The sequence below is a fragment of the Pyrgilauda ruficollis genome, unplaced genomic scaffold, assembly GCF_017590135.1.
Source record: "Pyrgilauda ruficollis isolate IOZ18807 unplaced genomic scaffold, ASM1759013v1 scaffold13, whole genome shotgun sequence".
NCBI lineage: Eukaryota > Metazoa > Chordata > Aves > Passeriformes > Passeridae > Pyrgilauda > Pyrgilauda ruficollis.
Window position 1 is genome coordinate 3943544 of NW_024511432.1, and position 144179 is coordinate 4087722.

At 43.1% G+C, this 144179-nt stretch overlaps 1 protein-coding gene and 1 long non-coding RNA gene across 2 annotated transcripts; both read left to right on the plus strand.

Moving 5' to 3' along the window:
- Positions 1-30440: 30440 nt before the first annotated feature.
- On the plus strand, positions 30441-31615 carry MAF (MAF bZIP transcription factor; the record flags this gene model as incomplete). The annotated part of the gene is made up of 1 exon (XM_041458745.1): positions 30441-31615. A coding segment is annotated over exon 1 (549 nt), but the record flags the coding sequence as incomplete, so codon positions are not given.
- A 10368-nt stretch (positions 31616-41983) lies between these two features.
- On the plus strand, positions 41984-91924 carry LOC121348795. Its single transcript, XR_005954419.1, has 2 exons — positions 41984-42049; positions 91128-91924. It is a non-coding gene; the product is annotated as an uncharacterized LOC121348795 (long non-coding RNA).
- Positions 91925-144179: the final 52255 nt, after the last annotated feature.

Sequence of the window (144179 nt, forward strand, 5' to 3'; positions counted from 1 at the left end):
TTAAGGTGCAACATCAGTTTCTTGCAATAGTTTCAAAATACAGGGATGGTTAAACTGCTAGGTATTTTGGGCAGGAGTCAGGCATTTCTGTCAGCTAAGTTACCTTCTGTAAATCTAAATTATCTGGGGGAAAAATGCACCCATTTTTCCAGGGAATAACTCACTGCTACTCTGTGATGAATGTTGAGTTCAACAAAAAACATATGATATACTGCATGTTGCTAATTATCTGATATTTTGCTGTTCTGTCTTCATCCCTCTCTCTACAATATTAATCCTCTAGGCATTTCTGTTGTGGAAATGGTCTTGAAACCATAAAAACAAATGCTATTTAGCACGCTGGGCTCAGGTATCTGGTTAGTGTAAATCAGCCCTGACTGGGCTGTATTTATATTGCTATCCAGACTGTTACCATCTTCTTTGGCCTTTCACTAGATGACTGAGACCTGCCCCCTGAGGAAATGTGAAGCCCCTCACCATGGACCCTCCAGATACTCATGCACTGATGTGAGCTGAACCAGATGTACCTCTAGGTCCTTTCACTGATGGACATTGTGATCCATCAAGTTAGCAGCACAGAATTAGATCACACCAGATAAAAAATTTTAAAAAGACCCGATTGCCTTAATCATTAGCAAGAAAAAGGAGAACAGAAATAGATGAGAGAAAGATCTGAAAAGATTTTTTGAACAACAGTTTTTAGGGTGTTTGATTTACTATTCAAGTGTGCACAGCTGCTGCTCGGGGGGGAAACGGCACCATGCCAAGAAGGAGAGACAAGGGAAGAACAGCAATGAGAGAGGAGAAGACTGTTTGCAGACTGGACTATTAAATGAGCTTGGAAAAAGTCCCCTCATTCCCCCCTCCATTAAAAAGTTGTCTGCTTCAGGGCCCCAGTAGCTGACAGATATGCCACTTAAGCATTGTTGATGCCATGAACTGATGGCAGGACCAGAACCCACCCTTCATCCCTCCAGCCTGGTTTTCCTCGGAGGCAACATTAACTGCAATAAAAGCTCCTTTATTGGTAGCATCTCCCTTGTGCTCTCCCTCTCACATGTTCAAACAATCAGCTTGAGTGGGAGATATATAATTATTCATTTTAGTGAAACAGCAGCAGTCAACACTGCTTGTCCACAGCAATTGCAGCTCTCGGTGTGGCAGCAGCACCATCACACAGGATGTCATAAAGCTCCAGCACCCGACATCCGATGGGAGCAGTCCAGGTATGGATCAGAAACCCTTGCCTAAACTGATCAAAGCAGCCACTTCCTTACTTTTCAACGAGGTGAAGGATGTCTCCCTTCGGACCCAGAGATTTGTCATCATCCTAGCCCTGCTGTACTTGTAGAGACACTGATGGACTCAGTCCTAATGGCATTGATTGTTTCGCTCAGGTGACACTCCTACAGCATGGCTGTTCCTCCTGCTGCTCTGCCACAGGCACCTGACCTTTTCCTCTGTTTCCTTTGATGCTATTTTTGTTGTTCCACCTCCTTGGCTTTGCTCATGTTCTGCACTGCTGCCAGAAGGTTTCAACACCATTCTGCTCTTGCTGTAAGGTACAAAGGCACGGGGACAGGTGTCTTCCTGTCACTGAAAGGGGTTTGACCCAGATTTTCATCTGCTCCACACTGACCAGTGCTCAGCAAGGCTTTGTGTTACTGGTTTGGATTACTTTGTTTATGAGAATCTTGCTTTTGGTGATTAATGCCTGTGCATTGTACAAGAGTGGCTTCAAATTTCTCTTTGAAACACAGCTCTAGAAACGCTGCCAGATGATATTTCTTCCCAGGCAAACGGTTCCTTTTCTATGGAAAATGGGAATGCTTTGGTGGTTGCAAAAGACCCTAATATGGTACAAATTATCATCTTATTTACAAACACAGCCTCTTTGTTCCAGTAAGAGGTAAGAATACATTGTTCAAACACTGGACTGTTCAAACTTACCATAAACTAAGCAGGCACTGCCCTCCCAAGTGACCAGTTCAAATGATTCACCAAACCAGCTATTGAATTCCACAGCGAGGGCTCTGGACACAACATCCAACATCTGCTTCTGCCCAGGCTCTGCTGGTCACAGCCTTGTGATCCTCCAGCACTCACTTGGGAGCAGGCTGTGGACGAGCTGGAACTACTTCAGTCGGAATTAACAAGATATGAGGGTTTTCCCTGCCTGTGGTATGGTCACAATTTCTTTTACCTTTTAGGAAAGAAAACGTTTTAAGGAGACGTTTATTTAATTCCTAGTCCTACTGGATTTTTGAGATTCAATTTATCGTGCTCAGTGGTCATGACAAGCACACTGTATCCAAGTGCAGGGAGAATTATTTGAATGCAGATTGACATGAAGGAAAAATTTTCAGAGGAGCTTATGTGACTAAGGTGTACAAATCCCATTGACTTTGAAGTTTTCTACCTAATATCTTTTTAATGATCTTAAGAGTCCAGTTGTCTGGTTTACTAATTATGAAACCAATTTTCAAAAGCGTCTGTCAGACTTTTTCAAATGGGACTTAAATTCTTAAGTCACTAAAGAACTGCTGCTTGTATGTTAGTGGGAGCATGGGTTTTAATTGAACTTAGAAATATATCAATATATGTGATTAACAGGGAGGTAGACTGAGAAACAGTGTGTTAGGACCTTGATTTCATCCAGTTGCTCACTCAGGTGGTGTTGGTGTGTACTAGGTGGTGTCTGTGGGCACACAGCCCAAAACCAGCCACCTGTGATACATCTCACTTCCATCTCACAAACCACTCTGCTGTAGTCTCATTGTCATCTTTCTCACACTTTGTATGTTTGTTTGTTTAAGTTGCTGCCGACTATTTAATCTTAATTCATTGTCTATGAAAATATAAGTACGATAAAATTTTGTTTTTCTTTGCCATCATTCTACCAGTGCTAGAAGATACTCTTGAGCTTTTATTTATATGGTTTCAAAATACCCATATAAAGTAAAGCCCTTTTGCCTCACTTCCTTTTGAAGATCATTGCTTGGTGTAATATTGGCTACCATTTGCAAATTTTACACATTTTCATGCAGAATATTTCTTTATTTAATTTGATTTCATTTTCTGTCTCGCTCTTCTTGAGTGACTCCCTTTTCTTTGAAGTGGAACAAATTTAAATCCCACTTTGTCACTTGCTGAGTGTAGCAGGATCAATGGTTAAATATGTCCTTGGCATCAAGTCTCTTGAGACTTTTACCCACTAATATTGTCCCTGCAGAGATCCCTCAAATTTATTGAGATGCCAGTATTTGATGCCAGTATTTGAGTAGATGCAGTTTTTGGCTGACACTTTCATCCACAGCAAAATAGCCCTAAAGCCCCAAAGTGCTTCTCACTGTGACTGTTCTGGGGCAGTTTTAGTACAGATGTTTTGGAGCAGGTTTTTGGGGGTTTTTTGGGGTTTTTTTTTGGTTTTTTCTTTTTTTTCTTTTTTTTTTTTTTTTTTTTTTTTTTTTTGGGGGTTTTTTTTTTTTTTTTTGGATGGTTTTTTTGGCTTGCTTAGAAACATTCTGTGTAGATGCATCTGCGTTGCAATCAATGTGTGCTCGTTTGGCTGGTTATCCTTTCCAATAGAACAATTCAACTGCTCTGACTGATCTACTGATTTCAAATAGCCAACATGACATTAAAGGGTGAGTCTCCTTGTGAGGTCATCATTCTATATCTGGGATTTAGAAAAGAAACAGTCTTCTTAATAAAAATTGTGGGTTTGGACTTGATTTTGTTTTCCTTTCCGGTGTGACACTATTTTTTTTTGCAATTTCTAGAAATAGTACAGCAGACTGAATGAGAATTTTGATCCATGTTTTGGTGTTTCAATCAAAAGCACAGGCTGCTATTCATTATTTTATGTATATAATCCTGGACACACACATAGACACCCTTCCCCAACATAAACTCCTGATATTTACAGATGGGATTTCCTAGGGTCACAATAATTTTCCTCAGAAGTTACTCATCTTCTTTTTTTGTACGCTAACAGGTAATTACAGACAACATTATCCTCTTTGAATTTGAAAATTCCCTGAATTCTTGGAAATCAACTGGTAACCAGTATAGCATTCTCCTTTTCTGTAGCATTGATATCAAATTCATCAGAACAATCCAAACACTGATTAAGACAAAGTATTAGTTGATTTTGGTTGAGTCATCCTTTGTTTTTATCCCTTTCCTATCCGGTATCTCAATCTCATAATTGCTTTTAAATGTCACACATGGTACCAGAACTGCAACACTGTTTGAAATAAAACATGACCAATTATTGGCTTATTTACCACTAAATGAACATTGTCAAATTAAAACATCTTATTTTCCACATGTAGTAAAGCTGAAGGGAAAGCAAACTAAGGGAAATGGTCCAAATTCCTTTTCTGCAGGGATTTCTGAAAAGAAATAATTTCAAATTATGTGAAATATGCGTTTTTTTCCAACAAAAGACACAAAGGCATTCTATGATGTAGGGAGTGTTGTTAGTATGCAGCAATAGAGCTGAGCATGTCCTTTCATCTGTGATTTCTAACTGGTTTTCCAATTCTTTGTTTTGGAACTGGGCTACCACCTTCACATTCAAAGCTTTTCTGCAAAGATTTGGGTTCTTCAGCCTGTGGACCAGTCTCTCAGTAGCCTGTGGGGGAAATATTGTGGAAAATATTTGGACTGAATAAATAGACTAAACAGTTTATTTGTTCACCACAAAGCAGAAAAGGGTAGTTGAAATCTAGGTATCTCCTTACAAGATTTTGCATTTGGCTGAAGCTTAAAAATTAAGGAAAAAACCATCAGTCTTGCAAGTTATCAAAATTTTTAATCGCAGTCATGCAGATCCATGCTGGGAACTATGAGATACCACAACCAGAGTGATCTGCACAGGATTCAGATGAGCTTCCCAAATAAACCTGCTCCCAAAGGATCACCTTGCAAGGACCAAACTGTGAAAACTTTTTTTTGGCTACCCAGACTGAGTGAGCCAGTCAGCTGAGCTCTCCTTGGGACAGCTGTGAAGCCATAAAACATACCTCAGTGGTTTCCAGGGGCAGGCAGAATTGCAGTGGGACTTCTTGAAGTGCTTCAATGCATCTGAGCTCACCAACAGCCCTTGTATGAGGGAGCATGAGGCTATTAAAGGCAGTTTAGTAGTGTAGAAGTGAACCCTCCAGTAAAGCAGATAGCAGCCACACATGCCTGCTTCACTGCAACTCTGCTGCACAACCTTCCCTGTATAATAGGTATCATTCTCTGTGTAGGAAAACCCTTCCCATAAATGCTGTTAATCTCATTCTAACCATACTTTTGTAAATACAATGACATGGTCAATGGTCCCTCTGAGACCACATTTCCCAATAATGAGGGAAATGGTATTTACAGGAAGGACTTAAATATTTCTTTTGTACTGGAGCATGCATTTTTGCATGGAGTGTATGAACCCCCTAATACAACTATGACTAATGTACCCATCTAATTAAATTTTTACAGCATTCCAGCGTGTCAATGTCAAATATTTGCATCCAGTTACCGTCCTCATAACACTGTCAAATAAACTTCTGCTTTTTATATTTAGTGTCTGCTTCCCTCCTTCCTCACCATGTGGAATCAAGGCATCATCATCATCTTCATGAAGACAGGAGAACTGCCTCCTGCTTCCTCTTGTCCCAGCAGTGACCCCATAGCTTTTAACTTGCCATTTCAGATATGCAGTTCTGCAGGAGGATCTCATGCTCTGTTATTCAATGCAAAGATTAGAATTTGGAGTTATAAGATTAGATGCATTTGCAAACAAAAGGAAACAAAACATGTATAAAACTTTATTTGTTTCATTTGCTGTTTTCCCTGCAGAAAAATGAAGCTTTCCCACTAACCAGATAGCTGCTTGGAAACAATTTGGGCACAGATAAAACAGGAAAACAACAAGCTTAAGGCTGGTAACTGTTAGGACATCAAAGCCAGGTGAAAAGGTCTATAAGGCACCTCTAGGTTATATCCCTCTAAATAACAAAAAGGTTTATGGGGATAAAGTGGGATTACTCCCCCAAATCAGATATCACCAGAAAAATACAGACATTGTTTAGTTCAGTCTGTTTAATCTTTCCTTACAACACAGGCAGTTCATCATGCAATCTCCCTGAATCCCTAGGTAAGCACTAAGTTGTTGCCTTTAATTAGTCTGCAAGTTATAGTTTAAATGCAGTGGCCTGACATCTCAATTAGGTATGCAAGATAAGATCCCAATAAATGATTTCTGAAGTCTAATATTCTGCAGTGGGGCCTTCTGGGGTGCCAGCACAATGGGTGTTCTCCTGCCCATGCAGCAGATGCAAACAGGGCCATTCACAGGGCTCTGTTGTAAAGGAGCACTGCATAGTGCTTTAATCCCTTAGTTTAAATGCTTTTTATTTGAACAGGTTCTGGAAAAGAACCCTTCATTAATATCATGAGGAACAGACTGGGGCCAAGCCTATTAGCTGCCTCATGGCTGTAGATATGGTTGGATCTACATGACAATAAAACATTGTTTGGGGGAGTTTATCAATCAACTGCAAATGAGCATTTCGAGTTCAAAAGTTTCTTCAGCATCAGATTTTCAGTAATGAGTAAACCAAGGGGAAAACCAGGACTTCTAGTGATACCATTCCCACCTCCTCATGGAGAAAAGCACAGACCAGGCTTTGGTACAGACTTGAGCTCTATGCCTCAAGGTTTGTGTTTTGTTTTTAGAGTTTGTTTTGAGAATTTGGGACATTTTTTTTCTCAAAAAGTGTTGAGCCTTTGACACAATAAAACCACCAAGCAGTGACAAAGGCATCTGTAAGTATGATGGGGTTTCTCATAGGAGAAATTGGGAAAAATGTAATCCAAGAAATTATTGCAAACAAGTCAAGATTGTTCTGATAGACTGAAGTATTTTTTCCCTTGACTACAAAATAAGGTTTAGGCTATGTGAAAAGAGATTAAGAGGCAGGATTGCAAACAAGTCAAGATTGTTCTGAGAGACTGAAGTATTTTTTTCCCTTGGACTACAAAATAAGGTTTAGGCTATGTGAAAAGAGATAAAAAGGCAGTAAAATAGTTCCTAAATTCAGGGTGCTGAGTAATCCTGACTTTGGTGCCTAGGTTTCCAAGGGAAGTGTCTGCAAAATGCTCAGAGCCCAAGAATGGGATTCACACAGATGAGGACAGTCAGCAGGGGACTGCCTAAGTGGTCTTACAAGGAAAGACAAGTGAAGGTCTGGATTTTTAAAAGATTTAGGGGCCTTCCTCAGGACCAAACAGAGAGCTTTCCTTTTTCAAAAAATCCTGGTTGCGTACCTTCTACAGAGATTTGAAACCTGAATCTTTCCCCTAAAAGTGGAGAAAGGAAAGCTCTTCTCTGCTCTGAAATGCAGCAGTAGGGAAGGTGGAAGCAGCCTGGCGTGCTGAGAGCACCACTTTCCTCCTGACCTCCTCCTCAAGGCGTTCAGACCCACAGCTCTTACCTTGCTCTGATGAGATTCCTCCCTACAGCATGGCAGGACTCGAGTCATTTACTGCCCTCCCCGCGCAAAGTGCTCCCCTTCACACAGAGCACCACAGCCTGCAGAGAGGAGGAAACCTGTGCCAGGACCCCAGCAGGTTTTAGCTTGCTCCAAGATAAGGAGGGGGAAGCACAGAGACTCTAAGCCAGTGCATGAAAAACCCAAATGCTATCTAAATTTCTCATTTGGTGATTAGGTGGTTGAGAGAGAGAACCCGCATTGCCGTGTCAGTGGGTAAGCAGTAAGCTGGTTCAAACAAACAAGTGCTTTTCAGCAGGGGCTTACTCATAAGAAATTTCATATCTCATTAACCAGTTGATTCTGCAAACCTCCCCCACCCGTTAATTTTTTTCCCCCATCTCTTTCCCTTGGCATGCTTCCTATTTCTCACAGAAGCAGCTGCACACAGTTGAATAGTAAATCAAACACCCTAAAAACTGTTGTTTTAATACAATGTCTAAGATTTCCCAATTCTCTTTTCGCCCCTTATTTTTCTTGATAACCATTCTGGCTCATCTTTGTCTGGTAGTAAAATAACTAAATCTGGTAGCAAAAGCCTGACCTGTATTTTTATTTTTTGTAGAAATTATTGGGTAGGTTAGTAAGTGAAAAGCAAGTAATCCACAAGCAGTTTAGATAAGAGGATATTACAGGCTTGTGTTGTTAAGTGGTATTAAATACATTTTTTAAATTACATTTCAGTAGCAAATGACTTTTCTCATCAGACTCTCTTGTGGCAGAGCTATTTCTTTCTTCATCGTGGTTATAAGTCTTTGGAGAAATCAGTGTATGCATCCCCCGCAGCCTTCATTTCATCCTCTCCCTGGGCCGTGCCATCTGGCAGTGTCATCTTTCTCTAAGTCTTCAGGTGCCTCTGTTGGCTTGAAAAACCTCCTGAAAGCAGGCTGAGTTCACCACGTCTGAAGAGACACCCTCTCCAGGACAAAAGCACCTTCAAGAGTTCCTGGAGGTGTTTGGAAGATTCCCAGCCCATGGTGCAGCGTCAGAGGTGGCTTCCTGGCTCCAGGAGGGGTGAATGAATCCCCCCTGGCAAGGCTGCAGCTCTTTGAAGCAGATTCTTCAGAGTAATCAAGTGCTCAATCTGCTGAAGGAGTTATTGAACTTTTGTTATCTCTGACTTGGCTTGTCTAGTGTGGGATGTGCAACTTCTGGGTCGGTGCTCACATCCCTGATTACACACAATACTGGGGTTTTTTTCTGTTTTGTTTTAATCTGAGCTGTGCAGGGGAGCCAGCCAATGGTAAATCCATCTCAGTGACATGCTGTCTGTTATGAGTTAGGAGGGGAGATGCTTTGATTATTCCTGCGATGTGCAAACCACAGATGACACTCTACTCACTGCCAGGGACACCACCAGAGCACTAGTGGGGGAAATGCCCTTCCCTAAAAAGCAGCCTCTGTGTTCTCTTCTCCTGGGAAAGGGGACTGTGAGCACTGGTGAAGGCAGAGGCAGGGGTGTACACCCAGCAATCACATCTTGTGCAAGCAGCTTTTTCCAGCAAGCCTCCAAGAGCAGACTCCTTGATGGAGTCTCCATGCTGCTATCAGTGAAGGCAAAGTCAAGACCACATCCTTGACTCCAGCCATTCTGAAGAAAAAGACAGATGACAAGACTGAAAGAGGGAACACCAGCCTTAAAATGGGTCCTCACAGATTCTGTTGGCATCCCTCAGAGCTGAACATGGCTATGGCCACAGGGAGAGCAGAACTCCTGCCATTTGTTGTTTGTTTGCCCCTGTAAGACAGCTCTGCTGAGGTTAAAAGAGGTTCCCAGTACTCACTGGAAGCAAAAATCTTCTGCATGATCACTTGGGAGTCCTCACTGTATTTCTGTATCCACTGGTTGAAGTTGGGAACTCGTAAGGAGAGCTGGAGCAGCTCTGGGAACTGAAAGAAGATGTGGAAATGTACCAGAAACCTCCTGGCTGCCCACTTCTCTCTTTTCACAGAAAGGAATCTGGGGAAATCACTACTACTATCTCTCTTTGTGCTCCTGCTCCCTTCTTGTGGGACATTGTGTTTCTTGTGGCTTCTGGTCTTTTGAAGTTAAGTTTGTTATACAGTCTTGGTGAGTGCTTTGTGGCTTGTGGTGGTGTGTAGGCGAAGAAAAAGGACAGAGCGGTGCCGAGGGCAGTTTGGTCTCTGTTGGTAGAACCTGCTGCTAAAATCAAAGCCTGTTTCCTAAGCCATCCTTAAAAACCACTCCAGCAAGCTCTGCTCCCTGCTGCTCGATGCCCCTGTCTTCTGAAAGCCACACCACCCGTGCTTGTTTTGGCAGATTCTCGCTCTCCTCTGCCTTTCCCTGCCGAAGCCGTAACTCCGGAGCCTCCTCCCATGGTCCCATGCATTGCACTGCTTTCTGCTGCTCTGGCAGCATGGCCAGCAACAAAAATGGGGTTGGGAAAGGTCTGCAGACCTTACTGGGCTAAATATCTGTTCTGTGGGGCTGGGCTGACCGACCAGCCCTGAAGTACATGTGTTAACAGCGTTCAGCACTGGAGCCAGCATTAATGATTTGTGGACAGACCATAGTACTCCAGCTAACCAGATTAATGCCTCACCTGGTACACGAACCCTGTGTAGCTGTCAAGTTGCACACTGTCCCCAAAAGACTGTGACAACCACTCTAGAGCCATTACCACCTAACTAGCAAATAAATATTTGGGCACGCAGGCTCATTTGGAAATCTGGATTATTTCCTGAGTGGCTGCAATGGCTCCTCTAGGTAAACACTAGCTCAGGGCAGCCTCTACAGCTGAGTTTTGACCCAGTGGACCTTGGCTGGCAGGCAGGAGTGTGTGCCTGGGCAGCGAGCCCCAGGCTGGGAGCAATGTCTTGTTTCATCACATAATGTGTTTTCCCCTTCCCACCCTATTCCTTTTTTCCTTTACATTTCTCTTCAGAGGAGACCGTGGCAGTTTTCCATGCAAGGAACTAACAATACAAGTGTTTTTAAAATGTGTTTAAAATTAGTTTTTCAAATGAAGCTTTAAGAAATTCCATACTGGGACTCCTTTTCCAGAGGATTTAAATTTTGTTTTGCATTTAAGTATTGTGTTTTAGTGGACAACTAACTTCTTCTTCCTCCCTCACAAGACACCTCCATGTTGGCCCTCAAAAGGCTCTTTCTCTGTTCTCCAGCTTTTTTTCCCACTCAAGTGCCTCCAAAGCACATTTCCAAGGTGGAGGAAAAATTAGGGGAACTGGGTAAGCGTTGTGCTCCCATTGGAAAGACGGATTTTGTATTGAAGTTAAGGAACCAGACAAGCTCAGGGGAATCTGAGCAAGATTCAGGGTTCTGCTCCCACAGTGCCCAACTCTCTCAGTTATGGCTTTGGTAACTTGTACCCCAACCCCTGCAGATGGTCTGGTCACTACACTGACATCAGCTGGCTTCGGTCCTTGGTGCTGGAAGGTGTTCATGTTGTAGGATTCTCCACCAAAACAGATTTATTTCTGCTGAAATATGTCCTTAAGCTGAAATCAGAGTCCCTGGCAAATGTCTAAGAGCTGTCCTTGTTCCTATCTGTTCCTGGGGGAGGAACGTTTATGCCAAAAAAGAAAAATGTAACCCCAAAACCTGAAGATGATTTTGTTGGGACAGGTGATGTTCAGACATACTAAGTATGGCCAGCACAAACGGCATTTGAGTCTCTGAAAATCAAGGCACTAAATTTGTGACTCTAAACATGGAGATTTAGGGATTCACTTTGAGAAGTGGTTTCAAAGATACCTAGAAAATCATGAACCTATTTTAGGCAATGCTAAGTCCTCACTGCTCTTCTGCAGTTTTTAAAAATTTTTCCCATCTCCTCAAATTTGAAAATATTTTCTTCAAGTGCTGTCAAGCTAGAGCTACTCAGTAATGCTAAAATCCACTTGAAAGAATGTATTTAAAAATGAATACACTCAAAGATTATGCATTAATTCATATGCATGGATTCAAAGACATTGTCTCATAGACAACAGTGGCAGCATATTGAATCTCTTATTGGGGAATCATTTCACAGCATTTTACTGTATGTTTTAGCCCTATCTCTTTGCATCTTTATCAGAAGCCCATATATGTCATCATTCATCTCTCTCCTTGAAACAACAGAATTACAGAATTTGCTGAAAAGTGTTGCTGTAAACTTTTTTTTTCCATTTTCCCCAAGTGATCCCTCAGGCTCTGGAAGGAGAAGGGACCTGTGTGGGGATTTGCCCTTTGAGGAAGGCAAAGGGTGCAGCTGGAATTCAAAAGCATCTGGATTTGGGTTTTATCAGGTTCTCTGTGGGCCTATGAAGGCATGAGAAATCTGGTAGGTTAATCTGCTGTGGAGGGGGACTCTTTACCACAGATACCAGACACACAATTGTGCTCAGGATGTTTTTTGTTATGAGAACCTACTCTCTGCAGGGAAGGGGAAGCAGGGGGAGGGGGGCTTTGAGCAGGGGTGAGCACCAACTCCCATCAAAAAATTAAAGTTTTGCAAATATCCTCTGCATCCCTGCACAGAAAGGGTTCTTGGGGAGATTTTTAAAAAATAGACAGCAAGAGTCTCTTCTCCCCAGCAGTATTTCTTGATGATGACAGAGCCCCTCTTTCCCTTCCCCCCTTGCTATCAGCTGGCTAATCTGCCTGCACATTCTGACACACAGCTGCGAGAGATGAAAACTGTACTGTTGATAGATGAAACTTTGGATAAGATTACATGGTTTTGAATATCTTGATGACATATTTGTCTGAAAAGTCTTTTAGAGGACAGCCTAATATAAATGCACGGAAATGTTTCTAATGACTAGCATTTGTCTACGTACTTGGTTTGGAAGATTAACATTCACGTGTTCTTCGACTGTCATTTGCATTTGTATGTGGAGGCAAACTTTTCAATAATCACTTCTTCATGCCGAGAAGAGTTAACAATTTATTCAAAATACACAAGGCCAAATTAGTCCCTTCTGTGAGGCTGGGAGCTTTGGTGGAGCTGCACCAGTGGTGGGTTTGGCTTCGCTGCTCTCGGCAGCAGCCGCAGCTCCGTGCCCAGGAGACCTCGCCCGTGGTAATGACGAAAATCCCTCCCAAAGAAAGCACAGCAGAAGGGTGGAAAAAACCCACCACCCAAGGTCAGGACAATTGCATCTTTCATCTGTTTGGCTGCACTGAGCTCTGGGTTGTTTTCCATTCCGCACTGATAAATGAATGTAGTAAGACTTTTTTTTTTTTGGGTTTTTATTCTTATTTTCACAACGTTCAGTGGTGTGGTTGGACCTCCAGAGTCCCATTTGTCAGCTGGGGAGAGGGCAGAGAGCAGCTGATTTTGACACATATTTCACACGACCAGTCAGAGTGTAGCACCTGGGTGCCTTGAATTCCTGCTCTTGCCTAAGGTTTTTTGAACCTTAGGAGTTTTGTTGCCTCAATCACTTTAGACAATTGACCTTCAAGCCTCTTGAAGAAAAGAAGCATCCATTCCTAAAATATGGAAGTACCTATGGAAACCTGGTCCTGTTCAGGTCACAGCAAGCATGTATCTGTATCCTCTGTCTCAGTTTTTTTGTTGATGGAGGGATTTCCTTTCGAAGGCCAGAAAGGACTTTGGTGGACCATGTGTTAACACGCACCTTTACATTGCCCACTAATTAAACAAAAAGTAATTAGAGCTCATCTGTGCTGCAGTAATGTGAACCCTCTGCCTTCCTCCTTCCTGCATGCAGCGTAAAATGAAGGTACTCCTCAAATCTGGCCTCTATGTGATACATTCCAGATGTCTGGGCTAAAAAACGTAGCTCAACACTGCAGAGCTGCACTCCTGAAATGGTGGGGTGTCCTTTCCAAGAGCATGCAGGAAACAGGGCTGTGGGAAACCTCCCTGTTCACAGCACTGGACAGAGCTCGGCACAGCTGGGAGAGGAGGCAGCACGTGGGAAGGGGAGGTGCAGGGCTGGATATTTCATGAAACGTGGTTGGGGTGAGGAAAGACAAACTCTTACAGAGACTGGTGGAGCTGTGCCTCCCTGAGGGCTTTGGCTAGCTGCTGAAACACAAATGAACCTTTCAATCTGCCTCTAGTGATCCCAAATGGTGAAATGAGTGGGTACCACCACGCACCACCAGCACTGTCTGTGCATTGCTGTTGTGGTCCCTTGGTTCCAGGAGGAAACTCTTGCTGGGTGTTCTGCTGGTCTGGCTGCTGCTCCGATCTGCCCACGGGCTGTGCAGACCCTCCAGGAGAATGCTGCACCCTCCACTGACCAGGAAAAGGCAGGAAGGGAACCTCTCAAGGACAGTACTGGGTTGTTCAACAAGAGATTATTCATCTCTCCTCTTCTTTAACGCTGTGCCACTTTCCAATCACCCGCTCTTACTACGGTGAGACTTCCTGTTGTAGGTCAGGTGTTTAAAAAATTTATTTAAATATTCCCTAATGCTTGAAAATATCCCAACTACCTGGTTGCTCACCTTGAATACTGCACATGCTTCTTCAAAGGCTCCTGGGATGAGCGTGTCTCTGTCCAGCAGTGCTGTACAGCCGCAGACACCGTGTCCTTCCTGCTCCTCTTCTCACACCACCCTGCCTCTGCAAACTTGCACTGACACTCTTTTGCCTTTCGGAAAATGTTGACATCTTGATGTCTTCTCCATAGACTCACCCTGACACAGTGTTAGGGACTATGTGATGACACCGCAGCCCACGTTAGTGAATGGTGAAATAGCCCTGTCACAAACTATATCGTGGAATATCAAAACTGTTTAAAAATGTAGTTTTCTAGGAAAAAAAAAAAGGAAATAAATCCCAAGGGCCTTAAGCTTACCTTGAGGACTGCTATGCTCAGTTAGATAAATATATTGATGCTTAAGTAAAGCATTTTAACCTATGACAAATATAAATGGTATATATATATATAATATATATATATATATATATGTATACAATGACTACAAGTTATCAAAATTCTCAGTACCTAGGAATGATGTTCACGACTTGTGGGCACACCTCATGATATTTTTCCAATACAGGTGCTTTGGAACTCTGGCTGGACTGATACTTGACAATAAATGTTTTGCTTTTTCTTTATATAAAACACAATGACAAAACTTGAACTACCACAGTCTGGGATTTAATTTTCAGTCATGAATACTCTTTATTACAAATACAGAATCAACTATTATTCCTTTTGGAAATGGTGGCATAAATTACTCCAGAGCACTTACTTAATTTCTTCTGAAATTGACTCTAATACATAGTATTAATTTCTGCTGAAAATTACTTTGAGGCTTGACAGGGCTCTGTCAGAGTTTATCAGTGAAGGCCTCACTATGTGTGGCAACAGTTGGTTTCTCTGTTTCTTTTGACATTTATGAGAATCTGAAATAGGTCAGGTGAAGATGAACGAAATTGCCCAGGTTTTACTCCTTTGCTACTCTTTTTAACCATTGAAGACTGCAACCAGTGCAGCATAAGACTAAGAAAATAACAGCTTTAAAATAGGTGCAGCTGTTACAAAGAATTTTTTTCTGTTAATATTTGGGATAGTCATTATATCTGGGATGAGATAACTTGGACAAATCAACAAGTTAAGATAAATAGTTTTGATTTCTTTGTTTGTTTATGGAAAAAACACACATTTGCTTAAGAATGTTGGAGAGGTGATTTTGTCTCTTGATCCAAAAAGTGATTAATAGTAGGGCAGGCAGACATACAGTTGGAATTTGACCACACAGGACAGAGTTCATGAGACAAATTCAACCCTGCTTTAAATATTACATGCTCTAATGAGCCTCAGTATTTAGTTATTTTCTTAAATGTCTGCCTTGCAGACACCTCAGATCTGGAGTCGGAACATCCAGCTGTGCTCTTGCTGCTTCTCACAACACACTGTAATTAGAACGTGCTGATAACTCGGTTGATGCATGAGAGATAAAAATCCATTCTACCTCATGCTGGTGGTAAAAACGTGGTTTCATCAGGAAAGAGAGCAAATATGAATTAAAAACACACTGAAGACAACAGTATCATTTTCACCAACACACTCTGACATCACCGACAGCGGCGTGTGTTGAACTCTGCTGCTTTATCCCTGGCATGGCATTGATCTCAGCCATGAGTCAGGACTCAGTGGTACCAGACACTGCAGAGAATAAAAAATAAAATATTCACAGGCCTGGAAAGAAACCCTCACGTCACCATCTACCCAGTGGCTCCTGCAGCAGAGCAATTCGTGAGGAGCTCCTGCTGCTCCAGCCAAGCCCTAATGGAGCTAATTTTTCTCCTGCATCCTGGGATAAACTTGTCACACAGCTTTGTTTTTATGAGTAGGGGACATGACATCTAGTCAGGTTTTCCATGCTAAGAATTTCATGTTACATATTGTTAAAGATGACTGAAATAGGTTATGTACACATCAAAATGAGTGAACTTTTACCTTTCCTATTGCAAGTTATCCGTGACATCCTTGGAAATCATTGACTTCTCAGCTATTGACATTGGTGGGGGAAGGGGAAAAGGTTCATCTTGCAAGAAATGCTGACTCAGAGATTTCTCAAGAAAATCTACTTTCTTAGCTGAAGAAGGAAGATTCATTCTTTGCTCATCTTGGTGAAATCTAATTGTGATATTTATATTCTGTATTAATTCGATTCAGTAAAGATTTCCAACATAGGCAAAGAAGCCAATCGTAATAATTTGTTCTGAAGCTTTTATTACTACTGTGTTTTGAATGCAGGTATTAAAACAGCAGTGGAGCAGCAGATGCTATCCCTTGCATATTGTTAAAGATGCTACCTATGCAATTCCTAAAAGCATGAGCCCTTCTAATGGGAGGAAGCAGCAAAACACCCATTGACTTCAGCTGGTTATAGATTTCATCAAGTAAATATGGGGCAGTGCTACTTGCTGGGGAACAAAGTCATTTGCAAGGAATAGTTTACAGTAGCTTTTGCTTCTCCTTTGTACTTTTTATTTTACAAAACAGAGTTGAATTCCATATATAAAAGTGACTGCTTTGCATTAAAAATAAGTTTTCCTTTCAAGTTGAACAAGCCTGCTTAAAAAGAAGAGACATTTGGTACCAGTAGCTGTGATTTAGCGAATATTTTTTTTCTACTTTTTCAAGTACTCATTACAATTCCTACTTATTTTATAGCAATATCACACAATAAACATTTCTTTTCTGATTAAGGGATTGAAGGAGAACTGAATTATAAACAGTATTAATATAAGAGGGAATTTCTATCCTGTGCTCTGTAGGCCTGAGTTTATATGACCTTAAACAATCAGTCTGAAGAAGTGACATCAGCTGCTGTACACATTCCACATTACTGAGGAATTAAATTAAGCAGCTTTAATATCTGTGAAATGGCACAGGCCTGAAAGAGAATCGTTCCAATTTATGGACTTTGTATCTGATTTACTAGAGCATGTCTAGCAATTTTAGAGCCACCAATTGCTTTAAGACCACCTCCAAAGTGTTTTTATCACTTACAGTAAATGTGCTAACATAATGTTTTAATTAAACATTTAAAGTGCATCAAACAAATTTATTGATGCTGCCAGAAAAAAAAAAAACCAAAAAAAAACAACAACGGAAATAAGAAGAAGAAATTCTGCTATTTGCAAAATAAACCAATCTCCACACTGTTTTGTGACCCTGGCAAGATTGGTCTTAAACATTTCAGCTAGCATCTATAAATTAACAAAAAGATTCCCCTCCCCTCCTGTTCCCTCACTTTCCCTCCCCAACCTCCAAATCACACTTTGTGCATAAAAACGTGGTAAGAGCTTTTTGAAAGCTATTCAGCTATAATATCAAATGGTTGTGAACACTGCATTTATTTTTTCTCCTTGAACATAGGCCTGATATTGAAAAGATATAAAAGTCCCAGCAGCACTTTATATTGATGTTGGCATTAAAAATGCTTTTTCTGTTAGTGATAGAGGAGTTCCCCCTTAAAAAAATAAAAGCCAATACCAGGCCTATCAAAACTTTATCATCCTGTTACCACTTTGGCACTGTATTAAAATATTCACAACTGAAGCTTGTTTTCATTAAAAATCCTTTTCCATCCTGCACAGGGGATCACAGTCCTGACACAGATCCAGAATTCCTCTAACCCTTTAAAAAGGAGAAAAGCAAGCATTGCGTTGACATCACCTGGAAAAAAAAAAAAAACCCAAAAAAAAACAACAAAAAAAAAAAAAAAAAAAAAAAAAACCCCACATTCAGATTAGGTCCCAGTTTGCTCCCAGCTGAGCACTTGCAGAGATGATGTGTGGTGGCAGGGGCAGCCGTGGCTTCTCCTCACCACCTCCTGCAGCTCTGCCCCTCTCCTGCCAGGAAGGTGCACCTCTGGCACTGTGGCACAGCAGCTCAGGGCAAAGAGGCTTTTTTGCACTGGGCTAAATTGTGATTTATGCTTCATGGCACCAAAACTACGGGCATGTTATTTGTGTAACATAACACAGCTTAGGTTTTCCTAGCAAGGGGAAGAGTGTTTTGTCTTCCTGAGTAGGCATTCATTTTGGAGACAGATAATCATGGCAGGTTTGCTTTCCTACATGTCTTTTCTTACATGCATCTGTCGTTGTGTATGAGAGAACAGCTAAATACAGTGGGTCATAATATGAATGGAAAGCATCTTTCCAAAGAGACTCAAGGATTCTGGTGCCTGGAGAAGGGATTCTAAGAAATTCTTGTTGAGGTCAGTACTGCTGCTAACAAGCTGATATACAAATGTAGAGTACATTTCATGTATATTATTATATTATACTATTCTATATTACATATCATCTGCAATTCAATTTGCTCTATTTGTTCAAACATGGTAACTATAAACATCGTGTGGTTGGAAAGGAAATGAGCAAGGAACCTTTGGAGCTGCCAGGAAACAAAAGTCAAGGCAAAACGCCATGGGCAGAGCTGAGAACTGGCTGTTCCTGGGACACTAATCTTACCTTTGTTAAGAAAAAAGAGTAAGAAAAAAAATGGAAAAAAAAAAGATGAGTTCATTATATGGGATCAGAACCCTCATTTCTGGGCATCATTCAATCATGGGTTGCATGAAAGCTGTCCTGTCATCTGCCATGATGCAGGATAATCCTTTCAGTGTGGTAATTCAGCGATGCGAGAACCACCGCTAACCCTTCGTCCTTTGTGCTCTTTTGTCACGTCCTGAGTCACCCCAGCTTTGCTTCACTGCACCTCAGAAGACAAATCTACTGCAGGCTCATGGTAGCTGTGGCTCATGGTTGCCTTGTGGTCCACATCTATTTTTGTATCTGTTGTCTCCTGCTTTATATTTAGCTCTTTGGGCATTCTAGAATTTAGCATAATGGAGCCCAATCAATGATGTGAGCCACTGAGCAGCGACACAGTGTGACTATGAAGAAATAATAATTGTGGCTTTCAGCATCAAGGTGGAGATATTTTTCTAGAGAAAAGAAATAAAGACCTCAGAAGAAGGGTGCAGCATTTCTCTTCATATCACTTCATCGTGCATGATTTACCATTGTGTTCTAGGGGACTGATTTTCAAAAAGAATGAATTTTGCATTAAATTCTGAGTATGGTTGCTGCAGAAGATATGATATTTGCCTATTCAGATGATGAGCTGGATGCATAAGTGATCACATCAATGGGTAATATGCACATTCAGTCATGAGAAAAAATTTGCATGCCCTTTAAAGGCCTAAAAGTTGAACATCTGGCCTTTTCTGTGGTACCTCAATTTTTTATCAATGTCTTCCTTTCTTTGAAAGGTTTATTCCTAAAACAGTCAGATCCTCACAGGCTTGATACAACATTCACTGCACCCTGTTCCCAAATGAGCCAGGCTCAGCTGTGGTGAGAATAGCTCTAACTGTTGTGCATTACAGAGGTGGTGTTTACCACAAAGTCTTTGAATTGCACATGACTGGACACTCGTGAGTGCTGTACTTGGGACAGTCTCTGTTCTGTCCAAATGAAAAGTTTCATTAAACTTCTGTAGCACGTGCTTTTGGTAGAGTTGACAGCCAAAGGGAATCAGATGGCAACTTTTTCCTCCTCACCAGCTCTTGTGTTTTCCAGAAATAAATAGTTAATTGTCAGTATGAACTATGAGGAAAGAACACCTAAAATGAGATAAAACTAAGTACCAGGTACTGTTCATTTCCTCTCAGTTTTTTTCTGCTCTCCTATCTGATGCCCCATCCCTGAGCTTTCTGCTGGGTTTTCTGGTGAGACCAATAGCTTCAATTTTCCTGGATAATGTATATTTTTCCCATATTTTTTACTAATTTGGACACATGGTGATGTAAACTGCTTCTGACCAGAAAGTCTGACGTACCAAGGACTTTCCTTGTCTGTTTTGTTCCTACCTGGCTGGTGAGGCTGAAGAGCATTGATATGCTATGGGTGTTCCCTCCTCAGAGCAAGCCTCACATATCTCATCTTCATTTCTGTAATTTTGCCCTTGCCCCAACCACTCCAAGCCTCTAAAGATGTTTGGAGTTGGGCTGTGAAGCTATGAGTCACAGCAATATTTTCACACATCCCAGTATATTAGTTAGGGGACTTGTGAAACAGAGGAAGGACAGAGTGTTATTAGTTGAAATTCCCAAATGAAGGGCCAAACATTGAAAAACTTCCCCTGTTTTTATCCAGCCTCAGACGAGGCAAAATTTTTATGTAGCATCAATAAAGAGTTACCTGCTAAGTAATGAAAGAGGGCTTTCTGCTACATTCTATTCATCAGACTCTCAGTCTGGGTGGCAATGCTGGGGCTCACAGCTTTCAGGTGCCTGGCCTGGGTTTTGCAGGACTAATATCCAGAATATTTAACCTCATTTTTATGCTTCAAATTGTGAAGATAAGGAAGCCCAGCTTCTACCCTTGGCAGCTGCCATCACAGTCCAAAATAAAGGAGGATGGCCCTCTCCAAACCTGGCTATTGTTAAAGCAGGTGACAGAGAAGACAACGAGGGGGTTTATGCATCATTCTCGCTTAGGCAGACTTTGCATGCTTGTACTTCTGACCCCAAGATCAACTTGCAGACAGTGATGTATGCAAAGTTCAGTTGTCTTTCAGAGAAGCCACCAGAAGCCTAAAACTGAACTTTTTTTTTTTTTTTTTCCATGAGGAAATCCCGTAGCAGCCCTCCTCTGCTCAGATAACTGCAGCTTTGCAGCACCTTTGCTGTGAACAGGCATCAGAGGAATTCTTGCTGGTGCTTGGCCAGCAGGCAGAATGAAACTTCAATGAAAACAGGAAAATCAAAAAGAGGGGTCTGGGAAGGAAAGGACAGACACTTGGGAACAGCCACCTCCACTGAGCTGACAACAGCTTGCCCAGCTGAGGCTTGGAGTGAAGTGTTTACTCATCTGCCTTAGCCCTGGAAAATGAAAAGGAGGTTAAAAATTAATCTGTGCAGCTGGCAACTGCTGGAGTGGGTTGACATGGTGGTGAAAATTTTTTCTAATACCAGGAATGCTATGTAGCAGCAGAGTGAGCAGGCATCAGGGTTCACATGTGGTAGCTTGACCCGTGCAATACAAGGCACTACATGACCTTTGTGGAGTGAAGTGCCCATTTTTGTACTGACCTGTTTAATTTTGGTGATACAAAGGTGTGGGTATCCCGATTCTTCTGAGATAGTGCCCACCCAGCTACCACTAGCTTTTCATTCCCAGCTGTACTTGCAGAATAATGTGGCACAATGGATACCTTTCCTTTAAATTTGAAAGGCTAGGTTTACTAATGGCAGGCTCTTTGAGTCATCTGGAAAACTGCAGAAACCTTATGGTATATCACCTGTTTATTAGTGGCTCCTAGAGCTTGATTTTGGATCATATCTTGCAAAAGGACTTTGCCAGGTACTGCTGGAATCATCTTTAGGCTGAACCTTGAATTTCAGGCGGATAAAAAAATGAATCCCTGTTAGAAGAGACTGCAGGGGATGGAATCTAAACCTGCTGGGCCTAAACTAACACCAGAAAGTGCTAGCCTGCCACTGCAAGAGGCCAGTCTCTAAGTAGTTTGGTAGTTACCTTAACAGCTATAAAAGGTGTAAATCTGTAGAGAGGAGAGAAAGAATAAAGAGAGAAACTGCCCTACCTGTCTCCTGCTCCACAGGGAATAACACAAGCTACATTCACAGTAACTGATCCTAGTAACTGCTCTAAATGGAGAGGAAAAAGCTGTGGCTGAAATGTCTGTACAAATTACAGGGAGACAAGTCTGTATCTCCAACTCTCTCTCGAATTCTTCTGCTGCACCACTGCTAAAGAACTTTAAGCCCCTTGGTATGACATAGTAAATATGCAACTAAAAACTTCAGGCATAGGAAGACCTCTTCAGCAGCACCACGAGGTTATTACTGTCTCCCAGAGCAATATGTGCAGTGCTGCGTGATAGGTGCGTATTGCCTTAAAAAAACATATCAGACTTTACATTCAGGAGAGGCAAGAGACCACCTTCTTTGTGTTATGAATACAGGTAGTTGTAGAAATGTGCTCACACCCTGAGCAGATGGTTCCTGGGGCTCAGGGAATAGTTTTTTGCTTTTCACAAGCCAAGCTGGTCTTCGCAGCAGAGGAGAATAAAGCTGAAACATTTCAGATATTCCGAGCATATCACGTGTGGCCATTAGGGCAGGATTAAACAAACATAATTAGAGAAAGTCCTTCTGAAAGATGGTTCTGCTAAAGGATTCGACTGCACACCTATTCTGCGCCCTGCTTGAAGTCCTAATGCTGCTCCACTGCTAGGAGCAAATGCCTTTTGAAGGCAGCTCAGAGCCACCGAGCAGTCGCTTAGCTTTATAGTTTGCTAGCTGCATGTCATCTTTGAAGGCTGGGAAATTGCAGAGGCAGTACCGTGATTCCCAGCCGAGTGAAGCAGACACTTGACACATTTCATCCCTTGCAATTAAGGGAGAAAAGCAGAATCAGGGGAAAATTGAAGCAGCATTTTAGCAATAGACCACTCCCTTATCAAGATGAACTACAAGCATAGATATATGCAGGATGGATGCTAAGCACAGACAGTAATAAATGCATATGAACTTTGCATTAGAAAGCCTCACACTTAGAAGACTTCTTTTATTGCTCTTACTCATTTACACACATCCTTCTAAAGCGAGGAAGCTCAAACATAATCAAACCCTGTGTGCAAATTACCAAGTCAAATGCTGTTGTTCTGTTCTGTTGTCTTTTAATAACAGAGCGCAAACTTCCCAGTGCAAAAATACAATCTTGTGATAAAATGACTAATACATGACTAAAGCCAGTTTCCATTGTGCAGGCATAGCTCTGGGGATCATTTGTTTTTCATGGTAGATCCCTCAGACAGTGAATTCCTCTGGTGGTTGGGATTATATTAATGACCAAGACTGTTAGTCACCTCAAGGGAGCTGAAATAGGATGCCACTCTGGTTGCCATTATTAATTCCAACTGCAGGTGTGAAAATTAATTTCATGGGTATTTTTATCATTTCCTTTTAGTTAAGGATTAGAGTTTCCGAATGACCCAGACTCCGGATGGAGACAAATCTGAACCAGGTCTGCCCAGCACTCCTGTAACAGTGGACCAATTCTGATGGTGTAGGAGGGAAAAAAAATGGGGTATGAGGCTTTCCATCCCTTGCTTGAAGACAATTAATGGCACTGAAAGATATCAGATGTCATAATGACATACACTTCTTTGCACCAAGACTCTGTAAAGCAATCCAGTAAATTGCAGGTTGTTTTCATTTCTGTGAAAGAATAACACATTTGCCAATCGTGGGATAAAAAAAAAAAAAAAAAAAAAAAAAAAAAAAAAAAAAAAAAAAGTTAAATATATCAAACCAAATCAAATGTAGCTGATTAGAAAGCTACAGTTTCCATTTGCTGGCACGGGTACTGTTTTCACATAGAGTTTCTGACAGATGCTGCTATATCTCCATAGTCAAGACAGCTCCAGCAGCCAAGCTCCTGCCTGGCGTCCTTAACCATAGGTGGAGTTGGGCTGTTGGATTTGGGGAATGGGAGGGGAATGGCTGGGAGGCGAGCTGGCTCACCTTGGCTGGAGAGGGCAGGAGCTGGAGTCAGCTGGATCTGTTAAGGAGAGACAGACGGGGAAGGAGGAACCCCCCCCCACTTCTCCCCCTCCCCATGATTAAACCTCAACTCCTGCCAGTTCAGCTGGCAAAGGTGTTGGCTCCAAAGCTGTCCTGTATTCACCGACACCTCCTCCTGCCAGAGCCCCGTGAGTAATGCTCAGAAGATAAGCAGGTTAGGCCAGATTCAGTCAGATAATTAAGGCTTGGAGGCAATGTAAGATCCTTAGGTGCTCTTACATGCATACTGCTCATCCGGGGTTTGGATTTATAACTCATAACCACCTTCCATCCGACAGCTCTCCTCATGTCTGGGGTGTCTTTGCCGTGCAGGCAAGCGCTGTGCCTGCCCCAGGGATGGACAGACAGACAGACAGAGAAGCCGCGCTCGGAGCTCCCTCCCCGTCTGTGGCGCAGCCCTCCATCCCTCTCGAGGTATCTCTTCTGATTGCTGCCATGCGAGGTTTTCCCGGCCCCATCCCCGGCCCGCTGCCCCTCCCGGAGCCGTTCCCACCGCTCCATCCCAGCGCACCGCGGGGAGAAGCTGCCGCTCGGAATTGGCTTCGCGCTCCCCTCCCTCCCTCCCTGCGCCGGGTGACCCTCCCCGCCCGGAGCTGCCAGAGCCGCGGGGCTCGACGCCAGCCCTCCTCTGCTATAATGAACCTTTTTAGGTCATGCAAGCCAAGATCCTTGTGTTGCTAAAGACCCCATCAGTTACTTGAAGCAGTTATCGTATTTTACTGTTTACAGGGAGTAAGTCCAGAGCATGGCGCTCAGCCCATCGCATGCAGCACAGTTTATCACCAAAAATTAATGAGTTTGTGCCATCCCGCACTTCAAGACATTAAATCATGGATTTGTTTAAAATTTACTGAAGTTCACAACTTTTAATAAAGGCCATCTCAACCTTCACAGTTACACGTCAAAACATCACGTCAGAATCATGCCCTCCTCACCGTTTACTGACGGCTGACTCCAAGGAAGAGATAGCATATAAAATTCACTTATTTTTTCATGCTGCCACTGCAACCATTCTTACTGTTGAAACAACTTAATGCAGAGCAGAAGGGAAAAAAGCAGCAATAATTTTTCTGAGCTAAAATAGATACAAATGAAGTGTGCATATTGCAGGACATCATCAGGATAGCTCAGACACATAACATTAATGCAATCATTTTATTCCCTCCCCTTAAGTAATGCTAGTTTTCTGTTTCTCTAGAGTTTTCAGTTTTATTTGTACAAGAATTTTTACCAAATTCTCCATTTACCCACTTCAGCTAATTTCAGAGAAAACACCACACTGTATAGCTGAACATGATCACCCAGGTTATAAATGACAAATTCCACCACAAAGCTGTATAAAAATCTTTATTGCAACTTAAGCCTTTATTTCTTTTAAATGAATAGATTTTTTTTTTTTTTTTTTTTAGTATCAAAATGTCTTCAGTGATTTTTACATTTAGGCGAAGGCTGTTCAAGAAAATTAGTAAAGTAGGACATGCATCAGGGAACAAGCACAGTGCAAATCTGGTGATGCCAACCTTTAGCCATGTCTCAGAGTCATTTGCAGCTTTTCGGTCTCACCTCTGTGCTGTGCTCCTTTCAGAGAGAGAAATTGCCTCTACATCATACAACGTTATTTGCAATATTTCTAGCATTTTATGAACGTTATAAATGAGAAATGAAAATATCCTAATTGCTAAAAAGTCATCACTTCATTTGGACTCAGAGTAGACAGCAAACTCACACACTCAGGTGTAGCATCAATGCTGCATTTTCCATATAGTGACTGTCAGGCACTTCCAGGGGAATATAAAAGAAGCAGCTGCTAAAACCTCACAATTCCTAGAGCTAAAACACAAGCCCTCTTGGATGTGACACAAAAGCAATCAAAATGTGTGTTTAAGCCTGTCTTTTCAAGCTACTTTTTTTCTAATTTAGCCACAGAAACTTTACAGACAACTGAATAGAGGTTGTGTATTCATGATCTGGGCAGAATAGCCAAACAGAAGACTGTATAAGGAAATAAATATTTTTTTCTTTTCTCACCTTCTGCAGCTTTGAAATGCAGCAAGTCTGGTGGATTCAGTAACACTAATACAAAACTGGAAAGTGAAGAGAGGAGAAGCAAGTTTCATTAAGAGGAAGAATTCTACATAAAATATACTGGAGCTGGTGGAGGAAAGGAAGAGACAGCCAAGATGTTCAGCTGCAAGTGGAGTCCAATTTGATGCTCAGCATGAGTTTAAAGGGAAGATTTTCTCAGCCTTAAAATAAAAGAGCAGTATTGGATGCGTACGGGGCAGAAAACTGTCGTCACAGAAATGGATTGTGCCGGGCTTGGGAAAAGCGAGAGTGGCAAAAGTAGCTCATTTTGCTGTGCTACATTTATAGATGTGCTCATTTGAATGCTCCCAGGAGGACCAGCTTTCTGCGTCCAGACAAAATTATACAGGCATCCCACCACGCCGCATCCCGTGCTAAAACCTCAGCATAAAGGAGCTCCACCACAGCTTTGCCTTGGGATTTTGGGGAGCAGACCTGATTTCCTGCCAGCAGATCTGCTGCTGTCTTTCATTTGTTGTAGGATCAGCCCTCTGACATAAACAAATTGCTAACATCAAGGACCTGATCCTGCTTCCACTGAAATCAATACAAGTTTTGTCATTGGTTTCAATGGGATCAAGGATTCAATCCCACCGTTTTTGAAGTCAATAGGGTTGGGGTTTTCTCTGAATAAGCAAGGTTGTGTTGATACTGCAGAATGGGCCTAAATTATATTGATTATTTGGACATAAACCCAAGCGTAAAAACAGGATTAGGGGAAAAAAGGGAAATGTATGAGAAGGTGAGTGTAGAGCAGCATCCATTTCTGGCATGCAGTGGGTCAGCAGGAGCTTGGCTGGAGCAAAGGCTGCAAGGCACAACACCAGGGAGCCAAGTCCACTGGAAAATTTTGGGGGGAAGAGAGAGAAGAAATTAATCCAAGAGATATTTTTTCATCAGCTCCTTCTAAAGCAAACCTTTGAGTCACTCATCCTTTATTAAAAATAAACAAAACATTGACAGAAGAAATTATTGTCACACATACACACACAGTAATTGGTTCTGCTTCTTCGCTGTTCCTTCTTTTCCCTCTTCTCTGATACAGGGCTGTTCTGTGTTTCTGTAACAACTACTGGCAAATCAGAATTTATTGTACATATGTTTGTGTTCCACTTAATAAAAAATATACTTATATTTTCAGATAAACTTTGTTAGTAATTCATGAGGTAAGTGACTATTTATGCTAATAAGGGAGAAATATATTCTCAAGCATAATGCATTACATAAATTTGAATGCAAAATGTTCAATTATGAAGTAAATACAGGTAATGCAAACAGTAAATTACATCCAATAAAAATATATAAAGAATGTGTCTTCAAAGAGAGAGAGGCTTTTATTTGCATCTGTGAGTTGTTTAAAGAGAAAAGAATTAATAAATACTGAATTACTCTTATGATGATTTAGCTCATAATTCAGCAATCCATAACGACTCCCAGTAATCAGACTGTTGTTTCATACCCTCCAATATAAGGCAGGACTGTTTCCTCAGCAATTTTATCCCCACCAGATTATCTCGTCTGATTCTATTAATTCTCTCCCATAAATCTGCTAACAGTGATATGTGATTTACTTACCCTGTTAACTGATCTGAAGACTGTTAAAAGGATTTATCTAGCACTGCACCTAGGAGTAGTTTATGCCTTATCACTCTGTTACCCTGCAGAAGTCTTTCTGAAATCAGTTTGGCTGGTTTCACAGTTAAATTCAGCGGACACTGTTTAGTTCCACACCATAAAATAAGACACTAAATAAACAAAAGGAGCAGTAACTGTACTTAACGTGTTGGTCTTGATACGTGAGTTTAAGTTATAAGTTATAAGAAATGACTCCGCGATACCATATAACAGGAAAGCTGCACGTTTGCTCCTGCTGGATGTGGTGTGTGGGACAGGCACACGCGCTCCAGCGGTGCAAGCTCTGCCTCTGCTGCTGGCGTGCTCCACACAGGCCGACCCCAGAGGCTCTGGAGTTAATGTTTCACGTCCCCCCTGCACGGTCTGTCAGAAAACTCTCCCACAATAAATATACATTAGTTCGGAGGCTCATGAACCGGGTCAGCAGCACACTGGGAGCGAGCAGGGCTCCACGGGTACGTCGTCGAACGGAGATGCTTGAAAACAAACCGGAGCAAGAAGCTGTGAGAGGGACAGAGTTTTCCCTCTGCCTGGCTTGGGGCAGGATTGTTACGAACAGTGCTGGGAAAAGGGAGAAGTCTCAGGGAATTGGCCTGCGATAATTGTGGAAAAACTGGAGAGTGAATAGCTCTAATTGAAATGAAAGTGTGTGATTGTTATGGAAGAAACACTGTTAATAGAGGACTGTAAATGTTTAGACACCCATTGTGAATAGCCAAATAATAAAGAAAAATACTACTAAATCGAGAATTATATACTGTAGGGAGGAGAATGTTGCTTCTGAAGGTTATCCAAAAATTGTTAATAATCTTTTTTCTCTGCTGCACTGAACAGTAGAGACATTTTGGTGCAGCAGTTCTGTGTAACAATCACACAAGAACAATATTGTACAACTAATAATTTTACTCGCTGCTCTGGTAGGTCAGAGCTTCAATTAATTTGCAGTACTTGCTTACATTGGTATCAATTAAGAGACGGTCCCCATTAGCTCACACAATTTCATACTCTTTGTCTAGAGTTCAGAGTTTACTCAGGAAATTTACTCGTTTGCAAATGTAGCACTTTGAATCTTCACATCCAAACAAACTATTTTATGGGGCTGGAGCCACATTTCTATAGCCATCTACCACACGGCCTAGGGAAATACTACAACTGTACATTCTGAAATGCAATCACCTTTTCATTTAAAAATATTAGCACACACTTTATGTCTCTCGCAGGTAAGCATGTTAAGGGGTATATAGTGCCACATTCATCTTACTCAGGAGAAAAAAAAAAAATACAGGGAATTGGCCTATCCTGGGGGAATTTATGCTGTGAGCCTGAAGTTTTGTTGATTCCAACAAAGTGAAGAAATAGGAAAGTCAGTCTGAGCAGTTAACTTGCATTAACTTTGTCATGGATTGCCATCTCTAAGATCAAGCTGCAGATGTGCACGGCTCTGTGTGTGCGGGTGTGTGGCAGGACAGTGCACAACTGTATTTTGATTTTGTTAGAAATGTTGGTAGCATTTTTTATCTTTACAGAATTGCCACTATGATAACTTCTAGATCTAGTTATCTTCCTAAATTTGCAGTATGCCCTACCCCTTTCAGCTGCCAGGAACAGTACATGCTGTATGACTTTCAGATGTTAGTACTGGCACTCACACTGATAATGGCATAGTCAGAAGATGTTATCCATTCGCAAATCCACTCGCCAAATGCTATTTCCTAAGCAGAGATTCTTTGGCTATTGCAAATGATGACTTTCACAGTCGGTGAAAAATCACCCAGAGCCCTGCCTGCACCTACAGAGTGATACCCTGAGCGGGGTTATAAATAGCAAACTCTGGGGGGGAAGGGACCGGGCTAGGGGAGAAGGGAGGATTTGAAGTACAATGTTCAAGAAGCAGGTTTAATATATGACCAAGTGTCAGAAGTCAGGTTTCTGAGAATTACTTTTCAGATAAACAACTTTATAGCACCGCACTTAATCTTACTTACTAGAGACATCTCATTTATCACGGAATTACAAGTAACTTTAATTCTATCGATATTCCCATAAAGCCCGGTCGGAAAATCGAGCTTGGCAGCCCCGGAGGCTGCGGATCTCCCCGGCCCGCGATGGGACGCGGCGGGTGCAGCCGGGGCCGGGCGGGACCGCGGCGGCTGCGGGGGCGGGCGGGACACGACGGGGGGGGCCCGTCCTGTCCCATCCTGTCCCGTCCCGTCCCGTCCCGGCGCTCGGCACTGACCTGCGGACGAGAGATGGCGCTGTCGAGGTTCGAACCGAGCCGCTCCGCCGCTCCGCTCCAGCCGCCGCCGCTCCTCGGCCCCCGGACCGGCCCCAGCCCCCTCCCGAACGGGAAGGGGGGGCTGGGGGGGAGGCGAAAGTAAATACAATTAGTTCTAAATGTATTAAATTAATTAGTCCTGGCCCGCACGCCGAGTGCGGCGGGAGGGGGTGCGGGGGGAGCGCGGGGTTTGCAAACTTGCGGGGCTCTCGCACCTCCGGGCGGGCGTGGGGGATGGAGGGATCGATGCCGCGTCCCCGTAAGAAAATAATCAATAAGTGACCGGGGCGCTGCGGGGGTGCGGAGCGATGACCCGCGGCCGGCACGGGGGAAGGGCAGCCCGCCCGTCCGCAGGTACCGCGCCGGGCACGGCGGAGCCCCGCGCTGCCTCAGCGCTGCCCGCTCCCTCCCGGGCGCTGCCGGCTCCCCCGGAGTACCGCGTCCGGCGCTCCCCTTCCCTGGTCCCGGCCGCCCGGAGCTCTCCCGCGCCCTCGGGTGCCGGGCCGAGCTCAGGGGCAGCCCAGGGCACTCCGCCGCGGGGCAGGGCGCTCTCCCGCGGGCGCGCACGGTGCGGCGGTGGCCGAGCCGAGCGGAGCCGAGCCCGGGCGCGGTGCCGGCGGCCAGGAGGGGGTTAAGCGGGCGCTGACAGTCAGCTGAGCCCTGACTGACAGCCCGCAAAGTTTCCCTGTCGCTAGACTCTTATGCTAATGAGGCCGGGCGGCGCGCGCCCATTGGCCCGGCCCCGAGCCCGTGTCCCGCCTGACGTCACGGGCGCTATAAAACTCCGCAATGCTTTAAACTCTCCTGCCGGATCAAACCTTTAAATATTTTTCATCTTCTTGCTGTAGCTTTGAGGCCGAGTTGTTTTTTTTTTTTCCTCTTTCTCTCTCTCTCTCTCTTTTTTTTTTTAAACTATTATTATTATTATTATTTTGGTTGCGATACAGACTTTGATTTTTTAATTTTTTTTTAAATTTTTGCCTTCGCTCTCTTTCCCTCCTCCCTCCCCCGATGAACCTCTCTCCTCGCTCTGCACTTTGCAGGAGAGAGCCCAGAGGAAAAGCACCATGAAGTGTTAAAAATAACAAAACAAAACAACAACAACAACAAATTTACTCGCAACAACACCAGCTAACACTTCCAGCTGCGGCTCGCGAGCTGCGAAAGAGCGAGAGGAGAGAGAGAGAAGGGAGGGAGAGAGGAGGAAAAAAAAAACCCTCTATGCAAAAGGCGAATAGCGAGAGCCCCGCGCTCTGATGCATCAGCGGAGCCTCTGCGAGGGATAACGCGGAGCGGGAGAGGAGCCGCCGGGGCGGACCGGATCGGAGGCAGAGCAGGAGAGCGGAGCGGAGCTCGCCAAAAATCAAGCTGGCTCACCCGGTGGCGACTCAGAGCAGCCCCCTCGCTCCCGGAGCGCACCCTTTCTGGAGGACTCTCGGCAGCAAAAGGATGGCATCAGAGCTGGCGATGAGCAGCTCCGACCTGCCCACCAGTCCCCTGGCCATGGAATATGTTAATGACTTCGATCTGATGAAGTTTGAAGTGAAAAAGGAGCCGGTGGAGACCGATCGCATTATCAGCCAGTGCGGCCGCCTGATCGCCGGGGGATCGCTCTCCTCCACCCCGATGAGCACGCCCTGCAGCTCCGTGCCCCCGTCCCCCAGCTTCTCGGCGCCCAGCCCCGGCTCCGGCTCCGACCAGAAGACCCACCTGGAAGACTACTACTGGATGACGGGGTACCCGCAGCAGCTCAACCCGGAGGCGCTGGGCTTCAGCCCCGAGGACGCGGTGGAGGCGCTGATCAACAGCAGCCACCACCCGCTGCCCGGCGCCTTCGATGGCTATGCTAGAGGGCAGCAGCTGGCCGCGGCCGCCGGCGGCTCCGTGCCGGCCGAGGAGATGGGCTCGGCGGCCGCCGTGGTATCGGCGGTGATCGCCGCGGCGGCGGCGCAGGGCGGCGCGCCCCACTACCACCACCACCACCACCACCCGCACCACCACCACCATCTCCTCTCCCTCCTCCTCCTCCTCTCTCTGCGTTATTGCTCTTATCTTCTCCACGGCACTCCGCGTTGGATGGACTGGGGCTGTTTCGTGTGGTGAGACTAAGGCAGAGCCACCGGCGAAAACCAACAATATCTCGGAGGAAGAAAAAGAAGAAAGAAGAAAGAAAGAAAAAGAGAAAGAAAGAAAAAAAAAGATGTTGTGGTTTTTTTTTTTTTTAATTTGAAAGATCCAACTTGCCACCAACTCAGTTCTTCATATGAAGCTTGCTCTTCTTTGAAACCTGCCATCCACATTATATATATATATATATTTTTAAGTTCATGAGGTTTTTTTTTCTTTTGAGCTTGCTGTGTCCAAAAAGTCAGATTTTTTTTTGCCATCCTGAGTTCTTCATATGAGATTTGAGCTTTGCAAAAAGAAAAATAAAATTAAAAAAATTTTAAAAACTAAACAAAACAAAAAAAATTAAAAAAAAAAAGTGAAAATTTTAGACTCCAGCTTGCTGAGTTCCATCAGTTTTTAGCGTTGTTGTGCAAAACTAGAGATATGCCTAGATCAACCTGCCAAAATCAAGCCTGCATCAGCCTTCGGTGTGTTCATGTGAGTTTTGGCCTTAATCTGCCAAACGTGAGACTTTAGTCTGCCATTAGAATCCCATACTCATCTCATGCATTACGCTTGCTATTTTGTCTTAGCAACAATGAACTGTAACTGTTTCAAAAGACTATGAAAAAGAGACATTATATTAATAAAAAACCCTGCATGCTGGTCATGTATGGTATAATTATTTTTTTTTTCTTTTGCTTGGAAATGGACCTTTGGAGACTATTATGGCATGGCATTCATCCTTTTGTTTTATTGCCTCATCACTTTTTTGGGTTGAAAGCAAAAAAGTGCAACCTTTGATCTTCCTCCTCCTCTTCCTCCCATTAAAGTTTGCATCTGCTCTAAAACTGCTTTGAGTTACTCAAAACTTCAGACTTCCTTTTAAATGCACTGAAGCATTCCCTCTCAAAAAACCTGCCAGAATGGATTTTGGTAACCTAATGTGGCAAAAAAATTTTTTTTAAAAAATCAAAAAAAAACCAAAAACACAGAAAGAACTTTGGAAAGATGTTCAAAAACAAAATTCACATCCCACTTGGGGGGGACATTGAAACCATGCTGTTGCCTAAAAACAGTCTAAAATTAATTTTAAGTGATCTGCCCCATTTTTTTTTTTCATTTTGCGTTTGGTCATTGTCAAATGTGGAATGCTCTGGGTTCCTAGTATATAATTTAATTCTAGTTTCTGTCATCTGTTAGCCCAGTTAAAATGTATGCTACAGATAAAGGAATGTTATAGATAAATTCGAAAGAGTTAGGTCTGTTTAGATGTAGATTTTTTTTTTAAAGATTGATGCACTAAATTGTTTACTGTCGTGATGTAAAGGGGGGTAGAATTTGCAACGGGACTGTTTTAAAAAGTAGTTTATGCAGCATGTGCTTGCAACTTAAATATAAGTTGGGTATATGTAGTCCTTGCTATACCACTGACTGTATTTGAAAACCAAAGTATTAAAAGGGGGAGGCACCCCTGTTTATATCTATAGGGGTATTTTACATTAAAAATGTATGGGTTGTTTTTTTTTTTTTTTCAAAATTGAAGTATTTGGGACTGAATTGCACTAAGATATAACCTGCAAGCATATAATACAAAAACAACAACAAAAAAATTACGAACCTGTTTAGAACGCTAATACAATTTATGCAGTTATAAAGATGGCATTACTGCACAGTTTTAAAATGATGCAGATTTTTTTACAGTTGTATTGTGGTGCAGAACTGGATTTTCTGTAACTTCAAAAATTCCACAGTTTTAAAGGCAATAATCAGTAAATTTTATTTTCAGGGACTGATATCCTGTCTTTTAAAAAAAAAATGGAAAGTAAATCTTACCACAATAAATATAAAAAAATCTTGTCAGTTACTTTTTCTTTTACATATTTTGCTGTGCAAAATTGTTTTATATCTTGAGTTACTAACTAACCACGTGTGATGTTCCTATGTGCTTTTCTTTCATTTTCAACTCTATGGTTATATCGAAAGAGAGAATAATCTACAATAATAAACTGCATTTTTTTGATTCCGTACTCAGTTTCTTAGTCTGTAGTTCAAAGTTCCATAACTGCGAGCGCAGTACTTCAGCGTGCTGCCTGCCGAAGGGGCGATGCTGACCCACGAGCTGGACTCAATAATGTTCAGGAGGGGAGAAGGAAAAGGATAGCTTCTTGTAAAATGGAAAATTGTCACCCGCTAGGACTCAAGTTCTCTTTCAGGTAGATGAAAAAAACGTGAGCTTTCAGGTGCTGCTTCTGACTTCTCAGTAGTGCAGTGAGGGCAGTTTCAGTGAGTCAGATCATCCCACCAAGTTCTAGGAGATCTAAAGGGGGAGGTCTGCTTAAAAACCTGATGACACAATATGGCCCTGTATTTTGATTGTTTTATGATGGAGTGAAGTGAAAGAGAAGACTTCACATCCTCTTATCATCTGATCCCAGCTAAGCATGCCTGTCTCTAGTAAGAGATGACACTGCATGAGGCTTGGCTTGTCACAGAGCCACTTAATGCTAGATTGAAAGATTTCTTACCATTTTGGTCCATACTGCCTCCTTTTTTTCTTTTCTTTACATTTTTACCCCTCTTTTTTCTTTTTTTTGGTTTTGTTTTGTCTTTTCTTTTGCTACAGGCCTTAGAAAGTCCAGAGAGATCTGAGGAGTGAAGGAAAAAAAATCCAAAGGACTTCCTCCAACTTTTGAGAGTTATTTGTTCTAAACAATCAACCCCAAAGGTTAATGTGCTAGAAACATTCAGGTCTCTGAGCCCCTCTTCACTGCTCTTCACAGTTCCCCATGTCAAAGGGCATTTGAACTTTGAAAGGCTCCTCAAATGCTCGACCCAGTTCGTTTAAAGCCACCTTTCCCTGGGAGCCTGCAGTGTCCGTCGGCAGAGTGCTGTCCTGCTCTCTGAATGGGATTATCTGCCCACTTTCTGTGAGAGGCAGACGCCTCTCCGAAGGATGCTCCAGCTTCTCAAGGATGGGGGGTTTGTCTCCAGACCCAGGCTCATAAACCAAACACTTTTTCTTCTCCTTCGTGTTTTTCCCCCCTGCTGCTGGTACAACTTCTTCCCAGCAGTAAGGTCATCCCTCCCGGGTGCTGGTGGCCCTGAAGGGACAGGACCTGTTGCCATCCCTCTGCCTGGCTGGTCCAGCTCCTGTCACGGGTCGAGCTGCAAGGTCAAGGTGTGCCTCTGAGTCCCCCCTGCAGCACTTGCACCCACAGCAGCCTGTGTCAGTAGGCAGTGGCTGGTGCTGGAGGTCACTCTGCTCCTGCTGAGGTCTCTTTGGCAGGGATGGACACCAGACTCTGTTGGTGACTGCAGTGGCTTGCTCTCCGAAGCTGATGCTGTGTCTCACCCCTCCCCAGTGCTGGGGCACCAACCTGCCCTTTGGCATCTGACCTGCTGTTGCACCAGGGTTTGAGTAATGGTTCAAGCTCCAGATTCTAGTTAATTTGAGTTCCAGTTTCTGGTTAATGTGTAATCTGTGGGTAAACTGGTTGCGATTGGCCGAGCTGGGAATTATCTCCTCTCATAAAGACAAGGCTGCTCCTTTTTATGTCTCCCCCTTCCCTTCCCTGACTGAGCCTTTACCGACGCCCAGGTGTTTTTGCAGGCACTCTGAAGCTTTGCTGCTGCCCTTGCTGAGAGCAAGGAAGGGAAGGGACAAGACCTGTCATCAGCAAAGCCCTCGCTGAAGTGGTGCTGCAGCCCCCAAGGGAGCACAGAACCCCAGGCTGCCTGGAGCAGGACCACTTCTGGTCCAGACTCATCCTCACACCCTGCTGTCATTTCAGGCTTCCTTGCAGGCAAAGTTAGGAGCAGGCAATAGGATTTTAAAAGTACTGTGAATTGACTGAGTAGTGAAGAGCGAGGAGAGCACTTGTGCCTCTCTGAATTATCTTCTTTCGTGGAGGAAAAAAAAAAATCAAACATCCTATTTGAACGATTTGAGAGATAAAAGAAAACCTCCCTAGAAACAGATTTCCTAGAATAGGGTGACAAAGTCAAAATTCCCATCACACCCCCAGTCTGGGAGGGGAAAAAAGCTTTCTTCCAGTTTGGCATTGTGATGACAGTCTTGCTTTGCAAATTAAAAAAAAAAAACAAAAATGCAACCTTCCTTAGGCTGAACTTGAATTTTAGCCTGAAACACACCAACTGGTCAACTGAAAGGGAAAAATAAGGTACACATTTTAATATTCACTAAAGCAAAGCGAGTATTGGGGTTCTCTGTATGAGTCATTGCAGGGGAGCGCCCACCTTTGCCGCAGGACTGCTTGCTGAGGACTAATTGGAACAGCTCTGCTCTGAATAACCTACATTCATTAATCACCCCTTGCTTGACTCTGGCCTCAATCCTGCTCCTATTGAACTCAGAGGTGCAATCCTGGGGATTTCAAAGGGGAGCAGGATCCCACTGTTCTCCCACAGGTAAAAAGCGGGTGGAATACTGCCTGAGCCAGGCAATTGGGTGTCAAAAGGTGTGTGTGGTCTTAGTCTGCCCATCACTAACAACATCCTATTTTTTCCATAGTCCCATAGTGCCTTTCCATTTATTAACTTCATTACAAAGAACTTTCATGTGACCGGTGCCGGGAGATACGTGCGTGGACAGCAGCCCTTTGCTGGCTGGGAAATGGTGCGCACTGAGGCTCAGCCCCCTCCTCCCTCCCCAGCCCACCTTGCCCCTAAGCTTTTTTTATTTCCACCCCCTAAAACAAAACATAACCCTCTCCTGCCCTGCCTCCAGGCTTCTGCTGACCAGAGGCCGAGAGTATTTTTTTGGTTTTGCTTCAGCATTTTCCCTGCTTGAAAAAATGTCATCCTGAACTGAATCCTAAAAAAAAAAAAAAAAAAAGACAGGAGAAGGCAGGGAAATATCCCAGTCACACCAGTGCATATTTATTTCCTGAATTATTTCTCCCTAGGCATGCAGCGAGAAGTGCCCGTTTGCAAACTGAGCGGGGAGAGCTTCTATTTATTAGAAAGTCTTCATCACCTTTTTAAAACAAAAAATCCAGCGCTGAATCAAAATGTCACATGAAAACTCCCCCCACGCAAAACATGGCAGCAAATTTTTAGTTTAAAAAATGAACTTTCCCATCTCTTTTTTTCTTTTCCCTTCCGAAAGCTTTTATGCAGCTGTTTCCTCCCCCTCCCTCTGCATAGTGTGTAGGAAGTTCTTGATCTAGAATCATTCATAATTTTAATACCAATTTCTATTTGACATAATATACTAATATCAGATAGAGAGTGTAGCTGCTTCCTGGATTTAGGGAGGAAATGATGCATATATCAGAATTATCTGCTCAGATGCCAGAACTACATTGGTGTCATTTCAGCATGTGCTGTGTTGAAAGGAAATCCTCTATATTTATTACTCCGATCATCAGAGGAGCTAAATGGACCCACTGTTTCTGACACCTGTTCAGATGGCTGAATTTAAAATTTCATGCAGGAAAAAAAAAAATCCTACATACTTCAATGTTAGGAATTAAGGTTTTTTTAATACACTTTTCTCCCTCTCTCTTTTCAAATCGCTGTTGTGTGTGGCTGCCGTGAGGCCTGGGCAGTCTGGGGGTAGCTATGGAGAGTGGGATAGATTTTGTTTGCTCAGCTCCGACAAAAACCAATCCCGCTTGAACACACACACAACACACACACACAGTCTGTAACCAAATGCTTCAGAACTCTGCTTTAAGTGCAGGTCTCAGTATGAATAACATGATATAGCACACCCCAGAACGTGGCAGAGGTGAGCGGCCAAGAAAGAACTTGTCTTTTCGGGAGGGAGCTGAGCACTGAACCTCTTCATAATTTTAAGGCTCCTCTAATGAATTTTTTTGGGCACAGTAGGTACAAATCAATAGATTAAAATACTGTACACTTTGCTGCATCTAATTCTTGACTGCCTGAAATTGCGGGGGAGGACCGAGAATAACATTTGTCACTCTGAGGGCTGAGTGCATTCAGATTTGTGAGCTCTAAGCCAACACAATGCAAAAATAGTCCAGGATGTGACTTAAGTTATCAAGTGAAAAGCAAGAGGCCAGGGATCTGCGAGGCTGTAGTTGGCAGACAGGCAGCTCCATCCCGAGCCATCTATCACCGTATCGGGTTGACCCGGCAGAGTGTGACAACATCTCAGTGCCCTCGATGCACGCTGCCTGTATTTCAGCGCTCTCTGAAATGATCATTTTCGTTCACTATTGCTGCACCCACTTTTTTCCCTCCAAATTCTGGCTTGTAAAACTGTGTCACTTGCGATGCACAGTGAAGTGTGCAGGCCTGTAATCGTGGTGCAGTGAGTGACGAGGGCAGAAGTTGCCCTGCCTCTCTCCTTGCTTGTTTTGAAGCCCTGTGGACTTTGTGACACGATTTTCTCTTTTTTTAAATTAATAAACGTCATTGTTTTGTAATGCATCGCAATACAACATCTTACATGGAAGGAATCAAAGCGAGAGCAGAAGTTTGCTAGAACTGGTGTTTCTCCCCCATGCAGAAAAAAAATCCCCAGTAAATAACAAATCCAGCAGTGTCCTCAAGTTTCCAGCGGGGGTAGAGGTTGGAGTGTCCCTGGGTGCTGCTCTCAATTGTTAATTCATAAAGACCCACAGTCCTGAGCAATGCTGCCCCAGCTTGTCCTGATACAGCAGAGATGCCGATGGCTCTGCACGGAGGCGTTGAGCCTCAAACACCCTGTTCCAGCGAAGGCTCTGGCGTCTCCCTGACCTTCAGTCCTTGGGGTTTTCCTTAAATCTGGGTGTCCCCGAAAGGCTGCAGGGTGGGGACAGCGGGGTGTCGGCAGAGCTCAGAGCCCACACGCCTTTACCTCCCTGCCGCCAGCCCGGTACCTGCCTCGGCCGTGGGAGCAGCAGCCCTGGGGAGGCTTCTGGCACGGATTTTCACCTCCCTGCTTCCAGCAGCTCCTGAACGCCCCGGGCCGGGGCTGCCTGTGCACGGATGCAGCCCCTCCCGTCCCTCACGGCACCGGGGCCGCGGCCGGCGGGGTCGCTTGGAGGGCGGCCGGGTCCCCGAGGGGGCTGCCCGGAGCCCGGCCCGGCCAGGCCGCCACGTCCAGGGGCACAGCCGGGCACAGCCCCCGGCCCCGGCACAACTCCCGGGCACAGCCCTCGCCCCCGGCACAACTCTGACCCCGGGCACAGCCCCTGTCCCCGCTACAGTCCTAGTCCCTGGCCCTGGCGCAGTCCCTGTCTCCGGGCACAGCCCCCGGCCCCGGTCCCGAGGGCTGCAGGGGCCGCCCGCCGCGGCTCCCACCTCAGCCAGGTGCGGGGGACAGGCCCCGCCGCCCGGGAGGGGCAGGAAGGTGAGACCGCATCCGCTGTTTGTTTGCTTCTTGTTTGTTTCTCTCTAAATCCCATCCCTGCAACAAAAGGGGAGGCAGGGCGGAACTATGGATCCGTCTGGCCGCGCATCCAGAGCGGAGCTCCGGTTGTCACCCGGCGGCTCCCGCGGGCCGCCCGGCCCTAGGTATGTCCACAGAGCACTTCCCTCGGCTTTGGTCACAGTATTTCCAATTTTTCTTTTTCTTTTTCTTTTTCTTTTTCTTTTTCTTTTTCTTTTTCTCATTCCTTTTCTTTTTCTTTTTCTCATTCCTTTTCTTTTTCTTTTCCCTTCTCTTCCATTTTTTTTTTATTTCCCTTTCCCTTTCCCTTTCCCTTTCCCTTTCCATTTCCCTTTCCCTTTCCCTTTCCCTTTCCTTTCCCTTTCCCTTTCCATTTCCATTTCCATTTCCCTTTCTCTTTTCCCTCTCCCTTTTTCTCTTTTTCCTTTTCCTTTTTCTCTCTCATTCTTTTTCTCTCTTATTTTTCCTTTCCTTTTTCTATTTCTTCCTTTTTTTCCCCCCTAGTTTTTGAATTTTCCCCCTTTTCTTCCTTTCATTTTCCTTCATACCTGTGCGCACACAGAGACAAATCTAAACCCAAAGGCAACAAAAGGGACCTTTAAAAATGAATTTTTGGATCAGGCCTCAAGTTTTCTGCAGGGAGCAGGAATGGCAGCCGGCAGGATTTACATTTCATGGCTTTTAAAGAATCTGAAGTGCGGGGAACGGCGTTTGCCGAGGCTGAGTTTCACAAGTCTGTGTGGATGTGCCTCGGAATGTGTATATGATTAAGCTTAAAGCCCTCTTCTGTAAGAAAGCAGGCAGATTCCCTTTTGTGCAGCCTGAGCCTTGCTTCTCCAGTTTTGAAACAAAACTTCTTGCCAAGGCCTTGGCAGTGGGATGTCACTGCTGAAAGGGATGGGATCAGGGTGTTGGAATTGTCTTCCAAAGCTGAGGCGTCTCCACTGCAAACAGCCCCTGCTCCCTCAAGCACTGAGAGCCGTGACAATAAAAATGATCCCAAAATTGAATGAAACAAGATCTAGTATTTTTTTTTCCTTTCTTACCCCTTCCCCTCAACTCGACTGCTTCCAAACTCCCTGATGAAAGCATTTTAATATGTAGGAAGAGCTGCCGGAGTCTGCAATACGATTCAGTGTTCTGTGGTGTGGGATGAACAGATTTTCCTTTCCGTAGGGTTTCCTCCTGCAAAGTCATTGTAGAGGAGGGAATACTGTAAGATTAAATCTGGTTAAAATACTATATTCATGTCACACCAGATACGGTCTCCAGACTGTGCACAGTCTTTCAGCTTCCTTTATTGTGAAATCCTTTTAAAATAGCACAGTATAGTGTAGAGAACTTATTGAAGTATAACTGTCTTACACCAACTCTGTCAGATAAAATGAAGGAAAGTGATCAGGCTTCTTAAATTAATAAATCAGCTTAGTGTCTCTGGTTGCCTTCACGCTCTGTTACTGTCTTTGACTCCTTCCTTGTTAATAAACTGATAGTTGAATAAAGCTGCTAAGTGAAGCAATGCACCTTGTCGGTGGAAGAGGGTCAGTGTTCCAGGTGTGCTGTGCTGGGAATGGTTGTGGGTTTAGGGCAGGGATGGCCACAGCAAAGACTGAAAGCAGGCTGACCACATCAGTTTCTAGATGCTCCTCAGGTGTGAGGCTTGAGTATCTGTTCTTCTCAGCCCCCTGCATTAATAACAGGATGAATTCACCGATTGGCATGAAAGGAGAGGTCGTCCTGGGAAAAATGACACCAAAGGTCCACAGGAGTCATTTGTTTTTAGAGATCCTGGGCCAGGTGCCAAGTATTGCATTTATCTAAGCACCATCCCCTTTCTCAAAAGAAAAAAACCAAACCAAAACCAAAACAACAAACTCCAAACCTAAAAGAAAAAATCAAACCAAAACAAGAAGGCAGCATCTCTTTCAGTGGCATGTGGGGTCCTTTCAAAGAGGGGGTGGGTTCTTTTGAGTGGGGGGCTATGGGTGGGATGTGGGACAGGGATTATTCAGCTGGATCCAAATGTGCTGCCCGCTTTTGTTTTCAGAGCTGCAGAGCTAATCTGGAATCAAAATGCTGGAAAAGTGCCTATAGTTTTTCTTGCCTTTTTTTTTTTTTTTAATTCAAGTCGATTGGGCTTGTGGTTTATTCTTGCTCTGATTATGCTGCACGGTTACAATAAATGCACGGAGCTCATGCATTCCTGCAGGCGCTTCATAGGAAATATATGTGTGTGTCTGTGCATGCACACTCAGGGAGAGAAAGTTGATTGTAAGGGACACAACAAAATATCCATATTTAAGAAATGTGGATTGACTCACTGACCTATCTCACTTATTGTACAAAGATTCACTCAACGTTGATTTTTTTTTTTTAAATTAGGTTTTAAATATGTGTTGACAGGATGAATTTGTACAGTGTGAGTAACTGCAGGGGGAAATGACAGCTCTGCTTTTGTTATTAAACTACTGTCTTGAAAATAATGGAGTGTGTACAAAAATTGATTATTATTTTGCCAATTACATTAGTGCAGCTAATAACAATCATTAAGAAAGAAATACAGAAAGCTACACTCTTTCAGATATTAGAAATTGATATTCACTGGTGAGGCAAAAAATACGTGTTGTTAAGGTAATTTGTCAGTAAGAATCTCCTGTTATTAATGTGAAGTAAATACTAGATATGTGAGCTAGAAATGTTTCACTTCAAACTGTGTTCATTTCTTCTTCACTCAGCCAGAGTTAATAAACAGTACAAGAGGCTTTCTAAATTTAATTTAGGATTTGCATATAAAAGGTCCTATTCTGTACCATAGTGGCACAGCAGACAGGCTTTATGATGTTAAATATTCCTTTTAATAATAGTTTATTTTAATATATTTACTAAATTAGGTACCCGAGAGAATCATCTACAACGGTGATGTGAAAATCCCTGTTACCTGAGGTCAAAAATAAAAGGTATGTTTTCCTTTTCATTAGCAATTTGCCATATTTCAGCAGGGGTGGTAATTTCACTGCTTTGTTTTCTGCTGCTAAGATGGTGCTTTTTGCTCAGCCCTGGGGAGCCGGTGACAGTCTGTGGTGCAGTTTCCTGGGCTTTTGGGTGAGGCTGATTTCAGGTGCCTACAAGAACCACTTGCGATGATGGGGCTTTGTACTTTTGTCAGCCAGGCAGCTCTCTCGTGTCCCACACCTCATATATAATCCTTTGCAAATGTTTTGTTTCTTTTTCTTCAAATGCTAGCGTTCAGACATCAGCTATGGGGATTAAGGATGGGTCTTCTGAAGATCTCCCTCAGATCTTGATGAAAATCATGAGTCTGTGTTAGATGACTTCAGTACTTACAAATTACAATAGAGTTTAATTCACAGCACTGCTTTCCTCTGGAAATTCGTGTTCATTCAATCTGTCAACATTGACTAAAAAATATGCTGTTAATGAAAATGTGGGAATTAAAACTTTCAATCCCTTCCCCTGCTAGACTCAAACAGGCACTTTATTTTTTTTTTTCTGTGGAATCTGACTTTTATTGACCTTGACTATAAAAATACTAAGTGGGTTAAATGAGCACCAAGGTTGCAATGACAGATTCCTGTGTGAATTTTTTTATGAAACCTCCTATTTTAGTTAAGAACACAGCCTGCCATACAGCCTGCCACGCTTTGATCAATGGTTAAGTGCTGTTAGAAACAGCTGAATTTTATTAGCTCATGGAATTAAGCTTTTTTAAAGAATAGATTTATTTTTTATCTTTTAAAAGAAATGTAAATAATAAATTAAAATTATAGATTTGTTAATTTTGAAAATAAATTTAAGTAACAGATTTATTATTTAAAATTTAAGTGAGGATGGTGAGGATGTAATTGGTGCTGTAGCCTATACATTAAATGGAACTGAGAGGAGTTTTTGGTGGTGTATGGGCTGTAGGAATAGATTTCTCAAGGAGCACTCCAGGACCTTCATTTTAAGCCTGGTGCTCCTTTTACTTCCCTGAGGAGCACCCTGGATAGGGTTTTGCCCGCAGTGCATTTTTTTTTTCTGTTTTTCACCAGTGTAAGCGAGAGGGAAGCAAGACCACTTGGGTTTTTTTTTTTTTGTGAAAACTTAGAGTGCAATATGCTTTTTTTGGCAAGAATAGAGCCAACTTGCTATCAGCTGAAGTAAAAACATGAAGTGTGTATTTTAATTGCAAAGGTGCAGCACTTGTGTCATCAACTTGCTCCTATGGAAACCTTTCTAATTTCAATAATCTCACAGAAAAATCTTCCATGCTTCCTGTAATTCATGTATGTGACTATTAGATTTATATAAAATAGTGATATTTATTCTTTTTATCCATATAATAAAAAAGGAAATATTTTTCCCTTATCGACACTTGTGATCTCAACACTTGCTTAGCCTGCTGTTCTCTGGGACAATTCCTCGTATCTTCCCTCAGTATTTCGTGGTTATATTGTCACATATTATAGACAAAAAAACACCAACAAAACAACCAGGAGCAAAATCTGTTAGTTTTAAGCAAATAGCTCTTGGGTCTTGGAAGAGTTAACAAACTTTTACAGCAAGGTTCAGGCAGTTCTGACCCCTATGGTAATATTTCATCTAAGGTTACTGTTGGGAGAGAAATCAAATTTCAGCTGTGAACATGATTGACAGGTGAAAGCAAGAGAGAGAAAGACATCTGGTCAGATGGGGAATTTGGGCAGGAGAAGGACAATTCAGGGAAGTGTCTCTGTGATATTAGGAATAATATGCTTAGATATGAAAACTCCGATCCTCCACGCTGTCTAGAGGAGAGCTCACTTGATATTCATGGAGGTGGCTTGGTTGGGGGAATTTAAGACTGTACATTTATAGTAGTGGACAGTAGTCTCCATGGTCTGACTTACTAACTTGGCTCCTTTGAAGGAATTATGTTATTTCTGGCAAACTTTAAGGATTTTAAGGGCCATTTATTTAATGACTGTGACAGGAATATTTGGTGGTTGCTGGTTAAGAGGTTCTCACCATGATGTCCCTGGCAGGTCAGGCAGCAGCAGGGGTGGTGGAGGCCAGTACTGGTGTCACTGATGTCCTCCCACTTCTGACAGCTTTCAGGGTAAGCACTTCAGGATGAATTTTGTGTTTATGATATGCACTCTTATACCAGCAGCAAAATTAGTTGCTATCCATTAAATACCACTAAGGGTCCATTGTGGTGTTTTACAAAGCAGCTGTTATTTTCCAAGGGCTGTGTTTTGCCTTATTCCAGCTCCCAGCAGCACCAGCTATCTGTAACATCCCTTACAATACATACATAGCCCCAGGTGTTTCACTGTGCTTCAGTGTATTTTATTTGGTGCAGAAAAGCTTTTCCATCCTCCAGTGTCATGGAACCAATAAGAATAAAATATCCCTGTATTTCCTGATCAGCATGATGATGTTGGAAAGTAGAATTTTCTTCTGACATAAAAAATGTAGCCACGTTTTTTCTTAAAAAGGGCAAGAAAAAAATCTGTTGGCTTTTTTTTTTGCTGTGTGTAACAATGTTTCAGTTTTCAAAGAGGGTCGGAAGGACTTTTTCAGGGCTCCAAGGGCAGGATGAGGCAATGATGGACCCTGGGATCTAAATTGCATCCTACCTACATCCCAGGTGAGAGAAGAGATCCTGTGTGGGCTTCTGTCCCCACTGAAGCCTTTGGTAAAATCACCCTTTAATTCCTGGGGCCTGCACTTCCACCACAATGGAATATCTGTAGGGGAGGTTGTATGATAAAAAGCAAAATCTGAACTTATACGGAGGTAGCTGAGCTATGAATTATCAGGATGGATGTTCTTATTTGGGAGTAAGGGTAGATTTCCCCCTTCCCTAGTACAGCTAACCTGCTTTCAAAATAAAATAAATTAGCCAGGAAAATCCACTCTTATTCTAGAGCAGGAGTGTCCACCCAGGCAATGACTAGCACTGCAGTATAGTTTATTTCTTAATTTCCCCATATGGATGAGATCTAAACTAAGGGGAAAATAAGGAGCAGTAAAGAACAGAAATGTATTTTCTGTTCCTTTTCCAGTTTGCCTCTAAGACTTTTCACACAGGGGAAATCATGGCATGCTGAAAATACACATTTACTTACTTTTCACTGCTATTCCTGCATTTGCACATGTGTTTTTAAAAGAGATTTGTGTTTTGTGCAAGACCTTTTGCATTCTCATACTATTCACGTGTATTTTTGATGTGCAGTTGAGTCTGTCTGTTCATGACATCATTTCTCTTTTCATGGCCATGGCCTATGATACCCAGCTTCACTGCAAATTAGATCTTGTTTTTCTTCCTAGACTGTACATCTGATAAAATTGAAAATTAAAGCTAAGAACTGTAAAAACAATCAAATTTCTTTGTGCATGAGCAAGTTATTTTTAACTTTACGTTGTTGAATTAACACTCCCTGTAAAATGTCTTCATTTTCTGAGGCTGATATCAAGATAACTTCCATGAAATATTATTGGCAAACTTCCCAAAGCAGTCAATGGGAGCCTTGTATGTATTTTTCAAGCAGATGTGCTGTATTAAGCCTAAATGAGAATCTTTTTTTATCAAATGGGATGCAATATGTTATTCTTGATTAAAAAATTCAGAGTAACCTTGCCCCCTCCCTTTCCTCTCCCCAAACATGTTTAGTACAATTTACAGATCATTTTGCATAGGTAAAAATAAGTACTTGAGTGTTTATAAAAAGCAGGATTTTACTATGCCTCAAATGCCTTTCTAGCTCATTCCTATGAATTTGAAGTATGAAAATGTCTCAAATCTTTATGAGTGAAGAGAAAGTATATGCTATATGTAACAGCTTTTACTCCCCTAAAATTCCCAGGAAAGTCAATTTAATACTTTTCTCTGTGTTTAAAGTAAGCTCTAAAATATTTTCTAATGATGTAGTTCTTGCTGTTGTTTAGTTCTAATAAAGGATTTTAAGTGCCAAAGGAAAAAAAAAAAGTAATACTTTTAACATCTCTCCTGGGTTTTCTAATTTGTGCCACTTACCAAATGATTCGCACTGTACCAAAATACAGGAGATTGATGAGACAGGAAAAGTACTGATTTAACATCCCACATATAAAATTACTTCTCAGGCTCCACATATAGTCACAATGTTTAGAGAGTGAAGAAAACGGGAGCTGGGAGTCACAGTCTGACTCACTTGTGAGACTTTGACCCACTTATTCGATTCTAGATTCAGCAAAATACTGAAGCACTTTAAACTTGTTATCTGAGGTTTCTTCTAAAGGTCTGTTACCGTTGATCTCTTTATATCTCAGTTTACACAGTTATAAACCTAGATAATTAATTCTTACCTTCTAGGCTTTTGTGGGAGTTAAAAAATAGCTGTAATGTTCCTTGAAGCCCTTTAATGAAAACTGGTTTATTGAAGTACTTGTCGTTTACCTTACTTCATACTCTGGGATGAGAAATCACTGGTGTTGCCCAGTTCCCACGCACCATTTCTACTGGGATGGGAATTTATTCTCCTGAGTGCACTGGGCCAAGATTACAAAGATCAGGTGCTTTGGGAGCTGGTCATTTTCTGAATCACACATAACTTTACCCCGATTTTGAACGTGACAAAATGTAGGCAAAATCACTTATGTGCCCCATTTCTCTCTTAAAGACATTATATCTTTAATACCTCTATGTACAGAATAGCTCCTGTGCACCTGCAAGGCATGCAGAGGTCACACTGTCCTTGTAATTCCTCCCCTTCCTGCCATTACCTTTTTTTCCCAAGGTTCAAGCCATTATCATTCAGCAGTTGTGCAGCTTTTCTTTTCTTCCATCCCCAAATTATAATTGTTTCCCTCCTACCTTCTACCCCTCCCGAACCATAATGGAGTCCTCAGCTGTAAATTTGCTAACTATAAAGATTTTTGCTTGAAATGTTTTGAAAATGCTGCGAGAAAAAAAAAGAAAAAGGAAAGAAAGCCTATGAACAACACGCTGTGCCATGCTCCAGCATTACACTTCTATGGGAAAGATAATAAAGATATTAGCACTCATATAATTTCAGATAGGAAATGAAACCAGACATGAAAGAAACACTAGCTCCAGCTGTTGAGTGGGAATCAAACTAGCTATGGGAATTACAGGTACTGTCACCGGAGACAGCCTGACTTCTGAGAAATGACCTCAGGTGTAGGAGCTTGCTGTGGCCCCTTGCAGATATTAACACCTAATTAACAATCTGCGAGAGCATCCTACATCTTAATCACCAGTGAGGTGAGAATGACAATCACAAGGAGGAGAAGGAGAAGGGAAATGGTAATTTTTCCTCTGCACGCATCATCTAATAACCATGGTTATTCAGATGCAGCTAAATGCGATTTCCTTTTAGTCATTTCTGTCTATTGGAAGGCACAGTAAGTTCATTTGCTAGCAGGTAGGCAGCGGAGGTGAGAATTGAATTGATCTGAGATACTCTGAAAAATTGACCCTGAGGTCATTCCTAGTTTAAATTGGGAAGTAAGGCTGAGCTCATGTCTTCCCTTTCTTCTCTCCCCTCTCCCTATTCCCCCTCTTTTTGTGTTTTCAGGCACATTAGTCTGTACGGCATAATTACTTAAACATACTCTGATGGTGGGGAACCTTGTTCCCTCAAAGTTAATCAAAATAAAGAGAGCTTTTGTTAGCGGTGATAGGTAATTAAATCTGGGCTCGGTGTTGTGCAGGGCCTTTGTGCCGGGTTATTGACGGCACAGCCGCGCTCCCCAGCCCTTCTGCGGCAGCACAGCCCGGAGCAGGCACCAAGATCCAGGCCCAGGCTAAATTAGGAAAGGGGGTGTGAAGGCCTGGAAATCTTAACGGGCCCAGGCTGTAAAGGAGAGGGGTGCATGGCAGCACACCCTGAGTGTCCCAGAGGAAGGGCAATTTCCCTGGGGAGAGGTGCACGTTTTAAAGAGGAGAAAATCAGAGGTGGCACTTCTGCGTTTCTGCAATCTTCTGTTGTGGTTTTAGCCAGCAACAGCTGTAAGTGTGGATAGGAACAACCTGCTAACCCAATTTCAGCTCCAGTGTAGACACCTAGGGCCAGATTCTGCTTCTTATTGCCTGGTGTAAATGCTCAGGAGCTGATGGAGAGACTCTGGGCTTAGTCCTGTACCAGAGGGCTGGTGCTAGTAAAAAGCAAGCAAGAAAGTAAAACAAAGACCAGATTTACTTGGTGCCACCATAGCCAAGGCAGGAGTAACTGGGATCTGTGGTGATGCTCCAGCTTGCCTCTGGATCACTTGGGCAGGATCCAATGGAGTTGTAATGTAATGCCTTTTAATGGATGCTTTTATGTGCGCTTCCAAACAGCTTCCACTTTCAAACGTCTTTACAAGAGAGTTAAAACAAGAGGCAGGCAGGGAATGAGGAATAAGCTCGTAAGTACATTTGTAGTCCTCATTCTGCAGAAGCTCTACCCATGGCACTCCCTTGCTGTGCACAGGAACAAACTCTTTCCCTATTACTTGGACCCAAATTATATTCTAATAGGGAGAGAATGGCAAAGTGAAGACAGCATTATATTAACCACTCGGCTTCCATGGAAACTCCCATCATTTTCTTTCCCATGACAAGAGATAATCTCTGTGGTTTTTGTTATGCTCACTTCTTTGACTCCTTTAGCTTTGTTTTCATGTGTTGGCCTTGCACTAAAAAATATAACTTGACATCTTGTGTCTTCTCAGCTAAAAAGGTATCAGTTCCTGGACTTAATGTCAGCTGTACCCAGATCAAAGGCAAGAAACATAAAAGTTGACATATATTATTTATTTCATGGTTTACATCAATGATGCTTCTCTCTATCCTTTTTTGTTATTATTGCTGATGTTTTGCTCATAATGTTGCGCTCACTTCTCAAAAGTGTTTGTCCCCTACAGACAAATATTCATATTAATGTAATCCATCAGCAGCTAACAAATGCCAGCTCACTTCAGCATTTCCCGCACATCCAAAAATCCCATTGTTTTTGCAGGACTTGGGTGTGCAAAGAATGCAGGATCGGGCCCAGGGGTGGAATTTGGGAGCTGGAGACTTTCTCTCTCAGCCCCTGCAATGCCCGGGGTTGGCTGGAGCAGCAGCCTGGGGCGCTGGAGCAGGGAGTGGGAGACGCTGCATTCCCTCCCTGCATTGTGAGCTGCTGCAGAGGCGAGACGAATGTCAGGCTTTGAGGGGAGCAAAAGCTCTAAACAGACATTTTTTTTCCCCCAGTAGTTTGGGGTTTTTTTCCTTCTACCTTTCCCCATCTTTCTTGTTTGCCTTTGGAGTCCTGAGTGAGTAACACAGGGACTGTCTTACAACTGTGTCCAGTAAACCATCTGAGATCAGTCAGAAATGCTGCTCCAACCTGTGTTTCCCTCTTTCCCTCTGACTGCTCCATTTAGTGTAAAACTTTTCTTTTTTTCTCTCTTTGTCAACAATTGTGGCAGGTTTTACTTCCTGAGTTACAGAACCAGCTGAAATGCTGAGTCTGATCTTGCCCCCTACTCTCCCATGAGCTATTTTTTTCCGCAATGAAAATAATAATGCTTGAGAACCATCCTTGGCGCTTTTTTTTTTTGTTTTGTTTTCTTTTCTTTTGTTTAGTTTGGTTTTATTTTAAAGCTTGCTGACAATTGTCAAATGTTCATTCTAGCAAAGAAGTCCTGGGAGGGTCTAGCCCCGCTGCACAGCCAGCAGGAGTAATTTGCAGTGCTCCTTGGAGCTTAGCTATTCAGCCAATGTGTGTCGCTTTACTATTTCTTTAAAATTTAATTGGGATCAGGCAATCAAGTGTCTCCAAATTTTTTGCCTCTTCAGGCTGCAATAAAGCCACTTATAATTTATAATCAAAGTTTGGTGTCGTTAAACTGAACTGTAAAACCTACTTCAGGGCTTCAGTCGTAAAATAAGTATACGATAAATATTGCAGTGGGGCTTGAGTAGCACAGCTCTAACAACAGCCCGTGAATGAATACACACACACACATATTTCACACTCTTGTTTTTTTGGTTTTTTTTTGAGTGTGTGTGCATATGTTTAGTTCCACAGGTAAGAAAGATGTAAATAATAGATAACTGCCATCTATTCTTTCTTTGAAGGATTGAAGCTAAGATAGATTTATAGCCCAAGCAGTTAATTTAAATGCAAAATAAAGTGTTAATTCATTAAAGTCATTTATGCATCAACATTTTTTTATGTCTTTATTTATATTTTCCTGTAATATGCAGCAATGTAGTATTCATCCTGGGGTTTTTTCTGTCTGTTGACTGTACTGCTCCTTTGCTTAGAATTTTTTCTAACAAGGCAGCTCATTTAGAAAGAAATGTTTATGTGAAGTGCTTGTCAGTTGGCATTTTTACTAGTGTGCTAACCCAAAGGTAAAATATAAAGGCACGTCTTTTCCTTGCTGGCTTGTTGCTACTAGAAGGGTTCCTCCCTTGTTAGCTTGATAAATAATTTTACTAGCGGGAATCTGCTGAATTTTTATGCTTGCTGTCTATTTTCTGCTTGCTGCAAATAAATTCCAGCACTCAGAGGGCACTAAAACTCCAAACACATGGTATTTTCCCATTTTGATGCTGGTTGCCCTGAAATATTTATTTCATCTTGTGTTTTTAATTAAATCTTTATTTTAAAAAAGTGTAGGAAAAAATCCCTCAAGTTATACAATTATTTCCAAATGAATATTTTAGTCTGAATTGTATTTAATATAAAGTCTTGAGTTTAAATAACACATTATCACAGGTACACTAAATGGGTAGCGTTAAATCAGTCATCACTCCAACTACCTAATGGTTTTCAGATTAAGTGCAAGGATTATTTATTGATATATTATCCATTTAAGCATTTCTTGCAATTTATTATATATTTTTAGTTTTCCCAGTTTGCAATCAAGAAAGTTAATTTAATTTGCCACATAAAAATTCCAGTTTGGAGAGAGAATGCACAAAAAAGCTTTAGATTATGGGTAGTCATGGCATGTATGACAAAGTTTGCAAGAAAATAAACTGGGAAGGCTAAAGTGGAAGAGCAATTGGTTCATGTTTTTACTTTCTTTTTTTTTTTTTTTTTGAGATTTATCCATTTTAAAATTTAATTTAATTGAAGAAAGCAAGAGTCAAACCCAAAATTCTCCCCTTCCTCCACCCAAAATTCTCCCTCCACCATAGCAAACTCTGCTTGTCAGAGGGTGTCTGTCACACATCTGGAGACTCGGTGCTCCTTGGCAGCACATCCCCACTCACTGTCCCACATGCCTCATTCTGGGGACTTTGCAGCCTTGCATGGATTCGGGAGCTGCTTTTTGCAAGGCTTTTCTTCAGCAGCGCTGGTGTTCAGATCTGCCCGGGGCCAACTCCTCCTGTGATGCCCGTGGGTGCTACTGTCGGGGGAACAGATCACTTTGCTTCCAGCAGGATCTCTCGCTGTGTGTCCTGTGGAGCTGACCCACCTCTTCCCAAAGTCGCAGGGATGCAGCCAGCATCGATTCCTTACACACCTGCAGCTCAGGGAGTGAGCAGGGAAAGGACCTGGATGCAGGCTGGAGTTGCTGCCCGTCCCATGTCCACCCCATCCCTTCCAAGAGAGGAGATGCAGGGCAGCCAAGCAGCAGGCCCTGTTCAGACTTTCCCTCAAACAGCAGGACAAATATTTTTGAAGATGGCAGGCAAGTTCACACAAAATATTAGAATTATTTGCATATTTTTTAGCACAATTTATCTAAAAGCAATACTCGAACTTTGGCCCAAATTCTTGCATTCCTACACCAACCACCCTCCCATTCATTTGCTTATTTCCATAAGAATTAGGTGATGGATTTGAGTGGTGTAAGCACATGCTGCTGCCTGGCTGCCCTGCAGACATCAGCCTTTTCACTTACATGAACACATCCCAAATCAAGTAATTGGCTGGTGGGAAGAACTGATACACCAGCCCTGAGCAGATAAAGGAAAAGCTTGGGCAGTGGGGCATATTACCCTTGAGGGCTCGGCCATATAAAATCATAAGTGAAACAGGGTTTGGAGGAATCTCAGGAGGTGATGTAATCCATCCCTTTGCCATGAGGCAGGGTCAGGCAGGCTTACATTATCCCTGATGGATATTTGCATAACCTGTTGTTTAAGCCCCCATGGAGAGTGTGACACCTCCATGGAGCCTCTCTGGCAGATCTTCAGCACCATCCCATCTCAAAAACATCTCTCCTTGTCTAACCCACAGCTCAGGTCCCTCACGTCCCCACACCAAGGACAGCCCATTCCTCTTTGCTCTGACCCTTTGCATATTTGAAGGCTGTTGTTATGGCTTGCAGCAGTGTCCTTTTCTCTAGACTAAACAGCTCCACGTTTTCTAGTCTTTCTTTTAGGTTATGGTCATGACATTGTTATTTAATATCTTGTCTGAAGAGTCTGCATACAGTAAACTTGCTGGAATTCAATTTACCTGTGTTGAAAAGGACTGTGAGGATGCTGCCTGGAGGTTTTACAGCATCTGAAAGAGGAATAATTTAATTCTCACTCTGATATTCTGTCTTTTGCAGGATGGAGGGTACAGAGCATTTCTTTACCTGGGAGTGTTAACTACAGCCTCCCCATGAATTCACCCTGGTAACAGGAATATTGTAGTGCAATGTGCAGCCAGAGTGTAATGCCAGGCTTTAGGAAACATGTTTTAACATTTTATAATTTTATATATGAAAGTAAGAATGGGAGATAGGATTCTGCCTCTGTGGTTGTAGGTTACACCTTGGGGTGTACAAGGTGCTGCATGCATAATCTGTCCCACAGGTTTCATGAATTTCAAAAGCAGCTGAGCAGCTACAGCCACCTGCACACCACCTTTCCCTCGCTGGTGTTGCTGCTCAGCTTCAGTTTGGGTAGATCCAGATTTTCCATTGTGACAGAAGGAAGTTTGCCCCAGAATGCCTTAGAGGAATGTGAACCGAAGAGAATTTCTTGGCCATCTGGGTGGACTTTGCTCTTGGCTCTAAGTCGCTTTTTTAAAAGTTGAAAAATACATTTTGTGGTTTTTTTCAGTGAAGATTCTCTTTGCTCCTTGGGGGAAAAAAAAAAAAAAAAAAAAAAAAAAAAAAAGAAAAGGAGGGAAAACAGAACCTGCTAATTCTGTTTCTCTCATTGACTTCCAGTGTCTTGCCTGGGAGGTTGGTAGGGAGATATGCTGGAGCAATCCAAAAGTATTTACTTGTGAGTAAATACTCCCCAGGGACTTTTCTTCTCAGATGTGCTGGCACAAATTGCACTGCAGTGGGATTAATCTGCATGGCAGAATACCAGGCAGCATCTCCTGGAGGTGGATTTAAGTTTCGTATGATTTTGGCTTCCTAACTGAAGACTTAACCAAACCCTGTCTTGAAAAGCAATAACAGATGTACACACCCTGCCACTTCACCAAGACAGACTAGGTGCCACTTCTGGAGGTAAAATTTGACAGATTTTTAGTGGTGATAGGTGGTGTATTCATACTCATAATGTACTTTTATGAGGGGAAGATAAGAATTTCCATTTATGATACAAATATCTCTTTTTTCTTTGAGGTTCTACCTCTGTTTTGCATTGTGGACATCTCCTTTCTTATAAAACTGCTTTGCACAGCCATATGCCCCCAGTGATCACCTCATCAACTTAAAAAGTTGCCACATCTAAAAGTATGAACTTTCTGTATACAATAAGAGTGTATGCAGAATCAGGGAAAGCAACAATCAAATCAAGTAAATATTTTACACCAAGTATTTTCGAGCTCTAAAGGAAGATCTTGTTGAGAAATATATGTAGAAAGCAAAATGAGAATGACTTTGCTGAGCCATTGGCTCAAGTCATAGATGTAGCAGCAGAAGAAAAAATATATGCTTCCTTCCTTAAATAATGGAGTTAGGGACCAGTTCTTACCATAGGAAAGAGAGAGGGAAATGTATTGTCTTCCTTTCAGTGGTTCATTTTTCTTTGCAAAGTGATTAATGCATTACTATAGCGAATTTATTGTATAGCCTGATTACCATTGCCTAATAAATCTAAACAACTGTGACTGTCATGGTGATAAGGCTGGCATGATTTTGTCTCTCTTAAAAAAGGTTTATAAGTTAAGCTTAACTTTTAGCTTTCTGTATTTCTGGGATAAAATTTATTTTGGCCATTACAGCTCTATCTGTTTGAAACTGCACCAAAAGGAAATAAGTTTTTCAAAAGGACAGTATATTATAGGAAGAGTTTTACCTTCACTCAATTTGCAAAAGAAAGTGAACATCAGCATTAAAATGGAAATGAAGTTCAGGAGAAAATAATAACTCAGTTGTTTAAAAAAGGTTTTAACATTTAAAAGGGACTTTGCAAATATCAAGGATGGACAACCCAATTAAATTAACTGCATTACAGTCACAGCCGTTAACACCTCGGGCTCAGCTTTTCTCAGGTTACTGGAGTTTGCTGAGGGCTTGTCTATGCCTGGATGAGAGACTTCCAGGGAGCTGCAGGAAGAAGGGCTTGTGATAATGAGATCCATTGTCTTTGAACCACAGGGAAAGTGGTGCTCTACTAGTGGTGCTGTGGCTGTGCTGAACCAGAGACTGGGCAAGTGCTGGGGTTGGGACAGATCTCTTGGCCACTCAGGCACTTCCCACTGCCCACACTCCACTCCACTCCACTCTGTCACTTCAAACATGGAGATCAGTTGTTTCTTTCTTTATCCTTCCCTCTCTCCCCTGAAAAAGAGCTCTGCACCTCTGTGCTGCAATGGTTCATGACTGTTCTAGCTGTGGTGAGCATCACTCTCGTGAGAACACCCAACCTTTGGAGGGTATGATGTGGAAAGTAATCAAGTTTCCAAGTGCAGGGATGTCCATTTAGATCCTTCTTTTCCCATCAGCCATGAGGAACCAGTACAGGGCAATATCAGGGTGTGTTAGTGGCAGGGGAGCTTCCATGCCCCGGGTTTTCTACTCTTTCACTCTCCCCAGGTCCTGCCCACCACCATGTCTCACAGTCTCTCCCTCAGAGCAGCACCAGCTGCTTTTGCAGAAGCAGAAATCACTCAGGTATCTTTGTACATCTTGGTCCACCACTGCTTTGTCTTCCTCCAGGTCTTCTGCACAAAACTTGGCACCAAGGCAGAGAATGTGGCCTATTTAGTTGGTAGAAAACTCAGCTGTCACCTGAGCTGTAAGTTGTAAACTGCAAATTGCTTCCAAAAAGGTGCAGCTAAAATTTCTTGCATTGTTGTGTGAATTTTGTAGTATAAAGAAAGACCAGGAAAAGATCATGAACCTTCATATAGCCTTCAGCTGGTGCCCAATGCAGCCAAACTCTTGGAACAACATATTTGGATTAGGAGCTACACAGTAAATTATTTGGTTGTAGTGAGGACATATGAAGATGATAAAGGCAACAGTCTGTTCTCTAGCCTCTGAAAATTCTGTATGATCTCTTTGTGAAGGAGGTGTCTTAATTTCCCATCTCTGAAGACCTCCTACCTCGCAGGCTGCCTGCTTCCATGGGTGTATTCATGACTGTGGTGGGAAGGGATCGTCTGTGCAGCTTGTGAGGTGTCTGGGAGACCTTTCACTTTCCATTACCTAGGAGACACCGTTCCCACTGACAGCCATCAGTGATGTTTGATTTGGAGTGGCAATACTGAGTTTGGTCTGAGGACAGGAATCGAATGTCTCAAAAACATCAAGGTTTGCATGTGGGGCTGGTAGTTTATATTAAAAAAAGTTGAAGGTCTTTGCCTGTTTTTAAGCCCCTGAACTCCTGGCATTTTTTCCTTCTTTCACGTTTTTCCTCAGTTACATTGTAGATTATCTTGAAGCCAGTAGAGTTCAAAAGGTCTCTATTTAGATATGAATTACTTCATTCAGGAATAAAGATGAAGAGAAAAAAAAAAAAAAGAAGTTACTTGGTACAATCTGGTACAATCAAGTATCGCAAAGGGGAAAAAAAAGCCTTAAGCTTTTGCATAGGCTTTCAAGAGCTCAAAGGCTTCTTTTTTTCCCTGGGTATGTTGAACATCTTGAAAATAAACCAGGGTGTTTCAAAAGAGAAGATGGATGTGTCTGTTCAAATAGGCATTGCATTTGGAATTGGTGCCTCTGGTTGTTAAACAGAATCCTTGTTTAACGTCCTCATTAAGAACTGTGACTTACCACCAGTTTTATGAAGATCAAGTCATTTACTTTTAAAGTAAATTAAAGCAAATTTCTCTGTGGTGACAAGTCAATAAAACAATGGAAGGCTCAAGCTTTTCAATCAACTAACATCTGTTCCTTGTTTTCCTCTAGATGTAGATGCCCTGTGTGCAGCAATAGGTGAACAGAGTAAGAGCCAATAGCTGTAATGGTGGTGGTGGGGGGGGTTGTTCTGGATATTTTTGTGGGTGGTACAGGTTGGATTTGGGTTTTTTTGCTTGTTTCTTTGTTTGCTTGTTTGTTTCAACATGGTGTTTGCTTAACACCATAAGCTCTGTCCACTTTTGGAAATGGTAATTTTGTAGTTTCCCATGGCAGCACGTTCAGAACTCCGGCGACACATGAGCGGTGACAGCCGATGGCTCCGATGTTGCATTTCTCTGCTGGAAGCACAGTAAGCTGTTGCAGGGCAGTGCAAGTGGTGAACCACTTCTTGGAAACACAGTCAGCACAAATGAGATCCCGTCTTTTGTCCGAGCCACCCACACCAGCAGCAGACATCTCTGAAGCTGAGGGATGTTCTCTGAGCAGTGGTGGGAACTAGGTTGTATAAAAACCTCACTGAAACCACTTCCATGCTGTAGCCACACGTAACCTCTTTGTCTTGAAATGCTGTCTCAGAGAGAAGCCAGCAGATGAAACCCAAGGTATCAGGTCCATTTTACATTTCAACAAGTGCAGGATGCAAACAGTACTATGTTTGTTTTAAGGGTTCTGGAGGGTTTGGCATTTGCTGGTGTGAGAACTGGCTCTCTGCTGTGTGAAATGTTCACATGTGGATTTGTGCTGTGTGGGAAATGCTGGCAGAGTGGAAAAGAGAGGGGAAGCTCTGCTGGGAAAGTAAGAGGGGGCTGAATATTATTCACTTGGGGCATAAGTCTTTTCCTAATTCCTCTTGAGAGGGTAGTTTGTCTTGGACAGCATAGCATTGACTTTTGGAATGGTTGAGGAGGACAGGAAGTCATTACTGGATTCATATGAAAATTAGGGAGCTCAAGATCATTTTAGACATTTCAAAAAATGTCAGTGAACATCCTGAGGCCATTGGTGCTCTCACTCTTTGACATCTGCCTGCTCACTCACACATGGTAATGGACCCCATCTTCTGAGGTGTAGGTATGTCTTTTATCTCATGGTGTCTTCTTCTGAGCCCTCAGGTTGAAGACATTTGGTGTGAATGGTTTGCCCTCATTGAGACCTTTATGGGGCCAGGAAATAGGCTGCTCTACTTTATGGGAAATGAGTAATTAGGTTTCGCCAAATTCAAGGTACCTGGCTGTGGGAAACAGTCAACTTCTCCTTTGTTAGTTTTTCTAGAAAAGAATTAACAAATTTTTTTGCATGCTTCTGTTACGCTACACTAGATTTTAACATACAGAAGCACATAGATTTATCGAGCAGTTCTAAAATCTGTTTTGTCCAAAAGATGAATAATATAATTACCATAATTAAAAACACAAAAAACTCCAACCAACCAACCAACCAACCAAAAATGAAACCCAAAACTTGGTGAGTTTTAGATGATAAAAGAAATGGTAACATTTAATCCATCCGAAGAATGGTTTGGTAATTGCTGCCTATTTGCAGCTTAGTAACTGGATATGGGAAAGTATAAATTTAAATAGCTTTCTCTGCTTTCTCACTGTCCACATGAAGAGATGCTACCCTCAGTCAAAGGAGGAGACAGATGGGTCAACCAGTAAAGATGCAGCTTTCTGGGGTATGAGCTGTCATGACATGGGGGTACCTGCTCAACCCCTCTTTTCCATGGTTTCAGTGGGCTTTGGAAGGATCTGTGATCATCATGCTTGGACTCATGATATGCAGGAGATGTACACTCAAAGGCAATGCACAGATGCATCTTGGTAGGAAAAGTGTTTCCTGGGACCACTGACCCATGGTGATCTGCAGCCAGCACAGGGAAGGAGCCTGCTGTGGGAAGGGTCAGGGACCACTACAGGAACAGCCACGCTGCTCCCAGTGGGGACATCTTGGCAGCTTCTTGTACCAGGGCTCTGGCAGCACTGAAGTCAGATCTTTTTAAGGAAGCTCATTTAAAACTGAGAGCCTGTGTTTTATTTTTTAAGTGTCATGGTGGTTTTATTTTTTTAAGTGTCATAGTTGTTTTTAGATGTCAAGAGAAACCAAGGGGATCAGGCCATCCAGGGCCAGCTTCCTTCCTTTTGTTGATGATTGATGAGATGAGAGATGAATTTCCAAGGGCAGCACAGATTGATCTCTCAGCGGAGCTCTGTCTTCCACCTAAGGCCAGCATCCCCAATTGTTCCTGCCATGAAGTATCCTGTGAGAGGTCAGAAAGGACATGTCCCTACATTGTAACAACAAGATATTGTAGCAACAGCTGCCAGCTTTTTACTCCTTACTGCCAGTTTTACTACTACTATTTTATTTATTTGGTAGGGCCAGAGGTGGGACATACCTCCTCGCTTTGACCCTGGCATCTCCAAGTCATATTCTTCTCTATCTCTTCCCTTCTTTTAGTCATGTAGATAGAAGGAAACTGTGTAAAAACCTCAGAGTCAGCTCTGCCCATTGCACACTGATCCTTCCATTTCTCCTTTCACCAAACCCAGTGAAAAATCTTCTTTTGACTTTGGTGGTGGTTGTTCTGAACTCTTGCTAAAACCATAGAAGTGTCTTAAAGCATGAATGGATATCCCTCAAAGGCATCCCTGTTTTGTGAGCATCTCCTGCTGCGTGAGGAGCACTCTCCATTTCTCTGGGGTTCAGGGAGAGGATTGGTGCTCAGCTCCTCCTGGGAGCTGCTCAACCCTGGGCAGGATGGGACCATTTGTGGGGCTAATTCTGAAATCCATTCATGTACCTGTTTGAATTCCCAGGTCATAAAGTTTATCTAGAGATCTTCTCAGAGGTGAGTGTGAAATAATAGTGCTTTGCACTTCATGGGTATCTTTCATCTTTCCAAATATTTATTAAATAGCCCTCAAAACAGCCCTCAAAACAGTGAGGCAGATAAGAGAGGGATGGATATGGCTCCCTTCATGCACCAGTGGAATCCAGCAACTGTCTGGCTCTGTAAAACAACCCTGCCCCCAGTTTGGGGCAGATTAGAAAGTGGATAACAAGCATGTATCTTGTTGAGGGTGCAGAGGGAATTTAGTTAGGTAAAATTTAATTACCTGTACTGGAGCTTGGCCAGAAAGTTGAGGCTCACCCCCCTCCTTTCATTGCTTTCACTGTGGAGTCTGTAACTCCATCAGGTTCTCATCCTGTTTGAAGTTTGATCTTGCACCTGGTTCTGGCTTGAGTGGATGTTGAACTCAGACCAGGGAGCCCTTTCTGGAACTCTGCACCTCTCTTTTTCCCATGAAGATTTGGCTCTATGTCTTTTTTCCTGACAAAGTTTTTACACTGATATTCCCTCTCTGATATTCCCAGGGCACTCAGAGATGCACAGCACGAATTCTCTTTTGTTTGCCTTTGCAGTGTGTGACTCTAGAGCATAAAAATGTTGAAGCTGGAACTCAAATTTTCCCTATTTTGTGTTAATGCTTTTTATTAAATCTCCAGGCTCTCTTTAAAGCTTCACAGACAGCAATTTATTGTAAAGCTACATTTGCTGTATTTTATGTCCAGTGTAATTGCTTGTTTCATCTAATTCAGATTATACTGGCATATAAGAAAGACTATCCCAAGATAAGAAGAGATGAGTGATTAATCAAGAAAGTTTTGGAATTAAGATTTTAAATGTGCATTCCAGATATACACGTAACATTTAGAAACAGATTTGAAAAGACTTGTGTGATGTGCTTTAATCAAATTTGAAAAGAAAATCACCAATGCATCAAATATTAGAAAGGAATTGACCAATAAGTCAGATCTGGAAATGTAAGTGAAGGAAAAATCAGGTTTAAAAAAGCAGACAACCAATATGTCAAGTGCACAGTGTGTTTATTAAAGTAAGGAATTGCTTTGAAGTTACTGGATCTGTGTGCTAGAATCATGCATTTAAATACCTGAAATCCTTCAGTAGCAAATTATATGTGCAGGTGTACACAGACACATGTACCTCTATACATGTACACCAAATAGCCACACACATTCCTGTTCCTGCAGCCACAATAACAGCATATGATATTCTATGTGTACCCAGGATTTCAGTTCGAAATGTCTCCATTTCAATATTCTCATGTTATTGGACCTGAACACCTCATGTTTCCAGCTCCTTTATAAATAGTAATTGTTAGTATAGCCCAGATTTTAAAAATGATGGGACATGCCTTGTTCTGAAAGCTTTCTGCTTTTGTTTTCTGATTCTAATTGTATACTAGCAGCAACACAAACTCCTTTGGCTAATTCAAAGTATTTTGATAGACAGCTTGGGCCCAAAGCATATTTTCAAGATCAAGACAATAAAAATCTCAGTATGGAAAAATCATCATTTGCCTCACTGACTTTGATTTACATCTGTGTTACAGAGCCATGAAATTTAAAATAAGATGATCTAAATTGTCCTATAATAATGTGGGCATGAACGTACACTCCTGGTGGCAGAGTTTCCCTATCACTATACCAAATGAAATCTGGTTTTTAGTGCCAATCAGTTAGGCATCATTAACCCTTTAAGAATGGCATTAGCATTCTCACAGAGTTTTTCATCGTGTAACAAATGTTTTCAGACTAAACTTCTCGAGGTCAAAGAATCCAAGCCAGAAAGATTTAGGACCTTTTTGTCCTCTGCAATATTATATATACACTCTCCATCATACCAAATATAAATTATTAGCAGTGGTTTTTAAAAGCTTGCAAAAATGTAGTGTTTGAGTTAAAAAGCAGTCCTTCATAAGCTGTCCCCATGTGCTCCTCCCCCTCATCCCTTTTTTGCTGTGTAGTAGAAAAATTGCTCTGCACATGCATCCTCCAGGATCCAAAAATGAAAATTGCTTTGCATTTGCTATTACATTATGGTGCTCTCCATTCTGGTTTGTTTTTTTTTTTTCTCAGTTCATGTTGTTCTTTTTGCAATAAGTGTATGTTTGAATTGAATTGAAGAGTAGCATATTAAAGAACCGGTTTTCATAGCTGTTTATGTCCTTTCATCCAAAGAAGTGTGAGAAAAGCAATCAAGGCTTCAGATTGACATGCTAAAGCAAGAACTATCAGAAAAAGCATCTTGCCGTTGGAGTGTGGAATATTTGCATACCCAGTGTGTTTGTATTAGATCAGACCAAACCAAGGTATTTATAGAACCAGCTTCAGCCTGTGGTCAGGCTTGTAATGAACAACTGATTTAGTTTCAGGTGAAGTAATTATTAATCTATTCCTCCAACTTTATGCCTCTGAATGTGACAGAATGTAGCATCTATAACCCTGACTCAGTGTATTATTCAGACTTTCCATCACTCTGTTTTTCAGCAGATGGCATCTGGGTGACTTGCAGTCTTATGAGTGGGATTTATGAAGTGAAATAGAGAAGCTTAAAAAGTAATTGCAGAGACAGGAGGAAAAATTAGAAATTAATATCACTGTAGGAAATGGAAGCAGCCTCATGTGGAAGTGAAATTCTCAATTGGTAGCTTTTATATCAAAAGTGGTGTTTGATTTGTATTTATTGCAGTATAAATAATGTGATGCAGGCAGTAGTATTGTATTGAGTAATTTCTCTTGCAGGTATTTGGGATGAATTTCCCAGGAAAGACAAGTGAGTAGGGAGCTGTAAGACTGGTACTCCTCTGCTCACAGAGAGCACTGCATCTTTTAGCTGGGATTTTGGAAAAGGTGCTGCCTGTGCAGTTCAAGTAAAACATCCTGTATTTTTTGGCTCAAAATAGCTCACGTTAAGGTTTTGCTGATGAATCGATGTGGCCCATGGAGCAACCTGAATTACTCACTGAGACAATGTGAATGTGTGTGAACTCAGGCTGGATAAACAGTTTTAAGGGGAGGATGAGAACTCAGAAAATCAAGAGTACAGTTCACATGACTGGATGAAAGAAATGTTTGAATGCTATTGATGAATTTAAATGATATTTGTAATAGATTTGCACAGCAGCAATGGTACAGAGAGTAATTTTCTCTGCAAAAGGGGCAGTGGCAGTAGTAGCATAAGGGATCAACATCATGAGTTACATCAGCTCCACTGCTGAAATTCAGAAGAAATAAATGCCACATTTTGTTTAGGAGACAGCTTAAAGCACAACTTTCCTTCTCTGAGGTGTCTATCCAATATGAATCCCGTGTCACCTGTGAATAGAAATTCATGGCCAGCTCCAGGTAATCTGTGCTTAGAGTCCTACAGAAATTCCCAAGGGAATATGTTAATCTGGACTTGCTGTATGTGTGTTGGCACTGTGGTGCAGTCATGATTTTGAAAAAAAAGCATGGAAATGATGGGTGATTTGTTCTTTCAGTGCTAGCTCTGCAGGGTTTTTGGACCAAAATCCTTATGTAAGTACAAAATTAACTTGATCTTCAGCCTCTCTGATTTGAGTCAGACTCAGCTGTATGTGCCTAAGTATGGACTTAACAGTTTAATGAATCAAGATCTAAATTCACATCTTCCTAAGACTAATGCTCAAGAATGAAGACGTTATTTGTCTGTCCTAGTGGAATCCTTTTTGGTATAACACATTTGACAGCTCTATGTAAATTCACAGTGGTGTATGAAATACTTTTCCCCATCATATACTGTCTTTGTCACTACCTTCTCTTAACCTTTATCTCAGTAGAAAAGAATATTTAGAAAAGCACACTTGAAAAATGGGCACTAAAAACTTACTGCCCAAAAACATAGAAATTGTTTTAACTAAACCTTTTTGAGGCTTAAGGAACTTCAAAAAGAAATTTGGAATCATAAAAAATACTGAAGGTATTCCTTTTTTGTTGTTGTTGTTGCTTGAAAAATGAAAGTAATGGCTTCAAAATGTGTGCACTGAAGAGAGGCTTTTGTTCTGACAGCTTGTACATCAAATTTCAGCATTAGTGGGTTTGAAATGGTAAAAGTTAGAATTTGATAAAACAAGCTTTTGGGGGTCCTTTCTCGAAAAGATTCCTGCATGAAATATGAATCCAGAAGGAAATCATGGAAATAGAGAGGAAGTCTTTAAATGTATAGAACTGTTAAGCAAATAATAGTGCAAGATATGCTTTGAGATAATGGCAGGAATTTTGCAGTTGTATTGTCACTGTCAAAATCAACCTATTTGCTGCAGTTCTACAGTGTTTAGGCATAGGAAAACATAGAATTTCAACCCTTTCCCAGCACAAAAATGAATGTTTCTGAAGTTTCATTAGTTTCTTCTTTCTTCAGATTTCCATTTTTGTACTCTTTCTACATTTCTTAAGCACTGTGACAACACCTGATGAAATGTAAAAGGTTTTTTAAAGTGTTTTCAGAAATTTTCCATTATATTTAACATTAGTGAAATAAAATACATTGCCATCAAAAAGCAGAAGTGAAAGACACTTTTCCCATATTAGCTGTCATCGTGCAGGTCCTGTGTCCCGGGGTCTGGGACAGTGCATCTGTGGGACTCCAGACAGAGAAGCAAGTTTGGATTTGCACATGAGTGGTTTCTTTTGAAGAAGCAGTGCCTGAACATGGCTGAAGAGAGTGTGGTTGAGGCTTGAAAATTTGGGGCAGGTATTTTGAGAAGCAGAGCTGTGATGCTCAGTAGGAGCATGGGGCTGGAGAAGGGATGAGGGGCAGCCCTGCTGTGAGCTGGGAAAGCTCTTCTGACTGGTGCTGAACACTAGGGTGGGACCAAGGTCAGGGGACATTCCCCTTCCTCACCTCAGGTTGAAAAGAAGGTGTAAAGAAAGTAAACCTGCTCTCCATTCCAGGATAATCCAATCTGATGGGTTGGGTCCTTCCCACAGAGGGAAAGAACAGAGCCTGAATTTCGGGGAGGAGGTGGAAGGGGCTGGAGCCTTCGAGGTGATATCCATATCCCCTTCTTCTCAAAGAGCTTAGCAAAACAAAATAGAGAAAGAAAAGCCTCCAGCAGCAGGGAGTGAACGGCTGGAATTTCCTTAATATTAGCTGAGCTTTAGGCAGCAAGCCTTAACGTGGAGAATTATTTTTAATTAATAGCTTTTCCCCTACTTTGGAGCTCAGCAGGAGGATCTTCTTTGCATTGCACGAGGAGGGGAAGATAGGAGCAGTCCCGGTTTTGTAACTGGTAACTATTTCAGGCCAACTGCATTGCCTGGAATAACTTTGTATTCAGAAAAAGAACAAAATGTTACATCAAAAGATATCTTCTTCTGGTTCTTGGATTTAAATTGCCTCTCTTGATAAATCTGCAACCTGACCAGAAATGAGTTGATGGATTTTTAAGGGTGTCCAAACCAAATTATTCCCTCTCTCCTTTTCTTCCTCCCTCTCTCTCACCTCTGTGTTATCAGCATTTGGCCCCAAGAGGGGACGTTCCAAGGAGGCTGAGCAATCCCAGCTCTGCCAGGGTCTGAGGCTCCAGGACTTGTGCTGGGTGGCAGGGCCCTTTACCCAAACTAGCCCAGATCCAGATGGAAAAAGAGGCAGGAAGGTGTTGTGAATTTGTATTACTTTAACACAATGGGTTTGTTCAGAGACAGTTTTCAGGCAATAAATGGCTCCTTTGTGTTCCTTCCCTCCCCATGGTAGCTTTCAGAGCTGTATATGTGCATATCATTTTGCCTGTGTATTAACAAGCAAGAAGGCTCCCTGGCTTCAGGCTCCCTCCTTCTCTTCCTCTCCCTCTCCTTCTCCCCAGTTACAACACCCTCTGCTGCAGCACACAATTAAAACAAAATTGGCAAAATAAGTACAAGTTTACGGCAGGGGGAGTGGGGGATGACCAAGAATCCTTTCTTTTTGCTTCTCTTATTTGGAGTATTGTAAAAGGCTGTAGTGCCTCTTTTTATGAGAGGCTTCCTGGGAGTCAGGGCATTTGCTTGTTATGCTGTGGCACTGCAAGAGGGTGATCGTCATGGACTATAAAGTAACGGGAAGTCTCACAGCCCCTCCAGCTCTGTAACACAGTAGCTTGGCTCACACAGGAGAGAGGGATTTATAGCACTGCCTTGTATTTTTTAACATATTTTGACTTCTTTTTATTTACAACCCAGCCCAACAGTTCTTACTTTGTCCCCTGCCTCCCTGCCCTCCTATCTTAATTCTGCCTGTTCCTTGTGGTGTGTTGAAGCCCCAGAACTGTACAAAAAAAAGTCACTTTAGGTGGAGGATCAGCATGGATAAGTGTTGAACTTTGAGGTGAGCACATCCCCCTTCAGGCACTAAGTGCAGGATAAATATCTGATTTTCTAGGCTATGGGGAAGGCAAGGAGAGGATGGAGCTGGGAGGAAGAAGAAAAAGTATGAAAAGAGTGTTTTCCTTGTTATCAAATTTGCCAAGCTATTTTCCTTATGAGCTTTTGTTAAAGCCCAGTGTCCTTCTCTTATTTAAATAAGTCTAATCTCTGAAGGAGTTCTGAGTTGCTGCTTTTCAAAGCAGTGGGGTGTAGTTCCGTTTTATTAGCTGTCATTGAAGATCTGATGCAGTCATGTCAGAGGCTGTAAAATGCCTTGATGCCGTCAAGCCAAAGCCGTGCCTGCCATCTCTGGCACTGCCTTCAGAGTCAGTTTCTTCCAGCTGCTGGGGTTCACAAGCAGCATTTCCCAAATTTTGGCCTGGATTTGGCAGTATTCATGGGTGGCCATGCCCTGGTGGGGTTGGAGCATTAGTAAATCAGGATTAGTATTTACAAGAAGGGGGAAGGTTGTGAACGATGCAGGCATTGCCTGAATAATTAAGCAGATTTTGGGAGACCTTGTCTCTCTGTTAGCATTGGATCCTGGTCCCAGATCCCTTCCATTTGCTCTGATGAAGCAGAGTGGCATCACGCTGCTGACCACGGCTCAGATTTGGGGTTATCTGCTCTCGTTGGAACAATTCCCGCAGAAGCTGCAGGGATGAGTTAACCATCTGAGGTCAAGAAGAGGACATTAAATATAATCAGCAGCTCCCTTAATCTTAAGAGGAGAATCCTCATTTGCTTGAATGTGTGTGCTGATCAAAGCATGATAGGAGGCAGGATGTGATACAAGAACAGCTATTTCCCAGGAAGAATTTTTTTTTTCTCCTCTTTTTAAGGGCAGAAATGAAAAGCACTAGGAATTTTGAATTGTTGGAACTTTTTCTCTTGTGGTTCAACTAATGCAGTGAATCAACTGCACTTGACCAGTGCTTATACATGTTAACTATCAGCTAACATAATCTGAAGCCCTAGGAAAATAGGTTGTAGCACAGATGTAAGACACTGAAGGAAGACAGTAATTTTTTCCTGTAGATGGGAAATGCATATGTTGCCTCACTCACTTGTCATTACTGAAACTATAGGTAGGGACAAAAATAGAAACTACTGACAGCTTGATTTCTTCATGCTGGCACTGAGCTACAGCAGAGCTCTACAAGACCCTATAAATATGCAAGCGAAGGGAAATCCTACACAAGTGCTATCATACTGCTATAGTATACTGAATAGAATTAGCTTTATTGCAACCAAACAGTATGGACAGAGTCTGCTATTCAGAGCTCCCCTATCTCAGGAACAATGTAAAATGTGAACCAAAGGCAGCTAATCTGGCCTGTTTACTGGGAACAGTTCCAAAATATATTGTTGGAAATGACTAGAAAAAGCTTTGCACTGCACAGCTCTTATGGAGCAGCCCTTTCTTCCTTTTAAAGTGACATGTCCTTGCAGAAATTAAACACTGTTTCATTAAAAAAAAAAAAAAGGGGGGGGGGGGGGGGGGGGGGAAGAGGGGAAAGGGATCACTGTGGTTTAAACCACTTATTAAAATTTGTGAAGGATCCAGCATGCATTGAAAATGCTCCCCCTGCCCCCAAACCCAAACCAACAAAAACAAGCCAACCCCATGAATAGCTCTTCCTAGCTTCCTGCACATTGAATATGCATGTTAAAGGACAAGGAGCCAAGAGTCGCTCTGTTTTGCTTTGCTTGGAATATTTTTTCTATGAAAATATTTCCTATTTAATTTTCATATTGCTATTTTTGATATGTCAAAGTCAGGGGCCATGCCAAGGAGAGGCTGGTGAGCTGGCCACAGAGGAGATTTCTGCCATGCTCACGGTGGTGAACAGAAGCAAGACGTACCCCACTGTGTAAATGATGCTCCCTGCACCTACAAGCAGGGTTCAAAGACATGACAAGAGCAGAAAACACTGCTGCTGGGGCTGGGAGGGGAGTAGGTGGAGTGAAACAAGAGTCAAGCAGAATTCAGGGGAAAGGGACCCCCAAAATTGGGAAGTACTCATTAGGCATGGAATCCTGGAACTTTTTATTGTTCTCAACAGAAGATATTACTTGTGCCATCTTGTGAGCCCTGCCAAGTATGTCTCCCCTCAAGAGGACTCCACAATCCTCTTACTTTCATTCACATCTCTAAAGTGGCTCCATCTCCCTCATTTTTCTAAGCTGCTCTTGTAAGTTTGCTTCATGATTTAGTTGCTCTCATTTTTTTTGGAGGTGGCAACTGATTCGTTCTCATTAGAACTGAGCAGTGTATACAACTACAGAGTAAATATTTCTATCTTCCTCCTGGTTCAGGCAAAAAACCTTGACCCCCATGCCAGTAGAAGTGAAACATTTCCAAAACACACAGGCAACTGGAGATGTGACTGTGGTTAAAAGCCTCTAATTTAAACACAGTTCTCCAGGAAACCATGACCAGGTGAAGATGATTCATCCCTGATGAGAAGTTTGACTCTGTAACAATTCGTTGGCCAACTTGTACATTGTTATTTTATTGTCTGTACCGTGGAGCACTTACCTCTTAATATGTCTGATAATAAAAATCCCACAGAAGTTTAAATTAGTGTAAGGCTCAGCAATCAGGCTTAGCTGTGCTCTGGGGTTATCAACTCTCATATCAAATCATGTCACCTTCATTAATAACTGAACCATTGACCCTGAAATTCAAGGAGCATCCCTACGATTTCCTAAAATCTGGAGCTTTTATCCTGTTAGCCACAAACCCTTAGGAGGCAGTGAGTTCCCACTGGCTGGCTCTGTCCTCCTCTGAAGTTCTCATCTTTTCTGCTCTAATCTGGTTCCTGGCATTTTTTGTGTTGGTGTAATCTACCCCAAATTTTGTCATGTACTAGACAACTGCTGCAGGCTAAGGCTGTGCAAGGGTGAGTACTGAGCAGGCTCCTGCCTGTCCAGGTGCACGGTGTGCACTGAGAAGCTGCACATTTCCTTTTTTACAGAGCTGACCTTCTAAACTGGTCTGATTGCTGCCAGTATTCATAGCAGGGAGAACAGACATGGACCTGCAATTTCATTGTCCTGTCCCACACACCAGTATCTCCTACATCCCTCCCCCAAAATCTCTCCAGAGCCGCTAGAAGTGAAGAATTCAGTGGTTTAATTTTCTGTTGTCTTGCCAAGTTAGAATGGGATTAAATGCTCTCAAGGTCTCTGGACTATCACTTTACCCAAAACATCCATCCCAAGCATTCAAAGAGGCATAGAGGCTCTGCATAGCTATTTATTTTAAATGCCTGATTAAAATTTCATGAAAACAGGAAGTCAGGGGAAAAGAATAGATTGCAAGAAGGAAGAAATCCAGGGCTTTGTCATTTTTAACTCAACAACACACAACACTGAAGAAAAAACCCCAACAACCAGCACATTCAGTTGTAACTGAGGAATATTTTCACAATTGTACTGCCACTAATAGCATATTTTGTCATTGACAGGGGAGTTTATGAAATAAGAATGAAACCCATTTATTTACTTAACTTACTTAACAATTTTGATTGTGTTTATAAATTGTCACCTCGAGGTAACCTAAAATTGCTGTTCTTAAACCCTGCAAACTTTAAGATTTTTTTGGATACTCTTTTGTTTTTTTCCTATCTCAGCAGCAATAAATATTGCAATATCACATCCTTAACAGAGCAGCAGCTCTTCTGTCCTGGTATCTTACTGGTTTTCCATTCATAAGCATATTTATTTGTCTAAATAAATAATGGGGGCAGAGACAAAAGACTGATTTTTCACATATAAGTCACATGCAAAAGACCCTTATGGTTTGTCTGGCTTCTAGAGCTCATTTTTCCTGTATGTAGCTTGCATGTTTTTATTTTTCCTATATGTCCTTGTTTTACAAGGAAATATCCTCTTTGCTGGAAACATATGAATCAGAAGCAGTGTTTAGCCAGGTTGCGTTACAAAAAGATTTAGAGTCTGTTGAGCTCTTCTTGCCTTTTTAGGCTGTGGGAAGCAGGACCCCCATTAAGAGGCTGCAAATGCCCCTCAGCCATTTTCCAGTACCACTGTCACCTTGACTACCCGTAGGTAGTCGTGGGGTACTTACAAACCATCAGTGTCCCAATCTGTTCTCCTGTACCAACCCCACAAAAAATAGATGGATGTTAAAATTCTGTATTAGCCTCTCACTGCAAAAGCAGCATATGTAGGGTTCTCAGCTAGGGCATCCGGTGGCTCTGGATATGGTATAATTATGATAGCTTAATGACAAAATAAGTTTTCACTTGCCAGTGTCAAATTAATCCTGTCAGTACATACGTCACTGCAAGTGCATTGCTCACTGTACCCTTACAATATGCATAATACCATGTCTCCTTGCTTCTGCTTCTCATCATGTGGTCCTCTTGGTGCAGATGCTGCTCAGCCACTTAAAGAGCTGTAACACTACCAGGGGAAAGAAGAAAAAAAACTCAGTATGTTATACTGGAATGAATATAATGAGCCTAAAACCTTGGAAGCCTTCCTTTGTTCATCATTCTTGCTGCAAACAGTCACAGCCTTGTGGATTTCTCTATTATTTCAGCTGTAAAAATCATATTGAAATTTGATGGGAATTATTTCTAGTGGTAGTTAATTGGCTGACTAGGTGTATATGTGAGGAGAGGTAGCAGGGAGCCCATAAATGACCTTTTCCCTTGTTAGATTGCTCCCTGGCCAGCTGGACATTTGATATCCTAAGGTGAAGAGTTTTTTAAATTACAGTTTCACGGCTTTTCCCCTTTACAAGACAACAATTTCTCTGTGTTAATTCACCATATCGAGGGGAGAAAAGAAAGTCAGCTGCTGCAGAATATCCCTTATGCTTTAAGAAAGCACAGCACTAATTGCTCGGAGACTTTTGCAAGACAAAATCCTGTGTGGCTTGGTCCACGCCTGCACACTCCAGTTGTCCCTGCTCTGTGCCAGCATGTCACAGGTGCACACCACAAGGGACAATGCAGCAAATGTAATTGGGAGGCAGGTGGCAATAGCTTGGACTCCGTAACACATTCATCCCAAGGTGCACTAGTGCATCTGTTAGAAAGTGAAATAATTTTTTTTTCTGTAATTCAGTTACTCTAACAGAGATTTGAGCCATAGAAAAATATTTCCCATCTCCTAAACACAAAAGTGAGAAAGTTACTAAAAGTCCTCAGAGACCGCAAGTGAGGTGGAGTGGAGGCTGCTAATCTTAGGGAAAAAGCAAGGGGTTTTCTGTTTACATAGGTGTGGGTCAAGTGTTTTTAACGCACCTGAGAGGGCTTTTTCCTCCTCTGCTATCACTTTAATATCAGCACAAACTTTTCCTTTCTAGATATGAGCCTTTTGTAATTGCATCAGTGCTGCGTGCTCTGACCGAGCCAGTCACTCTCCTGCGCTCAACCTTCCCTGCATCTTTCCAAGAGCCAGGGCAGAGCCTCTCGACATGGGAACCTTTGTATTTCTGCTCTGAGTCCTAACAAAGGGTGTTTATTCCCTCTCTAAAACACAGAAAGGACCCCAAATGCTTGTACTCTTACAGGGAGCCTGAAAGTAAATCTTGCCGAGCCGAACTGCAGCAATCTCTGGGGTGGAGTATAACAGCTATAGTGCAGCGTGCAGAATCCCTCTATAGGAGAGGGAGGCTGGTGCCAATTCCAGGCAAAACTGTGGGGAATGGGATTCAAATGAGCACAGATGCGATGTGGCTCACAGACAAAAAACGAGCAGCACAGTACTGCAAAAATGCATGTAGGTTTTAGTAGCCTTGGGTGGACAAAATACTGCTTTACTATGAAGGATACCTAAACAAGGCAAACAACATAAAAATTATATCACACATTTTGAATGCCACATGCTTCCTAATCCCTAGGGGAGTATTTTCCCCATCTGTCTCCATTGCTAACTCCACTACTCAACTCTCATTTTAATCTGGAGCTGGGTCCAGCCATAATCCAGAGTTCTTAGGGGGGATTTGCATGTGAAGCTGCTGGGAGGGTCCCATTACTCCTCTCCCAAGGTCTGCTCCAGCCTCTCCTGGCAGTTTGCAGACTTTGTCCTCCTGCTGCATCTCCAGCTCTTGTCTGGTGGCAGGGCCAGGTAAACGGGAAGTGTGAGGTTTCGATAACCTGCAGCAAGTGTTTTCCGTCTCCCAGGAGAGAGCTGCGCTGGAAAACAATTTGGAAGACAGGAGCAGAGATCTGGTGTCATTTTTGGTGCAGCTACTAGAGTTTCTTGCTGTGAGCCCTTATCAGTGGAGTCCTTGTAGAGCTGCTCATCAGCAGAGATCCTGCGGGCGAGCGCAGCGTTATTGCTTCGTCCCATGTGGCTTTTTTTATCAGTGCTGTTCTGGCTTCTAAACCTTCTGGAGACGCTGTAATTGGGTACTTTGGGGTGGCTTGGCTTTTTTTATAGTATAAGTTAAGTTTTTAGACTGGGCTTTAGAAATAAAAATAAAATAAAGCAAAAGAAAGCAAAATAAAAGCAAGTAAAGTAAAGAAAAGGAAAGCAAAAGAAAGTTAAAGAAACTAAAATGAAAGGAAGTGAAGTAAAATAAAATGAAAAAGAAAAGTAAGCATCTGTAGTTAGAAGAAAAGAAATGAAGTTCCAAATAAATAAATTCTACTTCTATTTCTTGGAGTGATCTAGGACAGCTGATGGAGATTGACACTCTTAAGTTACATGAATGTTTTGAACGTGTAAAGAATGCTTTATAAATTCAGCTTGGTTTGCTGTGATACACTTTCCAAATTAGGATACTGCGGAGCAGATTGTGAAATGGTGATTTACATGACTTGAGGATTTTGCTCCTTGTGATTAAACACAATAGCACTTCCTTTGGTTCCCTTTAGAGTGCATTTTAAAAAATGTATTTAAATGTATGTAGAAATGTATTTAAAATGCAGGTTATTTCCACAAATATAAAAATATCAGGCAAAAAGTGCATTTTTGAGTGCTGTGTAAAGTACAGCTGAGCATGTCTAGCATTCTGCAGCATTCTAAAGGAGGAAATAAAATTACAACCAAGAAAAATATTCCAAGTACCATTTTTTGGCTTTTTCTTGTTTTTTTTTTTTTTTCTGGCAGGAAAGTGAAAACATGAAGTTTTGTTGGCTCATTCTTCCTTTTGCAAAAGATTTAGTGCTGAGCTTTTACCTCGCTACATGATATACTGCAGTGAAATGCACAGAAATTTGGGATTAGATATGAGTTGTAACATCGAGTAAATTTTATGTTGAGAAATTTAGAGTGTGCCAAGCAGCCAGCTCCTCGGACAAAAGACTAACATGAATAGGTTAGAGAATTATTAGCCTCTAATAATAGATGATATACTATATATCAAGTAATGACTACTTACTATCCTGCATTTATCTGTTACACGATGTCCTTTTTAATTACCTACCCTGCCGCCACGGGGGCCGGCAGCTGGTGCAAGAAATGCTGCAAAGCTCATGCCTTCTTCCCTCATAAAATGAAAATATCTTCCCAATCTGTGCCCTTGCAGTTGTTATACATGGGTTTCCCAGGGAAAAAAAGCATCCAAAGCACATCTTTTTTGGACAGTAGTTTTTAAGAAAGGTTGTGTTACTGAAACTGTGTTTCGACACAGTTACATCCAGTGGAGAGCAAAACTCTACCCGACTGTGGCTCTTCCCTTCAGATTTTAATTCCTTCTGCTGCTTGTCTAGGTGAGGAACGGATAAAAATAGATTGTTAGATGAGGCTGTTGCTTTTAATTATATTCATAATGAGCATTCACCATCCTTAATTCAATAGTGCAGTATAACGGGGGAGGGCAGGGTTGTTTAACCTCATTTCCTAAGGAAATGAGGCATATAGCATCCCACCACCCACCCACCTGGACCCAGGCCTCTCCTAACAACGTGTGAATGCTTTCTGAGTGGGCTTGAAAGGGGACAGACATCTCAAAGGTTACATTTCCTCATGGAAATTGGGGTGAGTGCAGGGAAAAGCTCCACATTGGTGTGCCAGGCAGGTAAATTCATGGCTGATGGCAGCCCATGGCCGGTGACATCCCCTGCCTGCTGGGAAACAGCAGACTTGCTGCTGGGGCTGGACTTTGGGATGGGCAGCACTGGGCAAAAACAGAGGAAATCACTTTTGCTCCCAGTTTGGTTTCAGGTAGGAGCATAAATTCTGGGAACCTCATTTTTCACTAGTTCTCCCTGATGTAACGTCAGTGCAGGCAGCCTCATGCTTTTGGTGAAATCAGGGCAGAATGAGGAGCTGGTTTGCTCTCTGGGAGCAGGACAAAGCTCAGTGAAAATTAGCCACTGTGCTTTTGGACCTGCAGTGTTGCAGGGGACCTTTCCCATGCTGTGCCCCCAAAAGACCAGCTCTCCCCCCTGCTTCCCTCCCTCCATCTGCTCCCACACCGACTGCTCTTGGAGCTGGCAGCACATTAATAAAAAAATGTAAGTTTTATGGGACAAAGTAAATAAGGCAATTCATATATCATTCCTAAGACACACAGAAAGGAGGCAGAGAAAAATAACCAACCGATATTTCATATGAGGATATTTCCATGAGTCAGCTCATTTTCACATTTCTGGGCTTCCAGCTGCAAGCTCTGCTGTGTTGGCTTATCTTCTACTCGAGGGCTGGCATGTGCCAGAAGTAGCTTATAATTGGCTGTGTTTCCCCTTTGTAAATGGTAATAATAGAGCCTTTATCAGCAGAGAATGGCTAAAAATTTGGCTGTCTTTAATTTCATCACAATTTGTAATTTTTTTCAGGTCTAATATTACACAAATATATCTCAGAGCTCCTTGTTCAGGTTGTAGGGCTGACAGCAGAGGGGTTGATTTTTGTAGGTGGGATATTGAACTGTCCTTCAAATGTTCTCTAAGGAATGATCATAGAGCTGAATTTATCCTTTAACCCTTGTAGCAGGGGTTTCATTAACCTCTTTGCTTAAGAAGAGTCACAATAGTTGGGGCTCAGCCTGGCTGGGACAGGCTGATGCATTTCTTGTGGCAGCCTTGGTGTTTATTGCAGGGCAAAAATGCAAAGTATTTTCAATGTATTTTAATTTATTTGAGGTTTTCAATGAACTCACCTCAGCCTTCTAAACTCCTCTTGAGATTGATTCCTGTGGATTTCAAAATGACTAAATTTAACTGGGTGGTGGGGGGAAAGCAGCTCATTCAATACAATTTCTAAAGACAACCATGCAAGCTTTATAGAAAATGAATTTTAAATTTCTACATGGTAGAAGAATTTGGTTGATCACAGGCATAGAAAGGATGTTGCAAGATTTATTTGGCCAGTCACAACTTGAATTTTGAATAAATTCTGTCAAGCTGTTAAAAAAAAAAAAAAGTGGAAATACATCACTTGACGCATTCAAATCACAAATATGTTTGAAGGGAACTGCAATCTGCTCAGAGATGTCCTGTGAATAAAAAAGATTTCACATGTGTTTAATATATTTCTTTTTGAGGAATTAATTGTCCACCAGCACTGACAAGCATGGGGGATGGAGGAGCGGAATGGGAGCGATTTGCAGTTCTTAGTGGGAATTAGTGGCATGACTATATTATAACAATCATAATTAAGCTTTGTACTTGAACAGTGCCTTTCCTTGGGGAATCTCAAGGCACTCTGTCAAATTTAAGGGGAAATCCCGGGGAAATAAGTGATTTCCCTACAGATCTGCAAAAATTCTGTGGCAGGGCTGGGAGCAGATCCCAGGTCTCCAGTCTCCTGGACTCTGGCTGCAGCTCACAGCAGGAGCTGCCTGATTCCTCTGTCACAAATGGGGCAGGATTCAGGGGCTCCAGCCTGGGGGTGCAGGTGGGTGCTGGGCTTGCCTACCCCACCTGGGGCTGCACAGACAGCAGCGACATGACATGGGTGGGGGACAGAGGCAAGGTGACAGCAGGGACTGGCAGCTCACACCAGACAGCCCTTTCTGTGGAACCCTGAACCTCAATAAAAATAACAGTGGCAAACCATACTTGGATGTTGTTGTAACCTTGGGGAAGTCCTGACTCCTCCTTGCCTCAGTTTACCCACTTCTACAATTAATATGGTGGCACAGTTGTGGTGGTGGACTTTTCATGACCAAAAAAAAATAAAAAAATTAGGAAATCTTACATAAGGAAGTGGTGCTTTGAGCATCATTTGAAGTTTTTCATCAAGGCCAAAGTCCTTACCAGAAAAATGTGCTCTACTTTATCTCAAAATTCTGCCTTTTTGCAGGAAATACACAGGGAAATTATTTATATGTCATGAAGAAGACTCTGATGAGATGATCACAGGGGTCTGTTCTGTTTAAAATCCCTAAGGTTAAAAATCTGTACAACTTAATGTTTCTAACATGCTTTGAGACCTTCAGAGGCAAGGTCCCTTTGGACTCAGTAGAATGAATTGGCCTCCTCGAGTAAGCTGAGTTGAATTTTGTGCGTAAGACAAGCAACATGTTACGTTATAGATTTGTTTGCTCCCCTGGCTCGTTTCACCAGTTTGTGCAGCCTGGTGAAAAACCAAACAAATTCACCTGACTGCACAGACAGAGCAAAGCGAACAGTAAGTTTTTCAAGTGCCTGCAGAGGATGACAAAGTGTTCAAAAGACAACTGGACTTAAAATTATTGAGAATGTTTAAAGTAAGCAGTAAAACTTTAAACGTTGATTTGGTGTTTTACTGGAACAAATAGAGAGATTTAAAAATAGTGGTTAGATGCTGAAAAGCACAGCTCCAGTGAAAATCCCCATATTTACTCTGAATAAATCCTCTCCCTCCTGGGAGCACGTCGAGTGTGGAGAGGAACAGAGTTATTGGCCTCTCTTGTTAGACCCAGGGTGCTCATTTGGCTTGGTGATGGGCAAAAGGATGTTTTTGGGTCCGTGTGAAGGAGCCTGTCAAGGAGCAATGGGCAGTGCTCCTCTGGATGGAAGCATGAGGTGTTTTAGAGGGAGCTGGGTTGTTGCTTCCATGCAGAGAAATCCTGCCCCTCTGCCCTGGGACCAGGGGTCATGGCAGTGGCCTGGCGAGGGGCACCGCTCTCCAGCAGCACTGCTGGCATCTCGGCAAGCCTCGGGTCAGAGGACCAAGGGTATCCCACCAGAACTGGGACAGTTGGCAATCCTCGTTCTTGTGCAGACTGTGTGAAATGCACACCATTCCCCAGAGCTTACAGGCACAGTTACAAATGAAGCAAAGATGGCAGGAATGACATTCCCTTGCTAATTATAGTGTGGTCCCATCTGTATATTTGGTGTTATGTCACCAACTCCAGCCTGCTTTTTTCTAGCAGGGAAATACTGCTGTAGGTCGAAGCTCAGAGCAAAAGCCTCCAGACCTCTAGTAATATTATAATTGCTTGTTTAATGGGGGAAAAACCTCTATTTTAAAGGGCTATCAGTTGGAAATCTGAGAGCATGTTGGCTAAGGTGCTTTTTGGGTAATTCAACAGTCTGTGTTTAAAAAACACTTGGGTGTGGATAAGCATAACAGAGTACAATGGCTGCACATTTCACTAACCCCACTGGCTCCATTGGCACATTGTGCATGGCAGCAAAGCCGTGAGCTCAGGTCCACCCCTCCTGCATGGAAAAGGTGGGAGAGCAGCTGCCTCCCTGGTCATCAGCACTCTTCTTGGCTGCAGACTTTTTGGTTAGTAGGTAGTCTGTGAAGAGTTTGGACTGAAGGAACTGTGCATTACCCTCCAGGAATTCCCTCAGAGAGATATGAGGACAGAAACTGCCCTACTGAATGGGGTATTTCCTTTCAATCCTCTTGAGGATCTCATGTGTCCTCCTCTGAAGGAGCCCATGGGGTGCTTCTTTCTTGCACATAGTACATGTGAGCAGTATTGTTGAGCTTCATGCTAAACCATATAGGACTGAGATTTTTAATTAGGGTAGAGGTGGGAGCCTCCAAATCTCATGTGATTAAAGAGTTCTCATAACTTTTACATTTATTATACAGTCTAATTAGCATATTTCTTACTTTAATGTCTCTATTGCCCTGTTCAATGTTGAAAATCCAAAAATAAGAGCACTTGCAAAAACTTTAAAACCATTAAGTGAAAATAGTCCAGAAACAAAAATAGAAATGGGTGTTCCTAATTTAATTCACTGTTTGGGCTAAAAACAATTAATGAAACTTTGGCAAAACAAGGAAACACCATAAATAATGACAAGGAAACTAAAATCTGAAAACAGTCCATTTCTCCCCCATCCACTGGTTGTGGGAGTGGCAAAAGTAATTTTAAAAAGTCAAATAAGCCACCCCAAAAGCAGGCTTGTGTGAAGAGGTGGAGAAGAACTGTGCAAAGATGAATCTCTCAGGGCTTGCACCTGGACCTGTCCTATGAGGTTAAAGCCCCTCTCTGCCCCCTGATTTGCTGATACATCCCAAGGGTGTTTGGTGGAGTCCATGTGCAGGGGGGGAAGCAGATTCTCAAACAGCTTTATGGGTGAGGAGCTGCCACATGAAGGCCGTGGTATCTCTGAAAGTCAAGGAGAATTTGTACCAGCAGAAACAGGCTCACTTGGTTTCTTGTCGTGCAGGAAGCCGTTGGTGGAGCTGGAATTTAACAAGTTCACAACTTAACAAGTCCCAGCCTAGTGTCTGGACTACCAGAATAGATTTTTTCTCAAATACCCCCAATCGCTCAATGCTTTTGTGAAATTTCTGTCTCTCTGTACCCAGTGTCAGCCTCAGCTTAACAATGAAGGTAGTCCCAGAAAACTTCTCACAAATAAGCAACCTATGCTCCCTGTTATGAAAGCAACCTCCTACTGTCTTGTATATTAATTCTGTTCTTGTGGGGCACTGTAGAGGTTGAATTTTCTCTGCCTGGCAGGGTATCTTTCATTTCTTTCTTTCTTTTTTTTTTTTTTTTTTTTTAGGAATTTCAAGTTTCTGAAAGGCTTAGAGTGAGCCATAAAGGCTCCACCTCTTTCTTGGCCCTGTAACCTGTGAGCAGTTCAGCTGAGGCTAGGAGATTTGTGTATAATGATTTGGGAAAGTTGTGAGTATAAATAGTAAGGAATTTGAGATGTTTTTCCCCTCTGTAATTCAACACTCAATAGCTTCCCCTTCCACCCTGCACATAAGGTGCTGTACCAAAACCATGGAAAGAATTTGTGGAGCTTCAGATCAAGGAAGTTCATAAGCTTGCAGGCTTTTTTCTTGCTTGCTCTTTTAAAAAATCTTATAATATCATCTCCTCTGGAGGATAGCACAGCCAGAGGACTTTACAAATTTTCACCAGATCCTCTCACCAGGAGCATTTGCCCCAGGGCAGAGTCAGGACAGCCCTCTGATCTCTCATGCAGTGTGGTAAGGGCAGAAGCCTGGAATAAATGTTTAGTCTCAGCTTTTTCCTTTCTCTTTTCTCTGTTCTCTTTCTGGTAGCAGCTAGTGCTGACAGAATGTGTTCAGCCTTCTCTAAGCTCCAACCTCAGTCTTCCTTCCTGTTCCACACCTCACAGATATACAGGGCCAAAGTATTGGGCTGCAGCACACAGAATACCAGAATCATTTAGGTTGAAAAAGGCCTCTCGCACCATCGAGTCCAAGCTCAAATGACCAGGGTCATCTTGGCCCCAGCTCTCTGATGAAATGCCCATCCCTGGAGTCCCAGGACAAGATATTCCTGAGCACGGAGGTTGCCATTACATGTGGCAGCAGTGCTTGAAGCTTGGGACACCCTGGCCCAGGCATCTCTGTAATGGTAGGTTTGCTTTTAAATGCCCCACAAGTTCCTTTCATCTCTATAGGCATCTTTGTCTAATTTCTCCTGTGCTTTAAACCCTGCACATAAAATGCTATGTAAACATCAAAACACCCTCACTTATTCTAACAGAAATGTCATCTCTGAGCAGTATCCGTGCAAATTCTCTGTAGCCCTTGTGATGTCAGCCCAGAGATGGGTCTCAACTCTGCACTTCATCCCCAAAGCCTGATTGAGAACCCCTTGTAGAGCTCTACAATTACACTGACTTGGGCACAGATGATGGACAATCACAGCATATATTTGTGTACCTTCACTGCCAGGAATTTGATGTATGGTTTCATTTTTGAATCTTGACTTAATTTTGCACCATGATATTTGAACATGCAGATTTATAAATCAGGCCCCAGCATTATTGTTTAAAGAACCCTCAATGCTTTTGGTAAAAACCTGAGTAAGTATTTGTTATATTTAGAGGCAATTCTGCTTATTGTTTCTTCATACCATAAGCTTTTCACTGACCTAGATTTTGCTATTTCATTTTCCATTTGCTGTCCCACAGTACATTTGCGTGGAAAGAAAGTCTTTTGTCTTTTAGTGTTCCCTTGCTCTTGCTATTTTATCCACCAGCCAAAATCACACTCACTGCCCTGTGATGGTGTGAAGAGCTTCACTGGAAGTGATTGTGTGGCTGAGGATCCTGGCTTCAAACTAGAAGTAAAAAAGCTATTGCAGCTTTTAGCTTTGTAGAATCCTTGGGTTGAAGAGTGCTGGAGGACCAGCCTGCAGCAGAAGAGCATGCAAAGAGGAATGGTTTGTGTGTTTTCCAGCAGTAGCAATTTACAAAAAAGAAGTGGACAGAGTCAGAAACTGGCTTCCTTTCAGGCAGAGGGAATAACCTCTCCCTGGATGTATATTACAACCATAGCTAAAGACACAAAACAACATCTTGATTTTAATTCTGGTTTCAGTTTTAGCATGTCATTAAAGAGATACCTGTATTGACAGGAAGAGTTGTAATGCTTTTGGGGAGTTGTTATTATCGTATTACACGATTATGGTGTTTATTGCGGTGGTGCCTGAGGGCTGAATTTACAAACGCTGCGGATGGATTACATGGGTATTATGCTGCACACAGACATTTTGCTGCATGTTCATGTTGAAATCCTGTGAACTGGACAATGTAAACAAATTAACATTATCAGGGAAAACCTGTTTTTTAAGTTAACTTTCCCTGCAGACTCTACTCGGCCAAAGGACACTTGCTCTTGCTCTTACATCTCCTCCATCTCAACCATGTTCAAAAATGTTGTTTTAAAATGCATTTGATCCAACCAGCTAGTATATTTTTAAACACGACAGTGTTATGTTTAACAGTGTGTTAGCATATGTCAATTAACTTGTTTCCGCAGAGTGCTGACAGAAGTGCCCCCATCACTGCCAGCCCTGAGGGGCCCTGGGGCTCAGTCAAGTCAGCAGAAGGGAGCTTGTGCCCACACTTCCAGCCCACTGAAACTCAGCACTGGCTCTCCTGGACAGTATTAGGGTGCTGGAAGAGGGCAGGGTAGATTTGAAGTAATTTCTCCTTCTGCTGGCTGTGATCTGTGGGTAAACCCCCATGGCCAGGGAGATGCACCAGGGCTCCTCTGTCAGCACCCCAAATGATGTCTCCTGTGAGCACACACGTGAGCTGAGATGCTCTCACTGCACACAACACCCTCCCAGACAGAATAAATAGAGACTTTTTCTCACACTGTCAGGAGATCACACCCCTTCCCTGTGCCAGATATAGATGATATGGAGGAGAAAAGATGCACGTGCATATGCATGTAGCCCTTAAGTCTCTCTTGTGCCCAGAGGAGGTGGTGAGGATGGCTATGCATGTCTGGAGTGCTTTGTGTGCCAAGCCATAGCCATGGCCATGTGGGGTACTCACCTCCCCACTGCTCTGGACCACACTGGCCAGTGCAGAGGTAACACTTTAAGCCATTGTTGGAAACAGCAGAGACCTTTCTGTCCGGAGACTGGCATGTCCTGCTGGATAAAGCCCTGGGAATGTGGGAACTAACCAGTTGTATCCTGGCAGGACCTTCCTGTGCATCCCAGCCATGAAATTTTGCATGATGAGAAGTGGAGTGGGGAGCACACAAGTCAGGTCTCAGCAGCAGAGCAGGAATACACACTGCTTTCCCACAGGGATGTGGAAGTGCCTGTCCATGCATGGCAGCTGCAGAGACACCATTGGATATTTGACAGGGCTCATCTGTCATTGCCCGTGCAGAGGGTGTGGGAAGGGTAAATACATGGGCAATTACAGCAGAGGAGGTGTCCAGAGTCTGTATCCCCATGCCCTCCTGCTGTAGGCTGCATGATGTACCCATGTCCCAGCCAGACTCTGTGTGCAGGAGCAACCCCCAAGCAGACAGACCTGCCTCTGCTGCTGCTCCTCATCCAGGGAATTTGGGCAACCTTCATTTCTCGTTCCCAGATTATCAAATGCATGAATGATTCCCACATGTTCTGGGACAGTGTTAATGGGAACGGTAGAAATACCTAGAATAAGCAGTGTCCAAAAATAGGTCTCTTGTCCTGCCAAAATCTTGCACATGTTCTTAACTTTCCTGCCCTGGGAAGCAACTTCTGGCACCCTGCAGGCAGAAGAGTTTTTCCATTTGCTTCAGTGGGTGCGGGATTTCATTCTGCCTTGCAGACCTGTGGATTTTAAAGGGACTGTCCATAAGGCACACTCGAGCTCTTTGCAGGGTCGAAGTGCTTTATATTTTTAGCACTGACACAATGGTCATGAGGGAAAAGCACGTATTTGCCCTGCTGGAAGGGCATGGTCAGGCATGCTGCTCTGCTGGGGCTGCTTGGGGTCAAGTTGTTACTGGCCCTGAACCATTTCTTCGGGTGCTGCACCTTCCTGCTGCACAGCCTGGCTGCCATAATTGGAGCCGTGGAGCTGACCTACACCAGCCGAAACATGTTGGAAGTGGGGTTTTATAAATAGACTGTGCGGACAAAGGGTGTCTGCTCCGGGGTGTTTATGGGGCTGGGGAGAGGAGCTTGGGGCAGGGGATGGAGCCTGACAGCTCCCAGTGAAGCAGCACAGCCCTCTTTGCAAAACAGGGAGCGTGGTGCTGGCAGAGCCTGCGGCAAGCCCTCGGCACAGGGAAGGACGGAGAGGCCGTGACCCGGGGTGTGGGTGCTCAGCTATTTTCTCCCTGTGAGACTGGCTCCCGGGTCTTTGCTCATGCAAACCCTGACAGATCCCATCTAAATGAGTAGTTGGAAATTATGTGCTCCCTCCCTGGTCTGGGCTGGAGCTGAATTCTGCTACCAGTCTCAGGGAGTAGCTTTTGCTGCTGAATGCAATTAAAAGATCCAGAACTTGGCGCTGTGGGATCTTGCCCAGTGCTGGTAGTCAGGGTGATTGACATTGAATCCTTTGATTTCTCCAGAGGCATCATAATATTTTAAACTTATTATTAATTACCAGTGTATTAATCTCAGAATAGTATTAACAGTATTTCAAAATATAATTTTATCCTGTCCGACCTGCTGGGAAAAAAAAAAGAAGCAGTTTTGGATGAACTGAACAACTTTATAGACACTGTGCTTTATAACCAGATAGATTTTCCCTAGTTAGTTCCATTTCTATCTAATATTGGTGGAAGATTAAAGATACTGAATCAATGGCTGTAAAAACTTACATTAAAAATTTGCAGTAAATGAGAAGAGGAAAATTTGATTAGAAACATAAATTGTAGCAACTGGAATGCCTGCAACTTATTTTTAGTATTCTACTGACAGTCACACTTGAAAGCCTTTTTTTTTTCCAAATGTTTTCTTTTCTCAGATTAAAAAAAAAAAAAAGGAAGAAAATGACCTCTAATATTTTGAAATATAGAACTAATTACAGTACAGAGTGATCCTGGTCCCACTGAAGTCAACTGCAGCATTCTTTATGACATTGCAGGATAGTGCCTCTATTAAGAAATAGTAAGGAAATGAGATACTTTAAAGAGAAGGGTTTAAAATGAACTGGCTATGTTGGCCTCTTTTGTAAAAATACCTTAGAGCCACTTTTATCAAGTCAAAAGGTTCATAGAAAAGAGAGAAATTAAAAGATGCTGCTCGTGGAGCCTGGCAAAACATGAAGTTAGCAATAAACATATCTCCAACCCAATTATAACATTCAAATCAAGGAGGAAAACAATTATGAAATATAATGAAAGCTTTCTTTCTACTGAAAAAAATCTACTTGGAGGTATCCAGACCTAAGGGAATTACCAAGTCAGCATTATAGTGGGGAAAAATGCAATGTAAATGAGAGTGAAATAATCAAATTTTTCTGGTGGAAATAAGTGCAGTTGTTTGATGTAATTTTGACATACAGCATAATTTCAGCATCAACAGTGAAGTTTAAAGAATCAGTGTGTTTTCATGAGATTTCTGTACAGAAAAACCATTCAATGGGAAAATCTAAATCAGACTTTGCTTTGCACATTGGCCCTTCTATAAGAGAAAGCCCTGAATTATTTTAGTGCAAATAGAAAAACAGAGATGACCCTTTTTCATTAATTTCTAGACATCTTTTCCACTCGAAAATCCAGCATGGTTGTGGCATATAAATCACAAGAAATGTGATGTGTGACTGGTTTTGTGCTCACAAAAATTGAACTTTGGTTTATATCTCTAACACCAGCTCAGCCATTTAAAATTGCACAGTTTTCCACAGTGAGCTACACTGGACTCATGTCACTGTACTTCTTGCAGATGTAATTTTTCAATATCATGGGGATGTATCCCAAACAATTAAAACAATTAAAGTAGGGCATGTCTTCAGTATTTTACTCAATCTCATAGTCTATATGAAATATATTTGTAATTTTGTGTTCATTTCCAAATGGAGACAGATTCACACACCCTCACAGCCAAACTCAGGACAAGAACCAACAATTAAATGAAGCCTGAGATCCAGTCCAAAGCAGGCATATACTCAATTTAATTTTTAAATAGCTTAATTAATAGTTTCAGCTAAAGCAAAGAAGTGAAAATGGGTCAAACTATGTAAACATCGGTTAGAAAAATACACTGTCCAGCCAAAGCATTGTAGAAGTGCTTTTAAGAAGAATGGTCTTTAAATTTAATTTAAACATGGGTTTCCAACTTAGGTAAAAGCCCAGTTCAGACGAGGCCCAAGCCACTTTTTGTGCCACAAAGAATTACCAAGCTATGCTGAGAGTTTATTTAGTCCTTGCTTGTTCTGAGGCCGCGTTTCACCGTGCAGTCATCATTTTCTCCCTGCTGTCAGCACGCTGTTCCCTCTCGGCAGCTCGGAGCTCGCCGCCGCCGGCTCCTGCGCGAGGGCTGCAAAACATCCTCCGCAAATATTGACTGGAATTTTGAAACGGGCTGGGAGGCGCTGCTATTGCACGCTGAGTGTTTGTCTTCTGCAAAGGTCCAGGTTCAAGTTCTTATTGACACGGCTGGGATGGGTGGTGGGGTCCCTTACTTACATAAGGCTCAAGGCCAGGAGGGTGATTTTGCTCCGGAGTAGTAGAAGCAACACTGTGTGTCTTATCTCACCAGGCATTGCTCAGCAGCCCTCCCTCCATGGGAACATACACTGGTTAATTTCTTGATGGTTTCTGGATTCCAGAGGGGCAAAATTATAAAATGCAAGTAATTTCTCTCAATCCAGAGAATTATTATATTACAGAGAAAACTATTCTTTACTCAGAAAACCCCCCATTTTTTGCAAAATTTTTCCATGATACTTAAATTTCAGTTTAAATGACCCAAGGGTGTCATTTGAAAGGGGTAGGAATATTGTTTTTAAAAAACTTTTTTTTTTAATTATACAGTTGTGGTGTTCACATGCCCTCTGAATGGAGAGAAGCAGAGAAAAGAATGACCAAAACAATTCTTATCTCATTTGCTTCTCTCCGTTAGTGCCACATATAGTAGCACTTACATGACTCAATATATTTGTAGTATGAAGTTTCTGCTACACTGAGTTCTTTGCAGGTTTGCTGATTTGTAGTTATCTTCCAGGATCCTAACTTTTTGTTTAGAATAACTGAAAGGTTTCTGTTTGCTTGTGGAGCTTTGGATTTTTTTTCTGTATTTTTTTTAACTTTAATTGGGTTAAGTTAATAAAAAGAAAAAAAGAAGAATAGAAAAAAATTTCAGATGAAAAGTACCAAGACCAGCTCAGATGCATTGCTTTAGGAAGATGTCACTGCCATCCCTTTCATCAGCGCTCCTTACCAGTATTGTAAATTTGGGAGTTTGATTCTAAACTTTGGCTAACTTTTATCACATGAGAATTTCCTTCAGTTCTCACGTTTCACCTTGATTTGTGCAGAGCAGGTCGTGCAGCAGAGGTTGGCAATGTCTGAAGGTGTCTCTGCTCTTTGCCAGCCATCCCCTTTGGAGTGTGAAGTCAGGTTTGGGGGAGGAAGTCTGTGGTTGGTGGCTTTTTGTAGAGTACGTGGCTGGCAGATGAGACTGTTTTGGCCTTCCTGATCTGAACACTTTTGTTTCCATTGTAAAGGATGACACAATCTGTGCAGGCAACAAAATCCAGCTGGTTATCCTTTCCACCTGCAGAACATCTGCAGCAGGAGGGGAACATATCAAAGATCCTTATAATGAAGGACAGTTTTTACTGTTTATGTTCAAAAGCAAAACCACAACAGGAGACAATATCCCTTTCATGAGAATGAAGCAAACAAACATTTTGGGCTGGAGAACAGGCTGGATGAGCTGACCTACTCCAGCTTGTTTGAAAAGTTAAACGTGTCAAAGGTTCTCTGCCAGGCAAAGGGAAGATGTAGGAGAGGTTTTTATAAATGGCAGTTGGGCAATTAATGTTAACCATCAATATCAGAATGGCTTAGATTACATGATTAACTAGTAAGAGTTTTGAGCTGGCTGGTAATTTTAGATTAAATAGTCAGGCAGCCAGTGACTTGAATATTGATGAATATCCTGTGTTTTATTAATATGCATTCTCTATAAATTAGAGGCTTAGTACACAAAGAAGAATCCTAATGCTCTTGCTATTTTTCATTGCCACAGGTAGAACTGAATAATTCATAACAATTAATTTATTTCACTGATTTAGCCTTTTGGGGCAGGGGGGAGGTAGGGGGGAAGTTGAGCACGAGTAGTCTGCAGGTAATCTTTTCCATGTTTATTTACGATAAATAACTTACCAGAGACATTTGAAGACTGATTCTTAGTTGTGGGAATTTTTTTTTTGTATTTTAAACTGGAGAAATTTAGAGGAATATGGGCACAAGTGCAAGCAACCAGCCAATCAGTACAAGTACCCCAATGAATTTTAAATTGTAAAAAAAAGCCCAGCAAATTGCAAATACAACACATACAGGGTCAGGCTCATGTTGATTTGTATTGATTGGTGCAATGCTGGTTACATTGCATATTTCTGCTCCTCATTTAATTGATTCTAGTACTTCAGGACCAAGATTTCTTACAAATATTTATGTGGGCAGAATTCGTTGTCTGTATTCAGTCCCTAATTCACAGGTAAAATGCTGCCCTTTTTGCAACCAAGGGAAGTTTTACCCTTCATTCTGAAATATTCAAGATTCTACCTGCTGATGACAACATTCCTGAAAATCTTTTTTAGACCGAGCAATAACTTGTCCAACATGAATGACACTTTATATTTGTGCAAAGTTTCAGAATATCCATATGCAGGTTTTTAATTTTTTTTATTTTTTTAGTCAGTGGGAGATGGAGCTGTAAATATGAGACAAGATGTTGCAGCACAAAGATCACTTGCCAATCCTGCAGCTCAGGGAGGCTGCAGCCCTGTCTCACACTCATATCCTGAGCAGGTAATACCCAGAAACACACGAGGAGGAGGAGGAGGAGGCTGCATGATTACTGCCTCAGCCTTTCTCTGGTTCTTACAACACTCACAGCAGTGAGACCTGCATAGCACGCCATAAATCATTGCCTCATTATGCTCCTTCTGGAGGTTTGTTTAGGGCACCTATTCTAGTACTGGCTGCAGCAGATTATTTGCTCTTCCCAGAAATTCCTCTTTGGTTTGATTTGCACACAAGGAAAAAAATCTCTGTCTTATTTTTGAAATAATTTCTTAGTGTGCAGAACAATTTACATTACAAAATTGCCTAAGAAAGCAATTTCAGCAATGTCTGGAGGGGATTTTAATTTGTAGGTGGGTGATTTTGTTGAGAACAGGCAAAGGTTAAAGACGGTTTTTGTGGTTTTGTGTTTTTGTGACTTGTCAATATGAAGTATTAATAAATGAAACAGAGGGTCTTCCTCCCCTCCTTTCTTCCTTCCTCCCTTCTTGTCTGCCTTCCTTTTTGCTTTCCTCTTCCCTTCTTTCTTTCTTCTGTACATAAAAGCTGTTGATCCCTTACCTAGCCAGATTTTGTTGAATTATTGTAAAAGAAGCCTAAGTACCTCATTAAAAAAACATTGTAAGGCCTTCATTCACTTTTTCTGTATGTCTTTATCCAGCCCTAGTTCACAGCTGGTGCAAGAGGGCACCGGACTGATTGATAGAATAGGGATTTTGACACTTGGTTTTGACTTAAGAAGACAAATTGTCCTAATAAAAGATGTGTATTAGTTGGCCTAATTTATTGAAGAGAAGCAGTATTGCTGATTTTGATAAAACAGTATTTATTTAGCCTTGCACCAAGTAAATGCTGGAATAACTTAGGTTGTACCTGCAATGGATTGGAAGGTCCAGAGCTGAGACTTTGGAGAGCAGGTGGGTACACTGCAACACGGCTGGGTTTTGCTGCAGTGACGATGTGATCTAGGATCTGATCCAGGCTCCTCAGAAATCAATGGAAATTCTACCCTTGACTTTACTGGGCTTTGGATCCTGCTCCAATTGTACCAGGATGAAAATGAAATTGCTCCAGCTTGGGGGATGAATTTTCTTGCTTGATAGATTCAGTGTTTGAAATTGAGGGGTGTGTTTGAGTAAGGGGTCCTGACTTGAAGTTTGAGTGTTTTTGACGCTAGCCTTGCCATGATCCTCCCTCCTAGTCACAGTTCCCTGAAACACAATAGATTTCTGTTTTGTGGCCACTCACAGACATCCCAGATGAACAGCAGCATTTCATAGGTGATTGTAATGTGAAACTCAAAATCGTTGTAAGCTTGCTCAGAATGTGACCTGCCTTCACACAAAGCTCCCCAAGCTTTCTGAACCTCACAGCAAAGCTGGATGTGTTCACAACCATAAAGAAACACAAAGCTAAGTCACTTTGGTGTGTTTTGAGGTTTCACTGCACATCCTCCTGCACCACTGTATCTCAGAGTCCTGGATACAATTCTCATTTGATCTTAAACTCTTACAAAGAGCCTAGGAATAGAAGATGTGCTGAGGTAAGGGTCAGAAAAGACTTTTTCTAACACCCACTGCAACCTGAGTTCCCCACAAACAATCAGGACTCAGCGAGAATTGTACCCAACTTTTTTTGATGGAAGTGCAGTGGTGACCTTCTAGATTGATTAAAGATGTGACATTGATTGACTTTGAAGGGAGCCACATCCACCCTTCTTCTGCCAAAAAGGCAGTGGCTGCAATGTGAAGCCTCAAGAATGGGGCATTGCTTTTCCAAGTACATGGAAGACATCCAAGGGTAACAGGATAATGCAGATAATGGGATAGGGTTTCTCCCCTCCTCTCCCTCAAATACCATATAGCTAGATTTTGGCTATCCAGCCTCATGCCTTAGAAGACTTTTCTCTTATAGCTACTTAAAAGATGAAATAGCTGAGGAAATGAGCTCTTTTTGCAGGTTATTTAGGATGTTTGGTGGCTGGGAATGTCAAAAAGGACTGGTGATGTTGACTCTGCAGGAATCTTTAATGGTGGTGGGGGTATGATGCTGTGAGGACCAGTGTCAGTGGAAGGGATGGTGTGGTGGGAGAAAGCTTTATTCCTCAGGCCAACCCACCCGTGAGGATTGTTCACACTGTCACTCTGGGGTGTCAAGTTTGAGAGGTGCTAAAATCGCCCTATTTGCCAAAGATATAAAGTATCTTAACAATATCTGGTCTCTTTAAGGCACCTTGAGTTGGCACAGAGGAATATTGGCCTCCAAAATTACCACTTTTGAAAATCTAGGCCACTGAACCTGATATGAACTATCAGAAAGCAGAGACAAGGGAGCACTTTTGTTGGAGAATGTACAGTGGCTTGAAAACTACAAATCAAAATAATTCACCCTTTTATGTGTAAATCTCCTTCTCTTTGATACATAAATTGAAAAGCTGTCTGGTTTCCTTGTAGTTTCCATAAGCAAGCAGTGTGTGTCTGCACCCTCTAGAATGCGATTTAAGTGTTATTTAAAGTGCAGACCTGTTAAAGTCAAGCAAGCTGATCTGTATGCTAGAACTGAGCCCACCAAACCTTACACCTAAAACTAGCAGGGAAGGGGGTCTCAAGTGCCACGGCTCCTTCGTGACAAGAGCATGGAGTGACAAACAGTGAAGCACCAAAAGATCAAAACACTTTTTCAGGCACAGCAATAAAATCAGAGACAGAAAAACACCAGGTCCTGGTGCCGGTGTCTGCTCTTCCAAAGCAGTCTCTGTCAGGTTTGACACAGCCAGACCATGTCAAGGGGATGCAGGCAGGAGCTGCACACTGGCAGTAAATAAACATCAGCAAATGAACCTCCTGTGGTGCATTTCTGAGCTGGGAGAAAGGCTGGAGAGCCACTGCATAAAGCCCATGTGGAAGGGATTACTGGGACACGCTGAATTTACCAGGAGTTTATTGGAAAATTTCAGTGGAAGCATGGAAAAGACAGCGTGCTGTGTTTTGCTCATGTTCCAGAGTTGTTTTCCCTGGTTGAGCACCTCAGTGCAGGTCCTGTGGAAGTCAATAGCTCTCTTGCCGTTCAGAAGGATTATGCCCCTAAATAGCTTCTTTAGGAAGTGTACTTTGCTTGGTGATAACACAAAGCAGAGGGTGGATGATTAACACCAATTAGGATTATTTACAAGAACCTAGAAAACAATAGGTCCATAAATCATTGTCTTATCAATTGTAGTTCCTCCTGAGTAATTCAGTCATCATTGGGCACACTGTGTTTGTTAAGTACAGATCACACTGATGTTAGTTAAAGTGTGTGCAAATGTTGAAGGCACAATATGACCTAAAATAGCAGCATGCTACAAAAAAAAAAAAACCAACAAAACTGTTTTCAATGATTTTATGTTCTAAATCCCCAACAGTTTACCTCCAGGTATATTGAGTGAATTTAAAGGAACTGACGGTAGGCTTGTTTCTCTTGGGTTATGCTTCAGCTCTGTCTACACTTGTGTCTCCCTTTGGGGTGGTTTTGCAGTAATCTCCTGGCTCTCTCCATTTGTTGGGCACTGGTCCAGCTGCAGAACAGCACACATATTCCTTCCAGAGGAGAGCCAGTGGGGAGTTCTCTCCAAAAGCATGGCAGGGCTTGGTGGGACACACTGCTCTGATCCAAGGGGCAGCCACACCACCACAAAGTCCTTCAGGGTGTCTGTCACCCTGCTTTGCAAGAGGAAGGAAGTCAAACTTCCCAGAGCTCCAATACCAGCCTGGTATTGGAGTGGGGCTTGTGCTTTAGGGAGGGTCATCTGCTTTGTGTGGCACCCTTTTTGTGGTGACTGGCAACTCTTGAACCACTACTTCTCTTTCTTCCATCAAGGCTTCTCCTGGCTCATTTTCCTTTTTGTTTAGTAACTGCCCGGTCTTCTGTAGCTGTTCCTCCTTGCTGCTGATTTTTTTTACTTCTACTTTTATCACTTTTTGTGATCCCTTTTCCAATTTCCAACCTTAGTCTCCCAAGAAGACCCGGAGTGGTGATGCCTGGATGCAGAGGAGATCACACTGCTTATAGATCTGCACCATGAGGAGGCCAAAAGTTTCTGCAGCAGCAGGAGGTAAGACAGGACTGCTGGTGGGTGTAAGGAGCAGAAAGCAAAGCCACATGAGTTTGAGAAGAAGGCAGCGGCACCCCTGAGGATGGAGACTTTGGGGCAGTGTCACAGTCCTGTACAGAAACCTTGAAGAGACACTGAAAAATTCAGGTGGGAGCACATCACCCAACCAGCTGCTTGTGTGGTTTGGTCCATGGACCTTTGGGGTTTGCACACCAGAGACTGAAAACTCTTGACTTACCCTAAATTTCCTCTTTATGGACTTCTGATGTCAGAGGAATGGCACAACAAAATCCAATATATTTTCTTCACCATAGTGTTTCCAGCCTGCTAACTTTCCCAGGACTACTTTCTGCTCAAATTACTGGAACTTAATTACATGAGGTTTAATTTCAGTTGCTTGGCCAGCTTTAAAAATATGTATTCAAATTTTAACCACAAGGACAGAATTTTGGGAGCCTCTTTGTCCTCTCACTTTGTGTTAATTTAAATGAGGAGACTGTGCCTGTGAATCTCTGCTTTACTTCACCTATTCCAAGTCAGTCTCAGCTCTGGAGAGACATCCCTGACTCCCAGCAGTTTAAGGGAGAGCACAAACAACCCCTTATGTTATACTTTATGTTTTTGATACTGTGCAAACAGTATATGTTTGTCTCCTGCTTATGAATTTTCTTGTAAATAAAATGTATTGAGACCAGAGATGGAGTTACACTGATTTTACACCAGATAATGTATTGACATTTTACAAGAAAGTGTTGTATTATCCATCCATTTCACAAGTAGATCTTACAGTGTTTACTTATAACAAAAAAAAAAAAACCAAAAAAAAAAAAAAAACCCAAAACAAAACAAAAAAAAAAACCACACAAAAAAACAAAACTGGAAGGAGAATCAAGGAAGGGACATGGAAAGAGAATGCAAAAGGACATGGATGAGAAGTGGTAGAGTTGGAGGATAACAGCACCTATCAAGGCATTATCTGAGAATTCCTATGATTAGGACTTATCTTTCTGGCTTCACTATTTTATTATAATCTGCTGTTTACCTGATAAGTAATAAATGGCCTCCAAATTTTATTGCATTTGTTCACTTTCTTCAGATTTTGCACTAGTTTGTTCCCCTCTTAAGCTCTTATTTCTCTTAAGGAATGAAGATTTTATGGTTTTATTGGGGTTGACTTGTTCCTCTGTATTTCAGTATTGTTGTTTTGCTAACAAGGGTCCCACATCAATTCCTTGAATAACCCTTCCATCTATCACATTGGGATGATCAAGGATACATTACAGCTGATGTCCAAACACTGTTTTTACAGTGTACCTGGGGTTGGGCACCCACCTCCAACTCAGCAGATCTAAAACCCTCCAAAAAGCCAACAAAAGAAGGCTTTTTTTAAACACTCCAACCCGCTAGTGGATTATCTTTAATGGGTTGGCAGCATGCCCCTTCCTTCCTCTGCAGGAATGATGGCCTGGCTCTGCAGCCCTGGGTTTGGGTTTTTGGTGGTTTTATTTATTTTTTTTTTCTGTGTTACAGCATACAGAAGAAATAAAGTGTGTGTCTGATTTGTAATAGTTCATGATGTCTTTTTTTCCTCTGGTTTTTTCCTGGGATTAACTTATTTACCTGCCAGGAGACAAATGTAGCGACCAGCCCTCCTCTTTGGGGAGTGACCCTTGTCAGCATGGCCCTGCAGGAGAGGGCTCCTTGCATGGGCTGGCTGCTGTTTCTGGGAGCTCACAGACACCTTCAAAGGTTGAGGGTTCAGCTTCTTCTGCGTGAGAGAGGAGAGGAAATGACCTTCACCCAGCTGAGCAGGGAACAACAGGAAACCCTCACGGTCCTGCCATTTCCCACCCCCAGGATCCGGAGCTCAGGGACCTTTTTGACAAACTGTCAGTGTTTTTGTCAGGGTTTAGCTGCTGCAAATATATTACCAAAGTATGTGGATGATTCATGGGGAAGTGGTGTATGCTGATTTAAGTGATGGACTAGCCATTCTGTAATGGATTTGAGAATTCCCGATCTGATTGTACTTAGTTTTATCAAGCAGGAAGCTGGCAGGCTGTGTTTTAATCAACTGATAGCATCTCTTGGCAATTGGCATCCAGCTAGTGGACAGAGTACTTCTCAAAGACCAGCTCACTAAGTTACAAACAGTCACAGCCACTCAGATCTCTCAGCTTTATCTCCTATTTTTTCTGTTCAGCCTGTTTCTTTTCCAAATGAAACTTTCAGATGGAAGTGCAGGAAGATGAAACATATCTGCTTCTCTTTCACTGATGTTTTAGGGGGAATGGATGAGGCAGAATGCATTTGCTTCATCCTCCACAAAGCTATGCTGAAACAAGCTCCTAGATGTAGCATAATATCCCAGAACCAGACAAGTTCTAGGATTTGGTTTTGACACAAGTGTTTGGAGTGCTCACATTGCATAAGTGTAGTAAATCTACAATATGAGGCAACACCAGGTAAGACATGGCCTTTTCCCCTTTGATTAGGCCATGACTCATTATTCCATGACTCATTATCTACTGTGTCGCCAAAGACATACCCAGTGTTCTGACCTGTACCAGCAGACATCAAGAATGGTTTCTCTTCCCTGATAAAACTCACCAGTCTACTCATTACTTCTGGGAGGCACCAGCTCCTGCAGAGCATCTTCACTGCACAAACCCTCAGATGCCACAGCTACCTTAAATAATTCCCGTCTCAGGATTCATGTTTTGTCACACTTATTGAGCTGTGGAGCCATCCACACTCGTGGAGCTGTGCTCAAGCACAGCATCAGACCTGAGGAGCTGGTTTGTTGTGCCTGGCTCCTGTGGAGTAGTTACTGTACTTAGCAACCCACCTCCAACATAAATATATCTGCTACTCTGAAGAGCAGGCTTTGAAAAGCACCAGAAGGGATCACTCCCCCATAAAGATTTTTTCCAACACTGCAGAGCTGTTGGGACTTTCAGAGAGAAATTCTTCTCCCAGTTAAGCATCCCAGCCAGAGGGATGAAGATTTCACCACAGGCTGACAAAGCTCTGGTGCAACCTTCTTCAATGGGCCACGAACCCCCATTTAAAGTCCTGTCTGAGTTGTTCTTGAGCCATGCAGGCATGGAGGGAGCTGAGAGCAGCCATCTATGCAGGTGGGATTTGGGAGCCATCCGTGATGTCTTTACACAGGGGTCCCACAGCACTGTATGGAAAAACAGCTCTGAAAGATGAGTGCTAAAACCACATGGGTTTGAAACTGCTTAAACATTTGGAACCCTCAGGAGAGGCTGATGATTGAAAGGCTGTAAAACAATCATGCTCCCAAAAAGTAATAAAAATAAAAGTGAGGTGTAAGGAACAGAGAGGAGTGATTCATCAGGAAATTGTGCTCTTGAAATTGTGTGACAAATCCTGGGTGAGGGAGGAGCTGTGTGGAAGCATTTAAGGGCCAGATCCTGGCTTATCCAGAGGAGTTGAAGATCCAGTGAAGATTAACAATGGACCTGTAGCTGAAAGGAAAATTTTAACTTCCATCTTAGATATTTTCCATTGACCACTACATGAAAATCAGATAAATGAGACCCCTATTTTCAGTGTCATGTCCCATGAGGGTTTCAGCAGACAATGACCCCCACTGCATGAAATGAAATTTCCAATACCAGAACCACCAAAAGCACATGTGAAAACAAAGCTGAAAAAAGTTTTCTCTCTTTAGGGTGGAAGTATACAAATTCCACAGGGTCATTTTCTGTGTAAACGTTCCTATTTGTATGTTTTGCAGATTAAAACAAAAAAGTATCTTCCAAACATATTCAATAAGTCAATTTTAAAGCAAGTTAATTAATGTATCTAAGCTTTATCACAGAGCATAAGTGGAAAAAATCCCCCAGCCAAATGTGAAGAGTCTAATCTTGATTTTCTCACTCTTTGAGTTCATTTATTACAATGTTTGCTCACTTTTATAAAAGCCATGCTCATGTAATAATCTAATTTCTGAGAGCATCTCCAGGGACAGGAGATCACATTACAATATCTCACAGTATGTGTCATTCAGGCAGTATCTTCCAAATCATAAAACCTAAGGAAAGGGAATGGCACTTGAATAGCAGATTCCTCCTCCTCTTTTCTTTTTCCTTTTCTGCGCATTTTTTTTTTTCCATCCCAATGCTCTCTTCCTTGTATTGTCTAACCTCATGCACCCAGGCAGCTCATCTCCATTCTGCAGAGAAACAGGCTGCGGTGCACATCTCTCCTTGCTCTACCTGACCACCTCATCCTGTCTCATACTGTCTTTCCTATAGTTTGGAATTTTTCCTTCTGTTCTGGGCTTTCATTTGTGTCACCTTACTGCCTGTGTTTTGTGCCTATGGGTTCTGCTTTTTTGAACTGGTGAACTGGAGCAGAGAACTGGCCCTGCAGATAAAAATCTGAAAGAAACCCAAGTTTCAGATCAATAATTCCCCTGGTCTGAATAATTTCATTTCTAGCCAAAACTGTCCTAACAGTGAGACAGGACCTGTGCAGCTGCCCCTAGTTCCACCTCACAGACCCATTGTTCTTCCATCTTCATTTCTTTCAGCACCTTCAGGGATCTTGATAAAGACCTCAAGGGAGGCTTATATGGTCTTAAAACATTTCATTGATCCATTCATGTGTACGCAGTCCAGGGCTTCCATTTTTAAGATTCTTTCCTATTATGGAAACTGGCTAATTGCAATTGAAACCTGTTAGGAACCTGCTTAAGACACCAGTGTTGTGTAGCAAAGCACTTGCAGCTTGCCCATATCTCAGTGTATAAAGCTATGGATTCCTTGGGATGAAAATACGTTTTCCAGGAGGTGATTCTGCTGTTCTAGATATTATTTTATCATTCAAATCTAAGGCCACAACCTCAATCCTAGCTCATCTTGTTGACCACACAGACCATAATCAATTTTATTTCTTATGATACATCCATTCCAAACTACCATTGCCCATTTCTTCATGTAGAAGTTGTGTACCAAATTATCTGGTCTGATAAACACCGGGTTACTGTGCCTGCTAGTGCACTTACAACACAACTTTGCAGTGGGAGAATAATCCTGGCCTTTTTAAACAAAGAGGCAAGCAGAAAAAATGCACAACATCAGAATTAAACCAGTTCTGACAATTTCTCATTTCCATTTATTCAGAAAAAAGTCATAATTGAGACTTAAGGAAAAAAAGAAAAGCCCTCCATGCCTTTAAGTGTAAAATCCATTTTAGTAGCAGGAAGCTGTTATATGGTTAGAGCAGTTATTTTTATTGTCTGTCTGGGTATAGTTTTTAACTGCAGGCACAGAATAAATCAATAGTGTCATAAAGCTACTCTCACCCTCTGCCCTTTCTAAAGGGACATTGTTCAGTGTCTGTGCTGGATGTGACACAGACTGTGCTTTGATGCACAGAATTATGCCTCCACTAATGTTCTGGGGGAGAGATCTCTGTGACACATATTTACCTGTATCTCTTTATCCATATCATCTCAGAGTCATCAGATTAAAAGCAAAATGAAACACAGACATGCACGCAAAAATGCGCAGAAGTTTTTCAACAGAAGAAAGGGGATTTTTCTGGTTATTCTCTTGCAAATGATAGTGTCAATTAATTTGTGCATTCATAAATCCTCTCAGGTAGTGTATTTGTTAGACTGCCTGAGAAAACATGCAGTGATTCATAGGACAATCCACACAACTTAAACCTGACCCGAACTTGCTCTTTAATACAGCAAGGAAGGATGGAGCAAGATCCGCCTGTATGAAGCTGGTGCTAGATAAAATTGCCCAGAAAGTGTGCCTTTTTAATAGCAAGAGTAGTTAATGGCTGGAACATTTGGCTTAGGAATGTGGTGGATTGAGCATTGCTTTCAGTCTCTAAATCAAGAGTGAGTGTCTTTCTAAAGCTATGCAATAGCTTCAGCAGAAGTTATGGCTTTGATGCTGAAATGAGTGGGTGAAGTTCTTCAGCTGTGTTACATAGGAAGCAAAACCAGATGACTCTGATGGTCCTTTTCAGCCTTACTAATCCATTAAATCCTGGTTTGGGGCCTTTCACACGCCAGGGTTTAAAGCAGCCTCTCAGGTTTTCCGGATGGTTTCTGCAGGCAATACACGTTCCAGAGCAGGGTCTGACAAACTCCATATAAACGGGTGTCCGGAATTGACACACTTTGTAATTTATACATAAATCACTGCCTCTAAATGCAGTTCCAGATCCATTTCCCCATTCAGCTGAGCTCACTTTGTCTGTTCTGTGCAGTGGGGGTTTTCCTTTGCAAAGCAGATATGCATCTGAGCTGAAACACACATCACGTGCTGCTGGAGACCCCAAAAACTGCCACCCCTATCATGGACCACGGAGAAGCAAACCTTTATGGATCAAATTCTTAAGAGATTTATCAGCAGCTATTGCTGTTGTCAAGTTAATTCATCGCTCCTCTCCTTGCTTGCTCATTGCAACTTCCCCAGGTTGGCACTTCTGACAGAGGCATGAAAATTGTACTTGTGCTGCAAGTGGGAGGTGGAGACAGCAAAAATCTGTGCCCTGTCTGTGGGACTCCGTGCTGAGACAGCTCTATTTTCACATCTAGTCACAAGCCAATTGGTATAACCTCAGTATTTGTTTTGAGGACGGCTCTCAAGAAATGGAACTGGATTTTGGATTTGGTAAGATTAGAGGAAGTAAACCCTGAAATAATTCAAGGGGTTTCTGAAGGCAGCAGTACTCACGTGGAGCTTGGTGCTGGACAGACAGAGAGGCAGAGAGTCTACAGGAGTCTGTACACTCCATGGTGAGAGTGGTGGGTACCACTCACCTGTGTAACCGAATGTTTGTTTGTCTTCTTTCTGCAAAATGCTTAGTGCTGGATTTTTATGTCTGTAAATACCGATTTGGATTTCCCTTCCTTCCTTCCCCATGCTCCATTGAAAGCAAAGACATCTCACCCAGCACCATTTGCTGACTCCTTCCCTTCTGCTCTTCCCCATCCTCCAGTGCGTGAGTGCAGTCACGTGCGGCCCCTTGGTTTCCCCTCAGGACACTGGCACTTGGGAAGGAGAATAACAGATGTTGGGGAAAAAACAACACCCTGTCAGGTAGAAAAAAACACTTTAGCAAAAAAATAAAAACTATATGAACTTCCCGGCTTCTCAAACTTTCCCATGAATAGCCAGTGGCTGCTGGAATAGCAGAAATGGTAATAATAAATTACAGTAAATATCATCCTGTCGTAAGTGACAGCAAACCAAACCCACTGCTGTTCAGAAATGAATTGGAGAAAATATTTCTTAATCTCTTTTTGTGTTATTCAGTCAGCTGTAATGATTTATAGTACTCCAAAGAAGTTATGGTACAGAGTTTTTTCTTAATCATCCATTTCAGCACCTTGCTAATACCCACACATGCTTTGGTGGGGACTCTGGCACTGCTGGATGCTGCAAAATGCTCAGCCCAGGAATAAATGATTTAATGTAAGGGACTTCTCAGCCTTTCTCTGGGACCCTCCTGCCAATGGGGACAAATCAGCTACAAGGAGGAGCAGTGCTGAGTTAAGGGCAGCCCCATAACAGTGCCTTGAAACAAGGTTGTTTCCCCAGAGCCATCTGGTTTGAGCCTATGCAGCTGTAAATACCCACATGCCGTGGACATGGAGGGCTCTGGTGCTGGAGTGCATCAGATGGACACCCTGCAGATGAGGCTGTCCCTCTGTGACTCTGTGAGCACACTTGGGATCAGTGGGAAAATGAAATGGTGGGGGATAAATTGAACTGGGAACATGGTATCAATTGCTTCTGTCTTTGTCTACTTATTTCCAAAGATTTATACGTGACAGTGTGAGGACTGCTCAGTGACACATTTTAATTTAATTAAATTTCCTGTTGGACTGATGTCTGATCAATCAATAATGTTAATGTTTTTGCAATTTAGAGATTAAAGCTTGGATGAGCGGATATTGAAATACTCTCACATCCAGCTGCTTGGGAATATCTCTTTCTGCTTCCATTCCTCAAAAAACATATTTTGGATGAGAATGCATCATGAGGCTTGCCATGATCCTACACCAAAGCTGAAATCTTCACCCCATTCTAGCAGAGGGTAAGGGAGTCATTCAGGAGCAGTGTCACTTCTTGGAGAGACAGACTTACAGGCAGTTAAAACCTGGGCTTGTGCAAAATCTGTGTGGTTCTGTATATTTTCCCTCTGATGTTCAGTATAGGAGAAAGAAGAATGGGGCATTGCAGGTGTGACAGTTCCCTTTGCTACCTGCTCCTTGCTCAGGAAGTCGTCAGTGCTGAGGCTGCACTGCGGGATTTGAACCTGATCACCACCAGGGCATCTCTTGGCATCTATTCTCCATGTGTCCTTATCCCCTCTGGGTCCCACTCATTTCTCTGGCCACCACAGCCTCCTGCAGCAATGAGCTCCCCTGCTCAGCTGATGCTTTCTGAGCTGCCACGCATGGGACAGCAGGATCCTGGTCTGGAGCTGAATGTAACAGTTATTGAAGCTCCTTGCCTGCCCAAATTTCTCACAGATGAGCTAATTGTGCTCCACCCTCTTCAGGCTGTGAAGATAAAGAGATGCTGTAGCATGTCCACAGAACCTTTTTTTTTTCCTTCTCTTGTGCCTTGTTTCATTTAGTGCCTCAAATACTTTAGTAGTGAGGTCAGGAGAAGCTTTAACTTATTCAGGGGAGTGATTCTGCACTGACTTTTCTGTGAGTCTTAGACAGTCATTTAAAAACTTATGACCCAAGAAAAAAAAGTAATCCACATTTTCCAATTTGTAAAAATGTGAACCCAAATTTCATCTGAGTCTCAGGTATGGCTGTAGTCACAACAAGTCAAAGTAATTTGTCAGATCTTAACACTATCAAAACTGGGACAGTGATAAATCCCACCTGGCTGAGGTCTGAAGGCTCCAGTGTCCATCTCTGGTCTCCAGGTCCATCTCCAGAGCTGCCTCTGTGTTGTTTGGGGTGCTTGTACTCTTGTTGTATTCAGTGGAGCCTTAAAAGGGACATTTTCTCTTCCACCTGTATTTTAAAATCTGTAAAATCTGCATTTTCTGTCCTTTAAGGATGTTCTGGGGGCTGTTTGCTGTGTACCTATCCCTCAAACAACCCCAAAGGAACATACAGAGGGAGGAAGCCACAGAGAGAGAGGAGGAGGGGAAAGAAAGAGCAGCTCATTTTCCACTTTAGCCCAGACACCTGAGGGGTAGAAGTCAGCAGTTTTTTTGACGGTACAAGAACTTGGTAACTTAAAACAGGAAGCAAAAGAAAAACCACGACCAAATAACTTTGCCTTGACCTCCTCCTAAGAGAGTCAATGACTTTAAAGTAAACTGGAACTTCTTGCTGGAATTTATTTGGACATTGGCTGCTCCTTACCTCATTAGCACAGCAATATTCAAAAATATGCCAAAAGATTTAGGCAGGCTGGAGGACGCAATGAAGCTAATTTTTTTTCCCCCCAAGGGAAGGCTTCACATATTTGTGTCTCACTATCTAAATACTCTTCAGTGCAAGAGTTTCTTCCACTGGAATCTACTGTGTGCAGTGGGTTTTGTTTTGCCCTCTGTTGTTAACTCCACCAGACCCCACCACTCTGGGTGAAACGGCAGTGTGCCCAGGGTACCCACCGTGCTTGGGATGGGGGTGGTTGAAGGGTGAGAGAATGTCAGTGTCACTCTGTGTGTGCAGGTGTGTGGAGAAGGCAGAGGAAATAGGGGTAATTGTTCCTTGGAAGGGAGGGAAATAATCTACTGCTAAACCAGTGATTTTTGTAGTAGATCAACATTTTTATGCTCAGCCCCTGATATAACATGTTCTTCCAGGCTGTCTTGCCTAGACTACTGCTGTAAGCTGGTTCATCTTGATTACTGATCCTTCCTTCCTTCCCTCCCAACCACCTGCACAAGGACAAGCACCCCAACATTGCTAGAATGGGCACACCTGGCTGTTTGGGGTTTGCTGTGCCCTGCTCATTAAAAGAAGGGGGTTTCATGAGAATTTTTTTTGAAGAAGCTGGGGATGCTCTTTCCATCTCAAAGGTCCAAGCTCTGCCAGCTCATGCCTTTTCTGGCTCCATCTATGCTGTTTCACAATCCAAAAACATGATGAGCCCTGAGAAAATGGTGTCCGAAAGAGCAGCCCAAGCATTTGCCATGTTCAACCTTTGAGTGTTTGGGGTTTAGAATTCCCATTGCAGTTCACCACACCACCTTGCTCACCAGAGCAGGCTGGAGCAGGCTCTGGCCAGTTGGCTACTTTGGTGATTTAACCTGTCAGGAACGTGGGAGTACAGAACAAAGCCACAGCATAAATCCCACAATCCTCATCCTGCAATGAAATTCATTTGGACAGCATCATCAGGCTACTTTTTAGAGTGGTTCATCTTACCCTGAACAGTAAATTCCTATAGGAAAGTAATTTATGATCTGGGAGGGCTGTTACTTACAAGCTAGTAAAATAACTTTAGCTGGACTTTTACTACCTTTAGCAGCAAGAATCCATGCTGAAGCCAGGAATGAGCCTTTTCTTCCTAGCTGTGATACAGTGTGATCTATCACAGAGCCACATGGGTTTTTGGCTCACATTCATCTTGTTTCCATGCAGTGTGTTTAAAGAGAAATCACTGATTTCTACTTGCAATGTTTACAGTCAAGTCATGTTATTTCAGCAATTGCATGAACTTCCAGTAATTTATGCATGAGTAGGATCAAGGTGGCTTCTGGCATAGCTTGGGCACCCTGCCTGAGACCCGTTCAGAAATCAGCAATCTCCTGCATCCAAGTCATCCAGGATCCCTCCATCTTTGGGTGGCTGAGTTACACATTTGAGGTAGTTTGTCCTTGTTGACTGCAAGTGGAGTTGGACTTGGTGCCTAATCTTTAGATAATTAACAAATGTCATCACAAGTGTGTTGTATTATAACTGCCACAGTTTTTCTGCTCCCCTCCCTGACTGTTCCTCAGGCACTCAGTACTTTCGTGTATCACCTCCAGCATGGAATTGGCCTTAACAGGTGGATCTCATCATAGTTTTTTGTGCTTTCCACAAATAATTAAATCATAGAAGCACAGAAACACAGCCCCCAACCTCCTGTAAGAATGATGCACATAAAAAATTACTGAAGCACATGCTGGTGCCATTCTGATGGCAGGGCAGATTCAGGCCCATTTCACCCTTATAAAACATTCCTCAGGGATGCTGCCTTGGCTACAATTTTCTCTTCAAACTGAGTCTTTCTAACCCTTAAAGGTTTGTAACCCTCCTGTACCATTTTACCATATTCAGCATGAGAAAGGATCTTCTCCAGTTCAAATATTCATGTGCCAGTCAACAATTAGAATCCAGATTATCACTTTTATACCATGATTTTCCTGCTCTGTCTCAGGCCACAGAAAGCATGTGGGAGCATACAGCAACATTTAGCACTTGAATGCTCGCCATGAGTAGCCAAAACATTTGGGATCTGCATTATGGGTAAAGAAAATTAGGTCAAAGCCCTTCACAAGTATCTATCCTATTTGCAGGAAAAGCCCATGGTTTGAGCCCTTATGTTCAGGAGTTGTCAGAAAGTCATTGCTTTTGTGATTGTGGCCTCAAAAATAAAGTTTTGAGGAGCTGTGTGCCCTCCACTGTTGTGCAAACCATGCAGGCACCTCTGAGCCACCTGCCAAGGCTGGTGTTGGGATCTGAGCAGGTTTTGCTCATTTAGCCTTTAAAAACTGGGAGAGGTAAAAGCAAAAATGAAGATGCACAGAAAGCCCCAGCAGGGTGCGATTCAAGTCCCTTACTCAAAAAACAAAAATTTAGGGATTGGGTTCAGATCAGAAACCTCAAAAAGTGATGTGAATGTTGGAAAAATATAGCTAATTTATCCAAGGGAAAGAAATTATCCAGTTTCGACACTGTGGCAAGAGGTCTGGACTTCCTAGGTGGAAGAGAAATAAAGAAGACCAGATATATGTGGGCTGAGCTTTCCATGTATATTTTTAATTATGGCACATCTATCATTCTTAGCACTGCCTTGAGCAAAGAAAGATAAAACAGCAAAGCAATAGCAAGATTTTCACACATGTAGCCAGTCTCAAAATCAATGGGAGCTTGGTATCTAAATACCTTTAAAAACCTGATCAGTTGTTCCCTGAGGCCCCCCCTGAATATCACAGCCTTAAATCCTGGAGGATGTGCTGGCATTGCTCAGCCTGTGCAAAGCAGAGGGGTGCACTCAGGACAGCATTTGCTTGTAATGTGAAGGGCTGAAAAATTATTCATTTAGGGTTGTCTGATGATAAGAGCCACACACTCTTATCCTTCAGCATCTCTTTGGTTACAGGCAGTGTGTGACTGGGTACCAGCAGCCAGTGACAGGAATTTGGTGAGTCCCCAGTTATTTTCTAGAAAATGTTAATTACCCCCACTTTTAAATAATTTACATGGAAAATGCAAACCTTCACTAACTCTTGGTAGGAGAGATGGAACAAAGGACGTTCACCTATTATTCTGCATACAGATAGAACTAATAAACATTCAGGCAAATTTAAAAAAACAAAGGAAAACTGTTTCAAGTTAAGATGAGGGACTCTGCTGAGGCCTTGCCATGTGGTTGGAGCTGAATGGGAATTCTGGCCATGCCTCCCTTTGCCTCCTGCCACACTGGCACCACTGCACGTGCTCTTCTTGCTGCTGCTCACCCAAGGTTAGGCTACAGGAGAGACTTGCTTAGCCAAGGTGACTCCTCTCGTCTGTTACACATCCCAGGGTTATAAATAACAGAACAACCTCTGTTTGATGGGGGGGATGCTGACAACCCCCCTCCCTCCTTCGGGATGCTGAAGCAATTACAGGCAGGAGGAAGCCACAGAGCCCTTGTGCTGTTGCAGCAAGCAGAGGCTTTGGGTCGGTCCTTGCTCCTCTTTAATTAGAGTTTATTGGTGAAGCAACCCCATTTTTCTGTTCCTGGAAAGTCGGGGTTGTCAAGGCCTAATTCCTTGGGCCTATCAAGTGTGAGATATGTTTACCAAGTCTCTCCAGGATTAGCTGGGTTGCTATCAAAACTGAGGAGTGTATTTCTATCAATGAAAACCACTATGACAAGGTCTGTCCCCTGAGACAAACGGCCTGTTCCATGGAGACTTTAAATAGGAGCAATAATGGTAGTGAGCAGCACTGAGTTGAATAATTAGATTGTTCTTCATAAATCCTCAAGTGAAGACTTCCAAGCAGGTCCATTATGTGTGTCGTATGTTAGCACTGAGCTTTATGTGGTGTGGACACCTCTCTGTGCCGGGCTGCTGTGATGGGTGAGTAAATCACCAAAGATTGGGACAGGAGGAGTACAGCTCCTTCCTCTCCTGCCTTTTCCCCCACAGAGATCATCTGCTCTGAACTGCAAACATCCGCATTATTTATCTCATTGCTCAAAGAGTTTTTGAGAGGACTAACTGGAGTAATTTCTGAATATTTATGCTTTGTTTGTTTATATTCAGAGACTGGAAAACACACATATTTTGTTCACGTCCCCAGACTAGTTCATTTACTGATTCACTTAAAACATCCTTTCGGATCCATTGAGAGATAACTTTTTCCTCAGAGGGATGCAGTGGTATAACAGCAGCTCAGTTTTATCTCCCTATATTCTTGGTAGTATTTAATCTTGCCAACTGAGAACTGATCTTTTCTTAAAAAAAAAAAATAATTTTTTGCTCCATCCTCCCCTTTCAATTATTCAGGTTTTCTCTCTCTTTCTTGCTCTCTGTGCCAGATACAGGAAGAAATCTCAGACGAGCAAAGTGTCATTTAACCCTAACACAGACTGGTGATTTTTGGACACTTTGTAGGAAATCCTGGGAGGCAGCAGCATCTGCAGGCAGGATTGTACACCCAGCCAATGCACGATGCAGGTGCCTGCTCAGGCGAGCACTTCTGCTCGACCCAGCTGCACTCCATTCTCTCAGAAACACGTTTGTCAGACCTGGTTAAACAATGCTGGTAAAAAGAACAAGAAATCACATTATTCCCCCGAGAACTGTGTATACACCTAACTATTTTGCCTGCCAGTAAGAATCTTGTGTCACTGTAAGGTTTATAGGAGCTGACTGGCAAAGGATGCCCTGATGATAAATAAAATACCCCTGTCCCATGTGCCATGATTCTGTGCAGCTGAGCAGCCGTGGTGTCCTTTTCACTTACCTCAGTACGAAGATGTGGCATCTGCCTTTGGACCCGTTGTTATGGGCAGCTGATGGGATCCCACAAGGGGACACGTCACAGAACGGGGTCAGGAACAGGCACCAGCTGTGAGCCACCTTCTGATAAAGCTGTAGGCCTGCTGTCAAATTCTTCAGCTTGCACACAAGCTCTGGGATGAGGTCTGGGATTGGTGTCACCCAGCAGCTCCACTGTGACCCACCGTTCTCTGGTACCAACTGCTTTGCTGCCAGGTCATCCTTCACTTGGCCCTGGTGGAAAAAGTTCTCCAGTGTTAAAACACTGCCAGGAGAAATTGTTAAACATTTTATAAGCCAATTTAGGTGATAATCATCGGGGTAATAGAAAAAATATTATCCATATTAATTTAAAGGTGCACTGTGCTTCCCTTCCCGATTAGCGTATGCAACTCCTTGCCAGGCTATGAAAATAAAGTGACTGTGAGAATTTTTAAAGGCACATTCCTCCTTGCATCATAAGAGCATGAATTCCAGGAATTTCCTATCCACAAGAAGTTTGCATTCCTGGGATGAAGTGATTGCACCCTTGCACACAAACTGCCCTGATGCTGCAGCAGACACCAGCCCTGCTCCTTTCTGCTCTGCCTGGGCAGCCAGGGGTGCACACTTCTTATCTTGACCCCAGCTGCAAGTGCTGAGTGTGGCCGAGAGTTAGCCACATCCATCTGAGGATGATTTTCAGTGAGACGCCTGGGAATTTATGCATGATTTTATTTCCTAAATGTGGCCTTTCATTTAGCTTGTTCTGTTTTGTGCCAAGCTGCTCAGAGCCAGGTGTGCTTTGTGCCCAGCGGGCAGAGCCAGCAGAGAGGGCTTCTTCCAGTGGGTTTGTCCATATCTGCTCTGAGAGGGGACCAAGGGGCATTTGACCCTGGGGCACAGTAGTGATTCAGGTGATAATAGTATGTGAATTGATTCATTAGGTGAGAAACCACCTTTAAACTTTCCTTGATAAAAAGCAGCTTGAGATATTTTAGTGTCACAGGTTCTGATCTGTACATTGGTGAGGAGGCATTGAGCAGAGCTCTGGACAGTTCTGGGGATTCCTGTCCCACCCAGGGCAGGTCAGAGCACACAGTGCAACCCAAGAATCCTGCACCAAAAGAAATGTTCTACAGAAGTGGAGCTAGGTCTTCTCAGCTGGGTCTGGTCAGGTAAAACTGGTCCCAGTTTGGAGACAGGACTGAGTCAGCAGCCCCACTCCCTGCTGAGCCCTTTGCTCCTGGCACTGAGCTGCTGATCTGTAATGCAGCCGGACAGAGGCACCCAGGACACTCAGAGGAAATGGGAAATGTGTCTGGACAGTAGATGATTCACAGTTGCTGGCAACTGAACTGAAGTTTTCTGGATTTCAATTTTGAAGTCAGGCACCTTTATTCCACCCTGTTCCCACAGTGGGCACGTCCATCCTCTTATGAGCCTGGGCTCAGGGCTGTGTTAGTGCACAGCAGCAGTGGCACTGCCTGCCTCAGAGGCACTCTGAGGAGCTAAAGAATCTTGAAACTGGGGCTCTTCAGTTCCAGGACCATGTGAGTGCCTTAAATACATTGATTTCTTCTTCCAGAGGGTAAGGTCCAGTTTTGAAAAGGTCCTGGGAAATCTCTGCCTAAGCCAAAATCTGGTTCAACCACCACCCAATTTCACTCTTCCTCCGTGCATCTGCTGCCTGGTCAGGTACCAGGCTCCCCCAGTGCTGTTATCTCTCCTGAAAATAATGGTAGTTTGGGTTTTTTTATGCATCAAGCACCCCCTCTTTTAAGATCAGGAAGTATTTGCTACAAAAACACAAAGTGTTCTTTGTTCTCCAAAGATTACTTTATAAAGCTACAACACATCAGGCCCCAAAATGTTTGTAGATTGCCTGAATTTCCTAAAGTAGGTTTAATAAACAAAGAGTCAAAACTGAAAACACTGTCTGTTTGTAGGAGGATTTCTCATTACATTTCATGTCTATTGCAGCTTTATGAGAATATGCTGCTTTAACTCCTTTCTGATGCAGTTTCTTAATACAAGCAGATTTTCTAGATTAGTAAAGGTATAGGAAGCAAAAACCTGGAATTAGATTTGCAGAAAGTCTGTTATTTATACTAGATAATGGACATTAAACCAAGACAAAAGAAATGCACTGTCACAATAACAAATCCATTTTAAAATCCATTTTCAAAGCAATCAAATCATTGCAGAAACCCAATGACAAGTATATAACAATAATGTATATTTATGTAGCAACTTTCACCCCAAGGAATCCAGAACCTGAGGAAGCACCAGTGTGGGAGGTGGCTCTGGGATGGACAGATCCCAGGGAGCATCACAGGGGCTCCGGAGCAGCCCTCACAAGGTCACTGGAACAAACTTGCCTTCATCTAAAAGACCCCCACATCTCAGGAAATGTGAGTTATGCCTCCAGCTGAGCTGCTGTGCCTGTGGTCAGCACGCACGTGAATGAGGGCTGAACTTTGCCTCTTTTTGCAAAGGGCTGAACAACAAAAAGGGAGCAGTTTCCCCTTTTAAGGTCATAAACAGGATGAAAGTGCTGCTTCAGCCCGTGGTCGTCCTGCTGCGTGAGGCTGCCCTGGCTTTGGGTGCACAGTCAGAGTAGTTCTGCAAGGGGATTTTTACAGCCCTCTGAAAAACACCAATATTTTTGCTACATGTTAATGGAAGCTTGACTTGAAGTCAGCTTGAGTTGCAGAACAGTGCTTATAATAATGATTTATGTATTAAATGCGGCTGATCTGTTATTTTTATTATCTTGATGCGTTTTTGATGTTCAGTTCCCTGAAGAACAGCAGCCAAGTGGCACTGAAACCAGCTTTGAACATGTGCATGTGTGCATGCCTTAGCAAACACGGCCCATGTATGATGTTCCAGTCAGGGCTCTGAATAATCAGGTGCAAGTAACGAGCAGATCTGGGTGGGATGGCGTCACTCCATCGCCTCAGTGTGACACAGTCATCTGTAGTCAGGAGGGTTTGTGTATTATCTGCAGGAGCTTTCCTGCCTTATCTGTGGAAAATTGATCCATACAGTCTCTTTAGAGACCTACATCAAATATTAATTTTGCCTATTTGTTCAATGTAATTAGCAGGTGTGATTAATCAATTAATCAATCTGCGATTCCTATCTGCAGTGCAAACAGCTGTGCTCAGAAGGGACACTGGGAGCAAAGATTCCCCCAAACACCTCCCCACTCCCCACTGCAGGGGCACCCCTGACCCCAGCTCGAGGTCTGCAGTCACCCAGGGGTGACTCTTGCAGTGCAAAGTGCCCAGACAGCACAGCCAAACCCCTTGAGTGGGGACATTGCTGTCCTTGTCCCCTAAAGATTTGTGATGGCAGTGCCTTGCCATGGGCCTGGGGGACAGGAGGATGCCCCTCGGTGAGGTGTGGTGGCCCCAGTGAGCCCCCAGGGCAAAGGGACTGGTGGGGCCAGGGCTGTACTGGTCCCCTCAGCACTCATGCTCCAGGCAATGTGACATTTTGCCCGTGCCTGGAGGGGACATAGCAGGAAAAACTTGCCAAAAGTGGGTGAACTCTTTGTGGCAGGCTTTTGGTGGTATTCCAGCTCGATTTTGCCGGTTCAAAGGATGCGGCTAAGCTGTGTGAGGTTCAGGCAGAAATAAGTTCTTTTAGAAATGCCAGACTTGCTGAGCGGGCAGCAGTCAAAATCCCAACCCTGTGCTCAGGGACTCAAAAACTTTTTAAAGCTCCTGAACTGTTGCTGAAATTCACAGAGGATGGGGAGCTGGATCACATTTCATGAAGGATTGAGCACCTTTGGGTGTTCCCACTGCCTGGGGCCCTTATTTGGGGCAGAGGGAGCGGTATGACCATGGGTATTGCAGGCAAAGCAGGGAGACATGTCACTGTGCTAAATTGCCAGGTTTGAGACTTTGCATTTCCTGGTGGCAGGAGGTGAGGACCTGGCAGAGCAGCACAGCAGCACCCCGGGCTGTGCTCTGCTGAGGGCAGGAATTTGAACTGGTGCAGGTACAGGAGCCTCCAGCACCCCTCCAGAGAGTGGAGAGTTTATAGGGGACCCTATAAACCCTTTTCAGAGGGTCCAGAGTTTATAGGGGACATACTGAGGGACTTCACCACAATCTCCAGCATGCACAGGGTTTCTTCCAGCACCGTGGTAGCTGATGCTCTGCTTTTTAGTAAATGTGGCATGACCAAGGAGCTGGGTCAGCTGTCTGAGTGCCCTCTGAAGCACTACCCCTTGTTCAGTGACATATTCTGGATCATCCCCATTCTATCCTTCCTGGTTTTCTCTGCTTTCCTCCTGCTATGGGAGAGTTCTCTCTTGCACCTTGCTCACCATCACCCTGAAGAACCAGGATCCAGCTGCTGAGATAAAATAGGAATATAATCCAGGAGTACCCAGGGATGTCTTGACAGTCCCATTCAAGGTCTGCCTGAAGTTCTTTTCCTGTTCTGTGATCTTTTAGCTCAGCAAACCCTTTTGCTGTAATATAAATCCCTCTGGACAACCTGACCTTAACCTGGCCTAGGGTGGGGTGCTTTTTTCTCATTTATTGGGCTCATTGGGCCTGATTTCATTCCCATGCACTGAATGCTTTGCTGACCCAGGAAGATTTGATGTTCCACAAAGGCAAATGCCCCTCAGAAGATGAACTGGTCTTGGTTTCAGTGTGATTTTTGGATTAGAACTGCCCAGAGTAGCACTTTCCTCAGAATAGTTTTTCTGTGGAGTAAAAAGTATGTCTCCATCTGATGCCTTGAACTGTCATCATAATAACCTCAAATATAGCTGTCTTCACCACATCACCGTCCTCCTCTCTGACCCATAAAGTTTTACCATTACAACCTGCCCTTAATCACCTAACCATTTCCTTAGCCTTTCAAGGACAATGGTTTTTATGCCATACTTGCTAACCTTACGTATTAGTCTACCATCCTGGGCTGAGTTTAAATGACTTTTCTGAAATCTATGTGGATTAGCTCCACTGCTTCGATCCTGCATGTTTTCCATCTTAGCTCCTAAAACAAATTCTGCCATATTTGTCAGACAAGATTTACCCTTTATGGAGCTGGGCAGATACATTTTTATCAGTTCATATTTCTCCAGATGTTGGGTGATCTCATTCCTGTTAACATCTCTAAAATCCTGCCTCTGATTAAAAAAAAAAAAAAAAAAATCCCATTCTGCAGGTTTGGGGCCAGACTTTCAGCTGGTGGGAGTGAGTTTGTGTGTGCACGTGTACCAGGTTTCATGAACATCTGTATTGGCTGATATCTGTTGCAAACATGTCTTGGTTTCTACCTATCTCTTCTCATAAATGCTCAGAAAATCTTTGCTTTGTATCAGTTTCTCTTTACCACTTTTTAACTCCTAAAAATGCCTCAAACCCCCTGTTACAGAGCACTTAATGTCTCCTGCTGTTCCATTAAGCAGTGTGGGCTAAAAGTACACTCTGCACTCAGCCCTGCCTCCTTCCCCACGGTATGAGTTTGCTCTGGTGATTATTCATGCTCTCAGCATTTCCCTGCTCGGCTGTCACAGGAAACTTTGCTTCTCAGTCCCTCTCCCTGTGTTATTAAGCTCTCTTGACCACCTCTCAGTGGTCTGGAGGCCTCCCCGTTAATCTTGTCTTCTTTACCTGTTTAAAAGAAATATTTTATTGTTTTTATTCACCCCGTGGGCCATTCATCTCTCTTTGTCATATTTGGTTTCCTAATCAGCTTTTTACATCTTTTCAGCTTTGCTTTATAGTCCCTTTCATCCCCTTAATATTTGCCTTCTCACCCATGTCAGCTGCATCTCTTGTCCCTCCGATAGCTTTTATGACTTCCTCGGTGATCAGCTCCCATCAGAAGCAGGCTCACCCACCCCTGCCTGACAGAAATCGCTGTTTCCAAGTGCTGCACTCATTTCCTGAGTACAGTTGCTGTGTATGTAAACGAGAGCAGGGTGAATAGGCACTGGTGCCTCTTATATTGACTTTTATTTCTTTCTCGCTGCTGTTTGCTCATGAGCAAATGGCACTCTTCTCACATGCACTCATTGCTCCAGTTTGCTTCTGAGGAGCTTGGTGATTTTACTTTTTTTTTACTTTGCAAATGGAAGGCACCCCCAGCAGAGAGTCTCCCACACAGACTGCCACAGATCTGAGAAATGTGTAATAATTTTCTTAGAGGGACTTTAAATACTGTGGGACAGTAGCTGGGCCATTCTGCTCTCTGACTAGCACTAAAATCCCCTTTGCCATCCACACAACTCAAAACTCTTACAAAGAAAGTCAGAGGTGGTGGATGGAGCGCAGGAAGGGAAGCAGTGAGTTAAATGACTTGCCTAAGGCCATCCAGCAGGTAAGTGGCAGAGACAAAAACAGACTCTGCTTGTCTGCCCAGGACTGTGTCCACTGAGCCAGGATAATTCCTGGCAAAGCAGCAACAGTGAGGCCACAGACTCAGATCATTACTCATTTGGTTTTATTTGTTCCAGCACTAGGTGATGAAATGCAAATGGTACAGGCAGATGCGCAATTTCAAATCCTCTGTGTGTCACGACTCCAATATCGGAGCAGGCTTTCCCTCCCTCTGCAGAGATGTGCTTCTGAAGCTGCACGGGGGCATGGAAAAGGGTATTCCGTGGGTTCATGTGCTCAGGGAAACCTGAATTGGCAGAAATTTCTTTCCCAAGCAGATTCACTCCATTGTAGTGTGAAGAATGTGTAGTTACACGCGCACACACACACACACATTTATGTGTTTTCGGCAGTCCATGTTCCAGTCTCTATTTAGTTTCTTAATCTTCAGGTTGAGGAACTGGGGAGGAGGGAAGAGGCAGAACAGACCCAGGGAGATCTGCCCTGCCCCACACCCAGTCCAGATGTGCACATCTGGCAGCCCCAGAGCAGGGTGAGGGCTGCAGGGAGAGGGGCACACCTGGTGCGTGGCCAGCACTTAGCAGGGGAGTCCCCTCCCTCACCAAAACCCTTGGGCCAGTGTTGAGCAGAGGGCTCAGCAGTGGTGTTTGGGCAGCAAAGTGGGTTTTTAATATATATTTAAAAGAAAGAGTTGGCACAAAGAGAGGCAGGAATGAGCTGCAAGTGTGAGAACGAAACCACACCTTTGTTCTCCTAATGCTCTTTCCCCTGCTTCGTGGAGATTAGGGTTGGTCGAAAACTTCTTCATGCTATTTACATTTTTGACATATAATTTTTTTGCTTTCTTGCCAGGTTTTCAGGCTTTTTCACAAAAAAAAAAAAAAAAAAAAAAAAAAAAGCTCCCAAAAAAACCTCCCAAGCCCATACAGCCTTAAGATTTAATAAACTGTTCTGTTTCTTGGTTTTTTCTCTTTACTTTTTTCAGTTCTTCAGCAGAATCATGTTGCAGTCAGAAAGAAGATTGTTCAAGAAAAGGCACTAATTAACATTTTATTGTTATAATTATTTCCATCATATTCCCTCTGCTGTACAGGTCCTCTCTTTCATCATTTATTACAGTGATGTAACTATACAACAGGGCTTGTGTACAAGACAAAGACAAAGCTGAAGGCTTAATTCAGCATCGCAAGCGTGATGAAAGGAACAAAGGATGATGCAGCTATGCCCTGATCCGGCAAATACTTATGCACATGGATAACTTCACTGCCAGGAGTATTTCTGCTGGCAGTAACTGTGCACTAAAGTGTCAGCAGACTTTAAGTCATAGGGCCTGATTTAAGCTCTGCCCGAGTGGGTGCACAAACTCTGACACGTTTCAGCAGGGACTTTGCCAGTACTTACTTAGGGAAGCATTTTAGCGCTGCCGAGTTTACTTGCAACCTAATCCTGAGCATGCACAGGCTTTTCCGGGCTCCGAGCACACACTCCAGCCACCAGACGTGACAGTGATTGATGACTTGATTCATCACTGTTCTGTAAAATTACCTCTGGCGGGCACTGCCAGGTGGAGCAGCGCAGCTCAGCGGGGCAGGGCGAGCAGCCGGGCCCCGGGGCAGGGATGCTCTGCCCCAGGGATGCTCTGCAGAGCCGGCTCCCTCCCCTGCTTTTGTCCTGGTCTTCTCCAGAAATGATGTCTATGGTGAAGGAAACTCCCAGGGACCACAATCCCATGCCAGATAGGCATTTTCCAACCCTGCGGGGGACATTTCTACACTTCAATTAGCCCCTTAATTGAGCTATTTGCAGGGGAAGGCTCAAGGGAGATGAACACCTATTTCCTCACAGTTTAACTACCACCAAATCTAAAGTCCCTTAAATAGGAAGAAATATAGTGTCTCCAGAAACTTTGTGACAGCCTAATATTTTCCTGACACACTAACATTAGTATCATCAAACTGTGGTATGAAAAATATTCAATTATAATTGAGTTTTGATTTAATGATTTTTTAAAAAAATGTATTTTTAGACAAAACAGTGTGCATTCCCTCCAACTACCTCTAAAGCAAATAGCTAGTTGAGTTTTCAGGCCAAATATTATGGACCAAATTCTCTCTTCATGTCAAGTTTAAAAATAGTACAACCACAATGCTTCAGTGATATAAATTTATGGGGGAATGAGAAGAACATTAAACCATCCTTAGAACTATAACAGGATGTGTACCTCACTTACAGGTAAATATATCAAAGGAATATCTGGAAGTTTTAGGCCTGAGTTCAACTGGACTTCGCAGCCCTCAGCCTTTCTTGCAGAGCAGGTGGTGGATATGCAGGAGTCAACAACCCTAAATGGAATTATAGGCTGGTTTGGTTTGGAAAGGACCTTAAAGATCATCCAGTTCCAAACGCCTGCCATGGGCAGGGACACCTTCCACTAGACCAGGTTTCCCAAGGAAAACATCTCCTTCAGAGCCAGCACCACAACCTACACCAAACCAAACTACACAGAGCAAATCAGGTGATTAAAACCAACCCTCCACAAATGTCTGTGTGACTGCCTCAGCAAGAGCTCTGTGCTGAGGTCCTTGGTGTTCCCTGAATGTAATATTTCTTTATGGTCTTTCCCATAGCTGTGGCACTGTGACTATAACCCTAAACCTGAGCTGTGACTCAGGTCGAGCATTTCTTTAGAATAATTCCCAAAAGTGTTGTCAAAGCCAAAATTAGCATAGCTATGGGGCCTCTGCAAGTAGCTGCCACAGAGAAGCTGAGAGGCTTTTTTATGATTCTTCAGTAAACCAGACCAACCATGCATTGAAAGTCATCCCAAAGGCAAATTATCTTTACGATCAAGGGACTTCAGTTGTTCTGGGCAGTTTTCCATCAGGGCCTTACAGGGAAAGCTGCTGCAACATCTCACTTCTCTGTGGGATGACTGGACACAAGTAATAAACACCCGAGACCGGTGTTTGCCCTGATTTTCATCTCCTGTCTCCTGGATGAAATAAATGTGCTGTCACATGATAGGAGTAGCCCATGAGACTTATGTATTATTATATCCAACTTGAAAATTAACTCTAATGTGAGTTGCACACAACACCAATGAAAGTAACCATTAATTGTTAATATAAACTATTAATGAAACACCAGGATGAAGGTCAAAGTGCATGACTGAAACCTTCCAGCAAATGAAAAGATTATTTTGCCTCTTGCTGAGCATAATTATCATCAGAATTTCATCGACTTTCTGATCAAACCACTTCCCTCTGCACTGACCTGTTCCACCACTGCGGTAAATCTGCTTGCCAGAACTGGTATTTGCTTTTCCTTGTCCACCAAGGTTTTTATTAGCACAGTGGATGTCTGTGAGAGCAGAGAGCCGGCACCCTTTTGCCTTTGTTCCTATGGGAGCTTTTTTCCCCCCTTCCATTGTCCATTACTCACAATAAATTTGCATTGACCTGGCTCCCCATAAATTATCCTGTCTCCTGCTGGCACGTCCTTTAAGTGTCCTGGTTCACATGTCACAGGGCCATGACGTGGTGGACACACCTGAGGGCAAGCAGCCCAGAGTGAGAGCAGGCCCTTTCCCACTTTATACAGGTCAAAACATCAGGGAGATGACAAGATGGGGGGGATGCTTGGGAATGACTGTCAGTTTTTCCTTCCTCCTGAGCATGACAGTGTGATCAGTCTCCCCCTAGCAGTTTTACTTCAGTAATTTCTCATGCAGGCTTTGACTGCTCAGGTACTTTCTGCTCAATTTTTACTTTTTTTTTTCCACACACAAACACACACAAGAAGTCTTTCCCCAGAGAAGAGTTTGTACACTTTCTTTTTCCATCAGAAACAGAAATTCTAGCAAATGAAAAAGACTGAATGTGAGGGTAGAAATATCCTGGGGGGATTTTTCTCTAACAAACCCTAAAAAAAATTTAGGGGTGCAAGAAAAATGCTCTTTATAAACATTCATTACTTCGAGGAAATCTCAGAAGTGATGATCTGACTCAAGATTGCTTAGCAGTAACATCTCTGGCTCAAAGGTTTGCTGTTACCATCCTTGCCCAAGCTTCAGGTGTACTTGGAGGTGGACTCCAGGGACAATGACTTTACCCTGCCCTCCTTCTCCATGCCCTGCTGGGCAGAGTCTTGGGCAGAAGTGCAGCATTTGGCTCTGTGAGCACCCAACAGTGCTTGCCAGGGGTGTGTGGGTTGCAGGGGACAGGGGTGAGGCCATGCTGGGCGGGCTGAGCCCAGCTGGGCAACCCAGAACCTCTGTGATGAGATAGGCTGACACAGCAGCTGCCAGGACCCAGAGCTCTGAGTTACAGGGGGGTTAAACCCATTTCGGGATTTGGATACATTTGAGTCCTTTTTTTTGAGTTTCCTAAGACAGAAGAAGCACCTGGGATCGGTGAGTCCCAGCAGCAGGGGTAGGTGCTGCTCTTGGGCAATGTCACAGCTCTTGATGGGTAGAGGAGGGGAGTTGTATGAAGTCCTAACTCCCAGTAAACAGAGGTTCCCACGGCTGAGATGTATTGAACCAGTTGGCTATGGTGGTTTTGTTGATGGTTATGTTGGTGAGGACTTCAGCAGGGCCTGATGACCTAATTAATACATGAGATTATGCCAGTGGACTGCTGGGAGTCTTACGCATGTTTCTGTTTGCAGGTTATCTGTAGAGTTACCTGATTTTCCGTGAAGAGCATGACCCATCTGCATGGATCTTTCTTGGTTTGGTTTCTTTTTATTTTTACTCTGTATGCTTTTTTTTTTTTTTTAAAGGAAACAAGAGTACAACCCTTGGATTGCCTTTACCAGGGGAAAATACTGTGCCGTTTCTGTTAGCATGGGCATGTGTGAGTTGCTCCTTTGAAGAGAAGGTCCTAATATGTTAAGGTATGCCAGGCTGTGACAAGCTGAAATCTCAGCTGAAGAGCCCTGTCAGATCTGTTCTCTCATCCATGCCCTCCCTCCGTTCAGACCCTGACCTTCCCCATCAGATAAGCAGCACAGATCTCGGCCCTGTTCCCTCTGCAGTCTCAGCTCATTAAAAATTCATTGCCTAAAGTGAATCTATTCTGTTGCTGCTGAAGTGTTATTTACCTCGGCCCGGATTTCCTCAGGTTCTGACAATTAAAGAGGGTCCAAGGAGAGGGCTGAGTCACGGGATTAAGGCTTGGGCAATAATTCTCTTGTAGCAAGAGATGATCATGTAAAGCCATAATTTCCCAGCTGCGTTTTGGTTCCTCTTCAGTGCTTCATTAAAGGTGGTGACTCAACAGAAAGGACTGAGGCACAGGTTAACAAGAATCCCTCCTTTTGTGGGATTAGAGCCTAGCATAGCCAGGCTCTTTCAAAGGCAAGAGATGTTGTCAAGCATCATTAGGAAGCTGTTTTAAACAAGAGTCATAAAGCACCCTTTGCGGTCAGACCAATTTATTAGAGAGGCGTGTGAGTGGAGGCAAACAGGAGAGAAATAGATGAACAATTTGCACAGCATTGATAACAAAGCAGTTCACCAGATCCAGAGCTGCTACCATTAGAACAACTTAAAAGGATTTTGCAAAAATCCCAGGGTGTTTTTAGTTCTGGATGAAAGCAGAGACTCTGTGGATGGTGCTGGCAGACAACAGCAAGTCTTGAAATCAAGGTTTGTGTGCAGGTTAACTGTTTCCCAGCCTCGTGGTTATTCCTTCCAACAAGTGAGAATGGGAAGAAAGTGGCCTCTTGTTGTGCCCCAGTGATCCTGAAAACCCCCATGAACTCCAGCTTGGATGGCCCTTCACAAAAGCTGAGCAGTGGGGGAGGAATCTGAGGCTTTTCCTCAGGGAGCCCTGGGGTAGGAATATAACCTGGCTTCCTTTGGGAAGGTGAAGTATTTACAGTAATTTCTCAGACAACTTCTGCAAGTATTCTCCAGCAATGTGCAGTTTGAAGGGCTGTTGGAGAGACTTCAGACGTTATTGGATCTTTGATAATGTCTGGTTTTGGAAAGAAAGCAAATGCTCTTCTTGGGCTTGATATGAGGGAGAAAAGAGGGAAAGAGGGAAATGAAAGAGGAACAGATGAATACAAGCTACTTGTTTGGAAGTAGGTAAGCAGCTTTATTATACAGTTAGCATGATGGACTATGTACTGTGTTTGTTTATTGAACCAACGGCATAAATCTAAATGAACCAGTAGCTCAAATCTAAACCAGCTGTGGCTGAAGGTAGAGGAATGCCAGATACTAATCATCCAGACAGCACCAGTCCTGGCCACGGGGTTTCCCCCCACCCTCGTCATTGTTGAGAAATGTGCAGTAAAATCCCATTTTCTTTGCATGATGCTTGGGCCACACAAGCCTTGGCTCTGGCAGGCTGATGTGAGCCCCACGGAGAGCCCGTGGCTCCTGTGTGTATAAATGTTTTTTTGCCTGGGGGAAGGACAGAGGCTGGCAGTGGGACAGGCAGGGCAGGATTTTGGATGGACTGTTGTTTTTGGAGTGGTTCCTTCCACTCTGTTCAGAGGGCTCTTGCTGGAGCATGTTTGGAAAGAAGCAATGCTAATGTTGCAGAGACACAGACAAAGGAGCAGGGTAACCATGCTGTCTCTTTACAGACTGAAGGGTAGCTGTTCTTCAGGAGGGCTCTTTGGAGTGGAAAATGGTGGTCAAAAGTACATCTCCTGGCTAGGAAGGGGTTTTTATTTTGTATTCAATTATTCATATGTGTTAGCTGGTTTGCAGATGAAGCTGCATCTCCTCCTTCCCTCCCTCCTTCTCTCCTGCCAGTGCACACCAGGAGTCTGCAGTGTGGGGTCGGGAGCTGGGAGTGCCCTGGCTGCTCTTCTATGCTGGGATGCTCTTGGACAAAAAGGATGTTGAAACTGAGGTATCCAATTTTGGAATCCCTAATTTCCTTCAGGGTTCTTGACTCTTCACATTCTTCCACTGCATTCACATTTCTCCACCAGAAACCTTTCTTCCCCTCCTAACTCCAGAGCTCTTTGCAGGGAATTCCCGGGTGCGTGCTCACAAATGCCAATGGCCTTTTTTCCTGGGCGGCAGTAGAGGGGAACAGCACACGGCTTTGCACAGGGGGCCCTGGCAGAGCCAGGGAGGGGACCCGGAGCATTGTCTGGATATAATTTAGGCACTATAAACAGAGGCAGCAAGGGGTCACGCTTTCTATTCTCATTGTACCCCCTGCAATGTCTCTGCTAAGTGGTGCATACAACTTGAACTCTTGTAAAAATTAGCAGAGAGCACAGTACCGGTGACAGAAAGCTGAACTTTTCCAACAGCAGGCTCTCAATTCGCTGTGTGCACTGAATCCACTTAAACTTTAAAGAGACAGCCTGCTTCCTATTCTTTCCACCGCTTAGCTTGGAAATGACTGCGGTACTAATTAAAAGCAAATTGTTTAATCTCGTTGCGTCAGGAAGGGAGTCTCTCTTCAGAGAGGATGCTCCTGCCGGGGCCCGGCAGCGCGGGACCCCCGCGGGCGGCGGAGCCGAGCGAGCTCCGCTCCATCAATTCCGCCCCGCTTGCCCGGATCGCTGCTGCCGCTGCCAGCAGGTACCGCGGCCGCGATAATGATATTTGTGTTGACTCATTATATAATAATCCGAATTTCCTTCGCGAGGCGGCGGCCGGATGCCGGGCTGCGGCGGCAGAGATGTGTTCCTCGCCTCGGCGTTACCAAGGAGCGCCGGCGCAGCGCTCGCCCGTTCCAGCCCGGCTCGGCTCGGCTCGGAGCGCCGGCGGATTTAACGCTCAGACCCCAAAGTTTGTCTGAAATCTACCGTGAACAACAAGTGCTTCATCCCCAAATATTCCATCCGTCCTAGGGCTGAACAGAGAAAACTCCTTGCCCCCTGCACCCACCAAAACTTCTAGCTGATGCACTTTTCCTCACACGGAGAAGAATTATTTATTTATTTTTTTTCTAATGTTCATATCAGCCTGCACTAATGATTTCATACGACCTCAGCATAATAGAATAGGACCTTTTTTTTTTTTTTTTTTTTTTTGCTTTTCCCCCAAGTTTACATTTGCACGCAAGGATGTGTAACAACACAGAGAATTGATTTCTTCCCTTGTATTATCTTTGGATAACATGCATACCATCTTTGCTGGCTAACAAAGAAATAGGAAACCTCTCTTCTTTTACTTCAGGATACCCATATGACACCCTGTTCCTGTATTTACTCTAAAGCAGCTGGGCATTGATAGCAAATTAACTAAAAGCCATAGAAGAAATCCATACCCATTTTCCTCCCTACCATGTGTAAGGAGAATGAGTACAATGCACCTTTTTTTAGCGAGATTTTTATTGAGTTAGATAATATGTCAATGGTTTTAAATTTAAGTCAATTGCGGCAAGGCCACATTTTTCCTGTAGCAGGCCGGAAAAGAATAGTGAATAGAGAAAATTTAAGTCGCTGTGGATTGGAGTGGGATTTGCTGTGTTCAGCTAAAGTCCAGCATAAACTGATGGCATTTTGCATCAATTAATAAAGTGTTTTTTTAAGGTAGGGAACTGCTATGAGTGGGTAGGGTGGTTGGGTGCAGGTGCTGCCTCTTCTCCATCAGATCACTGTAGGGAGGTGCCTTCAGGCTGATGGGTGCTGTCCTGATTTTGAGGGATTGGGGGTTTCTTGCGTTTGGGGGACAGCTGAGCCTTGGCACACAATGCCCTCAATATCTTTGTGTCATCAGCTTGAAGGACTGGGAGAACTTTGTAGCTTCCCATTGACAAACAGGACAGCAATATTTCTGGATTTTAATGTATGAAGTTCCCATTCCATCTCTGTGGGGAGGCCCAGGGTATACTCAGCACAGGACATTGTGGGCTATCCTGGAGGTCCAGGATCAGCAGCTTCCCAGCCCAACTGGCCCAGGAAGGACAGATGGCACCAGGAATCACATCTCTAAGGTAGGAGGCTGGTGGAATACAAAACCAATGTTCTGACACATGAAACCTCCACTGCCAGACTCTTTTAGAGAAAGGTCCCAAATGCAAATCAGAGGACAGTGGCTTCCCAGCAGTTCCTTGGTAAAAAGGCTTTGTTGGTTCCCAGTGTGGTGTGACACACGGCAGCAGACCTGGCATGGCTGTAAAGGCTGGGCTGGTGTTCCCAAAGCAGGAGTTGTGTGTGGCAGGGCAGGTCTCCAGAGCTGCTGTGGTGGCCAGGTTCCTTTGTGCTCTCTGCCAGGAGACTGCTGGGTAAAACCAATTTTTGGCTGCTTCTTTTCCTGTAAGAGGATGAAGACAACAAAACTGCTTTGTACCATGATCAGCTTTGCAAAATGGTGTTGTGGCTGTGACAAGGGGTCTCCAGGGCACTGCCCATGTGGGTGTCACTCCAGTGGTGTGACTGACATGGTCTGAGCTGGATCCTGCACCAGCTTTGTGCTGATGGGATTCCCTTCACCTCGGTGTTATTTTAATTTACAACAGTGTAAATTCAAGCCTGACCTCGCTTAGTGGCTTGGTGTGTTTTTCTCATTCCCTGTGTAAAATGGAGATCTTTCCAGGAATTTGGGGGCTGTAAGTCTGGTGTCCAGCTGTTTCACACAATATCTCTGGTAGAAAGGCTGAGCATCGTGGATTTTGCTGTCTGCACCTTTTAGCAGAGGAAGCATTAGTTTTAATGGGTAGCAGCCTATGAAATAATAACTATGTCTTCATTTATTCGAGTGCTGCAGCATCCTAATTAAGCTTAACAATATTATAAAGCATGTAACGTGAACCAAATCAGATATTTTGCCAATTTCAATACTTCTACTTAATAAACCTGAAGCCTCTCTTGTTTAAATGTCTATCCAGGAAGGCTGAAGTCAAAGCAATGTTAAAACCATTGTAAAAGGGAGGGAGGGAAATGAGGATTATATTTACACTCCCTAGAATTGAGTCCTTGGTTATTACATTGTGTGTTATTTATGCTCCCCCCTTATAATTCTGTTTTACACTCCTCTTTTAGTATCTGTGCTCCCACTTTGTGGGTCACTGTATATCCACTGTCTAGTACCCTGTGAGCACTTGTAAATGCATTGACTCCCACAATTATATTTTTTTCATTCCTAAAGAATCCACAGCAGAGATAAAGATTTTTCTTATTTTTCTGCATCTCACATCTTTAAACAGCAGCTTGGTGACAGTATCTGCTTCAAACTTTCCAGAACTCTGCCACAAAGTGAAGATAGTCTATTAGTGTTATAGATTTTATGTTCACTCTGTTTGCTTTGAAAGGATGTGCGGACATGTATGCACAATGTGTGATTATTAGAAATTCTCTCCTACATTTGTAAAGCCCCAGACTTTTGTCTGTTTAGTGACATATCATGGAAACAGAGCAAACCATTGCCTCATGCATGAATGACCCTGTAGTGTTTGTGCTGATCTTTATATGTTTTTTGAACACGTGAAAAGAGAAGGCTGTGAAGTGATATTTTTCATTTCCTGATAATTGTAGTAGGCAGTTACCCAGAGTGAATGAAGTGAGCTGGGATTCAAATGTGCATTTTCTGTTCAGATACAATCTTTCATAGCATTAGAATGGGGCATTGCTGCATTAAATGTTGCTGTTGTAGATGGCAAATGTGGAGTCCTCAGTGCTGATACAGAGCAGGGAGCCCATGAAGTGCACAATGCAGTGAATGGAGAGGGGAAAACAGATGCACATGAACAGAGGAGTTATTGCAGTGCTTTGTGATGATACAGAGTAAGAAAACATAATGGAGAGACTATTTGTGACTGTCCTGTGCAGCAGGTGACAGAATTGGTACTTCTGAGTTTCTCTGTTTTCGTTCAAATATCTCTGATTTCCAGACCCAAAAGGAAACAGAGTTGAGGCAATGTGGGTGACTAGCAACATTAATTACTAAAATACTGCTTTTTGAGCAGTCTGACTAAAGACAAATTGAGAAGTCACCCAGAAACTGCATCATTTCACAAGGCCCAGAAGTGAGGATCTTCAGTGGGAAAGGTGGGACAATCTCTGCCTTGATTCATTAGAGATAAAATATAATGCTAAAAAAAGGTGTGTAAGACCCCCAGTGGGTACAGGCTGGCTTAGCTCATCTCAAAGGCAGTGCATCAGTTTATATCAGCTAAATACTCTGGTTTCAACAAAGGTTAGGTTGAGAACTTTCTGAAAGAGCCTCCTCTGAGAGTTACAGTATCAATTCATGCCTTTAATAAAGCACCCAGATCTTGAGTTTCCTCTTAATCTGGCAAATTTAACACTTCTGCTCAGGATTTTTACTGCCAGGGCCTGACACACCAAGCTCCCTGGCAGGAGCAGTGTCCATTTCACTGCCCATTTCTTGCTGCAGTGCCATGCTCCCGTGGCTGGCACATCCTGCTGCTCATCCCAGGCTCCCTTCCATCCCAGCTTCCCAAGGGCACTCTGTGTCCCTTTGTGCCATTTTTATTTTTCACATACTTTTATGTAAAAATAACACTGCCAGCCATCCCAGAGCTCTGATCCACATCTATAGATGGTGCAGCTGGCTGATCAATTTTATTGATTTCTTTCAAGTGCCTCTGTCAAAATGATCACACAGTGCTAGACTGTTTTCCAAATCTGCAGGCACACTACTGGACTAATACTTTCCTTTGGTATCTCTACATGTCTCCTCCTTTCAAAATTCTTTTTAATAATGTCATCTGCATTTATTTTACTTTTTTTAGGAAAAGGAACAAATCTGTTTGGATAGCAAAGAATTGATTATATCTGTCAATTGGGCTGATTTGTTTGTACACAACAGAAGTCTATGTAACATCATCTTTTAAAATAGTTGTTCGGGTGTCTAAGTCAAGGGGTGGTCTATCATCAGGTGTATTTCAGTGGTGGATTCAGTGGCTTTTAGAATAAAAGGGTCTGTGAATAACACTGTGAAGTTACAGCTCAACTGGGCAATTTACTTCAATGTTCTGTTAATGATGGGTGGAATAAAGTTGCTTTCAGAGCTTTACCAGCTCTGTACCTTCTTCTGTGGAGATGATAATATTATTATTGTTATTGTTATTATTATTACTTGTGCTTGTAAGCTATCCTCTTCCTGTCCCAAGGAGCTGGGTGGTATGAGCTGACATTGGTGGTCAGGAGAGCAGATGGAAGTTGAACTTTTTTTCACCTGGAAGGCAAAATGTTGCCAATTGCAAAGGCAAAGTGTGTCTGGAGGAAAATACCTCTGAGAGGGGAGAAGTTGAGCACAGAGGCGCTGAGCATGATCAGGATTATTTCCTTCCTGTGATGTGCTGCTAATGGTGACAAGGTCTTGTCCTTCATTAACACCTGTCAAAGACAACATCCACGGCTGCAACCCAGCCAAAACTCCTGGCAGATTTTTCACTTCCTCTTGTTTATTGTTTTCACTAAATCTCCTTATTCATGGTGGTCCCGATGTAAGTGAAAGGTGAAGGTTTGTGACACTGAAAGCCGTAGCAGCTTATCAGCCAAACGTTGTGATAAGGCGTTTCCTTCCTTGAAAATGCACAAAGGCTCGGGCAGGGCTCTCTCCGGAGCCATGGGCTGGGGAGTTCTGCTCCCCCCAACCTGCAGGGATTCCCCTGGAAATGTGGAGAGGCCACCTGGGGTTGTTGGGCATTTTGTTAGTACCAAAGCTTATGTGTTTCCTGGAGAAATGCTGTCGATGCTCTGGAATTTAACTTAATAAATACAGATAATACAGTTTCATTAATGTATCACAAAAGAGCTGGAGTAGCTCATCTTAATTCTTTAATTTCCTGCTTCTCTTCTTGCTCCTTGTTTGTCTTGGGAAGGGAATGGAAACCATGAATTTCCCTGTATGCCTTGGCCCATCCCTGCTGCTACCACAGTCCCTGTGCTCGGTATCTGTGCTGGTGGCCTCGCTGTGCTGAGGCAGTGTCAGTTTCCTATTCTGCAGGGAATGGCCCTCCCTGTGTTTGCTTGGGATATAAGAATATGAAAAATTGCTGATCATAGATCATCTCCATAAATCTTACAGACAATAAGTCATAAAACCTTGTGTCCTTACATATGGCAGTAGCCCAGGGACAGCTTCACCAGATGTGAACAACAGCCCCAGAAACAAAAAATCAGTTGAAAAACTTCTCCTGCTGTTTACATTGCCTGGAGTTGAAGCTGTGTCTTGGGAGGGCTGGGGCTGGTGCTGTTACTTTTCCCTTTTTTATTTTCTTTAATACCTTAGAGTTACATTGACATGTCTGTTGCACGGTGAGAATTCCCCATGCACTAATTAAAAAGCGCTATCATTTGTTAACTGCTCCTCTGCATCAGCTGCAACAGGACAACAGGCTGGCAGGCTGTGAGGAGACCTCCAGGTACTCCTGAGTTCCATCCATCTCCCCCACCCAGCATCCCCCCTCCCACCTCCAAACCCAGCACAAGTGATTTTCTCACAGGCAGCCTAAAAGAAAGGCAAGCAGGTTGTGGTCTGGAGATTGTCTTCTGTCAGTAACAGAGACCTGGTCAGGTTTTTCCCCCCCTGCTTTGCATATCTATCAAGGCAAATTAAAGGAGACACAGGAAGGAGTCTTATTGTCTAATAATCCTGCCAGGTTTTAGATCTCTGTTCATGAATGGAACTGAAGTGTTCCAGCAGCAGCAAGCAAAACCCAAGTGAAGTTAGCAAGCTTTGCTCTGCATTTGCATGAAGTGGTTGAGGCTGGGATTGCTTTTCCCCTATGATGTATCTCTGCTTTTATTGTCATTCTCTTCCCTTTGTGACTCTGTCCACAAAAAAAATGAATGTAAATGCAGGCGACACTTTACAATAATTCTCTGTGGGGTAAGGATTGAACAGAGGCACTCTGTGATTTACCATTTCAAAGTGCTCACGCTTCCAGCCTGAAACGCTGGAGCTTTATCACAGAGGGGATGTTGTCCCTGCCTGCACGCCGGGCTGGAACCACCTTCCCCCGGTGCCTGCAGAGGGACCCCCACTCCTCAGCCCCTCTGGGTGCTGCAGGAAGCCCTCAGCTGCTGTGGGGAGAGACAGGGGTGGAGAATGGGCTTTGCAGGTTGTGTTCGCTCCCTGCTGCCTGCGTACCCACCCAGGGATGCAATTTCCTTTGCTCTCAGGTTTTTGCTCATCCCTTCACTGCTTCACCTGGCTGTGCTGGTGAGGGAGTGAATGACCTGTCCAAGGGTCCAGAGCTCATCTGCCAGCCTGGGTCTCCCTCCTGCATCCCTGAGTTCAGAGGATACTTAGCTCCTGTAAGAGATCAGAGATTCCCCCTTCCACTCTGGGCAACAGTAAATTAATGCAGGAGAGTGGTAAGATTTCCTGATCTTGGTAAACATACAAATCTCCCCTTTGCACTTTGCAAAAGTGGAAAAGGCAAATTCTGCTTTGGTGTGCCCCTGGAAGTGCAAATTTTAAGGCTGACTGAAACCAAGTGTGTTCTCTTGGTGTCTGGCTCTTGCTGATGCCAATGGGATCTGAAGTTGAAGCCCTGATATTCCTGGGCTGGGGCTGCAGGGATAAGAGGTGCCTCCCTGACCAGCTGGTGCCTGTGTGTGACCTCTGAATGTTAGACCCTCCCCGTCTGCTGCAGGGCAAGCAAAAAACAAAATACGGCCCTTGGAAGTGTGATGTGCTTCAGTGGGAACCTCTGCAAAGGAACCTCTTTCTCACCAGCTCTGCTGCCTTACCTGTTCAGTCACAGCTGATGACTTCAGTGCCAAACCCAACTTTTAATACAGTTTATTTCAATGAAGAGAGAAGGAGTAGGGAAATTGGAGGGTGCACACCAGCAGAGGTTGGTGGAGGGGGTGATGGGGGCCAGCACTCTGTGCTGCAGGTGCCTCCTGGCCACAGCTCAGGCAGCACTTATCTAAGTGGTTGTTCTTTGAAACTTTCCTTTGCAGAAGCTGGTTCACAGAGAAAACAATAATGAGCAGAGGTATCAGAGTCCTAGTACTGCACCAGCCTCTTTTTTTCTCCCTCCTTCCACTTCCTCCTGTAATTGTATTTCCCCTGTGCACTGACAGCAAATTGGAGTTGGGTGTTAGAGGCACAAATTAGAAATACATCAACCAATGTAACAGTGACTCTAACATTTGTCAAGTGAAATCTGTTATCACTCAAGTATTATTTGTTGCTGGATTAAATCACGTTGTATTTAATATTGCACAACCAAGTAAACCTAATTCCTCCTTGCTCTTTTTATAAAAAAAAAGCTAAAACTGAACAAACCCTTGTGTGACCTTTTAAAAGAATTATATTTATTTATCTTGTGGCGGATCATCTGATTTGGTCCTAAGCCTTCTCAGAAGAGTTCTCAACATGTGCTGAAGTGTTGTTAGTAGTTTTTACCCCAGTTAGCAAGGTAGATCTTAAAAATAGCTGAAAGCCCAGATGAACCAGCTTTTGGCAGGGGGTGGGAGAGAAGGGAAGAATCAGTATTTGGATGCAATGGTTGAGCATTGACTAGCAAAAGAATCAAGGTTTGGACTGCTGAGCACTTTACTGTGTCAAAATCTTTACAGATTTTCTTTGTCGAGTTGAGGTTATATCCTTTATAGCAACATTTGGTAGTTGCTTTAAATTATTAAAGGTATTTCATAGGGCTGTAGCTCTTGGAGCATTAGTTTGCAAAGAGGGCCCCTGCCTGTATTCTTAAGGTAGGTTAATGATGACTTTCCCAGTGCAATGTGTCCAGGACACTGAGGTTAATAAAACCCGTAGCTCTTCTTCATGACTATCATGGGATATTTAATGTTCAGGAGTGTGCAAGACCTCAGCTTAATGTTCCATATGAAGAATAGTGCTGCCAAGCACTCATCATCCCCAGTGCCAGCACAGGACATTAGAGGTGCAAGGAATGGGCTCAAGCACCTCTGAGCATGGTCATCCTCCTTCACAGAACCAGAACCATTTAGGCTGGAAAAGAGATTTTAGGATCACAGAGTCCAGCTGTAACAATGGTGCTCAGGGCAAGGGCTGGGACGGGCTGGTGGGGCTGTTTGGCTGGTGGTCCATGGCCCCTGCCCAGGCTCAGGGTTTTGCTGGAGAGGGACGAGCCCCAGCCTCAGCGCAGCACAGCTGATGATTCATTCTGAGCTGGCTCAATTAGAGCGTTTGTTTATTTGATATAATCTCTTTATTTTCATCTTTTCTCATCTGCTGCCACCCCCATTTGAGAACAGGAAGGAATTTTTTGGGGGCTGAGGAATAATGAAAGATTCATATGGCAGGGTAGAGTTTGCTCTTGTGAAAACTCAGAAACAAAGGAAGAAAGAAGGTGGGTGTAAGGGGGAGTTAATTTTTCCTTTCCTCTTTTCCCTCTCTCCAAAAAGAGCTTGAGACTTTAAAATAGTCCAGCATTGTTCTGGGACTTAGAGGTCTTTTCTAGCTGTGAATATTGCAGCAAATACCACAGCAATGACAGTATAGCACTGTCTGTATTCTCTCTGTGCGCTGGCTGGACAGGGATTTTTCATTTCATGCATCATTTACAGCCTTCTGCATTGATCTACAAAGTCAGAGCATGTTGCTAGCACAAAGGGAGAGAAGAAAGGGAAGAGATAGGCCTGAATGACAAAGTTCAGATCTGAAATCAAGTCTCTGTTCAAACTTCCCCAAAGCATGGTTGTGCCTTACAGTTTACCTCATGCTACAAGAAGGACAGTTCACAAGACAAAGATCAGATACAGATTTGAGCCAATTTTTAAAGCCCCTTAAACTCCAGAAAAATTGAGCCAGCATTGTATCATAACAAGGAAAGGTCAGAACCCTTTGGCTGGGATTTCAGACCCAAGAAGTGGTCGCTGGATATCTGTCTGTTGGGAAATGGTTGTGTTTGCCATGTTTGACACATTTTTCCTGTAAGTGAAAGCAATGGGATATTTCAGAATATTATAAAGAATTTTTCTTCATGTTTCAGTCCACTTACGGTGGAGCTTCTCTTATGCTGCTTGTCTTTGAAATAAGACATAGGTTATCACAAAACAGGGCAGAGCAGAACCACTTTGCTTGTCCCATCCAGGGCTTTTTTTTTTTTTTTTTTTTTTTTCTGTAGAAGAAGCATAAAAGGAAAGAGAAGTATCTTTTATAATTCATCATATTTTCCAGGTATATTTCATACCATCATCCTCTCTTTTGGCAAAATCATGTCTACCAGCACAGAATTTTTCTTTTTCAATTAAAAAGGTAGCGTTTTGTGATGTAAATTTTTTTAAAACTTCTGTCTAGGCATGTTTCATACACATGCAATTTTGCTTTATCATAGTAACAAGCATTCTAATCTCTCCCATCTGCTTTAATGAACTGCTAGTATAATCTTGTCATTTTGGTTCACCATACCTTGCCATTCAATGAGGTCTCATTTCCCCCGCCAATTGCCCGGGGCTATTAGTCAGCAGCAAAACTCGCTCACAAAACCAACCCCAATCAAAAGCAGCAATGCCAAGAGGTAAAAAGTTTGTCTCAAGCTGCTCCTCTGGCAGCCAGGCGAGTTGTGCAGGTTCCTGGGGCAGGGCTGAGCCCCGAGCACCTGGCCTGGGAAGGAGCAGAGTGTCCCTGGATGGAGGTGGCTGGTGGGCAGCACCCCGGGCTCCCAGCACTGCCTCTGCCAGGACAGGAGCTCTGCTGTGCCTGGAGCTGGCTGGTGTAAAGAACTGGGGGTTTGGACCAGTTGTCAAGATCAAGATAAATGAGGAGCTTTAGGTATTACAGAAAGAAGACCCATGGAGTGTGTTGGCTTCCTGTCCTCAAAAGCAAATTCCCATTTAAGAAAAGAGAGAGGAAATTGTGAAGCTACAACCTGCAAGAAAATGAGAGCCCCCAAAACCCTTTGGCAGAGGAGACAGGAGGAAGAAAATGCTGCTTATAGGTTTGTGTAATATAATTAGTGAAAAGCAGACTGGAAAAGGAGCAGAGGGCCAAGATTCTCTGTGATGTTTCCTGATACCCTGGCAAAATCTGGTGATCACTTGGACAAACCCAAGGATCACTCTGGAGCAGCCCCATGGCCCTGCAGAGGTGGGCACACCCATGAAGGGCTGGGGATTCAAGATGAAATAATTCTCCCTCACATGTGCTGTGCACCCCAAAAAGCCCCAGGCTCACTGGAAAGCGCCAGCTGTAAGGAACCCAGATCTCCAAGGAATGGCTCTCCCCACCTACACTGTTCCCTCTTCCCCAGCGCTGGGATTTGGGCAACACTTGCACCACCAGTTAAATACAGAAACCAGGAGGAGATTCCTAAACCACCCACCTTTGGGTGTTTTAGGAAATGACTGGAATGTCCTCCAAAGGTACACCCCAAACTTTCCTTGAGAAAGCTGAACATGGTGTTAGGGCAATTCCTGCTGGCTGACAAAATGCTCATGTCCTGGGATTTGCTCTTGGCACCTGTGGTGTTTCTCCAGGCATTCGGGTGGGCCGTGGAGCTCCCCTGCACATCCAGCCAGGTGCAGCTTCCCAGGGACAGCACCAGGGCCTGGGTTTGGGCTGCCCTTGCAGGGGCCACTGAGTAATGTCAGCTGGCCTCAACCTTCTGGTTTATCAGAGAAGACATTACAGGCACGTTTCCAGTCCTATCATGTTAAAAAACTTCATTTCCCTCTAATCTACACGCATTTGGCCTCAAAGAGTGTTTTCTTCTTTTCTTTCTTGAGTATCAGCGATGTCACCCCAAGTGGGTCCTTCTAGGTCATCGTGAAATTGCCTCCTAAACTTTGAGCTAAATGACTGGAACTGGGCTTTCAGGTCTACAGGACAGTGTTTGATCTGTGAGAAGATGGCCTTTGCCAGGTATGAGTGCTGAGCATTGTGGTTGTGGGAGTGAATGAGAGCAGCCCCGTTGTTCTCAGTGCCTCTGGTTGCTGCTGGTTGTGGTCAGCTCAGAGCCAATATCAGGTTATGTCAATCTGCACTGCAGGAAATGGGCCCCTGCACAGAGCAATCCCATCCAATAGCTTTCTGTATCATGACTGATCTCCACACTTAGGATAAAAATGTACTGGAAGATTCAGAGGGTCCAAAAAACTTGATATAACCTGTTGTCTCCTCCTTCTGATCTGATGAAGAGAAATTTTCTGTCCTTCCCCTCTTCCTTCATGTGCCTCTGATGTTTTTGTTTGTGGTACAGCTGTAATTACCTCTTCCATTCACCGCTGTTTTGAATGTTTTTTAATATTTTGGGTGACTGAGTATTCAAACAGAGATTACAAAGTTTAGCAGATCTGGAATCTCAAATGAGACAGCCTCAGAATCATTACCCCAGGAATATTTTCTGCTTGGAAATTTTGGTGTCTGCTTTGCTGAGTGATGCAAGGCCAAAAGTGATTTAAGGGGCTATCTCACACTCAGGCCTAATCTCATCAGTGAGAGTCCTCTTTTTAAAATATCTGGGCAGCAGAAGCCTAAAGCATCTCCTTGAAAAGGTTGAAAGATGAAGATGGAAGGATTTAAGATCTGGGAGACCAGAATAGTTTCAGAATGGGGCTTTGGAACTGGGCAGGGTGAGTAGCTCTTCTGTGCTCATCTTTGTTTTAAACTTTATTTTTAATCAAGTGTCTTCCTAATAGTGGTACTAACAAGAAATTATTATCAAACTTGATCATCAAGACTGGCAATCATTCCTCCAATCAGCAACCAGCTTCTCTCAATCCACTAAGAGATTTCCTGTCTCTTCACGCACAGTTCCTCTCAGGTCACTTGGCCCTTGATGTATTCTGGATGAAATGGGAATACTTACAAGTAACTTGATCCAGTGTTTGTCTCCTCAGATATCAAAACTGACTCCCAGCTAAAAACACTGTGCTGTTTAAACATATTGCTTTGGAATTTTTTTTTTTCCCTTTTTGAACCAGTGTTTCCACCTTTGTCAGTGACACAGACACGTTGCCATGAAAAACCAACAGGAAAGCCCAGTTCTTATCTGCTGTAATCTAATAAGCCGTCAGTGTGGAAAAAAAAAGGAGGTCAGCCAAATGCGGCTCCTTTCAGTTTAAAATTCTGAAAATGACTCACTCCTTATTTAGTCTTATAATGAGCTCCCGCCCACTTAGGGCAAGCTTCTAATTTCAGTTGCTCTGGCGTAAATCCAGAGGGCTTCCATTGAAGTGGATGAGGCTCCCATTGATTTATAGAGCTGCAAAGGAGATCAGCTCCTGGCCTCAGGTGGGTGCTGCTGCCTGTCACTGGGCAGAGCCCCCTGCTCCAGGATGGGAGGCTGTTTTCAGCCCAGACTGGCTGGGACATGGGCTCAGGGGGCCATCTCTGCTCCTCAGCTTGATGAGAAGTTTCTGATTATGCTCCTGATGTCAGAGTATCATCATTTTTGTATCTCTCTATGTATGGCAGTACCAGACAGTTCAGTTCTCTAAGTTTATTTTTTTTTCCTCTCAAAAGCCAAGGGTACCTCATAGAAGCATCAAGTGTTTCAAATGTGAAGATGAGCAGCACAGCTTTGCAAAGATTTCCAGTTCAGAATGACTTGGAGAGACATCAACAGTTAGACAGAAATGTATTGGTTAAGTAATCCTCACTTTCTAGCTTCACTTGCCTGCTAAGGGGAATGAAATTTAATCTGTCTATATTTTTTGAATCATTTTCTCTCAACGCCTCCATTCTCTTCCTCTGTCTCGCTTCCTGTCTTGTCCCATTGCTATTCTGCAAAAGAAACCAGGGGTGTGTTTTAGATGTCTGACAGAAGTGATGCAGAGGGCATTGGGCACTGAAACTCCTGAATGTTTGTGGGAGACTGCTAAGGTTTGGTGGCAGGGACTGCCTGGGGCCCTCACCAAAATCTTGTCCTAGAAGTTCTTGGAGGGCTTTGTGAGTCACTGAAACCTTGAGGCTACCCTGGTTAATAAAGGTGCTTCCCAGCATATCAAAAATTGTTCATATAAACATCAGATCCCTTGGCTTGGGTTAAGGGGCAGCATCTACCCTGATGGAAATAACAAAGTCTGCAATGAGTATTTGAGCTGCTGGAAGGGGATCAGGGGTCATGGTCCTTCACGCCTGAGTACAAACATGTCTAGGGTAAGACAATGTGCCAGGACAGAGAATTCACCCCACTGGACAAACACCAACTGCACCTTGTGCATCCAACATTGTGGCAGGAAGGTCCATGGAGAAAGTGCTGCCCTCCAGATCAGAACTTCACTTAACACTTGTCTTAAGCAGCTGTGTGTTTGAAGAGAACAAGAGAAAAGCCTCCCACCTGAAACCTTTCAGGATTGGAGGTGGTCAGGATGTCAGCTCTGTATCCACAAAATGACATCCTCAGAAGCGTTGAGAGCACATGGGTTTCAGTGTTGACTCAAATGAAGAGTGCCACCTACTCGAGCACAGTGACATTTCCTGGGCTCCTGGCCTGCCCCTGGCCACGCTTGTGCCAGCACACACTGCTGGCAAAGGCAGTGCTGCAGCACATGTACCAGCCCCAAATATTCTATTTAGTGCTGACATTTTGCCTGCTGGAGAAGCGTGGAGGAGGTTGCTGCCTCGGCATGGCTTAGTGAGATCTCGTGTGTGAGACAGAAAGGTCCAGGCTGAATTGTGTTCAGGCACTTACAAGCACAGCCTGCCACAACCTGTTGTGATTTATTATGATTTAATATAATTCCTAGAAATTCTTCTCTGTACACATGTTGCATAATTGTTTCACAGAAGGGCTGCTCCTAATCATCTGGCAGAAACAAAGTTCAGGCTGAAGTCAGGGAGTTTTGGGTAAACAGGACAATTAAAATATTCTCAAGCAAATTGCTGCTTCCATTATGTTCAGTAGCTTCCCATGGAGTTTTTTAAAGTAATTATTTTTCTGGACAGTAAAAGAGGTAATATTTATTCTGTATGCTAGTCCAGATTGTTGGTAATTCTGTTTCTGGTTCACCATGGCCTGGGTGTGCTGCAGAGAGTGATGTGAGGCCGTGAGCAAATCTTCCTTGGGAAATGCCTTGCCTTGGCAGCCTGAGATCTGCATCCTTCCCTTTATGTAGGACAGTGAGATGCTCTGATGCTCTGTCCAGGTTGTTGTCCTTGCTGGGGGTGGGTCTAAGCTGGAGGAAGAACAGACATCCAAAAACAACTCTGATTTTTCAGAGTGTTCTCTCACTGTTTCAAGAATGTTATAACATCATCAGAGATTTTCAAAGGATGTTACTCACAAATTTCAGTTTCAAACATGAACTGCTTTCATGAGTGTTTATTTCCTTTGCCTTTTCCCCTCTGTTTCTCCTGAAATTGATGCAGCTCTGAATCAGTATAGTTTTGGAAAAAACTATGAGCTACTGCATGTAGCACCATTTGTTTGCTGTTTCACACACAGCATCACTTAAGATGCCTTTGCAATACACATGCAGACCATAAATTAACATTTCTAAGCAAAGAAACAGTCTTTCCCCATTGCAGATGGGACCAAATATCTTCCAAATCCCATGTTCCCCCTAATTTGTACAGCTTTGAACCCTAAGAGCACTTTTCTCCCAGAGTACCTCCTGGCCCCAAATAAAGTAACTCTGGGCAAATTTGCCATAGTAGCAATACCTCTAGTTCCACTAAACCTGTTTTTACAGTATTTTTTTTACAGTGAACAGAAGCACTGGGTATTTTTCACCCTAAATGAAGGCACAGAGGGTTACCCAAGCCCTTGGGAAAGGCTGAGGCAGCTCTGCAGCCAGGGTTTGTTGTGAAGGTACCTTGAGCTGGTGCCAGTCCCATCCTTCTCCATCTGTCCAGCAGGACAGGTGAGATGGCTTTTCCTGCCTAGAGAAGCCCAACTTGGGAGTTCAGTCCAACAGTCCTGCCACAGGAGACTGAGCAAGTGCAGGTCTCCAGGTTCTGAGTTGAGATATTCTAGTTCTTTTTCAATTGGTTATAATTAGACATAGACCAGGCTGGAAATTCCCACCATCTGCTTTGAACCTTGCAGCAGTAGAAAAGACACCCTGCTCAAGGTGCCTCTCATCACCTACTGCAAATGAGTTTTCCCTTTGTAAGTCTTCACCCCCAACCCCTTTGCAATCCCTCTCTGCTCCTATTTTGCTCTCATGCCTTTAGCTCAGCACGAGTGGAGTTCAAATGAAACTGGAAGATCGGGCTGGTTTCCTGGAGGCTTTGTCGAGGTGCTTTTGTCACTCTGCCAGCTGCAATTGGTCCCCAGGGCTGTCACCTACTGCCAGCACCTCGCTGCATGAAGCTGGGGTTAGAAAACCTAGGTTGTATTTTAAAAAGAAAAAAAAAAAAGAAAAGAAAAAAAAAAAGAAAAAAAAAGACTGCTTTTAAATTAAAACTTTCCACATAGTTGATCTTTTGGCAAATAATGATCTGAAATGACATGCCTGCTCTGCAAATCTAATTGTTAATTGGTCAATCGACCTCTAAGTGACTGGCATATTGCTCTGATCATCTGAAAGCCTTTTGGCACCGTTTCCCCGGCTCAGGTTTGCTGCTCGTACTTGTACAATCTGCTCGCAAAATGTCATCGCTCTGAATCACCGGGGCCGGTGCCAAGCCCTCCGGTGGCCGCGGGAAGCGCTCCCGGAGCTGCGGGGCCGCGCTGGAGCCGCGGCCGCGCTGCCGGCGCAGGATGCTGCTCTGCGGGCACAGCCGGGACCGCAGCATCGCACACCCCGATTGGGACGCAAAATGCCCAAATTCAGCCAGCCCTCGCTGCCGGATCTTTATCAGATTTTAATACAAAACAAAGGCAATTAATTTATACCCCCTTATCACATCTCGCTGATCTTACAAGCCCTTTCAAAGTTGGGGGTTTTGTTTCCAGCTCCTGCATGCACGGTTTTAGTTCAGAAATCTGTAATTCAAACTTCAGGAGCGAACACATTTCCCATGCAGGTCTTTTCGTAATTGGTTTTTGGGCTGGACTGTTCTGCGATGTGTAATTGTTAGCAGTTGTAAAAAGATAACTCACATTTTTAAAAGCCTAACTCTTGCTCTGTGCAGATAAAAACTGTGACAAATTATGTTCCAAAAAAATCATAAAAGTGGAGAGGCATGTTAATAACCAAAGGTGAAGTTTCATCTGAAGGTCAGCAGGAGCTATTAAAGTGGTCAGTAATTCCAGGGTTTGCCAGCAGTGATTTGACCATATCACTTATCTACTCTGGTCCATGCTTAAGCATCTCCCCCAGTGAAAAAATAATCCACTGAGAGTAATACTGGAGGTCAGAGGTAACTTTGGAGAAAAAGCAATATTGTCAAAATAAACCAGGCTTTCAAGTAGACATTCAGATTCCCAGTCCATTAAAATATTGTGACTTTGACAATTTTACCACACTGTTTGGACACATTCTTTAAAATATTGCATTTCATTATGTTCAGATTAAAAAAAAAAAAAAAAAAAAAAAAAACAGATCAAGCAGATCATGTTAAAAAGGCTGTAAGGTAAAGAATGGCATTTCACATTGTCCTGTGAGCACTGGGTAATAAAAAGCAATTTTTAGTTTCAGAATTTCAGAGATGTCAAAATGGGGCCAAATAATAAATGCAGATATAATGCAAATTTCATGATGCAGGAGCTGGAATTGCAAAGCACTTGTGCTGTCAGCCTGCCTGGCCAGTGTATCTGCTGGGTGGCACTGAAATGAGAGAAGAGCCTAGTTTTGCTTTTTTAGAGCTGGCATCCAGCTGTAGGTGATGGGTAACGTCATGATCTTCCTGATGTCTGTGCAAGGACTTCAAAAGCAGCAGCAGAACCTGAGCCTGAGTGTAGCTCAGTCACTGCTAGACTGGGTTCAGCAAAGCTGTGTTTAGCTCCTGGCTGCAACTCAGGTACCTTGGCTTAGTCTGGGGTTGTTGTTTGAATTCCTGGGACCAGGCACTCAGGGAACACAGTAGAAGATGTTTTTTCTTTCCTCTGCCTGTCTTGGCTGCAGGCAGTGGGGTCCAGGTGAGGTTGCACTCTGTGCACACAGCACCCAGATTAACAAAGTTTGTAGCTTCTGACCTCTCCTGGTTTATTAGACTCCTAAAGTTATCCACATTATCCAAAGATAGCCTCTCGTTTGTGCATTGCATTATAAGTTAATATTGTGAGCAAGCTAGTCCTATCAACATTTTTGACATGGAATATTCAGTGTGCAAGATATTTTCTGTGTGTTTGTGTGACATGTTGAATGTGTTTGCCTGTGTTGTGCATATGTTATGGAGTATATGCCAGTATATTTTGGTGTAGTCTGTTAAGTATATTTCAGTACATTTTTTTGTTCAAAATAAACTTTCTGTGGTTAAATGATGCTTTGATATGTTTTAAAGGGCAAGTGTTCACAAAAACTCATAATGCATATTTCATGTAAAATCCTGGAACAGCTCTGATAAATATGGATTATAGCTGGATAATTTACATGTTCAAAACATGTTCTCTCATTTACATGTGAGACTGCAATGGTTCAATGCTGCAGGCACTTTTTTTACATATTCAGTATACTTAAAAAAAACCCAAATCCCAACACAAAAGTTTACAAAGTTTAATTTATAGCTCAACAGGGGAACACGTAGTGAGGCATGTAATGAAAATGTCCCGTTTACCTCTGTCATTCTGAATGCTCTCATTTTCCAACACTCGAGGCAATTCAATAACATTATTGATTCACACCTGTTCTGTAATGCTGCCTGTGCAATGAGATCCAGCAGAAGAAAACCACACATCTGCATGCACCTGAGACCTGCAGCACTTTGGAACTGAACCTGTTTAGTGTTTAGACAGATGCTGTCCAGCTGCTGCTGTCTTTGAGACACTCAGGTACCTGCTACAACCAATACTGTGCTCATATACAATATGTGTGTGTTGTGGGCTGTGTAAATGCATAACATTTAGCAAATATTGTGTATCACGTACATTTGTCTCTGTGCTACCCAGAAGAAAACCCCAAGCTTTTCTATTTTGTGACAGGAAGGTGTAAAAACAGAGCCCCCATATTGCAAAGCACACAAGGGGCCCCAAAGTGAACCTTAGGACCAACACAACATTTTTTGTGTGGTGTTCCTCAGCTAACAGCTAAGCTGTCCAACCTGCACTATGAATCTGGAAAAGGGAGCCAGCAGTCTTGTCAGAACAGGATTTCTCTTCTGCTTCTGGCTACTTGCTATTAGCGATTCCTGGGAAAATCAAGAGCAGCCCCTTGATGCTGTTTTGTCTCTTACACTGTAATCCAGCCAACAATCAAAGTACAAGAGGCCCTACAGCCTCTTCAGAGGGGTTGGGATCTGCTTTGGACCTCACTGGGGAAGACCTGGGGAAAAGTTTCCTCCTGAATGGATTCAACGGCACCTGAGTTTAATGTCAAAGCAATGTATTTCTAAAAGCATCCATAGGAACACTAAGTTCAGGTTGTTAAATATCCTCTATCTACCACTTAATTCCTTTTTGCTCTTCTGATTTTCCTTTCTTTCTGTCCTTTTGCAGGAGGGTTACTGAGACACAGTAAGATCCCGTGGTGGCAGTAATGGCACTTTTACAGCTTGCCTTAGCTAACCATTATCAGGCCACTCCATGCACAGAGTGGAAGGCACAATATTGCTTTAACACCCCTCTGATTTCCTTCCTCCCAGGGGGCAAATGCTCTGCAGAGAAACCTCCACACTGCTGACCACAATTGCTGTAATTTGTTAGTCTAATGGGAAAGCATACACAGCCTTCCGAAACTGGAAGTATAAAATAATATTGTGTGATACTTTACATAAACGGGGCTTGTGCTTGGAAGTGCCTCTGGTTGAGCTCTTCCCTGGGAGAGCCTTGATTACCTGGATTAACTCTGCCTGGTAAAAAAAGCACTTATTAATAAATTATACATCTGCAGTTTGTTGCTGCCTCACAAAAAAGGTTAAAACAGCTCTGCATGAGAACCAAATCTGCAGGTTGAAGACTCATTTAGTAATTAAACTTGAGTTACCTAGAAACAAACACTGAGTGTCTGCAATTCTTGGACTCAAACTGTCCAAAAAAAGAGAAAGTTTGGGGTTTACATCACTGATCCTCTAGAGAATCTGTCTGATGACAAGTGACACCATGACTGCAGTGGTGAGATGGGTGGCACAGGCAGGAGGGGCTTAGGCATTCAAGCTGAATCTGTGTTTCTAAAATGGATATTGCAGTTCCCAAGGGCAGAGACTGATCCTCTGCAGGGTTTCTCTGAACTGTCAGAGAGGACAAAGTCCTACACAGGCTTTTATGGCTGTGCACCCCCGAGTCTGTACAAATAGGCCTGTAACACCTTGTCTGTGTGCTGTGATCTGTGCAATTCATTTTTTTCTTCTTTTTTTGTCAGCTATTTTCAACTAATTTTCCTTGTGGTTTGCACTTCCAGAGCCCAGGTATCCCATCCTGGGGCAGTACCTGTGGCTATCTCCAAAGCCATGCTGAAACTGGGATCCTCCTGTCCCTTTGGGTTAGTTAGGGAGCTCAGTTAGTTGCAGAGATCGATCCCTCAAGAAATCTGGTTTGCTGACCCAGTATTTGGCAGACTTTTCTCTAGGTCTGTTTTGTTTGTTATGAGGAAGCATTAAGGTGGCAGAACTGCTGTAACTATGAACAGCAAAATTACCAAAGCTGGCTGCAAAACATCTCACTGTAGACTTCTAGTTTTCCTCTTGCATAATTCCTTAGCATTCTTGTCATATAAAGGGATTTATTTTTTTTTCCATGAAAACAACAATACAGATTTTCTGGGGCTCTTGCTCATGGTGTGGTGTGCTCTGGGGGTACCGGGGTGCTCAGGAGCAGGATGCTGATGCAGGTTTGAAAGCACTGCTGTGGAGAGCTTTCCCAACACCCCAGACGGATGGGTGGGAGCAAGAAGGGCCAGCTGCACTTAAATAAATAAACAAAACAAATCTTTCCTATAGCTGATCAATATTAATAATGAAGCTGAGTGGCTGAAGAGGATGTATGTTTTATTCTGAGGGGAAAATGAAGAAAATAAAAACAGAGACAAAATACCTCTGCTGCTAATCACCTAAAGTTTAATAGCTGCAGAATGATCACAGGGCTGCTGTAACTGCCTGCAGTTGTTGGAACAAGAGTCTTGAGTTTGCATGTTGTGAGTTATTGGAAAATCTCTCTGCCATTAAGTGCTTTGATGAAAGATGTACTTAAGGTCTAAAATGACCAGAGGAAGCAGAGGAACGAGCGAGTGCTGCTGCTGAAGATGCCTGAAAGATAGATTATATGTTGTCATATGGTATTTGATGCCTTAACTGGAAAATGTCTGAGCCAAAAATGAGTTCGACTAGTGAGCTGCAAGCTCTTCACAACTTCCTAAGCTTAGTCCAGGCTCAGGTGTTTCCAAGTTCAAACACAGCTTATCCACTTTGTGCTTGAATAACAAGCTGAATTGGAAAGATATTTCTTCTAGGGCAGGAGGTTCCTCTGCTTTGGTTGGAAGCTTTTCACAGGCTGGGCAAGAAAAGCATCAGATAATCAATTTTTTTGTGGTTCCTGCTAGAAACTTATTCAGTTCCAGCTTTCTGTGGATAAATGGTCAGAAGAGTAAATAAAGAAAAAAATCCCTCTTGCCATAAATCTGAGCATAAATTGAGAGGTGAAATAGTTGCTTTCAAGTCTGAAAATATAAAAAGAAAAAAAAATCAGATGATCCAGTTCTTAAAATCCCTTGTTACTAGCACATCTTGTTTCCAGTTTTTCTATCTCAAGAGTTCTTGAGACAGTTCTTTTCTCTCAAACTATATTTACTCAGGGTAACCTCCACATCACAAACACACTTATCTCTGCTTTATATCAGCCTGAAGGATTAGGAATATGGATTTGTTTTCCAGACTGACCGTCTGGCTTACTGACCTGAGCGTGTTCGTTCACAAAGCAGCACATGATGCCATTCTTGTCAAAACCACAATTAGTCAAAACCCTTTACAGGAAACATGAGCCCAATAAGGATGGATAAAATAGGAAATCACGTGGCTCATCCATAACCTGCTTGTAGCATGAGGGTACACAGATCTCTCCTTGCCAGCTGCAGGCACATCAGTGAAGACAGCAATGAACAAATTGAGGTTTTTAGGGTATTTTTCATTTTCCAAACTGTTTCAACCATTAAAAATGAATTTTCACTTCACACTTGGATAAAATACAGATATTTTTGTCCATGCTCTTTGCTCATAGAGTGTCTTGGAGTCTCTTGGATGGGTCATCAAGTGCCTGGATTGGCACTCGAGTGTGGGGTGCCTACCTCACTGTCCCCTCCCGACCAGGATGGGACATTGCTGTCCCTGCTCTCTCCTGGGCAATCCTTTTGAAATGTTGACTTGGTCAGTCCTGGGAATTAGCTGCAGACTGCCTGTGGAATGTAATGGTTTTAGAAGCCTCCCCATTTTCCAGTGTATCCTATAGGCAGGGAGACCACAGGGGTTTTACTGCTGACAACTTCAGTGTCCAGCCCATCTGACACGAAGTCACAGAGCAGCCCTCACTTATTAAACTTGGAAACAGAGCCAAAGCCCAAAGCAAGTGACTCCTTTTAGCACACATGGTGCTGGAATTGGTTAGTGTCACCAGGGAATACTAGAACTGATTTTATTATTATTATTATTATTCTACAAACATATTAAAATAACAGCTGCAATGCAATTGCTGAGATGAAGTGTTCTCACACAATAATAATAATTATTTTAAAAAGTAAATTGAGAACTGTTCATGATAGGGAGAGGAACACAAGGGAAATTACACAAATACTGCAGCTTGAGGCAGACTCTTCACTTGTGCTCTTGAGTTATCCATCACCATGCCCCTAAAAATTAGAAAGGCTCAGTACACCAGGGCCTCCATTGGGAGAGCATCAGTCCTGGCATGGTGTTCACCACCAGAGCATCTCAGCTCTGCCCTGGGTAGGTTTCCCAGCCTTTTTCAGTCTGTACAGCAGTAAGCTGTTGTGGTTACAAATTCAGGAAGGAGTGGAATGGATGCTGTATGTCTTACAACTGGTGTCTCATCCACCATGAGCTACTGCCAAAGGTATTCTTACAGCTGGATATTCATAATCCCAAACCTTTCCTTAGGCAGGGGCAGTGTGAGAGTTCCCTGCTACCTTGCCATATGCTTTCAAAATCAGGACTGTCTCATACCTCTGAGCTCTGTGCTTTGCTCCTGAATTAGTTTTAAGACTGTCTTCAAGTTCAAAGCAGATGAATGCAGGAAAGCCTGCACAGGTTATTTGTTCTTGTATGTACCCAGGCTTGGGATGACTTCACCTAACGAGAGAAAGAAGCAGTGCATAAACAATGCAGGACTAGTTTCCTCTGCTTTAAAACACTGCTGTCTAAACTTGGCTCATTTGGGTGAGACATTTTTGGCTGAGAGGATTTTGGTGAGCAGTGCCAGGGGAAGGTTACTGCTGTTTCTCTGGCACTGCCATTTGCATGCGGACAATCCTCTGCAAAACCAAGGTGAGGTGGCAGATCCATTTGCTTTACCATGTCTCTGCAATGCAGAAAATTAAGGCATAATAGGATATTTCCCTTTGAACAGTACTTAAATTTGGTTCTCTGTCCTAGTCACAAGGGCTGGCTGAGACTGCAAGGTACCTCAGGACTCCAGCTTCAACTCAGATATTTTTCCAGAATATTTTTCAGGTGGAGTATGAATCCGTAGTCATGCCAGCAGCTTTTTCAACTCAGTTTGCAGAACTGTTTGAAAACTGATTGAAATTTCTTTGACTGTCTCCTCAGGATGTGTGCAGCTTGAGAGGCTGGCTCTCTCTTAAATGGAAAACTGCTTAAAATTTTTGTTCAATTGAAACAAAATCAGGATATTGGGGTTTTTTATATTTAATCAGAACTTAAATTAATTAATGTATTAATTTAATTAATACATGTGAGTGGACTTGGGATCAAGTCTGTAGTTAGATCTGCCCAAGTACACCCAAAATGTGCCTATGTTCCCAGCCCTGTTGTCATTGACTAACCTTTGAATGGAACACATGGGCAAAGGATCAAACCCGCTACTGCATTTTACTCCTCCTAACTGTAATATGTTGCATCTCCTCTCCCCCAAATAGATACTTTGAGGCTTTACTGATTCAAGTTAAAAATTAATGAAAGCAGCCTTAGCACTCACAAGTAACCACACAAAAACAACATGGTGAGGGTGAGCAGGGGAAGAAGGGTAATTTCGAGAAAGAGACTGACTTCTGAGTTAACTTCACTGTGGCTTGTCTTCAAAAGGGATAAAGTAATTTCATGACAATTATGACCCCCAAAAAATGGATAACAGATCTCTTTGCCCCTGCTGTGGCTCCACTGTGCTGTTGTTTGGAGTCTGCAAATGTGTAGGACTGCACCTACGTCCTCCTTAGATAATTAGCATGTTTGATGTCATCAAATTTATTGCCAACACTCCCAGTAAAGCCCCTTCACTCCCACTCAGGCCTTGCTGCCAGCTTTAATGCTCAGTCTCACTGTCTGCCATTAGGTTTTCATGGTGCTGCTCAGGTCACCAGTGCCTGGGTGGTTTCTCCTACCCTCCTTCCCCGTGTGATGTAATCCTTCATAAGACTGACAGCCCGTGCAATAAAACTGTTTCAGATATCTATTAATATTTTAACATGCTTTTAAGAAAATTCAGCCTTTTGTAGTTCTGGTCTCAGAACAGACATATGTAATGGTTGGTGATACACACTACACTCCAGAGCAGTCGCTCTGTAGGTATGTTCCCTTTGTTTGGAATCATGTTTTAGCATCTATTATTACCAAAAAATCTTTGTCAGTTATTTGTTTAGATTGCAGGTTCGATTAATGCGATGACCAGAATAAAACTACTCATCTTTTTCCCCCTAAAAAGAAAGATTGTGATTAAGACCACAATCGGCTTTTTTAGCTCCAAGCCCAGGCTTTGCTTTTGCCCTCTGGTAGCTGCTCTGAACCAAAAGCAGCTGGACTGTAGGGGTGTGTCTTGGCCCTCAAGGACATGTTAACTCCAGATCCCAAGCCAGTGATAAAAGCTGGCAGGTTTCTATTCACAAGAGGGCTGCTTGCTTTATTCTGTGAAATCCAGACCTGCAGAGTCTCTTGTTTGTGTTCATGAGCCTGCCCCACACTGGGTTCCCATTTGGGACCCACCAACCCCACTTCTCTCAGATGTCATACAGCCAGAATGATCTTCCACAGCTGAGGAGCTGTAGCCACCAAAAGGAGAGCATGCAGCATGTTAATAAGAATCTATAAATTAATCTGTATATAACACCTTGTGAGCACTTAGGTTTTATAGGTATTGTGAGCTGAAAGCTTTCCCAGTCATTCATCCTTTATTGTGTTCATTATGGGAATATGACATCTCGATACCAAATATCTGCACGTGTAATAAAGCACCTCAGCGAATTAACTGGGTGATTGGTACAGTATTTCTCCTTTCCACTAATCAGAAATGTAGGATGTAT